This window comes from Mya arenaria, chromosome 3 (assembly GCF_026914265.1).
Source record: "Mya arenaria isolate MELC-2E11 chromosome 3, ASM2691426v1".
Classification (NCBI taxonomy): Eukaryota; Metazoa; Mollusca; class Bivalvia; order Myida; family Myidae; genus Mya; species Mya arenaria.
The window spans coordinates 47238686-47382864 of NC_069124.1; the positions used below are offsets into that span (position 1 = coordinate 47238686).

The window sequence follows — 144179 nt, forward strand, 5'->3', positions numbered from 1 at the left end:
AGATTTGTTGAATAATAACAAAGATGAATCCCGGACAGGGCTTATTTTGCCTACTTTAACACATCAAGGGGAGATAACTCTGGTCAGGGTCATGTGACCCGTACCAATTTCACAGAGGCGCAAGTTTACATCATGGCCATTAATATCTGAAAGTTTGAAAAAGATTTGTTCAATAACGACAAAGATGAATCCCGGACAAAAAAAACCGGACGGACAGACGGACAGACAGACAGACAGACGGACAACCCGATTCCAGTATACCCCCCCCAAACTTTGTTTTGGGGGGTATAAACATGGGCAAGTAACTTTCAACATGTCCATCTCTTTGCATTCATGATTGACATTTAACTTCAAAATAGTGGAGAGGAAAACAAAGCCATGATAGATTACTGGATAATGGATAATTTATAGAAAAACATGTACGTGTGTAATATGGCACTGTAAGGAATCAGAGCATTTTAAGGAATGTATTGCACTGTAAACATACTCATTGACAACAAGATGCTGAGTAAACATCTGTAGACTTTATGAGCATCATACGATATATATAAATCAAATCAGCCATTCCCAACCACTGTACAGAAGGTCTAAAAGAAGCCATATCATCCGAGCTAAAAAGGTGTCTGCCTGTTTCTCAGATGAATCTTCAGCACCGTCCACAGTCCCATTTATCAATGGTTTGTCCATGAACTCCACGTAGCAGGTGGAAATGTTAAGGCAGGGAGCTTGTTCTAGTTCGATCATGAGTATGAAGTTTTCTCCACGCGAGAGGTAGTATTTCGGCACATAGAGGCGCACCTGGGGGCCCTTCTTTGGCCAGTAACGACCCAGGTTATGGGAGTTGATATACAGCTGGCCCTTAAATCACAGCAATTTAAAAGCATGATGATCTAATATAAACATTATGCCATCAAAATGCCAACTCTCAGCCAATGAATGACAAAGAATTTTTTGTCACAGTAATAGCCACACTTTTAACAAAAAGATGTCTTTGTGTGCTTGTCTGGTTCTTTACAGATATTTTTCCAAAAGAAACACATGAATAATGACAATCATCATCGGTCCTTTAAATGTATGTAAATTTAAGTACTGTGAAATACATGTTACAATGCATGTGAAAGTTCAAAACATAATCTCACCTTTGTCCATTGGCTCATGTCAAAGTACGTATCCTGAGGTTCATCCACCACAAGTATACCAGCGTAGAATGAAGGCATGCTGTACCCCTTGGAAACTGAGGTTTTGGTGGGAAACAAGACCTGCTGTGAGGCATTGTAGGAGAAACCAGTCTGCTCCCAGACCTCCAGAGGCTTGTTGTTCAAGGTCACATTGGTGGTAAGACCCTGGAAATTAGGTTTAAAGGTGAAACCAGTCTGCAACATACATGTTGGTTTAGCATTCAGTCACATTGGTGGCCAATTCCCTTGCGATGGGGATGATGGGGATAAAAGATGTTAAAGACGTATAAAGTCTGCCCAGTCCTTCAGCAGCAATGTATAAAACTTTCCTGCAGGTTATGTTTTTACACAATCAAGTGACGTGATTGTTTAATAGTAATTATTAGATAAGTACTGAACAAAAAACATTTTAGATACTTTTGAGTAAACCAAATTAACCAGTTTTGTTCAGTTCGCTGCTGGAGCTTATTATTCAATCAGACCTTTGGAATAGCGATTAGAACCATTTTGACAACTTTTTTTTTGCCTTAAAATCAGCCAATATGCGTAAATGTCTGAGAACCAGTAATCAAAGTCTGCTGACAAAATATCAGACAGCAGTGTATAATATTAACGTATGAAAATTGAAGTTTTGTGGCCAAAAGTGTTACTAATGCTTTAAAAAAATGAGTTTTTCGGCATACAACATCAATTTTCGAACATAATTATGGAACAGTGCAATATGATCCTTAGTCAGCAGTCTAATACTACAGGTGCTGGTTCCAGTTTATCAGAACATCTTAAGGTTAACAGGCTTAAGTAGCTTATTTCAATTAGTGGAAATAATACTTAAATCGAATTTGGATGAATGAAAAATGATTTATTGTGATTATCATAAAGGTAATTCCTATCAAAGGTATGAAAACTCTTAAAAAAGTTAATGTTACGCCATTTATTGAAAAACAAAACTAGTGAGCTAAGCTTAATCCTGTTATAAGGGACTTAAGAAGTTTCGAGAAATTGGGGCCTAGTTTTTAGTCATTTATGCAATACTTGGCTCATTTTATGAAAAAAATAATGCTGTTGTCAAAACGGTCCATCTGTGAGTGCAGCTTTAAAGGAGAAACCAGTGTGTTCCCAACTAAGAGCTTATTGTTCAAGATTACTTGCCGCCAGATCCTTGCAATGGAGAAAGAGATGCTGAACCAATTAACACCCTGACCATTAAGAGCTTATTGTTCAAGGTTGTTTGTTGCCAGACCCTTGCAATGGGGATAAGAGATGTTAATGAAAATCCAGTCTGCCCAGTCCTAACAGGGTTTTGTTTAAGAACAGATATTTAACTTACATCTACAAAGTTATTTTATTCTATCCTGGATAAACAAAAGACTTTAATAAAGCTCTTATACCTTGAACAATATAAGGGAAACAACTTCCCAATACTTAAAGAATAAACGCATCATACATGAATAACATATTTCAGTTGGCTAAGACGTGAGCATTGTTTTGTATAATTTAGAAAGTCAAGCAGAAGCTGTAGATGTAACCATTAATGTAAAACCTTGGAGTATTCATTATTGGTCCCAGGTAAATTAGCTAAAGTTATTTCTTTTCAATTTCCAAAAATTTAAATTGGAAAACACAATGCTACTAAAGCACTACTACTAAAAAGTACTATTCTGAATTACCCAAAGTGAGCACTGCATTGAGATTGATAACAACAAGCGTTAACTACAAAGAGCAAATTTTACCTTGACGTTGTCATTCATATGGTTGCCATAGTTGATCCTGCCCTGGTTTTCCACGATAATCAGCACGTAATCCCCCGTGCTGACACTGACAGGGACGGTCATGTTCCCATTATCTCGCTCTATGACTGCATTCACGCTCTGGATTTCAACAACAATCTTTCATTTGGTATTTTAATACTTTGAACATGTCAAAGGCATAAATTATTTGAAACAAAATGTTTTGAATGTATTTGAATAATTTTCTTTAAAGTCCTAGTTTAAGGAATGTTTGGCATGATGATCCCCTGCTGTGCATCCCCTGTTAAATGCACTGATGTCACAGTAGGGGCCAATTTCCTGTTTATTTGTTTATTGGCTCAGGGCCATAAAGAGTTGACTATTTCTATAATTAAACTTGAACTGCACAGCAGGATACTCAGATCAGAGGTCTGATAGACAGCACAAGGCAATAAAGATTAAGATCAATACACAGAAGTTGTGTACTGTACACAGTTTTTTTTTTTTTTGGGGGGGGGGGGTCACTTATAGAAGGCTTGAACTAGGCTTTGAAGTCGAATATTGCTATATTTTAGCAAAGTATTTATATTAACCTTCATTGAAAATGTTTACATTACAAATGGTTACCATGTCAACCAACATTTTCATATTTTAACCATTTTCAGTTACTGTTAATTTACCACATGTAATAACATTGTGTTAATATTCCAAAAAAGGATGAATACATGTCATAAACAATAGTTCTTATGAAGGATATCAAGTTTAATTTGAAAGAAATGAGCATAAAACACGGTATTTCTACCTAATGAGACTATAGTAGATCACAGCAAATCTTATAGCATTCACCAATCATTTTTTTTTTTTGCGCTTTCTGCTATTAAATACACAGTCACAATTTTCTTATCAGTAATTCATATTTTCCATAAATGCATAATTAAGTAAGAAGTAAAAGGTTTATCAGTCAAAATTTATGTTTGTTATACATGTGTATATATTGATTTTGAATAAGAGAGTCACTTTTAATATGAATGTGACATATATCAAACTATTCAATATATCATAAGAATATGAGTGTGGTTGCTTTCGCTTGTTTTTAAATGTAAAAAGAAACAACAGAACAGACAAACAAGTTTAAATAAATGTCATTATTTTTGAATTTTGTTTTCAAATTCAGTGGATGCTGACTGGAGAAAACTTTTAAAAGTACATGCCTTCCCCATTTTTATGTTTGGAGGACAAGACTGCAGTCGAACAACCTGTTTGCAATACTTGAACACCGAAGGTTTGAAAAAAGTACTGTGAAAAGTATATAAGAATTGGTCTCATTTTTTCTTGCGTTTATGTTGTATTAACGCAGTAGGGCATGTGAGCAAATTCCATGAAAAAAATCTAACATTGTCGTCATAACACTGTGTGTGTTATACAATCTAAACGTCAAGTTTTATCTACACAAAGGACTAGGGAAATGTAAAAATATCTGTTTTAACACCTTTTATTGTTTTTTTTGCCATCATGGGTCCCCTACTGTTAGGCCATGCTAAAATATAGATAATGGACTGATGAGTAAGACTTGCACTTACACATTTTTTTGTTATTGTGTAAACGAAAACGTAACAATGACATTATCAACGCCATAGCCTGTCCTTAAGAGATATGAGTCATTGTCAATATATACAAACACACAGACGCACGCAAACACTGCTGTGAATTAAAAAAGGTATGGCTGATGGTGTGTTTTTTTTACTGAATACCAAGATCAAATCATATAGTCACACCTATACCATTGTCATTTTGATAAAGGCATGACCTAAGATGTAATTATTCATAGTCTCAATAATAGAAAGCTACTTTATCTAATGAGCCTATGAATATTCATGTCATATTACAACAACACATGGAAACCTTTGTCTTATGAATATCAGGACATTTGTGCTTTCAATGGTCTTATCAATTTCCTTTTAGTTTTTTTTTTATAAAAGTTTAAAGAAAGAAGTCATGTACAATTGACATCATGGAATAGCACAAATTTCATGCAAATAAAAGTACTTAAAACTAGAGCTGTCACAGGAGTGACGAATACCCCCAAATGCCGCCTGGACACAGGAATGGCAAACCATTCCTTTGAAAAGAGGCCATAACTCCAAGGTTACTGCACACTGCATCTTCTTTTATCATGCATGTATTGTTTTATTTAAATCTGTTGAGTAATTTAGAAGTTACACTGCTGACAAGAAAAACTAGCCTTTCATGAGTTATCGTCCGGAAACCGTTTTTCTATTTTTAGTAACAGTGACCTTGACCTTGGCCCCACCAGCCCCAATATCGAACTTGACCTGTATCTTCTGATGTTACACCTGTGTACCAAAAATTGTTCAAATCTGTCTAGCCTTTCATGAGTTATCGTCCGGAAACCGTTTTTCTATTTTTAATAACAGTGACCTTGACCTTGGCCCCACCAGCCCCAATATCAAGCTTGACCTGTATCTTCTGATGTTACACCTGTGTACCAAAATTTTTTCAAATCTGTCTAGCCTTTCATGAGTTATCGTCCGGAAACCATGAAAACCGACAGACCGACCGACCGACCAACCGACCGACAGGCAGACCAACCGACTGACCGACCGACCGACCGACAAGCTCACTCCTATATACCCCCTCAAACTTCGTTTGTGGGGGTATAAATACAGTCTCAGTTTTATACTATCCATTGACAGGGCTGTGCCTAAATAATTATAGTCTCAGTTTTAAAATATCCATTGGTGGGGCTTTGTGTGATGCTCCCTTGAAACAGCCTAAGTAGTCTTCAAGGGTTATAACCTTTTTCATAAAGAGCCCATATTTATATAAATTTTCTGATTGAAATTTAAGCAAAACTTATTCAATGAAGAAATAAATGTATATTTGGTCACTGTTTTTACAGACACACATACACTTAAATGTCCTTTTGATAAAGGTAAGGGTCAGTGTTGTTTTCATTGACGTAATGTAAGCAGTTAATATTTACATTCACCTTGTCCTTTGTGAAGATAAAACTTGACATTCATATTGAAGAACACGCAAGGAGTTTTTAATTTCAACACTGCGCTCTGACTGAATTAGCCCAACGTCATTAAACCAATGATACACAACTTTGCTATTCATTTATACAAAAGTATTTTGTTGGATACATTTCTTTAGGATTCAATACTCAATTGCGGAAGATTCTATTTAAAATGTAAATAAAAGTATTGACTGCATTTTTGTTGCATTAATTTTGTTGTATGAACACAGTAGGGCAAGAGAGCAAATGACCAAGAAGCACTAGTGGGCTTCATGGAATTTGATGGCATGCCCTTCTGGGTTTATACAGCATAAACCCTACAAAAAATGCGATCAACCCTTAATTATCAACAAGTCCATAGTTGTTTATGTTACTTTATAACAAGGTCTTAAAAACGATGTCTTATTAATTTGCATATCATGGATGCATAAATGAACAAGAGGCCCAAAAGGGCCTATGCTCTACTGGCATGGCTTTTGTGGACATATCAATCCAGAGCATGTATGTATGGGTAAAAGGCAACAGACATATAGTTTGTGTTTTGTGTTTGGGTTACCTAAAAACGTAGCACGTTCAACATCTGAGCCCAGAAAGTATTGTAAGCAGATTAGTTGCATGAACTATTTTGATATGTGCCAAGTAAAAGTCATCTGACAAAAAAAAAAAAATGCTTTCAAAACTGTACTCATAGTAAAAATTTCTGTAGTTTTAAAAGTTAAAAAAAGTTGGTCAAAAGGTCAAAGTCAAGGGCATCCTAGGACAACATTGATCAATTTGAACAAACATTCACAATCAATTGTGCTGAGATGGATGCACGAACACACAAAAAGATTTTCAAACCTTTCCAGATTTATGTTCACCAAACTTGTGAACCCTGGGTGTGGCCAGTAATGGCCAGTAATGACAGTAATGAAGTTATGCACTGTGGCCAGTGCATAACTTAAACATTCACAACCAATTTTGTTAAGATGAATGCGCAAACTAGAGAACTTAAAGCTAAAAAATGGCCTTTGGGCTTTCAACACGAACAAGGCAGAGTAATTCACAAAATCAGCTGCAGAAGCAAAAAGCAAATTGTCTCTCAAAATCCTAGACTTGCAAATTGTCTCCCTTAACTCTAGACTTGAATTTACATGTATATGTAAACTTGGCTAAAAATAGAATTCGCTCATGCAGACCTGGCTAAAAATAGAGAGCATTTCTTTAATACTTTCATGGCCCATAATCTAGGCATTTATTGGCGGATCTGGCTGGTTTTCGAAAGGAACCAAGCTCTATCTAGATACTGTACAAGTTTCATCGAGATACAATAAAAACTGAAGACTGTATCGTGTTCACAACCAATTGTTTACACAATAGCATTTTTTTATACTATCAAGGGCCATAATATAGGCATGCATGGGCGGATCTGGCTGGTTTTCGAAAGGAACCCAGCTCTAATGGATATCTAGATACTGTACAAGTTTCATCGAGATACAATCAAAACTGAAGACTGTATTGTGTTCACAAGCAATTGTTTACAGACGCACGAACACACGACCGCACGGATGCACATACTACGTACACATTACCATCGTATAAGCTCTTCTGGCCTTTGGCCAGTAGAGCTAAAAACTGGTTATTTGTGCTTCCAGGAAAGAAATTGTATGACCTACTACCATCGTACTTCATTTTGGCAAACAAGTCTAAGTCTATACGGCACTGTCAAAGGACTGCACTGTCAAAGGACAATACATTTTTCAAATAGTACCAAAAACATTTTTTAAGAAATGACACGTATTAAAATACTCTGCCATCTCTGTTTAAAAAATAATATTCAATGACAGTGCTTAGAGAGATGCCTCTTTGAACCCGATGAAGTTATCGTCTACCTCAAATTTCTTACTTAACTGTTTAAATTAAACAAGATGTTCTTTTACAGTTTACCATAATATAGGCTATATACAGAGGTATGTTTACCGCGGTCCTCCTGAAAAAGGCGTAATTGAGTGGTCATAAATGTCTCTAGATTCATACTTGTATCCCATTAACATGTCCATAGACGTTTATACTATTATAACACCATATAGAAACATTGTTGAAAAACCAGTTTATGTAACTGATAAACCTGCTATTTACATAAGCATAGTTTTTGTTGTTTTTTGCTTTTATGACTTTCAGGAGAATGACTTTCAAAACTCACATCAAAACAAAGTGCTTAAACTTATCCATAAGATATGAACAATACAGGACAAGTCTTTTTGAAGAAGTAGCATTTTTAAAATAGATTTTGCAGATCTTGAGTCTCAGAGAAAGTGAATAAGGCCAAGATCAAAAAGGCAGTGCATTCAGCGTGTGTATACTACATGATAAATTACGTCATATATGCTACGTCACAGGGCAACATGTTGCTTGGAATGATGACTTAAAATAAATATAACTTTTCTTTTTCTACCCGGTTTTAAATGAAACAAAAGGCAGTCTATTTCCGACTTCTTTTTATTACCGGAGTTTGATAAGGTGATTGGTTTATTCAAACACTTTGACAAACATGTTTCCAAAATAATGTTTTGACAGTGCGCCATCAGGCAGTGGTTTTTGAGAAAAGGTTTGTCAAAGTGTTTTAAGAAACTAAAATCTCAATCAAACTCTGGTAAAAGACCGAAGGCAGAGCTCTGTAAGCAAGGAAGACTGCACTGTTTCATTTAAAATAGTTAAGTACTAGTAAAAGTATCTTTGTTTAAAGCCTTCATTCAAAGCAAAATATTGCCTTCTAAAGTAGCATTTATGACGCAATTTTTCATGTGGCATACACACAGGATGGGCATTGATTTTCTCTATTTTCTGGTATATTAATAACCTTCAAGTAAAATGCACACATAAGGATTAAAGAATCCCAGATTCCTTACCACTTCAGCGTTATGTATAAGTGTGAGGTATGCTCTATCCCTGACCCCTGAAAGGTCAAGGTTCCCTGTAGCAGCCATCCTGAACACATGTTTGTACACCACAAAACCATAGTACTGAAAAAAGAACAATAGATGCTGTCACAGAAATGTGAAAAATGCCCCTGATAAGACCTGTTGGACAGATAGCCATTTATATGTAACATGTATAGTAGGTTGCATAAAACGGCTGATAAAATTCCCATTTATTTTATCAAATGCTTGAATTTCCATCAATATTTTAAGTGACGGCTCGACACAAAATAATACTATGAAATCCATATTGTGTAAACTTGACCTCAAAGTGTGACCTTCACCCCTGAGATAAGAGCAACACTCATGACCATTCTGTGAAGATTCAACAAAATCTTATCAATAATAACAAATTATTGCAGAGTCAAGGTTGTAATGGATGGACACAAAGAAAGACAGTGCACTTATTATATGCCACCCTTTGGAGGCACAAAATATGAAAGTGAACATTTTTAATTTTATAAAAAACATGTTTTGACATTTTGAAACGTCATTAATATATATTGTTCAAATTTTTTGTATGTGTTTTTTTTGCTTTTAAAGAAAGGGTAAGGAGACCTTTGTAATTATAGCCAATTAATTAAAGTTATTGGGCGACACCATTTTTAAATTTTTAGTAACAGTGACCTTGACCTTAGCCCCACACCCCTCAAAAGCAATCCCAAGCTAGCTCTTTACATAAGCTACCCACACACCAAGTTTAATCAATATCTATCAATGCTATCAAAAGTTATTTGGCAAAAAAGATTTTTCTTTTTCAAGTAACAGTGACATTGACCGTAGCCCCTCCCCACTAAAAAGCAATCCCAAGCTAGCTCTTCACATAAGCAACTTACACACCAAGTTTCGTTTATCAATGCTAACTAAAGTTATTGGGCAAAACCATTTTTCTATTCTTAGTAACAGTGACCTTGAGCTTAGCCCCACCCCCCTCAAAAGCAATCCCAAGATAGCTCTTCACATAAGCTACCTACACACCAAGTTTCATCAATATCTATCAATGCTAACTAAAGTTATTGAACCGAAACCAATGTTTGACAAAAGCCCGCCCCCCCGTCCGCCCGCCCAACGACAACCTCATTCTAATAACCTGGTTTTCGTTGAAAACCTGGTTAAAAATTGAAACCTAGGTAGGGGAAAAATAATTACTAATAATGTACTTTTCCAGGAGGGGAAGGGGTCCGAAAAGAAACACTAGATATATAAATAAATATTAACAATGGCATTTTGTTGTTCGTACAAGCGATAACTTAAACACTAACATGACCAAGCTGTTCAAAGGTGAGAGGGTACACAGATGACAAAGGGATGACAGCAGAGTTGTCCATGTGGTCAACCAGTGTAGACGCCTGGAACAAGACAATTTTTCTCATTAGTAGTTAGTATTACTAGACAGACCGATATATATATAAGACTTTGTACCAATCAAATGTAATGGCTATTACTTCATTTCAATGATTTGTTCAATATCGGCCCTACAATACAACATGCTACAATTTCGCCTTTAGATAAAGAAAGCCAGCATACATTGCTAAATGATGCAAAATCGAGTGGTCCATAGGAAGGCTGATATATTAAATTAGTTTAAACCCCAATTTCTTGAACATATACCATTAAAGCATTTTCGATACTTAAGATCAAATTATCAAAATTAGATTGATTTTCATAGTGGTCAAGCCCTAAAGGATGACAATTTTTAAGTTCGATTTTCCTCTCATATTTTTTTGATTAAAAAATAGCAAACAATATGGTCATGTTCTAAAAGAAAATCATCAAGAAAATTGAAAAATCTATCGCCTTCACAACTCACAAATCTCATAGGAACTTTTCCATAGGCTTTTTTCAGTGTAGACGGAGGCACATCCATTGTAACAGGGTTGTACTGAAATAGAGCAGATTTACTGACATGAGAAACGTAAGAATAATATGTGCAGAATTGTCGTACATGTATGTACAGGTTTCCATTATTTTAATCAAAGAGATATAACTCCAGGTTAATATGGTTATGGCTATTTTTAGAAAACATGTATGACTATGACTTATTCACAGTTTTCTTACCCCACCTAAGAAGATATACTTTAGTATTTCGCACATACTGGGATACAAATACAAGCCTTCAGAGTCATTGTCACAAACCTACAGAATAAATCTCACCTCCTGCCATACAAAGGGAGGATATGTGCAGAAAGCCATGCGCTACCTTGCGTATTACACTCCTTAGGGTCATAAACTTTTGAGTAACATCGCCAGCCTCTGTCATTGGTGCGTCATAGTCATAACTGGTCGGAACCGGCTGGAAAGGGTAGTTGGCTCCTGAAGGCATCATGCATGGGTTAGTATGGCTGCATATCAAAACAAAGGATGCAATTCCTAAACCGTTTCTCACAGTCCATCAAAGGTCATAAATTGGCTAAATTTGAGTGTTATGTGACTTAGTTCAAAATTTTTATTGCATACTGTCTTAGACACATGCACACCAAGTTTCATGTTGAATAATAATTATATTTACCTTCAATTCTTATACAGGTTTGTAAATGGTTTGATTGTCTTCTCAATTACCGAGACTTTTTATTATTAACATCTAAAAAAGGACTACCGTAGTCTCTCCGATTGACAAGGCTGAAATTCAGTTAAACAATAAAGGTAAGCCATCCATTATAAGGATTCAATTATGTGTTAGTGCACTTACGATATTAACATCAAGAGTATCTCTATGTTTAGTTTATATTGATTAACCAATGTATTCTTTTTTAAATGAACTACATTTTTTAATAACACCATAATGGCACTACGATATAATATAGTGAAGAGAAGTAATAAAATCAAATTTTACTATGATGATAAAGCAATTTCATTCAATTGTTTCTTAAATGACATAATGCCTATATAAAAAAGCTCTCGGTGAAAACTTTAAAATGATTTTAACCAGTAACTTTGAAATGAAAATTTACCAGCGGCATTTTTTGTATGGATTACTTTGAGTTTAAATCCAACGAACCTCAATGATTGAGCATTAATATTTGAAAAAAATAAATTGTTTCTGTCAACTGTCCTTTGTCAAATAATTCACCCATTTAAATGAAATGACACTTAAATCCTTTTATGACAGCCTGCCATTATTTCCAACTTTGTTTCAAAAAAAAGAATATACTGAAGGAAAGTCCATGTGCGTATGTTTGTCCAGTCTTATCATGTGACCAGTAAATCTAATACATGTATTTCATCAAAAAATAATAGCACATATTAAATGGTATAATAAAATAGATTACGTTGACCATCTCGAACAAACTAACTGACAAGTGATCAGGCGGAAAGAGGCTCCCATTCTAGTGAATAGCACATAGTTTTGATCATGTATGCTCTGTAACACTTTTTAAAATTATATACAAGCACATCTGTCCAAATATTTGGCATAAAGTTTATAATGCACCAGTAAATTGTAACCATGCCCCCCCCCCCCCTCCGGTTCGGGGGTATACTGGGGAAAACCGTGGGAAATGGGCCGTGTTTTTACCAGGCTTGGCTGGACCAAAAGTCAAAGTCCCCGCTATTCCCCAGACCTGGGGGGGGGGGGGGGGGGGCGTGGTTACAATTGACTGGTGCACAAGTTAAAGGCATGTGAAGTAAAAAATAATTTTAAGGTTTCTAGTCATAAAAGCTTCACGATCACATATTGACAGTTTGGACATATTATTGTCTCAGAATAAGCTGATTGTGGCAGTTGGAGTTAAACATTTATATTTCTTTTTACATGTACTGGTAGGCTCATCCGACATTCAAATCAAACACTTTCCTTGTTGCTTTCTAGTTGTCACTATTATTCACCTTTCATGAGCTACCCATACCTGTATGACATAGATCACAAATTCTATTTGCGTCCTGGACATTGACTACATGTTTTAAACTTGTACAAAGTGGACATACCTGGATGAAAAAGCGCACAATTTTTTCACTCGTACACATACATCAGCCATGAAGTAGCGTTTAGAGATTTAATAATACAAATAACCATGGATTAATCTTAACAGTTAAACTGTTTGTGTAAAAAAATACAAACTTTGAAAATTCAATCATACTTTTGAAAAAACAGTTGTTGATAGGATGGACCAATGAAACTAAGATACATGCCGCACAAGTGGTTTCAGTCAAAAATGAAAACAAAATTGTTTTAATATTCAATACATTGACAAAAAAAATCCAAAATAAGAAAAACAAAACCGCCCTGAAAGTGTTTTTTTTGACGATATAAGAATAACTGACAAAAACAGATACTGCTAACAAAGAACGTAAATTTCACACACTCCTCAAACTGTCAGGCGAACGTGCAGTACTAACTGTCTGTTCTCATGGCTCTCTTTGCTTTGCTTGATTCAAGATATAAATGTATGTAATTATAATGATCCAAATTCATTTATAAGAGTACAGGGGCCATATTCAATAAGCAATATAGATTGAACTTAAATTTAAAATTAGAAACTAAGTGTTTTGATTGGCCTGTATATTTAGCTGACCAATAGGCCAGTGTGAAATCTGATGTTGTTCCTCAAGTCTGATTTTCTGCAATTAAAACTCAATTAACATCAAGCCAAATTCAATGTGAGCATTGTCACTTGTCAGAGCAATCGGATCACACTCCATCAATTCAACAAAATAGACCTAGGAAGTAATTAATAAGGTGCCTATACTGAAAGTGGATTACATACCATACCATACCATATCAGAATTTAGCATTTATGTTAATGTCATTTCAAATTATTTGTTTAATAAAAAATATTGTTAGTCAGGTAGTGTATCTCAATTAATATGACTTGAAATAGAGCTAAATAGCCCCGTACATGCCATCTTTCTGAGAGTCTTCCCACAGGATTTTAGTCAGTTTTCAAGGGGATTTTGATGTTAGATCAGGGGATTTTTACGTAGTGAAATTAATTAATTTAAAATGTAGGCCTAGATACAGAAATCTGAATTAATGCTACAAAAAAGCTATAGATTGTGTGTCCATTGAATTTTACACTCCTAACATTATGGATGATTCTAAGGTCTGTTTGAATATTACTTTTTTTAAATTCCAGGGGACGCTAGGGGACGGGTCAGAATTATTGGGGAGTTTTCCCCCTGCCGGGGGATATGGCGAGTATGGTAGCTCTGTCTGGTCATTTGTCAGAGGGTTTTTGTCGAATGAGGTCAAAGTAATCCATTTGATTATATAACCATGTACTATATAGTCCCTTGAATGGCATGCAACCAGCGAAATGTTAACTTTTCAATGAAGGCATTATGAGTAGATAAGGTAAAATGGGAAATCCCACGGATCTCATTATTAAATTTGAGGTAAATCTTTGAACAAATACAGATGGTTCCAAGTAATTCATTGGATTATACAACCATGTGCTATCATTTATTGATGAAATATAGTTTTATTGGACAATAATAATTGAATGCTTGAATGACAAATACCAGCATCACATCATTAAAGCTATCCTTGAATATTTTTTAACAAAAGCCTCTTTTTGTGATTTATTAATAAAACCAATGGGTGCCATACATGAAAGTTGCAGTTTAAGTCTCAAATCAGTCACCCAATTTGGTAACAAATGGTTAACATAAATGTAATGTAAATGTAACATATTCCTGAAAAATAAGTTTGTATGGTAATTATCCCACTATACACTTGAGTGCCGCAACACACATAATAAATTTTTGGAGACAACATTATTGGTTGGGCCAGGCCTATTTATCAGACTGAGTGAATCAAGAGACAAGACTTACATAATTATGTGGACAAGAAACAACAACACAACAGAACACAAAAACAGGCAATTGTTGATGTCATTGCAGGAAACTGATCTTTACAAAGGCTTTTAGACATAACATCTAGTGACTTAGCATCTGGGTAAATATTAAATAAGAACTGCTGAACTTTAAAGCAAACATCTGTGTGGATGCTATTTCAAAGTAATGTGTGCTCCCATGAAGATGATACGGCCTGCAAGACCTTCAAGCCATGTGTGCTCCAATGACGAGGATACGGCCTTCAAGCAATAGGTGCTCCTAAAGCGACGATATGACCTTCATGCCATGGGTGCTCCAATGAGGATCATACGACCATCAAGCCATGTGCTCCCATGACGATCATACAACCTTCAAGCCATGTGTGCTCCCATGACGATCATACGACCATCAAGCCATGTGCTCCCATGACGATCATACAACCTTCAAGCCATGTGTGCTCCCATGATGATCATACGACCTTCAAGCCATGTGCTCCCATGACGATCATAAGACCTTCAAGCCATGTGTGCTCCCATGACGATCATACGACCTTCAAGACATGTGCTCCCATGATGATCATACCACCTTCAAGCCATGTGTGCTCCCATGAAGATCATACGACCATCAAGCTAAGTGCTCCCATGACGATCAAATGACCATCAAGCCAATTGCGATGCTATGACATTCAATCCAAGGTTGCTCCTATTAAGATGATACACCCTTCAAGCAATGTGTGCTCCCATGATGATTATAAAACCTTAAAGACATGTGTGCACGTCATGATGACACGACCTTCAAGCCTTTGGGTGCTCCCATGGTGATGTGCATACAAAATAAGTTTGATAAACTCTGTCATATAAACATGCAGAAACGGAAATCCCTATATTAACATGTAAACCCCTCCACAAACAACAACAAAGGCCAAATATGCACATGCCATGAGTAAATGGGCCACATGCACATAACACTGATGTTACCTTCGCTATGACCTGCCAGACTTTCATGTATTTGTCAGTTATGTCCCCTGCCTCAGACAACGGAGCATCATAGTCATAACTGGTGGGTATAGCCTTATAGGAGGGGAATTCAGCTCCTAAGAGTGCACATGTAGTTGGGTGAAAATGAAATTAAGGCATTGTATGGGATTAAGGTAGCTTTGTAACAGGAAATTGTTTAAAATCAGCTAAACTCTTGTACATATTAGGATAATGTAGAAGCTGGCCTTAATTTGGAAATTTTAGATGTTTGATGAGGTGGTGGAAAGTCTAAAGTAGAACTAAAGACAATTCACCATGAGAAAACTAATATCACGCTCAGGTTAATGAAACAGTGTTAACACTAGTCTAAATAAGCATGTTTATGTATAGCATGAAGTTATAAAAACATATCAAACTCTGTTAAAAAGCTATACATGTATGTTACAGCCAGTTCACCAACCAAATTAATATTGATCAACAGGATACAAGTAATAGCTCTTAGTGAAGTTCATGATTGTTATGGTTTTCTGTCATTAGCTCCACTAAAACAGACTATATTTACTTACCATTCCAGAATCCAAAATTTGTTCCACCTTCAAACATGTACCTAGAAAAGTATAACTAAATAACTTCAAGAGCATTGTTTTAAAACATAGTTTAAATTTAAAATGATTTCATACATTTGACATTTTTTTTCAAATAGGTATTAATTATAATCTACTCGAAAACTCAAAATTCACTAAATTAACAATCTTCCCAAAAATAACCTTGACATAACATTTTTTTAAAGAATAAGCTTACTTCATGAACAGATTAAGGCTTACATGTTAACATTTGCTCCAAGGGCAAGCATGAGGTCAAGACTTTTGGCAACAGCTGCTGTTGCTGTTGTAGAGTGTTTCTCACCCCAGTGGTCAAGCCAGCCAGTGTAGAACTCAGAGTTCACCTGAATTGGTACATGCTTATTCACTTATTACCCAAATTATTCTTAAACTAGCCCCAATATAAGGGGCTATTATGTTAAGTCTTCACCTGAACATTTATAATCACATAATGGAGTATATGCTAACATTGGTTATAAGCGGTGTACGTCATGATGTTAAAACTCATGACAACAACTGCTGTTAACTCTTGTCAATGGCTTCTGTCAACTTTTGGCCATGGCTGCTTTCAACTCTTGGCAATAGCTGCTGTCCACTCTTGGTATTGGCTAGTGTCAATTATTGGCAATGGCTGCTTTCAATTTTTGACAAAGGCTGATGTCAACTCTTGGCAATGGATGTTTTCAATTCCTGGCAACAGCTGCTGTCAACACTTGGCAGGGTTTGTGTTAATATGATACTTTTCCAATCAGGATTTATTTCATTGTTTACTATGATTAAAGATTCATCATGTCATTAAATGCTGCTCAGTAGATGGAGATTAACTTGGAGTTCAAAATAATTAAGAATAGTGAAATACTTATTACGGAATATCTTATTTCTTTGTGGCCATTTTTTGGACAATATTTTTACATCTTTTAAGAAATGTGAAAATTCTTTGTAAAGCTAAAGATTAAAAGTAAATTTATACCAATGGTCCCTTAGGTTCTTTGTGTCGTTGTATTGCAAAGTTCTTCGCTGGGGTATCTGTAATGAAGGTTATAAACTGGTAATGTAACACTACTTGTTATGGTTAAAATAATGATCACATATTGTTGAAAATAAGATCTTTAATATAGAGATTGCTTTCAATTGATTGCAATATCTCGGATTTGATTATTGCTGTGTTGTGGTTTTATCTAAAACATAGTAAGATAGTGTAGATCATTATTATAAATCATTTGGTATTCTGACTAGTAATCAAACTAATAATTTAAATGAAATCTGCTTCATAAACATATCACAGCATAATACTTTGTATTTTCATTGTTAAATACAGGGTGAATAAGATGAGGATCTTAAAGTATCTGTTCTTAAACATCCTGGCAGTACATGTTATTCCAAAGTCGACAGTAGCGTACACATCAGGCAGGGTGCCGCATTTGAGGTATCCATCGCCGTCCCCATCGGTCGTGAAGAGCACAACATCTGATCCGAGCATGGTGCGAGCCTTGTCACGCAGAAATCGCAGGTAGTTGTAGTCACACGCTGGGTAACTACCATACTCGTTCTCTATCTGAAATTACAAGAAATCTTAAAAATATTTTAAAGCTAAAAAATAAGGGGCATTTAAAGGGTAGCGCAGGAAGAAAAGACACTGCTTAATGCTTGAATTCTACACTTATCAGTTTGCATTTTATTTAAGATTATATCACAAGCCTTTCTAGTCATTGAGATCATTTTGTTTCATAACCATCGTCACTTGAATAAATAGATGAGTAACTGTGAATTCTAACTCGCACTACAAAATGTCTATAAGAAAATCACAGTTTTATAATGGAAGGGAGACAATCCATTACATCAACGTCCATACTACAGCTACTCTGTGATACAGAAACTGCAGTAGTTTAAAGTTAAGAAAACGGTGAAGTTGCAACAATGGTTTTGGAGTATTTTAATCATGAATGACCTTAAAACAAAAGTGAATAGTCAATACCCAATACATATATTAAGAAAATTAAATGTAAAATAATTGTAATAAAAACCTAATTTACATGAAAAACCAAAAAATCTTTACGATATTATGCATTAAATGCATAATAATTGTTTGAAAAAACTTATTCTAATTGTTTTTTCACTATGAAGCTTTATAAATATGGCCCAAGGCGTCCAGGTAGAGATAAAACAAATAAAGGGTGGAAGATAAACAATCTGCACACTTAAGTACCTACACCACTTATCAAGGCCTGAGTTTCATCCACATTATGACTACAATGAGTATAACTCCTACCTGTACGGTTATAATAGGGCCCCCATTCTTATACAGCAGTGGTTTGAGGGTAGTATAGAGCTTCGTCATCCATGTGTCCACCGGCTTGATGAACTCTGGAATTTACCAGGCACAAGTTTCAGTGATTTATTCACCTATAAAAGTTTTACCCCACAAGGGGGGTTGGGGGTGAAGGGGCTTTCATAGCCAGGAGATTTAGACAAATTGCAAATTGTGTCCAAATCCAACCCCTCAAGCAGGAAATTTGTTAATGCCTGATGTCTGAGGTGTTTTAGGTATCAAGCCAAAAAATTGTCAAAATCCCTGAGGTCTTAGGTGTTTCATGTATCAAAATCCTTACTCTTAGACATGCCTCAGTTAACCAATTCAGCCTATTGGTCAGCTAATTAAACAGGCCAATCACAATGCTTAGTTTCTAATAATCTTAAATTTCATTTCAATCTACATCGAAGTTGCTTATTGAATACGACCCCTGTACTCTTATTTATGAATTTGGACCATATTACATACATTTATATCTTGAATCAAGCAAAGCAAAGAGAGGCATGAGAACAGACAGTTAGTACTGCACGTTCGCCTGACAGTTTGAGGAGTGTGCGGAATTTACGTTCTTTGTTAGAAGTATCTATTTATATCAGTTTTTCTCTGGTCGTCGAAATGAAAAACTTGCAGGGCGGTTTTGTTTTTCTTATTTTGGATTGTTTTTGTCAGTGTATAGAAATATTAAAACAATTTTGTTTTCATTTTCGACTGAAACCACTTGTGCGGCGTGTATCTTTGTTTCATTGAGCCATCTTATAAACGACTGTTATTCTTCATTTCTAATCTTAAATTTAAGTTCAATCTAAATTGCTTATTGAATACGACTCCTGGGCTTTGTTTCAATAAGTTGTTTAAGTCATTAACCTTATGCTGCAAAATGCTCGAGAAAACCTGTAAAATCATGGTCAGAATCTATACGCTTATTTTCTTAAAGCTGCACTCTCCCAGATTGAACGTTTTGTCAATTTTTAAAAAAAAATATTCTTAGAACGAGCCAATTTTTGTGAAAATGCATGGAAACTAGTGAAATAAGACTGCCGACAAAAAATTAGGTGGCAGTTGTTCATATCCAAGTGCAAAAATGAATGTTTTATGCATTTTTCCTAATCCGTTAGTAACGCTCTTAGCCATAAAACATTAATTTCAATGGAAATATGAAAATCTGAGATCTGATCTTTTGTCAGCAGTCTTATATCACTGGTTTGAAGAAATTTACACAAAGCTCATTGCAAGACAAAAAATAAAAAATCTGTCAGAGTGCAGCTTCAATTGAAACACAGTTTACACTAAAAACAGGGTTCCACTTGGAAATTTACTATCATAAGCCTCACAAAATTTATGGAAATGAGGTCCTGGTCTTTTGCGAAAGACTGTTTAAAAAAATAGGCAATCTGGTGTACTTAAGATTTTATAAATCTAAGTAGATAACATTAAATGCGGACTTCATACGGAGTAACTGAATAAAGAATAGTATAATTATTATAAATTTCGCCTTACTTGGGTCCATGGTCCTGACCTTGAGCCCTGGCTGGCGGAGAAGCCATGCCGGGAGCCCTCCCTGCAACAAAAGGCAATATTTCTGTATATTTTTTCCTTGTCTCTAATACTTGCGTTTGCATGATATACCTTTCAACATACAAAGACACAATTTATCAACATGTGTCTTTGTATATCAATTTCTTACAGTCGAAAATGGTAACGCTATTTAATAGCCTCCCGGTAAAATATCTGATTTTTTTCAAAATGAATGTCTGTGAAAGTAACATACGGCATCTAAAATTGTGTCATAGAAAAAAGCCATCACCATCAAAATGTCCCTCAAGGTATATTAACACAATAACAGAGCTGTGAGAAATCTATGTAGTTATCATGCAAAATATTTTCATGGCACTATCGCAGATGTGTTTATATAACAGGTAGAGTAAACAAGTAGGAAAGCACTCCTAGGAATCTTAATGAAATGGACTCATGGGTAGTGCGTAGGTTTATTATTTAGTATCTTTTTTTATGTATACTGTACCAATGAAATAACAAGAATTTTATTTTGTACAAACTCCCACCCTCAATGGATGTAGAGTATGACTGATAAGTTGTAGTAACATCTTACAGTCAAAGGTGGTTTGAACGTTGTCTAATCATGATCCCCTCCAGTTGAATAATTTTGTTCAGTTGTTTTTGAACAGTAAGTCTGAGTTTTAAATAAATTTATTATTGTAAATTACTTAAAAAGTCAAATTGTACTGACATAAACTCTAAAACTGGATTATATAAATATATAAGCTAGTGCTATTGAGCATTTAAAACTGTTTCATAGAAAGAACCGATCACCGTCAAAATATCCCTAGCAGAGCTGTAAGAAACAGTACTAATGCAAAAGAAAATCATGAATTGTTTATGTAATTCACCAGTGTGTGGAACTTGGTTTGCCATTCAGAACTGCACTGTTAAAAATATCTCCCAGGTAGGAAAGCACTGCTAGGTTTCACCAATGAGATTACCCCATGGGAAGTGTGAAGGTTTGTTATTCAGATTTCTGTTTATGAATAAGAATGAAAAGTCATGAAACTGATTACGTATGAAACTGTTTACGTACAAACTCCCACTCCCCGCAGATGTAAGGGCCCGACCTGAGAATGACTGATAGGTTGTATTTCTGAGCTATTTGAAGGAAGGTAACAACGTCGCGTTGATCACTGAAGTCGTACTGTCCTTCTTCAGCCTCATGAAAGTTCCATGGTATATACCTGAAGTAGAAACACTCTAATGTCTATTAATTTATACAAAGAGCAACATAAAAATCTTATTTCAAACAAGTCTAAACAAATGTAGAAACACAACAATGTTACTGCTTAGTTTTTCAAAAAGAAGAAAAAATAAATGCAGCTTTTGAAAGGCTTTTTATAAAAGCAAAGAAAATGCGCAGGTTTCGCAGAGCGATATGAAAAACAGGCTTTTCTAAAATTAGAGTATTTTTTAAAACACTGCTTTAGCGAAGAAAAAGCTTCGTTCAAGATGCACCTTTCATGAAGCTGCTTTATTATTTGGCACGGGCATTCCCTCAATATTAAGAATTAAACATCAAGTAAAAATGAATACACGAAAAAGAAACTTTAATTAAATAGATAGTGTTAACCAAAATTGGTTTTAATTATAAATGACGAAGGAACAAATGCAAATAAAAAATCAGCACTGATTATTTAATTATGTCTTAAAAACTCAGAGTTCTGGACATACGTTTGTATTGCATTTAGACCTGCTGCAGCTATCTTGTGCAGTCTGTCGTCCCAGTACTGTGCAGGAACCCGTGAATAGTGAATGCTTCCTGAGATGTAGCGGAACGGTTTCCCATCCTTGACAAATGTGTCGTTGTCATAGTCGATAGCAAACGTTCCTGCCTAAAAACAATAATTTCATGCTATATCATTACTGGCTTACCTACTTAGCCTGGCTATATTTAAAACTTTTTTAATTTGTTCTTTAATTTTGTTAATAAGCATTACTTTTTGAGTTTAAAGTATGTACATGTATCATTCGGATAACCCCTAGTATCTACTATGTAGTACTACCCGATTCTTCATATAAATTTATAATTTTATTTGTTATGCAGAATTCAATATAAAGGTGTATTCAGTATGCAAGGGGGCGGGGGGATTACATCTTTCTCATTAACCAGCTCATGTCATAGCAAATTAACTTATTGTTACTGTTACTGTTACTGACTGCTGTTTGGCACTATACTATAAGTAAGAATCTAGGCGAAAGACATGACGTGACATGACAGTAAAAGCAAAAGGTATGTGTAAATATATCATGCCTTTAAGATGCAGTTTAAACGATCAAACTTACCGATACATCTTTAATAAATATTGAAATTATTAAAATTACAGTGCATATAAACACTACTGTGCGGGCCGCCATTTTTAAGTCATATGACTTTCAATTGTTCCAAATTCTAATTTTATATGGCATATAAAATAAGATTTAAAAAGAAATTTCAAATAGTAAAAAATATCGTTACATTTAGATGACTTTATGATATACATTTACAAAGTTTGCGAAATTTGGAATTGTATAAGGTCGAAGTGTAATGAGTACGAAATGAAACGAGTTTCGCGGAATAAAGTTGATAACAGTATTTTATCAGATGTAAACACAGATAGATGTATGTACAATAAACATACGGTGGTATGTTAAGTTGTCCCATAGTACCATTCATTATTAAAATTTTAACTGAATTATATTTCGGATTAAAACCCAAGTATCTATATGACTATAACATGAATATTGTCACCTGTTTTCGCGACAATACATTACGCCAAATACAATAATGTTGTGTTACTGTTACATGCTGACAAATTTTTTTAGACAAGATAGGGTGCGAAAATATATAATATTGGAAAATTATTTCGTTATGTATGTCATATTGTTAACATACATTTAAATACTGATTATGTTATATGCTGACTTGTCACAATTTATAGTCATAACATCCTCACTCTAAAAAAAACTACTCAAGTGAAAGAAAGATTGTTTGGCCAAACACGGGGTTGAACCTCGTACCTTTCGACACGAAGTCAACACCACAACCATGTTGCCGTAAAAACTAGCTTAACAGCAAGGCTGTTGGAAGTGTCCTATACGGCGGACACTAGACTACACACCATAAGCACAACATTAATATTGCTTACATAGCGCAATGGGTTGAAACTGTCTTTTAAACAAGAAAACTGTGCAAATAATAGGGATGCAAACAAATATTCTATTGAACATTTGATATTTGAATGGCAAAATCAGTAATCGAATATTCGATGTTTATTATTTGATAAAAAACAACAACAACCTTTTGCTTACAACTGTGTTGATGTTTATAGCCCAAATTGCTGTAATGATATAAATGACATGTGCTAGTTATGTACTCTAAACTGTTTACCATGTTTCAATATAACGTTCATGCTTTGAAAAGTAACTGTACAGAATACGTTTTAGGACATTGTTGTACAATAGGTGAGTCAAAATTGAGGGTTATTTTCATTTTATTATTAAACCAATTCCCAAGTAGGTTTGGTTTTTCTATAATAGTTATATTTAGTAGAGATTAATCACAAAACGAGGCTGCCCGTCCTACAGAACAACCGTTGGTGCATCACATCAATTAATTTGGAATTTACGATTATGGCCTTGTTTACAAATATAAATGCTGTAGAATTGAAATAAATTTGGGTTTTTGTTTGTTCAAAATATTTTGCTTTTTGTTGGATTTATTTTCTGTAAATGGGGAATTTTATCTAGGCTAATTTTGGGAAAAATCGGCTTCTGTCACGTGTACCGGCTATGACGTTTTCTGAATATTACAATACATATTTTATTGTGAATTTCAAATTAAAATTATTGGTAATCAGGATTGTACATTGTATATATATGTGAACTGGTATCTACGTCTTTCAGTCATTAGTATTTTAAACCCTTTTTAGATCGGACATATTAAGGAGCAATCAATGTAAAAAACACATTTGGAGCAGTTTCTTTCAACACGTAAAAGATGTCGAAGATAGAGAAAATGAGCATCCAGGGGATTCGGAGCTTCGACCCGGATGAAGATAACAAACAGATCATCCAGTTTCAGACTCCCCTCACCTTAATTCTGGGACCAAATGGCACTGGAAAAACGGTAATTCACAAGTGTTTACCTACTTGTATTTAAACTTCATGTTTCTAACTTTGACGAAGTAGAATTTGGTTTTAATTAGAAAATTTAGTGAAATGAATAACATTTCAGATTCACTACTATCTGTAATTAAGAGTAATGTCACATGAACTTTTCAAAGAAATGTGCATAAAGTGAGAGAAAACTGATGAACAGAATGTAGAGTTTAGGAGTGAAATTTCTTATTGTCTAATGTGTATTTCAGACCATAATAGAATGCTTGAAGTACATAACCACAGGGTTGATGCCTCCTGGCAGCAGCAAGGGAGGAGCTTTCATACATGATCCAAAGGCATGTAATTGGGCCATTCAAATTAATGTCAAACTAAGATCTTCATAAGAACTATCTACATGTACTGATGTAATAAAAGTATTTAAAAGTATTTAAAAAAGAAGATCAAACTCATGATATTAGATAAAACAACTCTTGATAATAGTGTAAATGTTATTTGAAACAAAATCGAAATATGACTGTTCTAAATTTTGTTTTAAGCTCTGTGTCATTTACAAAAATTAAAAACATTTTTTTTATTTTTTGTTAATTATCATCCTTCAATTTTCTTACCTTATAAATTTGATGTAAAAGTGGACAAGTATAAAATAATGGAAGTTCTAAAGTTAAACAATATATTATGTATGCCAGGTTGCCGGTGAACGTGAAGTAAGGGGTCAGATCAGACTACAGTTACGCGACGTCACCCACTGCCCATTGATTGTCACCCGTTCGCTCACCGCCACACAGAAGGTATTAAACTCCTCCTATTGGACCATAGCAGCTGTAAAAACTTTTTGCATGATGTCATATAAAAAAAATGAAAACCATGTTATAATGCACCCCTACTGTTTCCTTCCTTTTTAAAACGCATCCTTCTTTTTCATTTTTTTCAGCCTCCTTTTATCGCTTTACGTAAAAGGCCTGCTACTTTTCCTACCTTTTTAAGAGGCCTCTTTTTTTCAAAGCCTCCTCTTTTTAAAAGGCTTCATTTTTTTTAAAGGCATTCTACTTTTTTACAAGGCCTCCTTTTATTTTTTTTAAGGCCTCCTACTTGTTGCTATCATTTATTAAAGCGACTCACTCACAGATTTTATGTTAGCAATATTTTTTTCAACACTTGAAATTGAGTTATTTCACTTACTTCGATGAATAAACACCACTGCAACACTGGTTTGAACAGAATTTTGTAATTCCAAGCCTAAAATACAATTTTTTTCAAAAGTATTACCTTTATTTTTGGCAAAATAGTTAATTTATTTAAAATACTAAGACAATAGAGCTCTAATGTGAACAATCCTAATAATGTTTATCATTGAATATGGAATTTTCTTCACATTTCACAAGATTTTTTTATTCCGATATCTGACCTTATAAAGTGTGAGCAAGTCTGTGTAAATCCTAATGATTGTATTTGATTATCGGCAACATTTAAGGCAAAGAATAGATTTAAAAAAAAAAATATTCCATTGTTTAATCCCTAATGTTGAAGCTCTATACCAAGCTATTGATGTATCTCCTGTAGGGTAAGAAAGTTGAGATGAAGACGCTCGAAGCGCAGGTTACGCGGATTAACGCCAACGGGGAAAAACAACAGACCAGCTCCAAGTGTATCGACCTAGACAGGGAGGTATAGTGTCTTGTTATCATGTGTCAGTCAAGATCATGAATTTACATAGTTGCCTAATAATGATTAATTCCTGTTTTCAGTAGCTACACACAATGAATCTGTATGATAATATATAAAGACTGTATCTTCAAGTTTAAAAAAATAATGAGCTTATCCGTTCTTTGATTTTTTTGTAAAAATACCAAATCTGCCTCCTAGGAAAACAGTGTAGTTTAAGTAAATATGTAACATTTGGATATTTGAGTTCTTATGGCTATGTCCTGCATTTTGCAGTGAACTTGATATCTCATGTTATGGTACTTTCAATTTCTGAAAGCTATTAACTGCATATCCCAGGTATTATAATGTACTTTTGATAGCATGGGACGGTGTTTGACATGCTGTTAACGTACATCATTTGATTCAGATGATCTCTTCATTGGGTGTGTCCAAGCCGGTCCTTGAAAATGTGATATTTTGCCACCAGGAAGAAGCTAACTGGTAAAGAACATGAGAGTATTTTCTACTCTTTTTGGGACCAAAATTCCTTTTAATATTAATATTATTTTTTTACACAATATCATTGACCTCTAAATATAGAACATAGAAAAATGTAGCAATATAGTGCCATTCATGAATATGTCAGGTTTGTTTGATAAAAGGATTTAAAACAAGTTGAACATTATTTTAATCGTTGTAGTATTTTTCCATGTTTTATTAAAACGACGCTAGTTTTCCCGTATCAAACAGCCCCGCCACCATTCCCTTAAAAGTGCAAAAAAAAAACACTTCAGGGTGTTGGCTTGCCAGAAATAGGGCAAATTGTTTATCTCAGCAGGGATGATTGCTATTCCCATATTTCTACATATATGGCAAACATGTACATTGTTTAAAAACATGACATAAAAGCTGTCAGCTTGTCCTTCTCATATCGAATACTATCGAATACACTGTGTTATATTTGATATCAGCGAATTATGTAAATAAAGAACTGTCGAAACTAAACATAAATGTTTACGCAACATTTCTATCCTTATCCAATAGATCGAAAAAGAACTCAACAACAATAGATCTTGATGTAAATAAATAAATCATGGATGTTTTTTTAAATATATTTACAATGGTCTGCTAGGTACAATCTTCGAAACTCTTCGGATATTCCACTTATACATTGCAGATCCACACTATACTATAACTCTCTTGTTCCGTCTGCCATTCGTGCTTGGAATACTCTCGATTCAAGTTTCAAATCCGCTGACTCAATACAAAGTTTTAAAAGGCTGATTAGTAATACTCCTAAGGTTCCTCATTATTTTAACACAGGACCTAGGCGTTTACAAGTCCATCACACTAGGCTTAGGCTAGGCTGTAGTCTACTTAATTATGATCTTTACCGGAAGAATATTGTTTCCTCACAAGCTTGTCTCTGTGGTGACTCTGAATCTGTCCGCCATTTTATGTTATTTTGTCCCCTTTATACCTCCTACAGAGAGGATATGTTCGAGTCAATAAATTTGCTCGTCCCTGGTACAGCTATCACGCTCGACTTATTGCTAAAGGGTAACGTTCGATTTACTGATCCCGTCAACTCGCAGCTTTTTTCTATTGTTTACTCATACATTGATTCTACCAAGAGGTTTCTTTGATTACTAACTCTCTAAACAGCTTATGTGTGCGTTGAAATTCATCTAATCTGTTTACTTTGAGACACATCATTCCCATAATCTACTGTTTCTAATGATTTTGTATTATGAGCGCTTAACTCATTTTATCTATATGTTTGACTTACTAAAATATTTACATTTTACTATAGCAATATTCATTTGTAGTACCGCTCAACTTAAAACTTGCTCTATGTTTGATTTATTACAATACTTAAATTTCATAATAGCATTATTCTTCTACATTTATTTTAGACATATTCATCTTCTTGGTAAATATAATAAATGATATTTTGTGCGACAACCTTTTTCTGATTCGTAAAGTATACATGCATACGAAAATGATCTATATAAGCTATGCTTTCGATCAAATTCTTTGTTTTTCATTGATGTATATATGTTGTCTTGTGTTATTTTCCTCAATAAATATGTTTAAACTAATGGTCTGCTTATGAGGCGCATTTCTGAGAATGTCACTTTTTTCTCATCAGTTTCTATAATTTTTGCTGATGATGTCACATGTTTTAATGTATGCTTCTTTTTCAAAGTAACACATAACATTTGAGCTACTCTTACATTAGCATTTTATGTGTGATTTTCTACTGTGACTGTTTAATTCTCTGTACATTTTTTCCCCTGCTGATTTGTAGTGGTGGCTTGCATGAGTTATTGCCCTTTGAAAACACACATGATACCAATACAGGTACAGTAACTTGGGCTGTAAAAGCCCAAATTCTTGTACATGTGCTTGCCATCGATTTCAACAAGCCCAGCTATATAACATCAAGATTTAAATACCGTAAGCTTGGTGACCATTAGACCAGTGCAGTGCTAATTTCATCTGCTGCCGGTATGAAAACAATATGGCGGATTTTGATTCCAAGTTGAATCTTTTAAACATTTGTGTTGAGATAACTTTCGACAGTTATGAAAACCCTTCATTTTAGAAATTAATAAGGAATTGGTCCATAACAAAATGTGATTTTGAAAGTAAGACTTCCCATTAACTTGTCTGTTATTTTTCACTTTTGATTCTTCTTCAATTTCCTGGCCATTGTTGTATATTGGAGTTGTGCAAGTCATCTAATTTGTTAACGGCTTTTAATAATTATTCAGTTAAAAATTGTATCAATGTTACATCGTTCATGTACATCCAGGCCCCTTGGTGAGGGGAAGCAAGTGAAGGAGAAGTTTGACGCCATCTTTGCGTCCACCCGCTATGTGAAGGCCCTCGAATCTATCAAGAAAACTAAGAAGGAACAGGTATATATATAACAATGGCACCGAATAAAAAACCAATAAATGCCAAAATAGTACTTTTCAGCAGAGACAAAAAGCTTAGAAGTGACAATCCCGAACCTGCACTTTTTTGGCGCAATGTTGAGGGTAAGTGCAAAACTGGTGGATCTCCATCAACTTTATTCTGAATTTAAACTGTCTTGCATTTAGCCTGAAAATACCAGGCTTTTATTCATCCAATGCATTTACGGCCTTTTATGGCATGGTGGTTTCTTTTGCTTTTTGATTGGCTATCAAAATGGGTGTATCTCAAAAGTTATCTTAAAAGAAGCGCAAAAATAAGCATATTCAAGAAAGTTCAAGTTTTTATGCCAAAATGTTTTTAGTTCGGTGCCATCGATACATTTGCTCCCCTGGGGGTGTGGTATTTGTAATGATACCTCATCTTTGTTTATTTAAATTAATCAATTGTTTGGAATTATTGTTTTGGCATAAGTTTTTTTCATAACGATGCTTTAAGTATTTATTTTAAACTTAAGAGTTTCATTTAGCAGTTTCTGTGCAGAACTAGCTGGAATACCACCTTGGTAGATTAAAGACCGTAAAAATTAAATGAACAACAATATTAAATATCTTTTACACCCAGTTCAACATGTTATTATTTTATCTCAAAAGTACATATGTTATGATTGACCAGTGCAATATTAGCAGGTCGGGTAAATATACTCTTTTTGTTATGTATGACCTCCTGCTTGGAAACATCAGATAACTGATATAATGGTAATAGCACCTCTCCTATGTGCCTAATTTCCCTGTTAATTGGGGATGCTACAAGCCTGAAGGTTTTTATGTACAAATTGAACATTCACTCCACACATGTTCCAAGTTATTGACTTGTTATCACATTGAAGTTGTAAATAACAGGAATTATTTACAAATGAGACGGGTCTTTAAGGACGCAAAAGCAGGCATATTAATATGATTGCTTTAAGCTCCAAAAGAAAAATTAAATAAAAAAAAAGAAAACTGGTTGTCCTGTTAGAAAAGCTGTTTAATGTTGTAATAACTTGTTTTTCAATTATCGTTGTAAAGAGATAAGTTGAAATAATTCAAAAAGTTTAATTTGAGACACAAATTTAAGGTTGAAACTCTAAAAAAGCACCCCTTAACATTTTGTTTTGTCATTATTTACAGGATGAGAAATTAAAGCTGTATAAGAATGATATACAGTACCTCAAACAGAACAAGGAAAAGGCCCATCAGGTATGCTGGGGTAGCTATTTGTCTTATTTTTATGGTATAGAGTTTAAGTCAGGTTTTAAAAAAGGACAGGGTGCTTTTGGGTGAAAAAGGCACATTGTTTCGGGCCCTCGAGAAAAAAAATATTATGACAAAAAAAATGTTATGACAAAAAAAATGTTATGAATGCGTTAAACTGAAGTATTAAATAAGTAGGATTAGCCTTTAAACGCCAAATGTATTAATTCATAAAGTGTGTATATTTTATATTCATTAAAAAAGCTTTTAAACAAAAACATAATAAAAAAAATGTCATTCTCAACAGCATTCAGTTCTAAGCAGGCAGAACGTTGGTCATGCTCATTACTGTCAGTGCAAAAGGCTGCCACCAAAAGAGGACAGAAAGAAGCACACTTTTAAAACTTGTTGGCTAAAATCCTATACAGCTAAAATCCTAAACCAAGATAAACAAGCAATATTTGCCCTATTGAAGGTGCACAATTTAGATTGATGCAAAAATATATTTTTCAATTTTAATGATTTTTTATGTTTGACTCATTTGACCTTATTGATATAAGGTCAATTGTGATGGAATCTGGTACTGTAGGGTCTTAGCCAGGATTTAAAAAGGTCAGGGTGCTGCAGAAAAGGGGCAGGATGCTTAGGGTAAAGAGGGAACATTGAATTGGGCTATGAAGAACTTGAAAATCATCAATTTGGCAAAAAAAATTGAAATTGTGTTTATTTGAAGTACCGGTAATATTAGGTTTTAACTGCCAGATATGTTAAGTTTATATGTATTCATAATCTAATTGTAAGTTTTAAACAAAACAAGAGAAATATTTGACAGTCTTGAGCATTTAATTCTATGAAGGCAGAAGGGTGCCCATGCTGGTCTCCTTGAGGGCAGGAGGGTATTACAGAAAAAGGACAGTTTGCAGCGCCCTTCCATAACTCTGAAACCCTTAAACCACTGGTAGCTTGTAGAATCATGCTAAAGCCTGTACCCTGGGCAGACCTTTGGCGATGACAGAGAGGTAGATTTAGGTCTCCAAAGCAGTAGTTTGGGTTCGAAAGCTGTAGAATTTCTAATTCCTTTAATTTTCAGTCAAAAACAATGTTGGAAACAATGTAAACAAAAACTTGATATTTGTTACTATTTTTAGATTTTCAGAAAATGCGCACATAATACGTTGATCATGGTTAAGAGACTTGTCAAATGTTAGTGTTTTTGATTGAGAAACAAAAGGAATATTACCTCTGACTTGTAAAAACAAGTTTATATTCAGAAGAGCTGCAAAAAAATCAGATAAGACTGCCAAAACAGGTCGGAGTGTAAGTGCAGACAACTGCAGAATTGTGTATGTCAATTGTTCCGCCAAAATGTCGTAAAATTTAAGACACTGTAGATAATTAATAACACATTAGAAATTTTGTTTTCTTTAATGTTTTGACAGTTTTATAATGTCTTTTATATTTACAAAAATGCTGATTAGTATGATGCCAATTAACAAAGAATGTTGATTAGTGGTCTTTTGTACCATACTGGTAACTAAATATAGCAACTATCTCAGCCGAAGTGTGAATTGAAGTTGTTTATTGCACCATGTCCTTTAAAGCAACAGATTAATTGGGTATTTTAGCATAGTTGATCGAATTTTTAGGTTTTAAAAGGAAATTTAAGGCCAATTTGATATGATTTTGAGTTTTTTTAAAAGAGCTTTCAATAGCGGTACATTTCGAAGGGAAAGCAGTATGGCGGTAGAGGGGTCTCAAAAGCGGTATATTTTACCTACCGCCGGTAGAGTTCACATGTATGCTTGGGTAGAAACCACTACCTATGTCCTTTTAGAGAGGCCATCAGAAAGTGCCTTTGGTGGGGAACGAACCAATCACCTCTTTGATGTGAAGTAGACAGTAAGAATGGAAATTTTGACTATCATTAGAGAAAAAAAGAAGTTTTGATTGATAACAAAAGTTCTAAGTCAGCATTCAGTTACTTCCTTCTTATTTCTATATGTAGAAGTTGATTTTATTTAATTTAAAAATTGGTTTTGATGCTGTTGTAGTTGGAGGCGGACCTGTCAGAGCAGGAGGGTAAGTTGGCAGCCTCGCATGAGTCAGTGGATCGCGTCAAGAACCAGCTTGCGCCTATTGAAGAGAAGATGAAGAAGATTGACAACCAGTCTGCTGAGATCTTCAACATACAGAACAACGTCAGTAAGTCAATTGATTAGGGTTGTCCGTTAAGCGCAGTGGTTGAGGCACTTACTGGGTTGTCTGGTTAGGGCAGTGGTTAGAGCACCGGCTTTCTCACCAATGCGACCGTGGTTTCATTCCTGTCCTGGGGGATCGTGAGATTGGTTAGTGGTCACCAAGGGGGACCAGTGGGTTTTCTCCAGGTACTCCAGTTACCTCCACAAAACAAGATCACACTCTTGTGTTCCATTGGCCAATGAGCGTGACTTAGTATAAAATATTATTACTTTCTTCACAATCATTGTAAAAAATATAATGTTTAAACTTTTAAGTCCAATAATGTTGGGTCATTAAAATGAAATGGCATGGCACCAACTCACAATGAAATAATCTGGCATTTTAATAATTGCAACATCTGACATTTGAAAATAAAATATCAGTGTGCAACGCTAGCCCGATCGCCCAGAGCGACCAAAAATTGACCCGGGCTACGAAAAAAGCCTTTAAGATAGCCCGACTGCCCCACCTCCTTTTTACCACCACAAGCCCCCCTGGCAACACAGGACCACACTGGCTCGGGCTTCCAAATCTCAGTCTGTAGCCCCATTGGCTACCAGGTATAAAAGGTTAATTTCGCACACTGAAATAATGATATATAAAAAGTTTCGGCCAGTGTACAAAGCAAGGCTTACATTTTATTTCATTAAAGTGGAAAGTGAGCCAAGAAGCCCAGTAATGATAAAGAACAGGAGATAATGAGATGTAAATATCTCACTTATGGCATAGATGATGAGAAGTAGATATCTCACTTTTGGGGAGAGATGATTAGAAGTAGATATCTCACTTTTGGGGAGAGATGATGAGGAGTAAATATCTCACTTTTAGTTACAAATATATAAAGATGTTAATACCGAGAAATATATAAAGATGTTAATACCAGTATCTCACTTGTGGCAAGACATAAAGAGAAGTCAATATCTCACTGGTGCCTAGAGATGATGAGAAGTCAGTATCTCAATAGTGGCTTGAAATAACAAGGAAGTGAATATCTCAATTTCGGCTAGAAATAACAAGAAGTGAATATCTCAATTTCGGCTAGAAATAACAAGAAGTGAATATCTCAATTTCGGCTAGAAATAACAAGAAGTGAATATCTCAATTTCGGCTAGAAATAACAAGGAAGTGAATATCTCAATTTCGGCTAGAAATAACAAGAAGTGAATATCTCAATTTCGGCTAGAAATAACAAGGAAGTGAATATCTCAATTTCGGCTAGAAATAACAAGAAGTGAATATCTCACTTGTAGCTAGAAACTATGAGAAGTCAATATCTCACTTGTAGCTAGAAACTATGAGAAGTCAATATCTCACTTGTAGCTAGAAACTATGATAAGTCAATATCTCACTTGTAGCTAGAAACTATGATAAGTCAATATCTCACTTGTAGCTAGAAACTATGAGAAGACAATACCTCACTTGTAGCTAGAAACTATGATAAGTCAATATCTCACTTGTAGCTAGAAACTATGAGAAGACAATATCTCACTTGTAGCTAGAAACTATGATAAGTCAATATCTCACTTGTAGCTAGAAACTATGATAAGTCAATATCTCACTTGTAGCTAGAAACTATGAGAAGTCAATATCTCACTTGTAGCTAGAAACTATGATAAGTCAATATCTCACTTGTAGCTAGAAACTATGAGAAGACAATATCTCACTTGTAGCTAGAAACTATGATAAGTCAATATCTCACTTGTAGCTAGAAACTATGAGAAGTCAATATCTCACTTGTAGCTAGAAACTATGAGAAGTCAATATCTCACTTGTAGCTAGAAACTATGAGAAGTCAATATCTCACTTGTAGCTAGAAACTATGAGAAGTCAATATCTCACTTGTAGCTAGAAACTATGATAAGTCAATATCTCACTTGTAGCTAGAAACTATGAGAAGTCAATATCTCACTTGTAGCTAGAAACTATGATAAGTCAATATCTCACTTGTAGCTAGAAACTATGATAAGTCAATATCTCACTTGTAGCTAGAAACTATGAGAAGTCAATATCTCACTTGTAGCTAGAAACTATGAGAAGACAATACCTCACTTGTAGCTAGAAACTATGATAAGTCAATATCTCACTTGTAGCTAGAAACTATGAGAAGTCAATATCTCACTTGTAGCTAGAAACTATGATAAGTCAATATCTCACTTGTAGCTAGAAACTATGATAAGTCAATATCTCACTTGTAGCTAGAAACTATGATAAGTCAATATCTCACTTGTAGCTAGAAACTATGAGAAGTCAATATCTCACTTGTAGCTAGAAACTATGAGAAGTCAATATCTCACTTGTAGCTAGAAACTATGAGAAGTCAATATCTCACTTGTAGCTAGAAACTATGAGAAGTCAATATCTCACTTGTAGCTAGAAACTATGAGAAGTCAATATCTCACTTGTAGCTAGAAACTATGAGAAGTCAATATCTCACTTGTAGCTAGAAACTATGAGAAGTCAATATCTCACTTGTAGCTAGAAACTATGAGAAGTCAATATCTCACTTGTAGCTAGAAACTATGAGAAGTCAATATCACACCTATTGCTGAGCCTTTCAGCAATCCTCTACCCCTGCAGGGAAACTTAAAATAATCCATCTGTTCGGCCTTCTTTATAACTTAATAATTCTGACTATTCCTCGTTTCCAGCCAAGTGGACGAGTGAGAGGAAGCAGATTGAGAAGTATGCTGCAGAACTGCAGGACCAGATAGAAAATGAGTTCCAGGGTGAGATTAAAGGCTTTGATAGTTTCATAGAAAATGTAGAATTTTGTGAGATTAAACAGTTTGCATGAATATGTATGTTCTTACGTGTAATATACGGGTATGTCATATGCAGCTAAAATGTTTTGAGAAAAATATACAGAACACCATGTGAAAACTGGCATAAAGGTTACCTTGTTTCAATTAACTATGGGTACTTAACAATAGCATTTTGATGATGCATTATGATAATGAACATCTCTTTTTTATGTGCAGGGTCAGACAGTGAGCTGAAACGTGTGCTGACAGAGTTCGAGGACAAACTAGAGGACCGGCAGAGAACCCTGCAGGAGGTGGGTGTAGTTTGGAGGTTGGCGGGTAGCTGGGAGGGGCTGAGGGTTGGGAGGGTTTAGGGGTCAGGTCTGACTGAGTTGAAATGAGTGTTAACAGAGTTCCAGGTCAAACAAGAGGACAGGCAGAGAACCTTGCAGGAGGGTAGCTGGGATGGGCAAAGGGAGGGGGATTGGTTCAGGTTAGACTGAGGTGAACTAAGTGTTGACAGAGTTCCTGGACAAACTACACATCTGGCAGAGAACCCTGCAAGTGGTGATTGTAGTCTGGAGGCTTGGAGGTTATCTTGGGAGGGGGATGGAGTCAGGTTGGACTGAACTGAGTGTTGACAAGAGTTCACTGACAAATTAGAGGACCGGCAGAGAACCCTGCATGAGATGGGTGTAGTTTTGGGGCTAGGTGGTCGAAGGGTAGCTGGTAGGGAATGGGGGAGGGTTTAGGGTCAGGTCTGACTGAGATGAATTGAGTGCTGACTGAGTTCAAAAAGAAACTACAGAAAGTACAGAAAAGTTACAATTAATTAACAAATAGTACCGTAATTCACCTAAGAGTTCGGACACCTTAAATTAATTATTTTTTTCGCTGTCCGAAAACATAGAAAATTACCATTTTTACATTTTATTTACATGTTTGTTTAACCTGCCTTTTTTCTTCATGTTTGCATTTTACCACTTATTAATTTATCCGTAGTAATCAATGGTCATAAACCTATTTATTACGCCTATAAGTGTAAATCCTTCATCAAGTCAATTAAAACACCATTTTATACATGCATTGAACTGAATAAACACATTCTATCGGCTTCAGATCAAAGAGTCACACTGTGTGACGTCACATAACTAACAGTTATACCCACGAGGATCTCGTGGATAGCATGGACATTGCTATGCAGGATTAATGTATAACTGTACAATTATTGATTCTTACAGTCTATAAGTGTGGTACAAGTTTAAAAGTTTATTGGCAGATCGTTTTACAAACATGTCATGTCTATGTTTTCTTAATTGCCCTTGTTGTTTCTTTAATCCTCTAATAAATATACCACACAGGCAATAAATCGTTTAGGATGGGTAGTAACTAATTAATTTGTCACAGTGGTGTATACGGTTAGGTAATCTAGCCTGCATTGTAAAGATAAAAATCAATAATCTTCGTCTGTGAAACTTGGTAACTGTGAAAGTTATGATTGATGTCCTTTGGGTGTCCGAAAATTAGGTACGCAAAATAAATTATTTTGGAAAATAATTATGGGTGTCCGAATATTTAGAGTGTCCGAACTCTTAGGTGAATTACGGTATATTGAATAAGATAAGATCATTGCAATTTTAAGACATCAGTTACAACATCTACGCCTACATTTAATAAATTGAGGCATTATTGATCAATTTATGTTCATGTAATTTCAGTATGAGGGTCGTCAAGGAGAATTGAGTCGGAAAGTTGAGAAACTGGACCGGGAAAAGTCGGCCATCTTGGTAGAGCTAGGTAGATTGGAGCAGGAAGCAGAGGTAAATGTGGAGGAATATAGGTTAACATTACTTTGAATTTAAACTAGTTTGTTTTGCAAAGTTCTATATACCCGCAGTAGTTCTGAAAATGTTTTGTAGGTAAAATCAATGTAAACTACAGTAAATTAATTTGTAGGCTTTGTAAAACATTTTATTAATGTTTAATTGATTAAAATTCAGAACATTGTTGATTAACAAAACATGAATAACCAAATATGGTCCTATTATATTGACATCTTCGTTTCCAGAGGCAAGACAAAAATGTTGAAAAGAGAGATGACCTGATAAAAGAGTATGCCCAAGAGTATGGATTTCAAGGTAAATACAGTTGGTCTATAAGCATTCCTGTTTGTTAGAGGAAAGCATGGAGGCAACATTTAACACTTCTGTTGTGTTCGGGGAGGAGCTTTTTTCTTTCCAGCACCAACTTCAATATAATAGAAATTACATGTAGAAATCTGCTGTTTTTTTCTCTCAACAATTTTGGAATGGAGCTGAAACATTTCTGATTGGGAAAAATGCATAATTTTAACTAACATTGGAAATGCTTTAAAAATTAAACTGAAGAGATTAAAGTATGCGATTAATTTTCTTTTTTAAGAATACACTCAGCTCTGCTATACAAAAACAGTTTGGAGGTCTATTTTCATCTAAAATAATATAATTGTATAATCCTCCCATTGCCAGGCCTACATGGCGGTATCACGGATGAGAAGTACAAGCAGTTCTTGAAGAATATGAAGGAAAAGCTGGACACCATGATAAGCACAACCAGGGAAACTAAGGTGGCTAGCCTGGAATGAAAATTTCATACACGAAACTATCTAAACAGATACTGGTTGACGGTACATTTCCGAACAGGTCACAAATCCCGAACACTGGCTTAAACACGTGTTTGTTTACCGTGATCGATTATTTGATGATCTAGAACAATACAAAGGCTTGCCTTCGTAACATTTGCGAAGTTTCATCTTGTTTTGTTAAGTATTTTTCTAAAAAATGCCATTCAATGTTTATAGGCTTAAAGATAAAAATGTAGTACATGGGGGAATGACGTCAGAGGGCGCACGCACATCTTTAGGTTTTTTTATGTTGACCTACATTCAAGATATTTATAAATAGAAATCACGCTTTACATTTGAATTGCATGTTTTGAAAATCATCGGAAACATTAAATAACTTTACAGCTAAGTGTTTATTTAATATAGCATACTTATAAATTATAATTGTATGACCATGTATTTCGCTTTGCAAGTGTTCAGTATTTGTGCCCTCCATAGCATATATTTTAGGGTGATTTACTGTGCATAAAATGAACGATTTTTCACATAAAATTGATGAGATGGTGAACCTGTACTTTAACAGATGTTGTCACATTAACCAAAGATTTTTCATACACAATTTTAACTAACTGCAAGAAAAACTCTCCAAGATAATTGTGAAAAACCTCAGAAAGTGTTCGGATTTGTGACCTTAGCCAGTATGTCTTTTCCTATGATGCACGATGATAATACAGTCCAACTGTATTTGGTCATTGCCCATCGAGTTCTTGTAATGAAATGTCCATGTTAAATATTTGAAGACAACCAGACCACACTTTCACATAACATTGTGTCACTGAAAGAAATGTTTTATAACTTAATTGTTTCAGGTTCTTTGTAAATAAGTAAGTTTTGAAACCTAATATCCTCAGGCCTAAAAACAAAAATTGGTTTAGGTTACCTGACCCTAATTACGAAATAGGCGCCGACCCTACCGTTTTAGTAGTCAGTTGTTAAAAAAATCACTAAAAAATGAAAAAAAGAAGATTTTTTTTTAAGAGTGTGTTTTAAAATGTTGTTAACCTACCGCTTTATACAGAAAATTGCTTTAACACCATTCTCCAATGATGACACGAACGTTCTTATATAAAGTATAATAAAAAAAAAGCCTACCTGTTTTTGAAAAGAATGTTGCCCTAACCAAGATAACAAAAAATGGCCTTATAATCCATAGCATAAATGTAATCATTTAATTGGTAAGTGGAATATATCCACGCTCTACTGTTCATAAATCGGTACCTTAGTGCAATAACTCAATAACTTCATATAGAAATAGAAGCAGATATTGAGTTCTTAGACTAATGTGATTAAATGTTCTTCTCTCACTCTAGGAAGACTATGATGGGCGGGAGCAGGATCTTCAGTTGAAGATAGATGAGCTGAGGTCGGAGAAATCAAAACTAGAGCAGAACATCCATATCAAGAAGGACATGCTGGTAGGCTGTGGTTTACATGGTAATGTTTCATGGCTGGTTACATAGATTATGCTTCGGGGATTCAAGAATTCTAGGAGCTATTTTGTGCTGCACAGTTGTAAGTCTCTTTTGGTGAGGTTGCTATAAATTAATTGCTAGATTTTAATCCCTGCCTGCCCCCTCTTTTTCCGCTGCCCCTTAAATTTTATTGACTCAAGTAAAAATGTTGAACTAGGGTCTGTATTGTGTATCTGTCCAGTACTGTCCGGGAATGCCGTTTATTCATACCAGTCAGAGTTGATGTAAACATTCACATGTAAAAAAAGAGAATTGTTATGGTTGTGTTCTAAGTGTGCCTTGAAACACATGTATATGGACCCTTATAAATGCAAAAAGAAAAAGCATGAACACATATTCAACAGTAAAACAGTCATCTTAAAAAGAAAAATTGGCTCAGAGAGTTGCTCTTAGGATGCTTGATGAAACAACCCCCATTTACTTTTCTTCATGTGTCTGTTATGAGAAAAAAAATCGCACAAAGGACTGTAAAGAGAATGAAATTTCCTGAGATTAAAGAAAGATGCAGAGAATTATTTGATTTCAAAGAAATAATAGAAAAAAAGGTTTCAACAAGGACTAACAAGGCCAAATATGGGGCATTTGTCACAGGACTATACCATCTCTTGTGTATTTAGGCTTGATTCTGACGAAAGCTGATAGCTTATAAAAACACTCTTGAGTCTGTTTCATTGGCAGAAACCAGTACTGTGTCCTTTTAGACAATCCATGAGAAAGTGCCCCCTGATGGGGATGGAACCCATATCCTTTTGGGTGAGAGGTGGACACCTTTAGCACAAGGCCACTCTCATCCTGATGGGGATATAACACATAACCTTTTAGTTGAGAGGCAGACACCTATATGACTTGCGACTCTCACCCTGGTGGGGATGGAACCCATAACCACGTGGGTGAGAGGTGGACACCTATACCACTAGACCACCCCTTATTTAGACTTGTTAAACAAGGTCCATTTAGAGGATATGTTTAGAAGACATCAAAAATTGGAAGTAACAAAAAAAGTTTTTTGTTTTTTTTCATGGACCCTGTATAATGTGCAAAAAGGTATGTGATGCCAAAAACAATGCAGTTTGGCATGGCATGTGACAGTATAAAACATACTTATACCGTAGTGTTTGAAGTGAAAATGATCTAAAAACGTGTGTGTAAAAATGATCTCAAACTCATGTGTAATCAAATGCTATGTTTCTTAAAATGAACAGTAATTTTGTCTCGCCATGTGGGACTATTCAAGCTACTCCTACATAAGTGTTTGATTACCAGTAGTAGTAGTAGTAAAAATATCTCACCTTTGTCAATGCAATTAGCTACGTTTGAACCAATGCGCTATTTTAGTCTCGTGCTGATGATGATTACGCCACGTGCATTTACAAGTACAGTATATATTTTTCTTAAAATCAGAAGTTTCTCAAGACATGTGGGAGTATATAAGCTACACCTACGTCAGCATTTGTTTGCTTGTGGTGGGAGGCTTGTCAATGAATTCAGTTAGGATTGAGCAATATACTCGTGCAGAAAATTATCACGACACATGCCTAGACAATTATAGTTTATATTTGTCTTGAAATCAGCAGTTTGGCTCACCCTGTGGGACTATACTCCTAATTTTGTCAGTGTTTGTTTGCTTATGGTGGAAGGCTTTTCAATAAATTTAGCTAATTTTGAACCAAATATATTCTATTTAATTCTCGTGCAGAAAATTATTGGGACCGTGCGTAAACAAGTACACTTTATATTTGTCTTAAAATCAGCAGTTTGACAAGCCATGTTGGACAATACAAAGTACAGTTACATCAGTGTTTGTTGCTTGTGGGGGTTTGTTAATGGATTTGGTAAGGATTAAACCAATACACAATTTTAGTCTCATAAGAAAATAATCAAAAGCGTGTACAAAAACAGCAATGAAATGTAACATTATTGGGCTTCACTGTTTTTCTTTGTATGTTAATAGCCATTTAAGATAAACATGACCACCAGATAGGGTCCTTAGTGGTCAAGTGGTATAAGTGTCCACCTCTCACCCAAGAGGTTGTAGATTCAAGCCCCACCTGGGATATTGTCTCCTGGCCTCTCAAAAAAGGACACAGTACTGGTTACTGCTTAGGAAATGAACCCAAGAAAGATTCATATCAGCTTTCAGCTGTCTTAACAATCAAGCAAAAATGATTTTCAATTTACCAACACTCGGTCTTAGCATTTTGATGTTCACCAATTGCTGTTAACACTAACCATGCTGGGTCAGAATATAATTTCAATTGTTTTTCGAGAAATACACATTCCCATTCCAAGGCTAATATTCTGAATGGGGCTGACACCATTGATCGTTGTAATACAAACAGACACACCTACAGTGATCTCAATAAGGACTGGCTGTATGCCAAAATTGATGGTTCACATGGCAATTGGGCCGGTTCATATTTGGAAAAATAAGTGAATTTTAAGTAGAAGAAGTAGTAGCTTGTCGGTTACTTTTCTATTTGAGACAGTTCAACTGAAACTAATTGGGAATCCTCACCTAACATGACATTGCTAAGATTTTACTATACATACTAACTTAATTTCAGATCAGACATTAATGTTGGATTCCTGTTTTTTAGGATGAGAATCGGCGGAAGGAACGTGAGATAAACAGGAAGTTGAGTGCCATAGAGGCTTCAGGTGGACGCCTCGATCAAATCAAAAGGAATCTTCGCAGAAAGGTGCGTTAATGACAGAAAAGTGTTATAAAGTGCATTTACTTGAAAATGGATATGTTTTAAACAGGCTAATGTAAAATCAAAGTTTAAACATAGTGCAAAATGAAATACATACAAACATTTTCTTAAGTCTGTCCCCCCTTGTCAAACAGTTTGGGTTATTACCCCAAAATTTATACCCCCCCCCCCCAAAAAAAAAAAAATAATAATAATAATAATAATAATAATTGTAGATTCAATGAAAAAATATAAAAGCAAAAACAAAATGATACATAAACAAAACTTGACAAGACCAGCTCATCTCAAGCAAAATGTATAAATGAAAAAGTAATGACAGACCTGAAAATTTAGCTATTTTAGCATGATTTTGTATTTTTTCCAAAGTAGATTTTTTCCCAATTTGGAAGGCACAGGCAGCGAAAATAATTCCAAAATCACTGAAAATGACTGTTAGAATTGTGCATGGCTCTTACATTGGAAATGTATTTCTGCAACACTGCCAAGTCAATTCTCATACATAAAGAAAGCATAGACTGAAAATTAATGAGTATTTCTTTTTCATGGGATTTTTTGCCATAAGTTTGAAGCCTTGAGAAAAAAATAACTTTTGCACATAGCATAAATTGAAGTCAAATACTTCTGTGATAGGATATATTTCATGCTTCATTTTGACATGAATTTGTACAGGAGAATGACCTTGAGACCGTTGAAGGCTCCCTGAACCCTGAGGATCTGCGCCAGGAGATGGCCACCATGTCTGACCAGAAGGCCGCACTTGAGGGGAACATCAGCAAACTGGAGTATGGATTTGTACAATAACAAACCTACTAGATATAAAATGTATTAAAATGAATTACAGTGTGAAAACTTGCAATGACCGATGACGCCATACAATAGTCAAGCAGTGCCAGATTAAAGATGCATCCTTCTCCCAGATAAGATTTACCACAATTAATACTTTTGTTTTAATATTCCAAATAGGATGAATAAATGTCGAAAACAATGGTTCTTATGAAGGATACAGAGTTAAATTTGAAAGAAATGTGCATAAAACACGGTATTTCTACCTTATTGGACTATAGTTTATTTAAGTCAAAATTGATGTTTGTTTTTCATGTGTATGTATTGATTTTGAATAAGAGTGTCACTTTAATCATAAACGAAAAATGATTTGAAAGATATCTAAAGAAAGTGTACTCAGAAGTTCTTCACTTAACATACTTAGGATATTTTAGTTATGCTACAATCGACTAGTCTAAGGGATTTAACTCTTGTTTATTATTTGCCCATACACATGTATAAAGTTATCTCCCATGATATGTCACTGAGTTGCTTTAAAACCTAATACATGTTTATGGTCTAAGAGGAATAACTCTGTGATATTGCCTACCAAGTATGAAAAGTACACAATAGTCCATAAGCTTTAACTATGGTTTTGTCTTTGTTATTTCCACCAAACCAATTGCAATACTTTGTCCATTATAAAAATAAATTGTAAGGGTGTTCACCTCTCATCCATAAAACTTGAGGTTTAAACCCACTATGTTTACTATATCATGGCAGCACATATAAAGGACACCATGACTAGTTCCATACCTGAGACAAGACTAGAGCATAATCTTATAATTCAATACGCTATTAGCTTATAAGTCATAACTAAATCAGCTGAAAGGAGTTGGTATAAACTGAAACTTATTCTTATACTTGTAGTTCTGAAATGAGCCGGCTTCACCTTGAGACGAGCGCCCAGGCTGAGCTGGATATGCTGAGGAAGGACCAGGCGAGCAAACAAGAGGCCATCCGCAGGCTGTGAGTCCCAACACATACCTGATTATTTAGTACCTTACATAAATGTGACCCTTCTTTGTGTATATGAAGTTGATCGGTCAGTATATTGCTGTATTGTAATAAAAACAATCCAGCTTAATGACGTCAGCATTCTATAATTTTTTTTTATTAAAGTCAGCCCCCATAGGGGAATAGACCTTGGCTAATGCCTCCATATACACCTTCAACGGTTGACAGGCCAGCCCTTATAATGTCATATGACCCTCCGTGGTGAGTAATATTTCTTAAATGTACTTTGACTTGATGTAAGACTAAATTTTCCAGTGAATGATTGAAAGACATGGGTTTTATGCAAAATTTCACTCAATATTAAGATCAGTTTTTGAGATCTTAGGTTTTTGCCAGATTGTCAAATTGGAAAAAATGCCTGGTGTTCTGTCAGATCTGAAATAATCGAGTAAATAATCATACAAACCTCTACAGTTCAGGATCTCTATTTCAGGCGCGCCAAGAGGGAGAGTGTGATAAAAGAGTTGCTGGGCCGCATGCCGGAAGACAGCCTCCGGGAGGATCTCGAGGACTATATCAGGCATGATAGCAGTACTTCCGTGTTTCGTGTCACAGATACATGTACACTGAATTAATGGCATTTGAATGTCCTGTTATGAAGTCAAAAAAGGAATAATTCAATTTACATATTGAGGTCACCTTTGGTTGGCTCTGTATTGTGACAAATAGCTACCAAAAGGAGGTTTAAGCGCATTGAAAATTCAATATAAAACTCAATCGTTATGATGCAAAACCAGCCTTATATAAATATTCTTAATGGTTAAATCATTGGAGATATTTACTAGTCTCATGATAATGCTAGACAAACAAACACATGTGGACTTGGATTTAATATATTCTTGATTGAACTCAGTCGTTATTTTTAAGGGCTGTAGTTATCCGATTTAAGTGTCACATCATTCAAATTATATATAAATATATTTATGTTCTATTGTTTCCGGAGTAATGGACAACCTGGTTTCACTATGTATGGAAATAACAACAACACATGTTTGAATTGAAATAAGGGCATTTATTCTAGAATGCCGGAAGTTTTAAAGTTATTTTTCCATATCTGGACAGCTAAAAAAACGCCACAAGGAACGACCGCCAGATGATATATATATATATACATGAAAAATACAGAAATAAGTCTAGTAGTTAATAGCTTAAATATAAACTCAGTTCAGTGGTACAAGGCCCAAGCCAGAAACATAGAATAACACACACATCTACTCATTCAAAAACAACACACAATATAAAGAATGCGTAAAACTACATGTAGAGGTGTCAAGAATTTTGGGGTACTGCTTTAAAATCATAGTGCTGTAATAGTTAATGCCCAAATCCTTATACTGGTGCCATGCCATGAAAAGGTCAACTAGCCCTGCTTTATTAAATCTAGAATTTGAGCAAGGCCAGACACCTAAGGAATTTTACCAGTGCAAATTTCAAGCAAAGTCTGTATTCTCTATACCAATTGTGTTTTTCCTAATTTTTAAAATTTTCTTTCACAACTAAACTCTAATACATCGTTACCTTGCAGTACCCGGAATGATGCCGTTAGGCGGACCACAGACAAGCAAAACTCGGTGAAGAACTCCCTGTCTACAATGGAGGCCAAGAAGAATCTATACACGTATGTGATATGATCCCATATGATTTATGATAATACTATATATTTATAGGCAAAACTGGTTTAGGAAGGAGCTGTATGGAAACAAGTAGATTATTTGAGCAGTTTTAAAAAACAGTTTGAGGAGTTTTTTGCCAACCATTTTGTCCTGAATAATACTGTTATATACTTTAAAATGCAGATGGGATTGCAATGTGAAACATCAGAGAAATATGCAGTACAGATATTGTTTCAGTTTGAATTTTAAGATGCAATTTAACTCCCAAATAAGTTTTACCACAATTAATAATTTTGTTTTAGTATTCCAAAAGGGATGAATAAATGTCGAAACAATGGTTCTTATGAAGGAAATCGAGTTTAATTTGAAAGAAATTAGCATAAAGCATGGTATTTCTACATTATGAGACTATAGTAGACCACAGTAAATCTTTGAGCATTCACCAATCATTTACTATTTTTGCATTTTCTACTTTTATTTACACAGTTACAATCTTGTTATCATTAATTAATATTTTCCATTTAGTAAGTAGTTATAGGTTTATCAGTCAAAATTGATGTTTGTTATACATGTGTATGTATTAGTTTTGAATAAGAGTGTCACTTACATGATATTTATTTCTTTGTTTTGTAGGGAACAAGTGAAGAAGAAGGAAGGTGAATTGAGAGGTAAATTAAGCACGCTTGTCATAACAGGGCTGTCTTTCTAGTGATTTTGGGGCCAAAATTGGTCCCATTCTCAACCCCTCGAAAGTCTATCATTTTCCCCATTTTTATGCCAAAATTACCCACAAGGTTGTTATGCAGAAGAAAAAAATATCAAAATGAGTTGTCTTTTCTTTCTGAACATACTGTCACTAAAATACAGGTAGGTAATACAAATGAAGGCGATTCATTGTCTTTTTATGACACAAAACATTTATACTTAATGAAATCTTAGAATATGTATTATTTGTGTAAATTTGAAATCCCCTTTTTTCTGAGGAGTAAACTTGCCAATTTTGACTGATTTAGTTTGATTCCATTCTTATCGGCGATGTGTATTTGCAGGCTTGGAGGAGCGTGTGTATAATGTGTGTGGCAGTCAGAACTTTGATGAGGGCCTCAGCATTATCACAGAGAAGGTGGACAGGGCACGAGAGTGAGTTAAAACAAATACCAATGTTCACTGTTCATTTTAAATTTTAAGAATGAAAAGTTGAAAACTCTGGTTGGTCAAAGTTATCCAAAATGTTTATTGATTGGTCAATAATCATCCAATAATAACTACTAACCAATCAAATTGTTTTCAAAGAGTCAACTAGCCAAAAAATAGACTGGCGACAACTGATCAAATTTTTTTTTTACAAATGTCTGCTGAATGGTATGTGTAAATTTCATGTATTTCTCTACCACATCAAGGCCAGTTAATAAGATGAACATTTCTGCATCTTGGAACTTTCGTTTTAACCTCATGTTGTTATATCTCAACCTTGCAGCCAGCGTGGTTCCCTGTTGGGTGCTGAACATTTCTTCAAAAAATACACAGCAGACCTACAGAAGGAAAGCCCCTGTTGTCCCCTGTGTCACAGGGGATTTGATTCCACCCAGGAGGTCCGAGACCTAGTTGCTGAGGTGAGTGTGGCAGCGGCAAATAGTAGCAGGGTAAAGGTTAATGCGTCCTCAGTACCCAGTTTATCATTAACATATAACTTCATGGAATACTTCAGGTAAATTAATGCAGAAATCTCATGAATAATAAATGAGGTGAAATCTGGACATTTGATTGGAGACCTGAGACACAACTCAAGGGATATGGAAATATGAATATGAATATTCATGAAATCTGAAATTTTGCTAGCCTATTTTCTATTGTGTATTCTGTAGAATAATCAGAATAATATAGCATGGGTTCTGATTGGTTGAGGTTTATGTTGAAAAGGCCAAGTATTGATGTTTGAAATTGACAAAGTGGTATGGTCTATAACGAGATTCAGATTGCTGACTGTGTGGGTTTAGTCACTTAGGTCATTATGAAGGTCAGTGTGAGCAGAAATTTGGTTAGATTTAGATTCATTACCTTCAACCAGAATTATCCTTTCTGTCATATGACTGATTTGTCACTCTACTCTGTGCTTACATGATCACCTATAGCAGTACAACTTATCTTGTGTTATTGCAGATCAAGGAGAACCTGAGGAAGGTTCCTGGGAAACTGGAGAAAGCCACACAAGAAATGGAAGAGTTTCAAGAAAAATATGACCAGATCAATCAGCTTAAACCAGTCAAGGAAAATGTATGTATGGCTTAACCAGTCAGGGAAAATGTATGTATGTCTTAAATCAGTCGAGCTAAATGTTTGTATGGCTTAAACTATGTATGTCTTAAATCAGTCGAGCTAAATGTTTGTATGGCTTAAACCAGTGAAGCAAAATGTATTTATGTCTTAAACCAGTCAAGCTAAATGTTTGTATGGCTTAAACCAGTCAAGTCAAAATGTATGTATGGCTAAAACCAGTCAAGCAAAATGTATGTATGGCTTAAACCAGTCAAGCTAAATGTTTGTATGGCTTAAACCTGTCAAGCAAAATGTATGTATGGCTAAAACCAGTCGAGCAAAATGTATGTATGGCTAAAACCAGTCAAGCAAAATGTATGTATGGCTTAAACCAGTCAAGCAAAATGTATGTATGGCTTAAACCAGTCAAGCTAAAAGTATGTATGGCTTAAACCAGTCAAGCAAAATGTATGTATGGCTTAAACCAGTCAAGCTAAAAGTATGTATGGCTTAAACCAGTCAAGCAAAATGTATGTATGGCTTAAACCAGTCAAGCAAAATGTATTTATGGCTAACACCAGTCAAGGAAAATGCATTTATGGCTTAAACCTATAAATATATTCAAAAAATCTCATTTTTTATGCCCCCAAAGGTGGGCATATTAAAATCGCACCGTCCGTCCGTCCGTCCGTCCGGCTCTGTAACTTTCCCTTGTATGGACAGATTTTAAAATAACTTGCCACATGTGTTCCACATACCAAGACAACGTGTCGCGTGCAAGACCCGTGTCCCTACCTCAAAGGTCAAGGTCACACTTAGTGTTTATTTACAATAGAGTGCTGCATATTAGGACATAGAGTATAGGTTGTCGTGTCCGGGCTGTAACTTTCCCTTGTATGGACAGATTTTAAAATAACTTGCCAAATGTGTTCCACATACCAAGACGACATGTCACGTGCAAAACCCGTGTCCCTACCTCAAAGGTCAAGGTCACACTTAGAGTTTATTTACAATGGAGTGCTGCATATAAGGACATAGAGTATAGGTTGTCGTGTCCGGGCTGTAACTTTCCCTTGTATGGACAGATTTTAAAAAAACTTGCCACATGTGTTCCACATACCAAGACGACGTGTCGCGTGCAAGACCCGTGTCCCTACCTCAAAGGTCAAGGTCACACTTAGTATTTATTCACAATGGAGTGCTGCATATAAGGACATAGAGTGTAGGTTGTCGTGTCCGGGCTGTAACTTTCTCTTGTATGGACAGATTTTAAAATAACCTGCCACATGTGTTCCACATAACAAGACGACGTGTCGCGTGCAAGACCCGTGTCCCTACCTCAAAGGTCAAGGTCACACTTAGTGTTTATTTACAATGGAGTGCTGCATATAAGGACATAGAGTATAGGTTGTCGTGTCCGGGCTGTAATTTTCCCTTGTATGGACAGATTTTAAAATAACTTGCCAAATGTGTTCCACATACCAAGACGACGTGTCGCGTGCAAAACCTGTGTTTCTACCTCAAAGGTCAAGGTCACACTTAGAGTTTATTTACAATAGAGTGCTGCATATTAGGACATAGAGTATAGGTTGTCGTGTCCGGGCTGTAACTTTCCCTTGTATGGACAGATTTTAAAATAACTTGCCAAATGTGTTCCACATACCAAGACGACGTGTCGCGTGCAAAACCCGTGTCCCTACCTCAAAGGTCAAGGTCACACTAGTATAGGTTGTCGTGTCCGGGCTGTAACTTTCTCTTGTATGGACAGATTTTAAAATAGCTTGCCACATGTGTACCACATACCAAGACGACGTGTCGCGTGCAAGACCCGTGTCCCTGCCTCAAAGGTCAAGGTCACACATAGTGTTTATTCACAATGGAGTGCTGCATATAAGGACATAGAGTATAGGTTGTCGTATCCGGGCTGTAACTTTCCCTTGTATGGACAGATTTTAAAAAAAACTTGACACATGTGTTCCACATACCTAGACAACGTGTCGCGTGCAAGACCCGTGTCCCTACCTCAAAGGTCAAGGTCACACTTAGTGTTTATTTACAATAGAGTGCTGCATATTAGGACATAGAGTATAGGTTGTCGTGTCCGGGCTGTAACTTTCCCTTGTATGGACAGATTTTAAAATAACTTGCCAAATGTGTTCCACATACCAAGACGACATGTCACGTGCAAAACCCGTGTCCCTACCTCAAAGGTCAAGGTCACACTTAGAGTTTATTTACAATGGAGTGCTGCATATAAGGACATAGAGTATAGGTTGTCGTGTCCGGGCTGTAACTTTCCCTTGTATGGACAGATTTTAAAAAAACTTGCCACATGTGTTCCACATACCAAGACGACGTGTCGCGTGCAAGACCCGTGTCCCTACCTCAAAGGTCAAGGTCACACTTAGTATTTATTCACAATGGAGTGCTGCATATAAGGACATAGAGTGTAGGTTGTCGTGTCCGGGCTGTAACTTTCTCTTGTATGGACAGATTTTAAAATAACCTGCCACATGTGTTCCACATAACAAGACGACGTGTCGCGTGCAAGACCCGTGTCCCTACCTCAAAGGTCAAGGTCACACTTAGTGTTTATTTACAATGGAGTGCTGCATATAAGGACATAGAGTATAGGTTGTCGTGTCCGGGCTGTAATTTTCCCTTGTATGGACAGATTTTAAAATAACTTGCCAAATGTGTTCCACATACCAAGACGACGTGTCGCGTGCAAAACCTGTGTTTCTACCTCAAAGGTCAAGGTCACACTTAGAGTTTATTTACAATAGAGTGCTGCATATTAGGACATAGAGTATAGGTTGTCGTGTCCGGGCTGTAACTTTCCCTTGTATGGACAGATTTTAAAATAACTTGCCAAATGTGTTCCACATACCAAGACGACGTGTCGCGTGCAAAACCCGTGTCCCTACCTCAAAGGTCAAGGTCACACTAGTATAGGTTGTCGTGTCCGGGCTGTAACTTTCTCTTGTATGGACAGATTTTAAAATAGCTTGCCACATGTGTACCACATACCAAGACGACGTGTCGCGTGCAAGACCCGTGTCCCTGCCTCAAAGGTCAAGGTCACACATAGTGTTTATTCACAATGGAGTGCTGCATATAAGGACATAGAGTATAGGTTGTCGTATCCGGGCTGTAACTTTCCCTTGTATGGACAGATTTTAAAAAAAACTTGACACATGTGTTCCACATACCTAGACGACGTGTCGCGTGCAAGACCCGTGTCCCTACCTCAAAGGTCAAGGTCACACTTAGTGTTTATTCACAATGGAGTGCTGCATATAAGGACATAGAGTATAGGTTGTCGTGTCAGGGCTGTTACTTTCCCTTGTATGGACAGATTTTAAAATCACTTGCTACATGTGTTCCACATACGAAGACAACGTGTCGTGTGCAAGACCCATGTCCCTACCTCTAAGGTGAAAGATACACTAAGTGTTTATTCACAAGGGAATTCTGAATATAAGGACATAACAGTGTAGGTTGTCAAGTATGGGTGGTATTTTTTTATGTTCAGAGGCAATTTAAAATAACTTGCCATATGTATTTGACACTTAAAGGCAAGATCAACTTTTCATGTACTGACCTTGTTCGTAGGTCAATGTCACATTCGGGTGCATTCGTCACATACTGTGACAGCTCTTGTTAAGGTTTGTTTTAATATGTATATAAAAAACTTTTAAGATTTAAACTAAAAATAATTTTAACCCTATTCTCCAGTGATGAAAATAAGGTTCTGACATCAAGAGTAATAAATGAAAAACACTTCTTCTTAACAAGATGTAACCCTAACCACATAACTTTTTAAATGTCTTTTATGAATAACCTAATGTACATGAATGTTGCAGATTGAGAAAGTGGAGAAAGAGGAGCTTCCACAGCTGAAGAAATCCCTCAAGTCGTGCCAGGACGAGTCACAAAAATTAAGGGACCAACTCGTAGAGGTCTGGGTGCTACCATACATTTAAATTTCATTGCAACTTTGAGTTGTTATGGCAATTGCATCTTTTTCCTAAAGCAAATGTGTTTAAGGAGCCATTATACTGTATAACATAATATTTTCTGTATTTAGTAGTTTTCCAGGCATATAGAAATAATTTGTTTAGCTCGATTTTGATGGAAGCTGAATGCTTATAGATGCACTGAAGAGCCTGTTTCCTGTGTAGAAACCAGTTCTGATGTCCTTTTTTTTAGAGGCCACGAGTTCCCTTGGTGGTGATCAATACCCTAACCTCTTGAGTGACAGACAGACACGCATACCACGAGACTACTCTCACCATTTTATTAAACATGTTTCTAGACTATAATTTGTATTAATAGATTGGAAATTTTGTAGGAACATTTGAGCTGGATTCGCTTGTTTGGTGATATGCTTATCAATTGTTAAAATGGGTTCATTAGTCTGGTGCTAACCAATGGGATATGTAAACCTGCAGTTATTTCCCCTTAAGATTGAAGAGGCACTTGACATAGAAGCAGGTGATGTCCAGATGGCGAAGGAGGCCCAACCTGATGTTGTGATGATTGACAGGTACCAGGGCGAACTGGTAGACTTGGAGAAGAAAATCACCATTCAGGCCTCTAAACTTTCCTCCTCAGGTAAGCATTCTGTCTTGTTCCCTGTATTTGGTGATGATTAACAGGTACCAGGGCGAACTGGTTGGCTTAGAGGAGAAAATTGCCATCTAGGCCTCTAAACTCTCAGGTAAGCGAGAAATTCACAATACAGGTCACTAAACTGTCCTCCTTGGGTAAACATTCCGTCTGATTCACTGTATTTTGTGTTGATTGACAGGTACCAGGGCTTTTTCTGCCCATTTTGGGAAAAAGACCCTAGACATTTTGGGAAATTTTGCGTCGTGAAAATGCCGAAATTGGGAAATTTTACAGTTTAAAGAAAAAGCTGTCTAGTCTCCTGCAAAATAGGAAATGATTTAATACTAGTTTATTTTCCCTTTAAAAGACCCAAAATGGCTGAAATATCGATCCTTGGGGTGTAAATATCTATTGCAATAAATCATGACAGATAATATTTCATACTGATCTCTGAATGTGATGAAATTCAATGAATTCCAAGTTAAATTAATTAAAAACTTCACATCACATAATTTATTAGAATGTTGAAAACCCGTGGGTACTATAGAAAAAGCCCTGTAGGTACCAGGGCAAACTGGTAGACTTTGGAGAAGAAAATCACTGAATATGTCGCTAATCGCAACTTGGTTTTCTGGCTTACTCCTGCTGTTTAGTCTATGGTCAGTGATCTTTGTATTCGATATTTTTTTAATGATTATCTCGTTAGGTCATAAAGCAAAGTTTCTGTGGATTCAAACAATACTGAGCTGACAGTTGGCATATTTGCTATAAAAGTTTCAACCACTCTTAATTGTCATACAAAGCTTATTTTTATTAAAGATTTACTATATCATTGAATATTGTAACAAAACAGATCCTTCTTTTTTTCTACTTGTGTCATGAAAAACTCCTATTTTTCCCTTCTTTTCAAGGGGACAGGGCTTGAAGGCATATTTATATTTCTTTGGTACATATTACAGTGTTTATTGTGGCAAAAATGGTCAATTCACACTGGAACTTATCACATTCATGTTTTTTCCCGACATGTATTTCAAGCTTGATTGACCCAAACGTCCTGTAAGACATTGATTATAATGAAATCTTAACTCTGTAATATTTGAAGTAATGAAACTTGTGTACAGCATATTGACCATTTACTTCCCTCTTTTCTATACTTGACCCATTGGCTCATTTGCATATATTTTCAGGGTCAGGCAGGACTCTACAGATGGTGATAGATGAAAAGGAGGAACTGCAGATAAAAGTGTATGTACATCCATTACTTTATAGGGAAGTAGTAATGTTATTTTTGTGCTAACTTAAAGGTGCTTTAGCCTTGTTTAAGGGCAGTTAATATTGTGTTACATGTTTTACAATTTTAATAAGAGTTACCTCTCTTAGCTCACAAAACTAAACCAGAAATACAGCAAGAGAAGTCTGAAAAAACACTGCCAATTACATCACAAATCCCCCTCCCATCCCCTCACACTCAAAAGGACGACCTACTGAATTAGCATCACCTTAAAGCTGCACTCTCACAGATATACTATTTTTACAACTTTTTTTTGTTTGTTTTGGAAAGAGCCAATTTTTGCGTAAATATCTGGAAACCAATGATAAAAGATTGCTGAGAAAAAATCATATTCTCTTATATAGATTTTCATATTTCTGTTTGAAAATTAATGTTTAATTGCTTAAACCATTACTTACAGTTTAAGAAAAAATGCCATAAAACATCAATTTTTGAACTTAAATACAACAATCTGCAATCTAATTTTTGTCAGCAGTCTTATATAACTGGTTTCCATGGATTTTGGCAAATATTGGCTCTTTCAAATACAAAAAATAAAAAAGTTGTCAAAAAGTTAAATCTGTGAAATTGCAGCTTTAAGCCTGGAAAGGTGATGAATCACCAGGACATGTACACATCCCGAATAAAAAATGAGTCTTCTGTGAATGTTCCTTTGGGTGTTAATGATTCTCATTCTGCCCATTCTCTAGGGACGGCTTATTGAAGCAGATTGACTTCAAGCGAGGTAAGTTGACGGATCACCAGGACAGTGTACAGAGCTTGCGGGGTGGGATCACGGGCCTGCGTGAGGAGAAGCTGACCATTGAACGTGACCTGCAGGAGCAACATAAGCTTGAGGAGGACAAGGCGAACATCGCTCTCGAGGATGGGAACCTTCAACAGGAGATTAAGGTGAGGATATTGATGTTTGTGCAGTGTGTAAATGGAAGATTTGAAAACTATAGTACTCTTATCAATAAAAACCTTCGCAAGCTATTATAATACTGGATTGATTGATACGGTAATGAATTGATGATTGAATAACTAATTGACTCTTTATGGTTTTAGGATTCCAATGAAAAGCTGAGACCATTACAGGTAAGCATAGAATTGCTTAATTGTGTGGAGCTATTTCTATATATTGTATGTAATGTTTGTTCTATAAAAGAAATGGGTTCCCATGAACTAACAATTCCGAAAAGAAACAAGAAAAGAAATTGTGAAGATTTTGTTAGGAGTACACACATTCACTTGATTGCCTACCATAAGCTAGAATCTTGGTTCCTTTACTCCACTCATATGAGAAGTTGTGTTATTAAAGCTCACGTGACTTTGCCTTATTAAGTTAATTTATGTCAACCAGAAACATTTTATCATATGACCTCAAAATAAAGATGGACAAATTTATGCACTTTATAGTTGATATGATAATTTGACTCCCTGTCCAGTCAAACTCTACAATTTTAAAAATAATATCAGATGCCATGAAGAATGATAGCATATATTGTTAATTCGGTTGACAATTGTTTTCAGGTTATCATTGTATGGAATCCATGGCATCTGATATTTATATAATATCAATCATTATTTCCAGAGCAAGATCAACAACATGACGAAGGACAAGGAAGAGGTTGTGAGAGAGAAGGAAGAAAAGATTGAAGCGTCGAAGGCTGAGGTACGTGGACTGTTTGGTTGTAGAATAAGTTCACGATAACATAAATCACATGCATCAATTATGAGTAACTTTGCAAGTGGGGAAATATCAAGTTGGAAGATTTCCAGTAAGTGCAGTGGTTAGTGCACATGCTTCTTATACCAAAGAGTGCTGGATTCAATTTGAACCTGGGCTTATGTGAAAAGTCTACTCTGATCAATCTAGTAATGTTAAGTTATGTATTAAGAATAGCTGCCTTTTGGTTTATACTAATTCATTTTAGCTCGATTGTGAAGAAAGCCGTTAGCTTAAAGGATCAGTCTCGAGTCCATTTTCTGAGCAGAAACCAGTACTGTGTTCTTTTTGAGAGGCCATGAGAAAGTACCCCTGGAGGGGATCAAACTCAGAACCTCTTGACCACTCCCACCCTTAATAGATGCCTTAATAGCTGCCTTTTGGTAAATAGAGGTAATTGACAGAAACCTCAAAGTGATTTGCACATGTTTTTATAATTAGGAAAAGTATGAAATTAAAGTATTGACAATGTTGATATTTCAGGTTGAAGTTGTGAAAGGACATGCTACAGAAGTGAGGAATATCAATCATGAAATCAAAAGGTATATATATTGCTTCAAAATAATTGTCAATATGAACTGTTTAGCCAGGGTTTAGCCGTAAATGTCAATTTTCTGGAAGAAAAACATAGTTGGAAATCAGGGGAAAAAAGACGGTAAAATACGCAGGTCTTTTTTTGGCTTTATACTTTTTAATTTATTTAGTTTCTGTTTCATTTTCTAATCATTATGAAAATGCCATTGAAATTCCTAAAATTGCTCTTTAATGATCCCTTTGAAGAAGAGGTGCATGTAGGCTTGCAAATGTGGATCTGTCTAATGGATGGTATATTAGTAAGCCATGTCATTTTAGCACAATAGTTTAAGACTGGTTTGACAATGATACAGTACCAGAAGGTTGCCCTTTACAAGTGGATTATCCCTGTATTTGAGGTCAGCAGGTCAGCTATCAAAGTCCCAGGCTAGCAAGTGTTTTAATAAGTGCCAACAATAAATAGACAACGGTTTGACCTAGGACCATGGAACTTTACTGATAGCTTGCACATATCCAGTGGAAGATAATCATTTCAAGGTCATGGGTATGGCGAAAAATGTTTTGAAGATTTATATCTATAATATTATGAAAAGGTTTGACTTAGGATCATGGATTTTCATAGAGTATCTTGTGTTTGCCTAGTAGATAAATAGATCTTTTATTTTGGTTCAGTAGGTCTATGATCAATGTACTGGTTGTTTTAGGGTCTGTTGGTCAAAGTCTCACTCTTTGTCCAAACAATCAACAGACAACAGGTTGACCTAGGTCAATCAAACTTCAGTGGTATATTGTACTTGACAAGTAGATGACCCTTTTCTTTTTGAAGTCAGTAGGTCAAGGTCACAGTTGGTGTTATTTGAAAATATTTGGTTGTGCAATTACTTTAAAAGGATTTGACTGAGGACCATGACACTTCATAGATATGTTGTCCTAAACTAGTGTATGATATTTTGGTTAGCTGTTTTGGTCTCTCTTCACAGTTACAACCAGTCTGGACGAGCAGGAAAACTTGAGGAGAGTCGAGGGAAGAAGAATAAGTTGGAGCAAAGTCAACAGCAGATGGAGGAGGAACAGCGAGATATAGCTGGAAACATTGATAAGTTACGCAAGGACCTTGCCACACAAAAGGTTGGAACTGCTTAATTTTTTAGAGTGAATATTAAACATGTGATGTCTGTTAGAAGGTTTAATTTTGTTCAGAGGTTTCTTAAAGCTAACAGCAGTGTTTAAGTCATTGTTGTTAGCTTTACTGCTCTGGAAGTTGAATGCATACACCTTTTATCTGCAGTATTTCACACAATATTTGAGAAAACAATTTCAGCTGTACTTGTTTAATGCAGTCATATAAGCACATCATAAAATATTTCACTTTTCAAAGTTAAGAACGATGCTGTTATCATTGTTGTTAACTTTAACAAAGTTTTGAACAATCAGCCCAATGACTGTATATATTAAATAACTCTTATTTTGACTGAATCTTGAAGATCACTGTTAGAATGTAACTTGTATTAATGGGCTTTCATTTCATCTGATCAGCTGATTTGAATAAAAAGTGAACTTCTTTACATATGTTCAAACTTCTGTTTTGCACAATATCTATAGATGTTTTATTATGGATTAAACTGTCTTGTAGCTGCGCGAGCAGGACTTAAAGAACAACCTGATATTGCGGGCGAAGCAGCGAGAGTCTCGGGAGATAAGGGTCAAGATTGCTGAGCTAGAGGAAAAACTAGGGGACATCGATGTTGCATATCTCGATCAGGAACGGAGAAAACTCGAGAGCAAACTTCAAGACCTCACCAAGCAGGTGGGGGCCTGATTAATGAACATATTGATTTATAGTTGGTTAAAAGTTACAAAAGAGAGACTAGGAAAAGGCATTTTTGCTTCATTCTCAATTTTATTTACCCTGAATCTTTTTTATGCAAGTAATTAAATGGCTTGTTTAATTTCATTTTTTTCCTCGTCATATTTATATCATATTGTACTTAATTGCATGAATATCTTTCATGAATTACTGTAAAATGAAATAAATATTGGGCATTAACAAAGGTTGTGCTCAAATTTTGATATAAAAAGACAGCTTGATAGTTACTTTGCTATTGAAGTGTTTAAAGGAGTTTTTATAGAATTAAACAGCAGTGGAAATATATGCTGCTGATATGAAACCCTCTTGAAGTAATTGATCATGGAATTCTGGTTTATAGATGGGAAATCTTGTGTTACCATACCTACATATATATACTTTTATACTGCGGTCAAGTATAAACCGTGAAAGTGCAACCACTTATTTCTAACAGGGTCCTTACCTGGGTTAAGCCAGTACTGAATACAACACTTTTTCAACCTTTCCCTTTAAATGCTGAGCCACAGGCAAGGGAGCTTCTTGTACCATCTTTCAAAGTCTTTTGGTTTGAACTGGCTAGGGATCAAACCCACAACCTCCTGCTCCGTAGGCCAGGGAGACATTAATATAAGAAAGAGGGTTGACCATAACATATTTAAAATATTGTCAAAGATATATTCATGTAGAGGCACACTGCGGAGGGACGTCAGACCGAGCTGGAGAACCAGATCCGAGCCTCCAAGAGGGAGCTGCAGTCTGACATGTACCGTGGGGCTGTGGAGAAGTACAGGAACAAGATGATTGACCTTCGGGTACGTGGCGCTGGTGTACATGTCTTGTAGCCATTGGCATAGGATGATTTTAATTAGTGACTTTCAACATATTAAAAATGATATTTGGTAGTTAAATCTGATCTATTTTAGCCAAATAGTTCAGACAGGTGGACTGATATAAAACCTTGGTAAAAACCAGTGCTTATGGAAAGAGGCTGTGATAAAGTGCCTCTTTCTAGGGTTTAAACACCCCACTGCTTAGATGAAAGTTAAAATCGAAACCTTTACACCATGTTACCCTCAAGGAGTATTGATTATTATTCACTCAAGAAATTGAGGTAGATAGAAATGTCCTGTGTTCTTTTGTCTCTCATTCTATAACATTTTGGTGTCAGCTCCATGTCTCCTATATCCATGTAAGTATCTTCATAAAACTTTGGTCACATGTTCTACTAATCAATGCAATGTGCAGAACTCATAATGGAACTGTGCAAGGTCAGGGTCAATGTACAAGGTTAAGGATTTGACCCCTGCATCTCACGTCTGCCCAATAAATTGTCAAATGATAGAAGGATTTCAAAATAACTTAGCTGAAATATTCACTCCATCAAGCTGACATGCAGAGTACATGTCCTAGCCACCTACCTTAAATGTCAAGGTCACATTAGGGGTTGAAAGTCAGATATGTCTACAACCAATGGAAGGTTTTCAACTATACTTAATCGAATAATGTCTCAGCAACCTATCATCAAGTTCAAGGTCACACTTAAGGATCACAGATAAGATATTCATGACCACTCGACAACTCTTTCAATTAAGAAAGGTTTTAAAAACAATTTTGAACAAATGTTTAACACATTGATTTCACTGTACAAGGTTAAGTAATTTAGCCTCCAACTGCCTTCTGAAGTATATCAACTATTGTTAGACATTTTATTTTTCAGACTACAGAGCTGGCAAATACTGACCTGGAGAAATACTACAAGGCTTTAGATAAGTAAGTGGGATGATTTGTTTTCCTCTGGGTAGTGTCCAGGGGCTGTGTAGGGTCCAGGGCCTGGGTAGGATCCAGGGCCTGGGTAGGTTCCAGGGGATTTGTAGGCTCCAGGGACTGGGTAGGGTCCAGGGGTTGTGTAGGATCCAAAGGCTGGGTAAGATCCAGGGGCTGTGAAGGATCCAGGGGCTGTGTAGGTTCCAGGGACTTGGTAGGGTCCAAGGGTTGTGGAGAATCCAGAGGCTGGGTAGGGTCCAGGAGCTGTGTAGAGTCCAGAGGCTGGGTAGGGTCCAGGAGCTGGGTAGGGTCCAGGGGCTGAGTAGGGTCCAGGGGTTGTGTATGGTCCAGGGGCTGTATAGGGTCCAGTGACTGTTCAACAAGAATCCTGGGAACAATTGTGTACCTAGGAATCTAAAACTGCAATACTGCTGTTAAAAATCTCCCTGGTATGAAATTGCCCATAGGATTCGTTATGAAATGGCCACCGGAATCTGTTCATTGTGTTTATTGAAGGTAAATAAATTGTATCTGAATAATTGTTGAATGAAATTATTTGTAAAAAAATCTTATGATGCTGATATGCACATGTTATAAAGTTGAGTGTGCTGAGTAGTCATAGTGAATTGACTAGCTATGAGTTAGCTCATGGTATTGGCAAGCTATTAGTCAGCTCATGGTATCAGCAAGCTATGTGTTAGCTCATGATATCTGCATGCTATTAGTTAGCTCATGCTATCAACAAGCTATGAGTTAGCTCATGGTATCAGCAAGCTATGAACTAGCTCATGGTATTGGTAAGCTATGAGTTAGCTCATGGTATCAGCAAGCTATCAGTTACCTCAAGGGATTGGCAAGCTTTGAGTTAGCTCATGGTATCAGCAAGCTATGTGTTAGCTCATGATATCTGCATGCTATTAGTTAGCTCATGCTATCAACAAGCTATGAGTTAGCTCATGGTATCGGCAAGCTATGAACTAGCTCATGGTATTGGCAAGTTACGAGTTAGCTCATGGTATCAACAAGCTATGAGTTAGCTCATTATATCGGCAAATTATGAGTTGGCTCATGGTATTGGCAAGCTATGAGTTAGCTCATGGTATCAGCAAGCTATGAGTTAGCTCATGATATTGGCAAGTTATGAGTTAGCTTATGGGATTGGCAAGCTTTGAGTTAGCTCATTGTATCAGCAAGCTTAGAGTTAGCTCATGGGATTGGCAAGCTTTGAGTTAGCACATGGTATGTGCAATCTATGAGTTAGCTCATGGCATCAGCAAGCTATGAGTTAGCTCATGATATTGGCAAGTTATGAGTTGGCTCATGGTATTGGCAAGTTATGAGTTAGCTCAAGGTATTGGCAAGCTATGAGTTAGCTCATGATATCTGCAAGCTTTGAGTTATGGTATTCGCATGCTATGAATTAGCTCATGGTATCATCAAGCTATGAGTTAGCTCATGATAACATCAAGCTATGATATCTTTCTCATCACATATTTCAGGGCGATCATGAACTACCACAATGTAAAGATGGAGGAAATCAACAAAATCATCCGTGAACTCTGGAGAAATACGTACAAGGGAAATGGTAATTTAATATGCATTTAGAGGAAAAGGATGAAGTCGTTTTGATAGCCTTAATGTTGTAGACAGCATTCTAATGTTGCATTGCAGAAACTTAAACCTGAGTGGCTGACCATATGTGTACCTGAGTTGAGTTGCTTCTGACTGTATATGTTCCTGTGTAAAGTGGCTCTTAATTGTATATAACATAGTAGCTGCTGAATGTACATAACATAGTTCCTGCTGAATGTACATAACATAGTAGCTGCTGAATGTACATAACATAGTAGCTGCTGAATGTACATAACATTGTAGCTGCTGAATGTACATAACATAGTAGCTGCTGAATGTACATAACATAGTAGCTGCTGAATGTACATAACATAGTTGCTGAATGTACATAACATAGTTCCTGCTGAATGAACATTATATAGTAGCTGCTGAATGTACATAACATAGTTCCTGCTGAATGTACATAACATAGTTACTGCTGAATGTACATAACATAGTACCGGCTGAATGTACATAACATAGTAGCTGCTGAATGTACATAACATAGTAGCTGCTGAATGTACATAACATTGTAGCTGCTGAATGTACATAACATTGTAGCTGCTGAATGTACATAACATAGTAGCTGCTGAATGTACATAACATAGCAGCTGCTGAATGTACATAACATAGTACCTGCTGAATGTACATGTACCTGAACATAGTTGTTGCTGAACATTTGTGTACCAGAGCTCAGTTGCTTCTGACTGTACATGTATCGGAACATAGTAGCTGCTGAACGTACATAACATAGTACCTGCTGAATGTACATAACATAGTAGCTGCTTAATGTACATAACATAGTAGCTGTTGTACGTACATAACATAGTAGCTGCTGAATGTACATAACATAGTACCTGCTGAATGTACATAACATAGTGCCTGCTGAATGTACATAACATAGAAGCTGGTGAATGTACATAACATAGTTCCTGCTGAATGTACATAACAAAGTAGCTGCCGAATGTACATAACATAGTAGCTGCTGAATGTACATAACATAGTAGCTGTTGAATGTACATAACATAGTAGCTGCTGAATGTACATAACATAGTAGCTGCTGAATGTACATAACATAGTACCTGCTGAATGTACATAACATAGTACCTGCTAAATGTACATGACATAGTAGCTGCTTAATGTACATAACATAGTAGCTGCTGAATGTACATAACATAGTTCCTGCTGAATGTACATAACATAGTAGCTGCTTAATGTACATAACATAGTAGCTGTTGTACGTACATAACATAGTAGCTGCTGAATGTACATAACATAGTACCTGCTGAATGTACATAACATAGTGCCTGCTGAATGTACATAACATAGAAGCTGGTGAATGTACATAACATAGTTCCTGCTGAATGTACATAACAAAGTAGCTGCCGAATGTACATAACATAGTAGCTGCTGAATGTACATGTACCTGAACATAGTTGTTGCTGAACATTTGTGTACCAGAGCTCAGTTGCTTCTGACTGTACATGTATCGGAACATAGTAGCTGCTGAATATACATAACATAGTACCTGCTGAATGTACATAACATAGTAGCTGCTTAATGTACATAACATGGTAGCTGTTGTACGTACATAACATAGTAGCTGCTAAATGTACATAACATAGTACCTGCTGAATGTACATAACATAGTGCCTGCTGAATGTACATAACATAGAAGCTGGTGAATGTACATAACATAGTTCCTGCTGAATGTACATAACAAAGTAGCTGCCGAATGTACATAACATAGTAGCTGCTGAATGTACATAACATAGTAGCTGTTGAATGTACATAACATAGTAGCTGCTGAATATACATAACATAGTACCTGCTGAATGTACATAACATAGTACCTGCTGAATATACATAACATAGTACCTGCTGAATGTACATGACATAGTAGCTGCTGAATGTACATAACATAGTAGCTGCTGAATGTACATGTACCTGAACATAGTTGTTGCTGAACATTTGTGTATCAGAGCTCAGTTGCTTCTGACTGTACATGTATCGGAACATAGTAGCTGCTGAACGTACATAACATAGTACCTGCTTAATGTACATAACATAGTAGCTGCTGGATGTACATAACATAGTTCCTGCTGAATGTACATAACATAGTAGCTGCTGAATGTACATAACATAGTAGCTGCTGAATGTACATAACATAGAAGCTGGTGAATGTGCATAACATAGTTCCTGCTGAATGTACATAACAAAGTAGCTGCCGAATGTACATAACATAGTAGCTGCTGAATGTACATAACATAGTAGCTGCTGAATGTACATAACATAGTAGCTGCTGAATGTACATAACATAGTAGCTGCTGAATGTACATAACATAGTAGCTGCTGAATGTACATAACATAGTACCTGTTGAATGTACATAACATAGTAGCTGGTGAATGTACATAACATAGTACCTGCTGAATGTACATAACATAGTTCCTGCTGAATGTACATAACATACGTACCAGAGCTCAGTTGCTTCTGACTGTACATGTATCGGAACATAGTAGCTGCTGAATATACATAACATAGTACCTGCTTAATGTACATAACATAGTAGCTGCTGAACGTACATAACATAGTACCTGCTTAATGTACATAACATAGTAGCTGCTGGATGTACATAACATAGTTCCTGTTGAATGTACATAACATAGTAGCTGCTGAATGTACATAACATAGTAGCTGCTGAATGTACATAACATAGTTCCTGCTGAATGTACATAACATAGGAGCTGCTGAATGTACATAACATAGTAGCTGCTGAATGTACATAACATAGTTCCTGCTGAATGTACATAACATAGTACCTGCTGAATGTACATAACATAGTACTGGCTGAATGTACATAACATAGTAGCTGCTGTACGTACATAACATAGTAGCTGCTGAATGTACATAACATAGTTCCTGCTGAATGTACATAACATAGTACCTGCTGAATGTACATAACATAGTACCTGCTAAATGTACATAACATAGTTCCTGCTGAATGTACATAACATAGTACCTGCTGAATGTACATAACATAGTTCCTGCTGAATGTACATAACATAGTACCTGCTGAATGTACATAACATAGTACCTGCTAAATGTACATAACATAGTTCCTGCTGGATGTACATAACATAGTTCCTGCTGAATGTACATAACATAGTAGCTGCTGAATGTACATAACATAGTAGCTGCTGAATGTACATACCATAGTAGCTGCTGAATGTACATAACATAGTAGCTGCTGAATGTACATACCATAGTACCTGCTGAATGTACATAACATAGTACCTGCTGAATGTACATAACATAGTACCTGTTGAATGTACATAACATAGTAGCTGCTAAATGTACATAACATAGTACCTGCTGAATGTACATAACATAGTACCTGTTGAATGTACATAACATAGTAGCTGCTGAATGTACATAACATAGTTCCTGCTGAATGTACATAACATAGTTCTTGCTGAATGTACATAACATAGTAGCTGCTGAATGTACATAACATAGTAGCTGCTGAATGTACATAATATAGTTCCTGCTGAATGTACATAACATAGTACCTGCTGAATGTACATAACATAGTAGCTGCTGAATGTACATAACATAGTAGCTGCTGAATGTACATAACATAGTAGCTGCTGAATATACATAACATAGTACCTGCTGAATGTACATAACATAGTACCTGCTGAATGTACATAACATAGTACCTGCTGAATGTACATAACATAGTACCTGCTGAATGTACATAACATAGTACCTGCTGAATGTACATAACATAGTAGCTGCTGAATGTACATAACATAGTTCCTGCTGAATGTACATAACATAGTACCTGTTGAATATACATAACATAGTACCTGCTGAATGTACATAACATAGTACCTGCTGAATGTACATAACATAGTACTGGCTGAATATACATAACATAGTACCTGTTGAATGTACATAACATAGTAGCTGGTGAATGTACATAACATAGTACCTGCTGAATGTACATAACATAGTACCTGTTGAATGTACATAACATAGTAGCTGCTGAATATACATAACATAGTACCTGCTGAATGTACATAACATAGTACTGGCTGAATGTACATAACATAGTAGCTGCTGTACGTACATAACATAGTAGCTGCTGAATGTACATAACATAGTTCCTGCTGAATGTACATAACATAGTACTGGCTGAATATACATAACATAGTACCTGTTGAATGTACATAACATAGTAGCTGGTGAATGTACATAACATAGTACCTGCTGAATGTACATAACATAGTACCTGTTGAATGTACATAACATAGTAGCTGCTGAATATACATAACATAGTACCTGCTGAATGTACATAACATAGTACTGGCTGAATGTACATAACATAGTAGCTGCTGTACGTACATAACATAGTAGCTGCTGAATGTACATAACATAGTTCCTGCTGAATGTACATAACATAGTACCTGTTGAATATACATAACATAGTACCTGCTGAATGTACATAACATAGTACCTGCTGAATGTACATAACATAGTACCTGCTGAATGTACATAACATAGTACCTGTTGAATATACATAACATAGTACCTGCTGAATGTACATAACATAGTACCTGCTGAATGTACATAACATAGTACCTGCTGAATGTACATAACATAGTACCTGTTGAATATACATAACATAGTACCTGCTGAATGTACATAACATAGTACCTGCTGAATGTACATAACATAGTACCTGTTGAATATACATAACATAGTAGCTGCTGAATGTACATAACATAGTACCTGCTGAATGTACATAACATAGTACCTGTTGAATGTACATAACATAGTAGCTGCTGAATAAACATAACATAGTACCTGCTGAATGTACATAACATAGTACTGGCTGAATGTACATAACATAGTAGCTGCTGTACGTACATAACATAGTAGCTGCTGAATGTACATACCATAGTACCTGCTGAATGTACATAACATAGTACCTGTTGAATGTACATAACATAGTAGCTGCTGAATGTACATAACATAGTTCCTGCTGAATGTACATAACATAGTTCTTGCTGAATGTACATAACATAGTAGCTGCTGAATGTACATAACATAGTAGCTGCTGAATGTACATAATAAAGTTCCTGCTGAATGTACATAACATAGTACCTGCTGAATGTACATAACATAGTAGCTGCTGAATGTACATAACATAGTAGCTGCTGAATGTACATAACATAGTAGCTGCTGAATGTACATAACATAGTACCTGCTGAATGTACATAACATAGTACCTGCTGAATGTACATAACATAGTACCTGCTGAATGTACATAACATAGTACCTGCTGAATGTACATAACATAGTACTTGCTGAATGTACATAACATAGTAGCTGCTGAATGTACATAACATAGTTCCTGCTGAATGTACATAACATAGTACCTGTTGAATATACATAACATAGTACCTGCTGAATGTACATAACATAGTACCTGCTGAATGTACATAACATAGTACTGGCTGAATATACATAACATAGTACCTGTTGAATGTACATAACATAGTAGCTGGTGAATGTACATAACATAGTACCTGCTGAATGTACATAACATAGTACCTGTTGAATGTACATAACATAGTAGCTGCTGAATATACATAACATAGTACCTGCTGAATGTACATAACATAGTACTGGCTGAATGTACATAACATAGTAGCTGCTGTACGTACATAACATAGTAGCTGCTGAATGTACATAACATAGTTCCTGCTGAATGTACATAACATAGTACCTGTTGAATATACATAACATAGTACCTGCTGAATGTACATAACATAGTACCTGCTGAATGTACATAACATAGTACCTGCTGAATGTACATAACATAGTACCTGTTGAATATACATAACATAGTACCTGCTGAATGTACATAACATAGTACCTGCTGAATGTACATAACATAGTACCTGCTGAATGTACATAACATAGTACCTGTTGAATATACATAACATAGTACCTGCTGAATGTACATAACATAGTACCTGCTGAATGTACATAACATAGTACCTGTTGAATATACATAACATAGTAGCTGCTGAATGTACATAACATAGTACCTGCTGAATGTACATAACATAGTACCTGTTGAATGTACATAACATAGTAGCTGCTGAATAAACATAACATAGTACCTGCTGAATGTACATAACATAGTACTGGCTGAATGTACATAACATAGTAGCTGCTGTACGTACATAACATTGTAGCTGCTGAATGTACATAACATAGTGCCTGCTGAATGTACATAACATAGTACCTGCTGAATGTACATAACATAGTAGCTGCTGAATGTACATAACATAGTTCCTGCTGAATGTACATAACATAGTACCTGCTGAATGTACATAACATAGTTCCTGCTGAATGTACATAACATAGTACCTGCTGGATGTACATAACATAGTACCTGCTAAATGTACATAACATAGTTCCTGCTGGATGTACATAACATAGTTCCTGCTGAATGTACATAACATAGTAGCTGCTGAATGTTGATAACATAGTAGCTGCTGAGTGTACATACCATAGTAGCTGCTGAATGTACATAACATAGTACCTGCTAAATGTACATAACATAGTAGCTGCTGAATGTACATAACATAGTACCTGCTGAATGTACATAACATAGTTCCTGCTGAATGTACATAACATAGTTCTTGCTGAATGTACATAACATAGTAGCTGCTGAATGTACATAACATAGTAGCTGCTGAATGTACATAACATAGTACCTGCTGAATGTACATAACATAGTAGCTGCTGAATGTACATAACATAGTAGCTGCTGAATGTACATAACATAGTACCTGCTGAATGTACATAACATAGTACCTGCTGAATGTACATAACATAGTACCTGCTGAATGTACATAACATAGTACCTGTTGAATGTACATAACATAGTACCTGCTGAATGTACATAACATAGTACCTGCTGAATATACATAACATAGTACCTGCTGAATGTACACAACATAGTAGCTGCTGAATATACATAACATAGTACCTGCTGAATGTACATAACATAGTACCTGTTGAATGTACATAACATAGTAGCTGCTGAATGTACATAACATAGTACCTGCTGAATGTACATAACATAGTAGCTGCTGAATGTACATAACATAGTAGCTGCTGAATGTACATAACATAGTTCCTGCTGAATGTACATAACATAGTTCCTGCTGAATGTACATAACATAGTAGCTGCTGAATGTACATAACATAGTAGCTGCTGAATGTACATAATATAGAAGCTGGTGAATGTACATAACATAGTAGCTGCTGAATGTACATAGCATAGTAGCTGCTGAATGTACATAACATAGTACCTGCTGAATGTACATAACATAGTTCCTGCTGAATGTACATAACATAGTACCTGCTGAATGTACATAACATAGTTCCTGCTGAATGTACATAACATAGTAGCTGCTGAATGTACATAACATAGTACCTGCTGAATGTACATGACATAGTTCCTGCTGAATGTACATAACATAGTAGCTGCTGAATGTACATAACATAGAAGCTGGTGAATGTACAGAACGTAGTTCCTGCTGAATGTACATAACATAGTAGCTGCTGAATGTACATGACATAGTAGCTGCTGAATGTACATAACATAGTAGCTGCTGAATGTACATAACATAGTAGCTGCTGAATGTACATAACATAGTTCCTGCTGAATGTACATGACATAGTACCTGCTGACCAAATCTGTACTTGCGCTGAGTTGCTTCTGACCTTACATGTACCTGAACAAAGTAGCTGCTGAGATAATTGAATAACAAATTGAAGGAACTCAACAATTTGTGAGGGCACCAACATTGAAAGCTTTTACCAACAATTAACCCAACATATTTATCATAAAACAAACTAACTTTTCAGACATAGAGACTATAGAGATCCGTTCAGACGAGGATGATTCTACTACATCCATAAGGACTCGTAAGACATACAACTACCGCGTGGTGCTGATCAAACCAGGAGGCGTCGTCATAGACATGAGGGGGCGCTGCAGTGCTGGACAAAAGGTAAGGACTGTATGTGGTACTATAATGCTAGGATATTAGTATTCCATTTAATTGACCAATAAAATGGGTTATAGGTCTTCAATAAATTACAGCACATTAATATGTATGACAATGGAATGCTTAACAATCTCATACCAAAGAGCTCTGACAAGTGACCAGCTGGAGCTACGCCCCCCTTCGTGTCATGTTCATTCTGTGATTGGACAGTGCTATTGAATTCCTTGAATAACTGATATGCTGTCTATTGAGAATGTTATCAATGAAATTTCATCCTGTAGGTGTTGGCTTCATTGCTGATCCGTCTTGCTTTGGCGGAGACATTCTGTCTGAACTGTGGCATTCTGGCGCTGGATGAGCCGACCACCAACCTAGACCGGGAAAACATTGAGAGTCTGGCTGGGGCTCTTGTAGAGTAGGTCTTACCTGTTTAAGCTTCAACTATTCTGTGATTTACTAAAATACTGGTTTGGAACTGTACCCTCTTTGCATTTCATGTATACAAGAATTGTCCAGTATACAGCAGCTAGTTTCATTGGTAAATTATATTCATGGTAACAGGTAACAAGTCTGACACTGAAAAAAACAACATCTTTTAGGATAAGGAATAAGATGTTTGTGACTCTATGTTTTTAACCTGTAGTACTGTTGCCTTCTCATGTTTAAATAATTCTTATCAGGGCTGATAAAATCTGACAATTTACCAGTTTTGACTGATTTTGACCAGACCGGACCGATTTCAGTAACTGAAAATGGCTAAAAAAAATGTTTTTTACAATTTCAGTCCAATAAGCCAAGTTAGTAAAAGATACCCATATATATCAAACCTTGTTTGGCCATCACACGACCCAAATCGACAGACCCGGACCAATTGAAATTTCACAATTTTATCAGCCCTGATTCTTAGGAAATAATAAATGGTTTGAAGCATACCCCCAGCACTTGCTAGTAAAGATCTTGTTTCTGATGGAATGTTATCATGGAAGTTTTAAATCAGTTCTTCAGTTGTTTATTGATTGCATATTTATATTTAAGCATCATCAAGGGACGTCGTCACCAGAAGAACTTCCAGCTCGTCGTGATCACCCATGACGAGGATTTTGTGGAACTACTTGGCAGATCAGACTATGTGGACTACTTTTTCAAAGTTGCCAAGAACCAGTAGTAAGTATCTACAGAAGATATGTCTGAGAGAGTTAACTTTATGACTTGCTAGAGGTATTTTGTTCCAGTCAATGGTGAATCTAGATACTTTTCGAATGAAACATGAATATTTATTTGAATGTCTGTTTTCAAAAGAAAAAGTTATTGTCATACCCATTCAATTTTTAAAACTTAAAGCTGCACTTTCACAGATTGATTGATTTGACTTTTATTTTTATTTTTCGTCTTTGAATGAGTAAATTTTTGTGTAAATATCTGGAAACAAGTGATATGAGACTGTTGACAAAAGAGCAGATCCCAATTTTCATGTTAAAGATCACAAATAGATGTTTTATGGCTAAAAGAGTAATGAACGCTTTAAGAAAAATGGGGGGGGGGGTTCGGTAGTTTTCTAAACATTTCAGGTTTGTTCTATCGTGAGTTATGTTATATGACTGAATTGAAGGCATTGATGCCAAAATCGGCTGATTCTGAGACAAAAATAAATAAAAAAAGGTCAAAACTGTAAATCTGTGAGAGTGCAGCTTTTAGCTTTAGACATAACAATAAAAAGCTGTTTAAGATATCAAAAAACAAAACTTGGTTCCCATGTTGCTAGATACAATATGCACATGTATGGCATAACTCTGGCTGTCACAATTGAGTTATGTCCGTTGTTTTAATGAAAAGCCACAGACAAGACTTAGTGCTGTAGTTTGTTCTGCAGTGCTCTTGTTTATCAAATAAATATTCATTAAAGTCTTGAGTCATATTAAAAAGGTTTTTAACTGATTCCTAAAAATTTCAAGTCACAAAACTGTCGGGTAAAGACATTTAAGGAAAAAAATCTCTCATTTTACAGTGGGTTTTCCCAGCTGACCAAGAAGGAGGTTACGGAACTTAGAAGTTAGAATCCTGACGAGACATATACCGTACTGACATTTGTGAATATTCCTCTGTTGTGTTGGAAATCAGACCAACTGGATCAGCCAGCAGTGTTCAGAAGTGCTATATTTATGCCCCCTTTTGAAAAAAGTGGGGTATATTGTTTTGCACATGTCGGTCGGTCGGTCGGTCTGTCTGTCTGTCTGTCGGTCGGTCGGTCGGAATACCAAATGGTTTCCGATCAATAACTTGAGAACGCTTTGACCGAGGGACCTCATACTTGGTATGTGTATTGGTCATCACCAGCAGATGAACCCTATTGATTTTGAGGTCAGTGGGTCAAAGGTCAAGGTCAGTGTGACCTTTACATGAAAAACGGTTTCCGATCAATAACTTGAGAACGCTTTGACCCAGGAACCTCATACTTGGTAGGTGTATTGGTCATGACCAGCAGATGAACCCTATTGATTTTGAGGTCAGTGGGTCAAAGGTCAAGGTCAGTGTGACCTTAACATGAAAAACGGTTTCCGATCAATAACTTGAGAACGCTTTGACCCAGGGACCTCATACTAGGTAGGCTTATTGGTCATGACCAGCAGATGAACCCTATTGATTTTGAGGTCAGTGGGTCAAAGGTCAAGGTCAGTGTGACCTTTACATGAAAAACGGTTTCCGATCAATAACTTGAGAACGCTTTGACCCAGGAACCTCATACTTGGTAGGTGTATTGGTCATGACCAGCAGATGAACCCTATTGATTTTGAGGTCAAAGGTCAAGGTCAGTGTGACCTTAACATGAAAAACGGTTTCCGATCAATAACTTGAGAACGCTTTGACCCAGGGACCTCATACTAGGTAGGCTTATTGGTCATGACCAGCAGATGAACCCTATTGATTTTGAGGTCAGTGGGTCAAAGGTCAAGGTCAGTGTGACTGTAAGCTGAAAAAAGGTTTTCTGATTGTCCATATTTTATTTTCTTATATAGTAGACAGTAGAAATTTATATGTCACTAAATGCATGAGTTGAAGTATCAGTTTTCAGTGAACATCTAGTTTAATTATGCCCCCCTTCGAAGCAGAGGGGTTATATAATTGCTTTGCACATGTCGGTCGGTCTGTTGGAAGACCAAAGCTTGTCCGAGTGATAACTCAACAATTCCCGGACCTATGGTCATCAAACTTGACATGAAGATTAGGTATGACCAGTAGATGACCTGCCTCATATGCATCCAATGACAAATCAGCTGTCATTTCAGTCCATGCATATTTCATTCAATTGTCCAAATATTTCTGGCAACTTGGCACTCAGGGGGCATAATGTTTGACAAACATCTCTTGTTGTATTTTGTTTTGCAAAGGATTAAGTCTGTTTGACACTAATTCTTTCATCATTGTATATACATCATTATACATGTATATGGACAAGGTATCTTGTGGAAATTTTCTTTCAACAAATAGCAAATGTTACAATTTTAATCAAATTGATAACTCTTTTTTTTCATTGATAAATTAATTGAACTGAATGTGAATTGAATGCATGAACCAAAAACGTTTTGTTTAAAACGCCATGTACATGTTTTTGAAGCAATTAAATTTTTTGTGGTTAACAATTCTACATATTGAATTTAATGTTGATTTGGATTATTGATGTTTTGTTACTAGAGAATAAATTTGTTCAGCTACTCTTAAGTTTGTCTTTTATTTTATTTTACTTACTAAAACAGAAAAACATAATTGTGATTCATATGATGATGGAAGGCTATGTTAAGAAATATGTATACAAACTGGTAATTTGTAAATACATGGAAATAATGAATAATCAGAATTAATTTATTACATGTTCATGTAATAACACATTCTCTTACGCAGAGTGGTCAGAAATTGGTTCAGGAAGAGCAAATTATTTGATAAGCATATAGAGAACTGATTTTTTTACCTTCTGTACCCTGTGCATAGGGTGTCTTACATTAAAACAGCACAAAATAGCCTCTGGAATACATACAATGAAAACTTCTACCAGTTTTGGTTTTCTAGTGAATTGCTTCAATAGCTTCTGAAAAAAAAATCCTACAAAGAGGACAAGTATTGTTTCATAAATGGTACTTCATTATAATGAGAATGTTAAATGCATGGGTTAAAAAGTGAGTGAATGTCTTGTTTTAACATACAGATCTTAAGCTCATCTGTTTTTTTAATAAAAAAGGTAAAATGTGTGTCATAGCATTCCGGAAATTTAACCTTGTCCATTACTCAAAAACTGTTTCAAGATTTTCAAATGAAAGTTGGTACACATGTTCCCAGAGACAATATGCACATCTACAGCAATACCCATAACTCTTGACTTCTATTAGTTCAGTAATGCCCCTTGTTTGACTGGAAGCTAACAGACAAGCATTGACATTTAGTCCATAGTACACTTGTTTCACTGAAATATAGTCTCAACCTTATAATGATGGTACAGAAAAGTCTAGACCCAGGATGAGATATTGGTACGCTGAATATACATACAAATCTTTAGTTAAGTAGTTAAAATGTCATTTGATAGTATTTTGTTATTCTCAAAAAAGATTAGGAAAGTTGCCAATATGAAATATATAGGTTCATATCTTTTTAATGTGTTCAAAGTATTACTTAATTTGCCAATACAAAAATAGGTGACTATGTAATTCAAATACTAAAATCTTAGTTTTAAGTATGACAAATGTTGAAAAAAAAAGAGTTTCTGTATTGTGTCACCGCCTGGATTTCCTTGTAGGCGACAGTGTCAGTTTGTGTATACCACATGATAAATTGCGTCATAAATGCTATGTCTGAAGGCAATATTTGGATTTGAAAAAAAAAGACTTTAAACAAAGATAACTTCACTATTTCTTCACCATTTAAATAAAAGATAGCGCAGTCTATGCCGCTTACAGAGCCCCACCTTCGGTCTTTTACCAGAATTTGATTGAGAGTTTAGTTTCTTTAAACACTTTTGACAAATCTTTTCATAATACGGCCATCTGATGGAGCACTGTCAAAACATAATTTTGGAAACAGGTTTGCCGAAGTGTTTGATGAAACTAATGACTTTATCAAACTTAGGTGATAAAACAAATGCGGGGCTCTTTAAGAGGCATATAGAGAACTGAATTTTTTACCTTCTGTAAGTAGACTGCCCTTTATTTCATTTAAAAAGCTGTTGAACAAGAAAAGTTATCTTTGATTTAAGTCTTCACTTTAAGCAAAATGTTGCCATCTGGCGTTGCATATATGACATCATTTATCACGTGGTATACACACACTGAGTGTGGGCATGTGAAAAATAATCTTGGCTATATCTAAAAAAAACATATATTCAAATGATATTCAAATGAAACTTGGTACACAATGTCATGTTTCCATCGTCAATATGCACATATATAAATAGCAAGGCTTATAACTTTGACATTTAAAATAATTATTGTCAAGTTATGTGCCTTTTTAGCCACATTTTTATGCCCCCGAAGGTGGGCATATTAAAATCGCACCGTCCGTCTGTCCGTCCGTCCTTCCATCCGTCCGTGTGTCCGGCTCAATAACTCGTGTCCGGGCTGTAACTTTCCCTTGTATGGACAGATTTTAAAATAACTTGCCACATGTGTTCCACATACCAAGACGACGTGTCGCGTGCAAGACCCATGCCCCTACCTTAAAGGTCAAGGTCACACTTAGTCTTTATTCACAATGGAGTGCTGCATATAGGACATAGAGTATAGGTTGTCGTGTCCGGGCTGTAACTTTCCCTTGTATAGACAGATTTTAAAATAACTTGCCACATGTGTTCCACATACCAAGACAACGTGTCCCGTGCAAGACCCGTGTCCCTACCTCAAAGGTCAAGGTCACACTTAGTCTTTATTCACAATGGAGTGCTGCATATAGGACATAGAGTATAGGTTGTCGTGTCCGGGCTGTAACTTTCCCTTGTATGGACAGATTTTAAAATAACTTGCCACATGTGTTCCACATACTAAGACGACGTGCCGTGTGCAAGACCCGTGCCCCTACCTCAAAGGTCAAGGTCACACTTAGTCTTTATTCACGATGGAGTGCTGCATATAAGGACATAGAGTATAGGTTGTCGTGTCCGGGCTGTAACTTTCCCGTGTATGGACAGATTTTAAAATAACTTGCCACATGTGATCCACATACCAAGACATCTTGTCGCGTGAATGACCCGTGTCCCTACCTCTAAGGTCAAGGTCACACTTAGGTGTTTATTCACAATGGAGTGCTGCATATAAGGACATAGAGTATAGGTTGTCGTGTCCAGGCTGTAACTTTCCCTTGTATGGACAGATTTTAAAATAACTTGCCACATGTGTTCCACAAACCAAGATGACGTGTCGCGTGCAAGACCCATGTCCCTACCTCTAAGGTCAAGGTCACACTTAGGTGTTTATTCACAACAGAGTGCTGCATATAAGGACATAGAGTATAAGTTGTCGTGTCCGGGCTGTAACTTTCCCTTGTATGGACAGATTGTAAAATAACTTGCCACATGTGTTCCACATACCAAGACGATGTGTCGCATGACAGACCCGTGTCCCTATCTCAAAGGTCAAGGTCACACTTGGGTGTTTATTCACAATGGAATGCTGCATATATAAGGACATAACAGTGTCGGTTGTCAACTATGGGTGATTTTTTTATGTTTAGAGGCAATTTAAAATAACTTGCCATATGTATTTGACATGTAAAGGCAAGATCAACTTTTCATGTACTGACCTTGTTCATAGGTCAATGTCACAATCGGGGGCATTCGTCACATACTGTGACAGCTCTTGTTCAATGAAAAATTACAGTTTATAGAATTGCAAAAAAAACGGGTTGCGGGTGGGCAGATGTTGTTAGCAATTCTGCATTAAAGTTCTTATTATATGTCATAAGTTCAATAGTTTTTATCCAATTGTTATGAAACTTGGTCAGAATACTTGACTGAAACACAGACTTGAGGAGCATTAGCGTTTGCTCCATGGTGCTCTGGTTTTTGGCGTCTGTTCTATTCCACATAGCTTCAATACTCCGTCAAGCTTTGAGTATAAGATCCAGTTCTGTAATTACTCATTTGGAACAAAATATTTAATTGTATTCAAAATGGTATGCTGGTATTAAATGCATAAAATGTTTATTTAAGGAAATATGATTCTTATTAAAGCTGGCTGTCATTGTTAATCAACAATTAATGTCCAATTTTGATAAATATGAATACCAGCATTACATGTATTGTGATTAAAATATCTCCGATTCCACTTGTTTGTTAAAAGTAGGAGCCGAGTGAAGTACATCATAACATTTCATATTCAAACCTCGGTAGCATTTAAATTATTGGATGTAAATTGAAAAAAATAATTGTAAACATGCACTTCAAATAGTTTAATTGATCCTTGATTGATATTCTGCACGAGTGGATAGTTTTATAAGAAAGTTATTTTCAGTCTGATATTTTGAAGGCATTGAAATTGTCCGCATTTCTTTGCATGTCAAAATGTTCAAGTGTTTCAAGAGGGGCTTCATAGGGTGTCAGAAAATTGAAATAAAAAATCCCTCTCTGAGGTAAATTATTAAACCCAAGAGTGGTACTTGATTGCTTTTGATTAAGCGTAATTATGTTTTCAAGGACAACCAATGATTTAGGATGATGTTTCCTAAAGAATTTTGATGTTAGTAGAAATGAAATGACTTTTGAAATGATTTCTAAAAAAGCCTGTTGAAGTTTCTAAATCATCATTATAGGAGTATTGATATTTTAGCAAAAAGCTAAGATTTAATACCATTTGGGCAAATCAGATGATTGTAATTTCTACCTTTCATTTCTGCTTCAGATGGCAAAAGCCTACTTTTTTCTCGGGTAATATTATGTTACACGGTGCAAAATGATAATTTATACTTGACTATAATATAGGTTAACTTAAGGTTTTAGCTGAAGAGTTATGGAGGTTGCTGCACTCTGTCCTTTTGCGGTAGCACCCTTCTGCCCTCTTGGAGTCCAACATGCATACCCACCTACCTTCCAATGAATTAAATGCTGAGGATAATGATATATTTCTTTTGTTTTGATTAAAACATAAAATTATAAAATCATACAAACTTAATGAATTCTACATATTTGGTAGTTCAAACGTAAGATTTACGGTAAACTTCATTTAAGCAGAATTCCAAACATTTTCTGTGAACTTATTATGTTCAAATTCTTCATTATAAGCCTGACACGATGTGCTCTTTTGTCCCTTTTCTGTAGCACCCTGCCCTTTTTAAAACCGGACTATATTCTTGGTACATTTCCACCCTTTTCATTAGTTAAGATGCTATCACATGGTCAATCATGGAGAGTGATATACACCAGCAAAAAGTGATATTTATTCAAAACCACTAATATTGTATCAGGACATGACTTTATTCCTGTTGTACACTATTTTTTAAAGCTGCACTCTCACAGATTTACCGCTTTTACAATTTTTTTTACTTTTTGTCTTGGAATAAGCAAATTTTTGCATAAATATCTGGAAACTAGTGATAAAAGACTGCTGACAAAATATTAGATTGCAGAATTTCATATATTTCAGTTCAAAAACTAATGTTTTATGGCTTAAAGCGTTACTATCGGTTTAAGAAAAAAAGAACTTAAATAGAAAAAATATGTGACTAATTTTTGTCAGCAGTCTTACATGAATGGTTTACATGCATTTTCGCATAAACTGGCTTGTTCCAAAACAAAAAAGTAAAAAAAAGTTGTCAAAACATGCAATCTGTAAGAGCAAATCTGATTGGTCAACAGTAATTATTGGATAAATGTTGACCAATCACTCAACATCTTGGCTAACTTTGACTAAACGCAGGAGATAACCAGTTTCATGCAAATGGCTGCAAAAATATAATTGATGACAGTGAAGTTATCTCATGAAAACAACATTTTGGACATAAAGATTTACATTACCAAAAAAAAATTGTTTTAAGGAGATTTTTACAAAGAGCATGATAATAAAACACTGGTACTAATGGTAATAATACGGTCAGGTAATTATATTATCAGTAACTGTTACTTTCTAAAGTCCTTTAAATTTGATATACGCCTTTAATCATTCAAAATCTGTTTACCGGTACATTAAAAAAAACTACTACCTTACTACATTTTTAAAGACCATTGTATATCTTTCTAAATATGTAACATGGTTTTACATCAGCATCCTTACCATTGGTTGAAGGAAACCTATCTTTTATATTAAGTTAATCATAATATTGATCTTAAACTTCACTGAATAACCCAGAATCACCCACAAACATCCTGAAACCCAAACCTTTCTACCCACACGTTTAATAAGGCTTGATATATATGTCTCCGCGGGATTACAGCTTAATTGTCAGGTTAAATACAGGTTGTGCTCCGAGACCTGCCAATTTGATACCAGGGACGTGAAGCAAGTTCTGGTACCTCCACTCTGACTCATTTAAATGCAGGTAACTAAATACTCCAGGTTGCTTTAATGTGCGTCCCTTATTTGAAATTAATTAGTGCATCGGTAAAACATATTATGCGCTCACGTGCCTAATTATATTTCATGTTCAGCTAGTATTGTTACAAACTTTTTACAAATTAAATTACATGCAGAACGCCAAAATATACTTAAAATCATTGTGGTATTTTTGCGTGCGCTGATTAATAACCGATTGTTTTTTGTAAATTCACACAAATCAATGTAGAACTTAATAAACCACGTCAATTTTTCTTATTATATACTTCAGATCTTACGTCATGTAATTAATTTCAATCAAAGTTGAGGATCTCATTTCTCCCCATCCATGGACCATGTTACTGCATGTTTTGTACTTTACAGCTTTTTTTCCTGCACACAGCGTCAATCAGCCTGGATTATCATTTGGTTTCAAGTTTGTTGTAAAAAGTAATTGGTGCTCCTTTTGAAGTAGTAGAATCTTCATATGATTTTAATGAGATTGGTTATTGCCAGAATAAAAAGCAAATGTCTTAGAACTTATACCCTGGTTGATAATTTGAGATCCATTGTATACAGTATGATACGGTATATGCAATCATTATTAAGGACTTTCAAAGAAAAGTCTGTATTAAAGTCAGAAGTTATATTGTATTTTAATATAAAGGTAATAGTGTTAAATAGTAATGTGGTTTATGTACATGAGGATTGTAACTTGGAGATGGAAACCATTTAAGATATTCACATAATATATTAGTCAAAAATTTCAAATCAATTTCATGTATTAATAAGAATGATAGAGCAAATGTTCAGCTGAGGTAAACAGACGGGCATTAGGATACCTTTGAGTCCTCTTGTAAGCATTTCTGATGTTTCGTTACCAAGTGACAAATAAATAAAAGGTATAATAGTATTAACTGTTTGATCTACATTAGTCATATGTGCACTGTAGCATTTGTTCTGCATTTACCCCATCACCATTATTATAGATTTTTTTACTTGTAAATCGATGATTTTGTTCTAATTTATGAAAGTATTAATTCATCATAATACAGTCCATGCAGAATAATTAAGAATTCAAACATTATATTTGCGCTCTCACTTCCGACGTTGATTTATGGGACAGAAAATACTAACACCCAACTGGATTGAAAAGAGCTGATGCATGTTGCAGCAGCCGGAATTTATTTTGAAAAGGACTGGTGCATTTGCAACCCAGTTCGCATAACTTGTATGATTACATAATAATGTAAGTAATGTGTAAAAGTCCCATAAAGTTGGGCACATAAGAAAGTCCAAACTATTGACATATAAAGTAAATTGGACAGGCAGAGATGCGGCAGGTGGGAAGGTGGAAAAATCAACAGCAAATTTGCAGTGTGCAATCTGCATGAGCTTGGAAAATAGAAAGGCCCTTATGCTCACATGTGGTCTGCAGCTTTGAATGCACTGAGCTTATAAACTTTAATATCAGGCATGAATATGATACGACTGTTTAATAACAACTATTTTACCTTGATTATGGGAAGAAAGTTTCACAGTTTTTCTTTTTTCTCGGATAATATATGAAGGAGAAAAAAGTAATGAACAATGAATTAGTTATAGAATATCTTTATTTTGTACAAAATATAGCAATATAACATAACAAGAATGACATGCAGTTTAAATTTATCAATTAAAGATTTGTGTCATAAAATTTGTATTGTATTTAACAAATAAATAAAAGCAATTGATATATCAACGATGTCAAATTTTTAGAATAGGATTCAAGTTTATTGAAATCCTATTATGAAATATTAATTTGTGATTTATTAATTTCACTTTCATCTGATAAAATTTGTGCAACATAATGGCATGACAATCACAAGCATTAGGAGTATTGTCAAACATTTTCGAAATAAATCGAGCGTGAAAGTTCTGACATCTATGATTATGGACCAGAAATGAGCATTTTGTTTGTATCACAAAAAACGTATAAAAAGTGCATGTCATGATAGAAACTGAACACAAAATAATAGATTTGAACAAGACCCGTCTATTGCAGTTCTACAGAACAATCAATTATTTATCATGTACAAAAAATACAATCGTGAATGTTTGTGTCAAATGAAGTGTGAGCACCTTTTACATATTTAAAAGGGGCTTAAGTCGGCTTTGGTGTGTTCATTTGTTTATATGTCAGCATACAAAAAAAAAAAAGTGGAATAAGGCCTTTCGAAATCTTCTCTGTACCCAACAACCTATTAGCAAAAAAGGCCCAATTTTTTTTTATAACTTTGTTATGATCTTTCAACAACGCACAACCGTTTTCAAAACAATGACAATAAACATTAAAATGCTAAAACTTCCATTTCAATGTCAACATTATTTAAATTGTGTTTAATTGTTGCATAAAACTCATTTAAAAGATCCGTCTATTACATTGTAGTGGACATGGTACCCTACGGCAAACCTAGAGAACACAGGTTCAAGACGTCCTGCTCACAATTAAAAAAAATCGCTATTTCTCATTATCTTCTTTATTTATTTTATATTCCAAAAATCAATTTAATATTTCTATATCTTTTTATCTTGGTATGTTTCACATATTTCTTAGATTTTTTTTTAATTGATTACATAAAAAAGCCAACAATGCCCCTTGAAAAATTCCACATGATAAACTTAATGCCATTTATGATTTACTGTCTTGGATTAGATATTTCATAGCAGATCAATAGCTCCGAAAAGGTAATTTATTATAACAAAGATAACTTGACTATAATTATGAAACATAATGCTGAAATCTTTGGTATTAATGTGAAATATGGTTTGTGTCGGGACTAAATTATGCATCTGTATGATATTCAACCCTTTCAAAAGCAGCTATCAAAACAATTCATAACCCATACTTGAAGCATTTCAAAACATATGCTTATTCATGTCAATTTGTTGACCAAGCTATAAAACAGCATGTCAGCCATTATTACTTCCAGAAACCTTTTCTAGCAGTAAAGTAAGTTCATGGCCATGTAAAATCTTTGGTACCACTTGAACAGCACTATTGGTTTTCAGCAAAAAATGGTATTTTGTAGATTTTCACCTTCCAAGTCATATGAGATCATCACAACAGGTTTAAGTTGTCTCTGAAGAATGACATTATCACATTTTGTGCCTAATGCTCCCTCGCAACTCACAGTAAGTCCTCGATTGAATGTAAAGTGTAGCTACCCGACGTTGTCGTTGAGCAGTCGTCATCGTCTCGTGGATGTAAGCGATACTGAGATGGCGAGAAGGAGAAGTCACTTTGAATATTAACACTGTTCAATTTTGTAGAATATGAACGAGGCTGTGCATGTTGCCATGACAATGCACTGGGGTCAATTATGTCACTATGGCGATATGGTTTATTTGAGTCATTTAAATACTGATAGTTGGAACCATAGTCTGAACTGTAATCCTGGTTCCCTGTGTAAGTCTGGTTTCTGTTAAATGATGAATAAGGTCTATATGTGCGGTGTGGAATGGGTGGGGGTGCCACGCTACGACTGTCGGCCTTTGACGGGGAGGGGCGGTGAGACTGGGATGACGTTGAAAAACTGGAGGATGGCACAATGTAGTCAAATACCTTCTGATCATCTGAAATGGAATATACATGCATAGTTTACATAATTTTAATTAAAAGTATACTATAAGAGCCAATTGCATCAATTTAATAATTACCACATGTAAACCACTTAATTATTTTCAATCAGAATGACTCAAGTATTAAACCGCAAGTACGTACATATAAGTATTATTTCATAATAATGCATTATCATACATCATAAAACATATATTTTCCCATCCATTTCAACTTTTTATCTATATCAGTAATAATCTCTTGAACTAGATTTTCAACATATTAACAACAAAAAGAAATTTTAAAACTCTATTTGACCATGTTTCTATTATAGTGCTTCAGCCAGAATTTGAAAAGGGCAGGGTGTTAGGTCAGAAAGGGCACTTTTGGTGCGCATTTAATGAGCCATATTGGGGAACTTATAATATATTTATATATATATATATTGGCAAGGGCCAATGTTTAATTCAGATGTGTTGTAATTACTTTCAATACTAATAGTTTGTTATGATACCTAATAGCTGCTATCTTTAATGTCAAAATATATAGGTTTAATTATTTGTAATCTTATTTAAAAAAAAATGACTCTGTCAAACAAAAGGGCACAGCAGAGTATTGTAAAAAGGCAGCAGGGTGCTGAAAAAGGGCAGCGGGATGCCCCATCCTGCTATTTAGGCCTAGCTGGAGCACAGTATAAACAACAACCTCTAGTGTACACACCTGTGGAAGGTGAGGCACTTGTCACCTCCTCCTCACTGGCACCACGTCCACTGTCCCCGCTACTTGTCTCCCCAGATGACTCCGAGCGACTGTCGTCAGGGTGAGGGGCAGGATGGTGTTGACGGGCACGAGTCCCCATCAACATCTGCTGCAAACGGAGGGTCTCAAGACGTGTGGTCACCTTGTCGTATAGGTCCTTTGTGCTGTCAGGACTCTCTTGGCGGGGAGGCTGAAAAGGCACAGGGGTTACATTACATTTTAAAACAAAAAAATAGTTAGGCTATAATTTGTTAAATGATTTTCTATTTTTTTCAATTTCAATATCACACTACTCTCATAGCTAAACATCGTTTGTTTAAAGCTGCACATTTTAACATATTTACTTTACTTGTGGTGTCTTTCTTTTTGTAAAAAAACAGTATACAAATTAATGTTATTTATAATATCCACATTGTTTTTTTTTGTTTTCACCTTTTCTGGAGCATATTTGCTGGGCTCGGGGCTCAAATTTACATGTAGCTGCATGTTCTGGAAGCCAGAGTCCATCTCATCTAGGGAGAAGCTGACTTCCTTCTTTTTCCTGGTCACCTCAGCGTACGGGCTCGGGTAGTCAGTGGAGGATTCACCCGCGTTGTTCAGGATAAACAGGGAGGGCTTGTCCACGCTCGAGTAACCCTGTTCAGTTGTCTCTGGCTTATCAGTTGAGTCTGGAAGTGACTTCTTCCTGTCCCAGTTCCGTAGAAGGACTATGACACCGATGATAATAGCAGAGAACACTGCCGTGACAACCACCACTACAACAACAATTACAACCAGTTGGTCTTTTTCACCACTCAAGTCCTGGTATGTGGCATTGGAGTAGATAACACTCACTACCAAGTCTGCATGTGATTTTAGAACTGGATCTCCTTTGTCATTCACTTCAACCTGTAATGTCACATCCATATCAGAATCTATTTTAATGTCATGCTTTGCTATGGATATTGTTCCAGTATTCTGATCAATCTTGAACATTCCTAAATCATTGCCCTTCAATATGTTGTAGTTCAACAACTTATTTTCACCATCATCAATATCATAGGCCTCAACTTGTGCGACAACATCAAGGTCATTGTTTGGATAATAAATTGACACAGTCTTATTATTTTCAATTGGGAAAGTAATATTAGGCTTATTATCATTAACATCTTTCACAATGACAGTAACTTTCACTGAGTTGTCCAGTGGAGGGGATCCCTGGTCTTGAACTACTACGTCAAACATGTAGCTACTCCTGGTCTCACGATCCAATGCCTTGTTGGTCTGAATCTCACCATTTTCAAACACTATGAATGGAAGCCTACTTTCCAGATATTCTGAAGAAAGCGAAAAAGTAAACATCCCATTCACACCAATGTCAAGGTCTGTCGCCGAAATTTGATCTACGTACGTTCCCGAGGGCAGATTTTCTAGAACTTCTAGAGAGTAAGATGGTTGTCGGAACTTGGGGGCATTGTCATTTACATCTTCAATTGTGAGGGTAACGGTGGCTGTCCCAGTCAGAGGTTTGGCGCCCGAGTCTATAGCAAGAACTTCAAACACTATCACTGGCGTACTTTCACGATCAAAGAAAGGTTTGGCAGATATGACGCCAGTCACTGAATGCACAGTAATTTTATCATTGTCAACAATTTTATAGTGAATTTTACTGTTGTCCCCAATATCATTATCTGTAGCCGAAACTTTCAAAATCATTTGTTCCTCCTGTCTATTTTCATCAATTTTGGCAGAGTAACTTTTACTTTCAAATATAGGCATGTTGTCATTTTCATCAGTGACTCGGACCAGAAACGTTTTGGAGGAACTCAGAGGAGGATCACCGTTATCTGTACATGTGACATTCACTGTATGCATATCAATGATTTCTCGGTTCAGTTGGCTGTTCACTACCACTATAAACTGGCTATTGTCGACTTTCTGCACAGAGAAGTAGCTTTCCTGTGTGGAGCATGTAACCTCGCCATTGAGACCAGTGTCAGGGTCTTCCACTGTTACCGCGGCAACCATTTGCTTCAGGCCCTTATTCTCAGAAATATTTACGAAACCACTGTTACCGACATTCAGAGTGATCTGTGGATGATTATTCCCAGTGTCCAAGATGTTAATGTACACATACACTTGTTTTTGCTTAAAATTTTCTCCATGGTCATAAGCATCAACAACAAATTCATAGCTCACACCAGGATAATAAACCAAGTCATCAGTGTCCACATAGATTTCTCCACTTGTAGAATTCAAGACAAAATCTGTTAGTGTAAATCCATCAGCAATTTTGTACGACACTTTACCATTGTCGCCAATGTCCTTGTCAGTGGCTTGTATGGTTAAGATGACAGTTCCTCGTGCAGTGCCTTCCTCCACAGTTGTGGTGTAGTTTGACCTATCAAAGACAGGTTCGTTGTCGTTGATGTCAGTAACTATAACATTTACAGTCATCCCTCCACGCCTACCCCCACCATCTATAGCAAACACTTCCAACTGGTAAGTGTCTTCTGTTTCCCTGTCAATGGTATCTAATACTACAATGAACACATCAAACTTTCCAGCAAGATTTTTGGTAGCACGAATTCCGAAACTTGGATGAGAGGGACTGATTTCATACTTGGTTATTCCATTACTTCCGTAGTCAGTATCCACAGCTCGGGGTATACTAAATTCTGTCAATCTTGGAGTTCCTTCTACAATTCTTAACTCATGTGTGTAACTAGGAAATAGAGGCGCATTGTCGTTAACATCATTGATAACCACTTTCACAGTTACTGTTGCGTAAAAAGTCCCTGACTCTGCACCTACTAACAATTCAATGACACATTCACCATTAGTGCTGGACTGAGCATCTTTACATTTGGAATCACGGTCGATTTTAGTCATTGTATACAAGTTGCCAGTCTGATCCTGTAGACTAAAGTCAGTTTGAGTGCCGATAATTGTGTACCGAAATGACGTCCCTTCAAGATTGGCATCTGCTACGCTACCCACGAAAGTTCCCGCTGGTTCTTCCTCATTGATTCTGAAGGTCAGCATGGTCCCCTGTCCCCTCGTCATGGCAACGAGAGTTGAGGCCAGTAGGATGGTTACAGCAACAATAGTTGCCATGTTTACTGAGTTGATGATGTTACCAAAGTATTTGTATCTATCTCATCATTTTTTTCCTGAAACAAGAGAAAACATCACATTAGATCAAATTCATATGCACTTAATAGATCATAATTTTATCAAATGTTCTGTGATAAATCAACAGCATCCATACACATGCAAAATTAAGTGCAGATATCTATCAAATATTCAGATCACTGGATGAATATACAAATAATTAAACAGAAGAAATTTATGGTAGGACATAAAATGTTTACAGCTGATGGAAGTCAAGAAAGCTGCCAAGCGGGAATCATACTTTCACTTTTGATATTTGTATTAAAATTCAGATAGCCCTCATTTAGGATTATTGTTTGATTTAGAATTTATGGAAGGCAACTTATTACTACCATCAATTTATTTAAACAGTAACCACTTGAAGTAAGGGAAATCCTTCCCTATGGTAGTGTACAAATAATAACTATTAAAAGAAAGTTGCGAAGTTCAGCGTACATAGATTGGTCAAATTTGAATCAGCACTTGCGGACTTTACATTGTTTGCTGAGGATCTAGAAGTTAGCGTCTACCACTTTGATACTCGTAGTTTATTAGTATCGAGAGTTTCGCAAACATCTCTTATATTGAACTTGGGCTTATAGTGCCACCCCGTTTACAAGGGACAATTGTCGACAACTCAAATATGTCTAATTACAGGCCAAATTTAACACCTTCGAGAGATCTTCAAGTAAGACAGCAATAATACCGAGTTTAATCCTATTGCGGCCATCTTTCAAATAAATTGTGGGGCATCAAAAGACCCCCTGGCTATTTATCTTCTAGAAATCAATATACAGTAATACTCAATCAGAAATGTTTTATGGAGTTATATATGAAATTGATTCCATATCTTCAGGCATGAACGACATTCTATGCAGTAGACACATTTTCATCTACGCAATAACACCAAGAGAAGGTAGCACATTTGCGACAATTTTATTAATTTTTCTTTTCTTTTGAGAATACACCACTTCTATTTAAAGCTGCACTCTCACAGATATACTGTTATTACAACTTTTTTATTTTTTGTCTTGGAAAGAGTGTAAATATCTGTAAACCAATGACAAAAGATCAGATCGCAGATTTTCTTATTTCCATTCGAAAATTAATGTTTCATGGCTCAAACCGTTACTAACAGTTTAAGAAAAATGCATAAAACATCAATTTATGAACTTAAATATATAAATCTGCGATCTTATATATAACTGGTTTCCATGCATTTTCGTTCCAAGACAAAAATTAAAGTTGTCATTCGTGAGAATGCAGCTTGAAAGTTAAATGCAAAACATAACAAAAATTATAAGTGAGAACATGGTGGTTTTTCCTTGAAAATTTACTGAAGGAAAAAACCACAATGCAATGTGACTGTTCACTATAAATTAATATCTTTTTTTTGCATTTCGCATCTCACCTAGGAGTGGTACATAAGATATCATTACTCTTTTTCTTGCCAATTATTATTATTACACTCAGTACGCAAACTTAAAAATTCAGACTTTAGATACTTAAGTTTCAATATCATGATAGACAGAAGTTTAATTTTTACGCATTTCACTTGACTCAGGTATATAAGATACCCTCACTTTTTATCTTCTTGCAAATTATAATTTTTACACTGACTTAAAAAATCAGAGTTTAAATTTCTATCAAAGATACTTTACTGTTAAGTTTTACTTTGATACATAGAAATAAACTGTAATAAAACATTACAAACAAACTACAAAGGTAGAAAGAAACATAAAAACTTTATACCAAATACTCCAGAGAGGGAAATGATCACTGTTTACACTTGCTTCAAAGAAACACCTTATGGCTCTTTGACAAAGTCCACAGGTTTATTACCAGAACCCGAAATATCTTGAGTGGTTTATGGACGCCCCCTTATTGCTAAAACAACACTGGTCAGCCATAAGACCCTATAACCATATATGTGCCATTTTCTCACTAGGTGGGACCAGGGCTGGTGACCCCTGGTCATTCAGGGTCATCAGGGGTCACTAGGGGTCCAGGTGACACCTCACAGAAGACTGATTGACATTTCATGACACCTTGTGTAAAACTTGTAATCCAGGGGAAAAGGATTTAAATCTAATTTGGTGACAATATGTCAATAAAAGTATCATTTTAAATATGAAGTATGTGCGTTTAATTTATTATTTGTTCTCATTAGTTTCAAACCAGAATACAAATTAATCATTTTAAAACATTTTTTTTAATTATGTAGGTTACTATTTAAAATGTAGATGACTAAAAATAAATTAGAAATGCTTTTTAATACTAGTTTCCTTCCTTCTTCAATGTTGTTTTTTTGAACTTCCTTATGTTTTGAATAATTATAATAATGTATATTTTTTAAATAATTATTGTATTAAATTATGTATATAAATTGTGAATTCAATAAATTCTTTGGTATATCAAAAAGAACAACGAACCCTAGAACATTTTGTTGTTGTAACCAAACTTTTCCTATCTCTTCATTAACATTATTATCTTACTTGTTTGTAAATATCCCATCACAAATGTGGCTGCAGTATCTTTCAATTTTCTGGAGATTATAATGACTGACAAATAAATATGCCATAATACAAAACTCTGATGCCACTGTGGCACACAACCAGGTGACAATTTAGTAAATACTGTAAAATATGGGAATGGCAGATATATTGGGGTATCATGTACAAGCATTTCCAAGCAATCAACAGATTAATTAATTAAATAATTTTAAGTAAGTCTATAAAGGGGCATAATATAATCAAACGCAATAATTATTATGTTTACTTCATTTGAATTTAATGAATGAAACTAAAACAAAAACAGATATAAAAATATTAGCCTTTATTAATGTTTTTTTTTAATTAATAGCTATATATGTATACATATATAACAACAAGTAAATTCCCCAGTTAAAATATATAGCTAATATTTCCTTATCTAGACACAAATTATACGCTTATTTTGTTTTGATTAAATAAGTTTAACATTAATGCGTTAAAATTAAAAAATCGCTTTTTCCATCAATCTAGATTGCGCCCTTACAATAAAGATAATAGTGATTTAAGTAATTAATTATTTACTCTCGACTGATTAAACTTTTTTTTATAACTTAAAGCATTCCTAAGATTGCATGCTACAATATTTCAAGCACAAAAATGTCACTTCTTATCAAATATGCCTTTTGTGTTTGAATGTTAAAAGAAAACCAAAACCTATAAACCATCATAAGACTTCAATTTAAAACAACAAAACTGTTACCATGGTTTCGCAAACCTTTTATATCCATCAGAGAAAATCCAAGCAAGTAAATATACCGTTTAATTAAAACAGCAACTAGTAAATGCATAAAATGATATTCCAGAGTTATAGAGACAATCGATGATTTCCGAGATGAAGTCAACGAGCACTGATGACGATGGTGTAATGCGAGGCAGCAAACATTTACCGACTGTGATCAATATTATTATTTATAAGATGAGCACCTGTAATATCTTTCATATTCTGCACATTCAGGTAATTTCTCAGAATCTAAGAAATGATCCCCTTTCAAAGAAAAAGGTAATTATATATTAATTATGAAAAAAATTGCAAATGATATGATGTTCATATCGACGTTTTCACGAAACATGATATTTGCTTATAAAGACGCGAATATAATTTTTTATTTAATATATTTTTATAATTTTCTCACCATCCTTTTTTTACACAATAATACTCACAGTAGATTTGGTAAATATCCAAATTTTCTACAACTAAACCCGAAAAGTCATATCACAAAACTGCGGGTAAACACATAGTATTCCAAAACATTTTAATCCAAAAATTAATACTTTGGGCAAGCCACATTAGAAGCTGGATGGATATCTGTTTCCAAATCGTCAATTGTTTCCAGTAACTGATACAATTATTACTAATCTTAAGACACAAACCAAATTGTGTTTTTAAAAAGATTAGTTACCTTAATCTAATCTAAGATCATTCTGATAGTCCATCCGGTGTTTATACATACGAATAACCACGAAAGGGCTTCATATGATACTATCGGATGTGTTGAAAATATCTTTGCCATAAATTTAACTACAAGACAAGTTGTTATTGTTTTCTTGATGATAATTTGAATTAATTAGTCATGATTTTGACAGGTGTTAATGGCGCATGTACGCCATCCTGTCTTTTAAACAGTGACCCGCGTGTAGTAATTGAATTTTGATGAAGTTAAAACGTCAGAACATAATTTTGTCCATTCACGGCAATGATTTTCGCAAAATATTCTTATAATATTTCATGTATATGTAGGAAAATCTGATCCTCAGGCCCGTTGCTTATAAAAATAATTTCAGTTCATCAAAAATGAACACTTAATCTCCTTGTTTTTGATGAACTAAAAACAGCCCTGAATAATCGTTAACACTTTGTTACAGAGAATGATAATATTTAAATTTATACAAAACATTTGAATTATCTAAAATATACACGTACGATTATTATTAATGTTTCTTAAATATTTTACAGTCAGAAAACTCACCGAATTAATCCATGATCATCGACCAAATCTTACGTTGTTGTGAACATAAACCCTCAGATCTGTTACACAAGTTTGAATTCTGTCATAAAATATTGTCATTTCGCAGGTTAAGAGTGATAAATTTTCAAAATCCATCATCATAAAATGCGCTGTTAGAGTAATCTTCGTTTTGCATCGTTAAAGAGTTGCAACTTAGCTCTCTGTCACAATATTGTTATATTTTACAGCCATAATTTGTTTTTAAAACCCATCCAACCATGCTTTAAACAGTCCCCATAAAGTCGCAGTTCTGAAAACAAATCTACTAAATAAGTAGTTCTTTTTCCAACTGTGACAAATTCATCATTACTTTCAAATTTATCATAATTTATATCACTAAATGCACACCAATACGAAGAAGTCAGTTTCACTCACTAAACTTGAATGCCCATTAAACAATAAACGTTTTAAAAAGCATGACAAATCTAAATGTGCTTTATATTTGTAAGTTTTTTCGGTATATACATACATATTACTTTGAAGAATATGATTGTACATCTTCTAATTTCTATTTATTTTCTTATTTAAGAAGTATTAAAGGTTGTTGTTTTTTTATTCGACCTTTGACGTTAAAATTCCCTTTCGAGGTTAATGTATTCTGTTGCCTGTTTACCTAAGACACTTTGAGTTTGAGAGGATTATGCAAAATGTTCGCGAAAAAGGAAGCAATATTTTACATCAACAAAGCCATCATGTGGCGCGATGTCCGTTACTTGAGTGAGCGAATTGCGAAGACGCACAACAGGACACCATGAACCTGAATTTAAATGACATTCGAATAAATGTCGAAAAGGTTAATGAAGTTTGGAGATTGGAGAAGATGTGCAAACAATGTTACAACTATTATTGAAAATAAAACATTACTTTTCATTACTGTTAGGTTTCTTTAATCATAAAAGTAGGATAATATTTTTGTTAGATGCACATTTTATGAAAATTTTATTATTTTATTGCAAAAGGATTTTAAAGCAAAGAATTATAATATTAATCTACAAATACATATTTTCAAAACATGCCAAAACTAAAGGCATAAATAAATTTGTATAAATAATTTCCCTATTTTTATAAAATTACGGACATACATGTATGCTTCTTAATTCTTCTTTCCAAAATAATCAAATTTAAATATGGCGTGAATAATGATTTAACAAAAAAAGCATTAACAATTGAGACCCACCTTAAAATAATGTTTCATTTTTAATAAATGACAATTATATACATTTTGAGCGGCATACAATTAATATTTTCAGCATAAATTACTATAAAACTTAGACAAGCAGAAACAATTAAAACTTGCCTGTCCATGGAACTGACATCCCGTCCATTTACGGAGATTGAAATTAACAAAAGAGAAAATGTTTATAGCCAAAACTGGAGAATTATGGCTCGCTACGTAAAGATAAATTTTGAAAACATGAGGGAAATGTGAATCGCAATTCTAAGATTTTGAAAAAACCAACACAATAAGAGCTTAACTGATAAAAACACAATACGAGTGAACATAAAGACGGGAAATGTCATCTTTCAAACCTTAATGCCTTTTAGGACAAAAATAGACCCGATCATAGAAAAACTGAGGACAAAAAATAAGCGTGATTTTATGAAACATTTAAACCCACCTGCTTGGATTAGAATAAAATCAGGTGCAATACAATCATCATAGCGTTAATCTGGTGCACCCCTTTGGGCGGTTAAATTAAAAAAGCTACTAAAGTCTACTCACTTTTGTACTCAGCATATATTGTTCAAGAACTTAAGAATGCAATAAATTTATAATCTGATTTTTTATGAAACTTAGACAGTTCAACGTACTTAAGTAACTTTAACCAAATCAGTACATATAACACAATGTCAAAAAGTACATTCTATTTAACTTTTGTTGCTTTAATTTCCAGATATATATATTCTTCATCAATTTATGAAGCCATTATTTTAATACAAGATTTTTTATAAAAACATTTTTAAGCAAATTTATATCTGTTTGATCAGTTTGACTCTTGGAGGTAAGAGGACTCAGGGTCAGTTTTTATAAAACATTTCCAAATTTAAGTTGATTTTCGAAAAGGGCCATTGTCAAATTAAAAGAAAAGTATAAGTGTTTTTAAAACAAATTTATGTATTATCTATAAAGTCAATGAATTAATCAATATAAACTATTTCAGAAATTATTAAATAATTATATCCAAGATCATTAAGATGCTCAAATTAGGAAAATACTTAAGAAGTTTTATAAATACTGGCCTATAAACACAACAATTAAATTGTCATTCATAATAATTAAGAACAGGAATACAAACAAACCAATTTTTGCAATATTTTTTTTTATAACAATCTGTTTACAAAACACAAGTGAATCACAAGCATTATTTACCTTAAAAAGTCCAAAAGTTGAATTTTTCACCCGCAAAGTGACACAGGAATTATCTTAAGAGGAGAATCCGAACAACAGCCACATCATAATTCCATTCAAATCCATTACTAGAATATCAGCGACACTGCTCCCATAATCCAATTTACATCAATTATCGCTTGTATACGGTTTGGAAAGGTAAACTTTAACCACAATTCTGTAAACAAGGTTAAAAACTTTCAACCCCCACTTGTTAGTATAGAGATATCCTGACTATGTACTGAGCTGTGATTGGGCCGAACTCGCTACTGAAGTAGCCGTTTTCCAATCGCGCTCTCAGTTGTCATATCTGATAAACTCTTACTATCCTCGATGTTTCCATTAATTTAGCACTTTGATACCTTGATGTTTAAAAGACGATCAACATCTTTTGAAATCGATCAAATGATTAATCCCCAATTTAAACTAATTTTATAATGAACTTAAGCTTAAAATGAGCTCCCCAAATAAAAGATTAAGTCTCCTGGGACATCATCAATAAAGTTTAAAGAAGTTGCGCCAAATTTGGTTTAATTTCAATAGTATTCAGATTATCATTATGCGAGATTCATCCAAATTGAATATTTTTTATTCATTGTTATATATCACAGAAAGCTACATTTTTAGAGCAAATATAATATTCTTTCTCTAAAAAAACGTTTTCAAGCCAAAGAAATTAGCTAAATAATACTATATTTTTATAAAAAAATAGAGGATGAAATGGAAATAAATATATAAATCTTCGTTCAAAAAAAAATATTAGATATAAATAAAAATTGGGCCAAATAAAGTTATAGAGATAAGTGTGACAGGACTGTTTTGCATATGTTTAGAAATAATTAATTGAATCATTTCAAATGATTGACTCGCTATGCATAAACACTGATGATAAGATGACATATAATTCCAAATAGATCAATGATATTAGAGCGATTTACTGCTGATTTTGTAAAAATTTTGATAAAATATTTTCAATGTCAACCAGAAAATATGAAAAAACAAGATTTCAGATATTTCTACATTTTTCAACTGTTGAAAATAATGAAAAAATCTCGCATTATTTTCTATCCTGACTAGTTCGTTTCTGTCTTGTTGCATCAGACCTCCTAGCAAAAGAAAATTAATGTTATTTTCCCATCAAAATTGATACATATCTTTCACAAATTGCTTTTACGCGTTGTATACAGAAACCATCATAAAAATTTGTATGGAATAGTCAATTTTGTAAATTTATTCATTAAACTATTGTACTGCTTAGAATAACATCTTCAAAAATACATAATAGTACATAAATACTACACGATATTTCTTATATTGCTTCCTGTCTTGTCAGCAACGGCAGGTGGATGAGGAGTTTGACTTTAATCAGAACACTTGTACATCAAAGTATGGCAAAGCCGCATCATACATCAGTACTTAGCATCTTAATAACTAATCTTTAGTATCAAATTATAATATATAATCATATAAATTCAGAACTCTTTGCCTGTATCCTGGCCGTAAATATTTAGATTGAAGCTTGATCTAAAACATTATCTGTGATCTCCATGGCAAAACCCTTTGAAACTGATGCTACTTTAAAAAAGATACTATCAGATGAAGTTGATACGATTTGTGCAGGAACTTAAGAAGGTAAAAACATATCCCCAGTCACCCATTGTCACGATATTGCTGTCTACGAGCATGGAGACAGGTGGGACAAAAATATGCACAAAGTCATTGACTCTTGCCCTGCAAAAACTGCATTATAATTCTAAACCTTTGTCCCACATCATTGAAAATTGTTTTCTGTTGACATCTAAGTGTTTACAAAAACGTCACATATAAAACTACCAAAATAGAAACCCAATTACTTTGTAAAACACATCATCAAAAATTGTTTTCAGTCACATTAGTGCTTACAAAAAAGTTGCATACATATATATAACTACCAAAATAGAAAGCCAATTAATTACCTTGTAAAAGAGCTTGTCAAAGAGTTATTCCATAATAGAAACAAAAACTAGTTTCAGAGGTCATGGACCTTGTGGTAAAGATCTATCTAACTTTGAAATATTGTGGCCCATCAAAATCCCATTTATCACACAGCCAGCAGCCTCCCATTATGACACAATCTAGGAAGTCATTGAAAGCTCCCTTTATCTCCCCTTATCAGGAAAAGCCAACACCTTTTAGTCCATATTATCAGGAAAGCCATTAAAGACAAATAGACTTTAATGCGGACAAATCCTGTAATGGTGTATCATTCTTCAGATCCATGTTAGGATAAGTAGTTAAACAATTAAAGCTTGTAAACAGGGAGATTACTGTCAATCCTCTGCAGTGATAAAGGGAGATAAACCAGGATTGTGTCCCCTGTCATCATACTATCAGTAACTGATTGCATGGAATGAAAGTCCATTTGGATGTAAATATACAAGGCATTGTAATCACATTTTGATGAAAAATGTTTAAACAATGCATCAAGAAATACTATACACAGATGTCACAATTAATTAAGGCATTGATAAATTTCGACCTGGTTTAGAAATATCATTATAGAGAGAAACCATTAAGAAACAAAGTATATGGATTCAAACTTACATGTAACTGCCAAAATTTTGACCTGGTTTGGAAATATTACTACAGGGAGAAGTAATAAAGAAACAAAGTAATATGGAAGTACTTGCATGTAACAGCCAGAATTTAGACCTGGTTTGGAAATATCACTGCAGATTCTCATAAGCAATTAAGAAACGAAGAATGATAATACTTACATGTAACTGCTACAAAATACACCATATCCACAAAAGCAAATAATAACAAGAATATTCTCACAGTCCAAGCACTATTTCTTTTTCCAATATCACTGATATATCAAATGAATGCTAATTTCATGCACATTCCAAAATACAGATTTAACAACAGCAAAGCACCATTATGATTAACACAATCAGAAACTGTCAATCGTCTTTTTGAAGATCATCACCAACCAAATATTAAAATGAAGAACCAATGTCAATTATTCTCACACACAATCAAGTGGTGCCATAAACAGCATGCAGTGGTCAGCAGATTGGTCAGACCAAAGGAATGCTTGACCATTCACACTTCTGGCACCTTGTTATCAACTTGGTCAGCTACAGACCAAAAGACTAGCTCTCTCCCTTTTTCTACCAAACACTATCTGCATTTCAGATCTCCGTTCCACCAAACTACTAGCTTCTAGTTCAGGTGTCCTACGAAGTGTTTGAACTACTGTATGTAAAATATTGACAATTTGCAAGGATTACCGCCAAAGAGATGCGGCCCCAACCGAGCTATTGTCCGCTTCCCCAGCTCCTACTGGGCAAATCGTGGAAGGTGAAAATTGTCAAGCTTACCCATACAATAGCAGCACCCCTTGACTTTTTCCTGATCAGATTATACAACAATGGACCTTCAGAATGTTGAGTGTCTTGTCATGTTTGTAAAAAATAATAATCCAACTTGTTTTTAACAAGATACATTGCTACAAATGTATACAAGTTTTACTGTTCTTTTTTCACTTTGTCATTCATTTGTTAACTAACATTCACAGTTAATAAGAGAATTATGGCTGACTTTTTATACAAAATATGCATTTATTTTTAATCTATAGTTGTTTTTTATAATCAGAATTCTAAAGTTAAAGACCTGACACTACATCAAATAAGTTCCCTGTAATAAATGAATAAATGAAAATCAGTAATTGAAATCAGTGAAAAATCTACATTTTTTCAGCAAATTGCTCTTCTTTATTTTACAATTTTAAACAAAATTGCATAACTGGACGTAAAATGGTCAATCTTCTAACAGTCTCTAATTAAGGCATATACATTTGTACAAAAGAGGGGCGTTACAGGAGATCAGTATCTCTTCGACAATTTACACCTCAGCACAAAGACCTATCACACAGTCCTCGCTGGTATTGTCATGTGACAAATTCCCACATTATTATTGGATTTTCACATTGGAACAGTATCAAAGTAAACAAACTGTTGTTGTTGTTGTTGTTATCAGTAAAATCTTGCTACAGAGCATTGTCTGAAAATTGAATGGGAAGTTGGGAACCATACACATAATACAATGAAGTGTTCAGAATAAGATCAAATTTTTACTAATGATTATCTGAGACTGAAACCGATTGATAATCAATTATAAATTATCTTGCAAATCACACTTCTAATTTGCATATTTGCTTCATTATTTTATATTCACTATGTAATTATTTCTTATGTGATTGACTTGCATGCTATGTTATTTGTATATCTATCCTTTTTAAATCACAAATTAAATCCTGTGAAAGGGAAAATTTATTTTGGTGAGAAGTTGAGAAGAGTTTATCTGTTATGATAAACAAGAAATTAAACCAAAATGGTTTTAAAAAAAATTGTACCAACTGATCTTTAGACTATATATTATAGTTTTAATGACTGATTATGAAAAAATCATTTAATTGCTATAACAGTTGCTTAATTGTTGACCTTATCGATCAATATTAGATTATAATCAATCACTCAAACAACGAATCACAAAAACACAGTAGAGCAACCAAATCGACCCATTTTACTGTTCAGAACTTTTTGGTATTTAGCTCCCTAATTTTATTTACATGAACTTAATGACCAACACTAATTTAACAATCAACCCTACTTATTATTATCTGTCTATATTTTCCTCTCAATCAGATAAGCTAAACAAATGTTATTTTTTCCTGACAAACAAAATAAACAGCAAATTACAGATTTTCGTCATTGTTTAAAGAAACCACAAATAAACTATCTAAATATTTGTACAGATTGAATGTACTACATAAATACATTAGTAACAGTTTGGGCGCAAAAAGTCAATGGACAATGCAAGATGTCCATCTCTTAACCATAGGCTATAGGGACTGACCATTACAGCTGGTATTGGACAAAAGTTGACAAAAAGATGTACATCAAAGGGTAGAAACACCTACATATAACAAATACCTATTGATCTTTGTTTGTTTCTCATTAATTTGTGGTAAAGTCAATGCAAAAGGCAAGTATCTATTATAGAATTGTGTTAAATAAGTATTACAATGTTGTTCAGTTAATTGCAGTTAGCTCTGCTGCCCCTGGGTCATTTTTAATGAAGATAATAACACCTAATGGCTGATGGCTGGAGCTGATAGTGTTCATGTATGGAGTTGTTTAGCAGAAATACTGTGCTTTATGATAGAATAATTCCTCCTATGCATGTATTTAAGGCAATAACTTGATTTACAGCATCAACCTTGAAATTTTATAGCTATTTCATACCAATCAATGATATAAGCTAAAGAAACTACAACCACAGAATAGTATTTTTTTTAACTATTGTACATCCAAATATTCACATACAGATATATTTATTGAAAGTTTAAGTAAGGAGCTATAAAAATGAAAAGACTGATAAAATATCATCATGTCTAAAGAAAACCTTTTACGCAATTTCTCCTTCACTTGAACAACAATTGCAGCATCAATTTCTAATTTATAGGATGACCACTCAAATTGTTAACCAGCTGTAACTTTTGGCTCCTTCACTTGTCCTCCACAAATTAAACATCACAGAGCCCACAAAAGGACCCCCACCTCACCAACGATCTTCCAGTAATGAAACTGACCCCTTGTCCACCTAATCCTTTCCTTACCAAAAGACTCTGCAGTCCCGACAGCCCCGCTAACAATGTTGAAGCTGGTCAAACGCTGATGCATGTATTGTTTGCATGCAGCCTCCTGCGCCCAATATTTACAAAGACCCGCTGCTAATATTAATTTAGACATAAAGCCTTTATTAGCATTTCCCTGAAGTTAACGCAGAAAGAATGCAAAAAGTAGCCAAGGAGGTGGACAAAATTTTACAACAGTCAAAGGGTCAAGCAATGCAAAACAGCCCTTTCTAAAGATTGTGTGATAGCAAACAGTATCATGGTGAGGATTTATGGAAATTAATTGGGATTTATTAGAAACAGGGCCAAATGTTACCAGACTGGACCACTGCCTTCCCTATAATAGCTTGTATGACCACAAATCGTTGATCAAAATAACTGGAAATATAATAGCCCCTTCTGATACAATATATTCACAATATAAACTGAGATGCAGGTCTTAATGATACACCATAAGGGTTATTTTATATTCAAATTGCAACCAATTCTGCTGATGTATTTGACAACTATGGCCACTGATTTGAATATTAAGTGTATAAATGGTGGTAATTCTAGCAGATAACCATCTTGAGGCTAAGAAAGCAAGCTTTTTAACAGAAATTGTAAAGAGAAGGTGTTGTTAGTTATTAAACCGAAGAAGCATCAATGTCCAGATTAACATACAAATGGTAAACTTCATTCTTCTGAAATCTACTATGCCCTTATAAAAAGATGATGTACGACCTCATCACATGCAGATATCTTTTACTACAGACCATTTACGGGGTCTGTCTTTCACTAAATGTAGCTGCCATCTATTAATGTTCCTATTATTGTATTATATTTTGAGACATTTTCCCTAATATTTAAACATTTAGTCAAAGTAAATGGTCACTTATTTATTTCTATTATTTATTTGCTTCAAACTGATTCAAGATGGCCACATGGCAAAAAAACACCTCACATTAATTCTGTGGGCAATGTATAATAGCAAAAAGATCCTAAAAAACAGGACTTACCCGCTAATTATCTTTCTTTTCAATAAATGCTCTTGGTTTTCCAAATGTCATGCAGCTGCTTTGCTAATTCTGAACCTGAAAGATGAAATACATATTTTAGTTTCTTCATGTCTCTGCATATGGGATCATGACAATAGGATTCACATTTAACCATTTGAAAAGTCTCTGACAAAAACAATCACCAAATTTCCAGTTAGTCATTAAATGATTATATAATCAATTATTACATTGGCTATTAAAAAGGAGCTTGCACACCTGAACTGGCATGTATAGAGGCGTTTTGCGCTCAACACTAAGAAAGATACCTTTTTTTTTTTGGGGGGGGGGGGGGGGGTCTTCTAAATCAAATAATTATTTAAATAATTAATAAATTGTTTGGATGACCAAAATTTAACACTTTATATTACTAAGAGAAGTCAACTGGTAGTTTGAAATAAATCTTCCCAGGTAAATGGAAGATGCAAATACTTCGGATACTGGCGACCCCATTGCAGCTGAATTACAGAAGAACATCAACAAATCAGCAAAAGCAAACTGATAATGCAGAAGAATGTGTACAAAAACATCATGCAATAAAATAAATAAAAAACAAACCGTTAGTTGAGCAGTTCAACTGCAGTAATATCTATTTTGCGGATTATAGAATTGTTACTTAAGTGAAGATGTCCATTTTACCATCCATTAAAAGCTACTTCCTGCCTTGTTATATAATAAGATATAGAGATTTAATGAACCCTCACTCCCTTCTCATTACAGTATAAAGCCCCAACCCCCATGTCAAGAGGGGACATGCCGATGATTTAAGGCCTACTGTTTGCGAGACCGCATTTCAGTCTCCTGTCAATATTTGGACAGAACTTGTTGGTGAATGGGAAAACAAAATCTTGAAAAGTTACATCAGTGCGGTTTCACTGGTCATATAATCCTTGACCAAATACTGGACACTCTTAATGGTCAGCCAGGAAGGACCATGACCAGCTTTGGCAAATATTAGAGTAACAAGTTATTGTTTTTCAAGATCTCCTTACTAAACAGAAAACCTTCAAAATATCATTCCAGCAAACATGTATTTCATGTCAAGAAGTTGTAACCAGACAAAGTCAACAGAATATTATGAAATTTAATAGAAACAATATTTACCATGGCTATATCACTGTAAAGATACATTATTAGGGTAAAGAAATGATGGAAATGTCAAGATTTCCTTTAATAATTATTAAAAAGAATACAGATCAAACAAGACGCTGATTTTGATACTTTTAAGGAAGATTTGCTCAGCTGGAAGCATACAAAAGCCCAAAATGACATGTGACATCATAGAAAATTTAATATCTTCCGAAATAATTCAATTTGAAAGCATCAGGAAAAAAACACACCTCGTCCAAAATGAATGTTTATGTCATTTGTCTATCACTACTGCAAGCTAAATCAATTAATGTCTTTCAAAGGGCACAATACAAAAACCTTTTTTTTTATTTCAATGCATTATTATGTTTTCCTCATTTGACTTTAAAGCTGCACACTCACAGATTGACAGTTTTGACATGTTTTTAAAAAATCTGTCAGAATCAGCTTATTTTGGCATCAATGCCTTAAACTCAGTCATGTAAAATAACTCACAATGAAACAGATCTCACTATTTGCAGAAACTGCCAATAAAATCTTTTTTTTCTGAAAGTCAGTTAGAAATGCTTTCAGCCGTAAAACGTCAATTTTCAGACATAAAATATGAACACTGCGATTCCCCCTAGTAAATAAAAGAGCGCCAAAATATCCCTAATAATTTTTATCTGTACACAATTATATCATAAGCTTTTTTGTTTTGATCATTACAATCAAATGAGTTGAACATAATAAAGCTTTAAAATTAAAACAAAAATTTGGCATCAACCTTCATTGTGCCCCTTTAATACCTACATTTTACTTATTGAATCTTGTAAACTAAACAAATACCTACACGTGTCTGTTAAGTGAAAACCAGGGTCAAAGTTCCTTACACTCCGCAGAATCAAGTAGTTCATCCACACAATTCCATCCGTCTATCAATAATTCAACAATGTCCCTCTTGAAATAATTCAATTAAAATAACGGCCAATATTAAAGTCTATCAGAGAAACTCACAATACGGCTTTTAGAAAATCTATGAAAAATTCACATCACATCCTATTGTGCGCTAGCTTATCCTACAATCTTCAATATGGCCTTATTATATTAATGTTACAAAACATTCAATGTTCAAATATTCCCTTCAGATTTACTATTCAGATATGTTAAGGCAATGTCCGATGTCCGAGTGCAATGTCCATTTCAGGAATTAAAATTTAGAACTCAAAGTCGTATGCCAGGATGTGACCTGATGCACATATTCCAGGAATTTATAAAAATTTTAATGTTTAATCCCTGATGTAACACTTGCACAATAAAATTAGTGGAATCCTTGATGAAACACTGAACAGTTTGGTGTCACACTCAACAGAAACTCTGTCATCTTAAATTTACACGTCACTGTCATCTGAGAACAGAAAATTGACTGGTATTCACTTTATAATCATATTATAGACATAAAACACTATATTGCTTTAAATTAACCTACAGTTTATACAGTATATTACAACATTTTCCCAGTCATTGTTGATTTGATAATACAAATGTCAATAAGAGACAATTTTATTACTGAGTTATTGCGTCCCATGTCTGGGGTGGTCAGTTGTGATATCCTGTAGGTGTCCGGGCGGACAGCCATAGCCAATACACAGTCCAGCTAATATAACAATGACACATCAAGTCTTATATCCTTCTTGCGTAAATCACTGTAATACTAGGTAATTACTCATGTAACGAAACAATAAAATCAGAAACGTTTCCATGACAATACCAGCTAATGAAGTGACAGTCCTTTTAAAGCACATGTACGATGTATATGACAACCTTTTTGTACACATTTAACCCTATTTTTTAAGCAAGTATTAAGTTTGTATGCACTTTAAAGATTGCCCATATTTTTTGCTTTCGTTCGTTTTGCATTTTAATAAAGTATGCTACTAAATTGCAGTGTTCATATTTGAATTCATTTGTTCATGTTTGAATTCACTCGAAGGTATGATTTTCATTCACATTAAATACAATGTTCATCAGGTAAAGTATTGTTTCAGAAATACCTTAAATTCAACACTTGAAACAAAAGAATGGGGGAGTCCATTAAATTGAAATCAGAACCCATAATAGTAACAACAAATATCAATCATGCATCAAAAAGATTCAATAAAAATAGTTGCTACATTAGTTTTATGGTCTTTCCAATTTTTCGGACAAATCAACACATTATTGTGTCAAAAAACCATGAAATTCAAATCAAATTTTCTAATTCAAACTGCAGACAATTTTAATGGTTGGTCAGCACTACTGAGACATTATACAAGGCCCTGGTCAGACATTTTCCAATATTAAAATATCACAGTGAAATTTCCCGCCGGTAAAATATGATGATTTTCATCACGATGATAAAATCTTTACAGCCATTTTATGTCTTCAAACACTGTCACTTGTTAAACAAGGGATTGTTTTAACGCAGTAAATGAGTAAGCGCGGGCTCTGCCTATTATCTTAAAAGTCATCAAAAGTCAAATATGTTTCGTCGACGTACATCATAATTGGTATTGTATTTCAGGCGTTGTGATATTTTTTTTTACATTTATATGTCGTTTGCTTTAAACGAAAAAGAGTGATTCAATTTAATTGTATTAAAATGATAACATATTTTCATGTTCTAAATTAATAACATATTTTCAAGATCTAAATTATCCAATATGTCTAAAATTTCCGAGGAAGAAAAAGCAGTGTAGCAATCAAAACTAATCCATTCTAATTAACTGCATTACTATGATTTTATTACAGCAACTTGGGATTTCGAAATTATAAATCTTCCTAATTATGCTCGTTGGTTCAATGTTACGCTAGAGTGTGATCTTATGTTAAAGTTGTTGCACACAGACATTGCAACCACCGCCGACAACGACACCAAGCCTATGACACTACCTACACTTTCATTTTATCAATGCAAAACAGAGGGTCTTTAAATAGTAAATAATAACTCAAGGCCCATATAACTGAAATTCTCAAGACATATATCGGTATACTCAAAATTGGAGATTTAAAAACAAAATCGCCAATGAAGGTGATTAATGCTGTTATTTGTTGTTTTTTTTTTTATAAAATGATAAGATTCTATGCAACAAGGATGCCCAGTTCCTGTGACCATGCAGCAAAAATTCTGCATCAGATCTTGGTTCACAAGTCTTTGAGGCTGTTGCAAATCAAACAATGCACAACGAGCAGTAACTGTTGTTCTTGACTTGTTCTTGACTTCTGTTTTGAAAAAAAAATGGGTTTAAAAAGTTTAACAATGTAAATGCAATTTTTAGAGATATGGGCCTTTAAAAACATATAATTTAAAAAAACAACAACATACAATCAATTAATATATCTTTTAAAACCATTAAGAATTGTATAAATTGTATAATTTAAATTGTTTACCTTTGATTTTGTATCCAATTATTCTGACAATGTTTCACAAATTTTGGTTTACAGTTCTTTCATTCACTAATTTTTTCCACAATAATAAGCACAAATATCTCTAAATAATAGTCCTTGAAACTGCACTTAAGCGATAGAACACAAGTAAACTAAAATGATTATGTTCACAAATTTACAGCTTCTTATATCATAATAACCAAAACAACTGTCAATTTTTTCATCTTATCTTGTTCTGTCATTTGCAGAATCGGTATCAGTTCAATCTTTGTTGTAATCCTTCAAAAAACTGTTTTCCCCGTGTACTGTAACTGTCCAGTGTCTTACTATCTAATTACGCCAAATATGGTAGACTACAACCCACAATCACCCTCACATCAAGCCACTATCTGATCATAATCAGCCAGAAGCTGTCAACATGTTCTTTTTGCGTGAAAATAATTGTCCACTATGTTTGCTTCGAGCGGTCTTAACCAAGATAATAAATCTATGGTCGTCACATGTGCTCGGGTTAACGTGGACTGTACTAACTGACTTTTGCCTGTATGCATGACTGTTCACTTAAAATTAATAAAATTAACCAATACATTGTATTTAATTTACTTTGTGAAACAATACAATTCAATTTTTAGAACAAGTAATAAAATTTCTCTAACAAAAAACCCCACTTTTTTATAATGGCCATGCTGAAAATATTCCCTTTAATTAGACTTTTTTCAAAAGAACTTTCTGCAATTGAATGTGTATGCATTTAATGAGGGATACAGTGAAACATTGTATAATTTAAGTATATATTTTTTATTTATTTTTTATTTTAAATTTATCAACATTCTATGACAAATACTGTGAGATGCTTATAAAACGACGGTATTTTAATATATTTTTTTACAATTTTTAATTTTATTAACATTAATTGAGTAATACTGTCTAAATGCTTATATTTCCATGGTATAATTTTAGTATTTTTTTTTTCTTATAGTTTCGAAGAAACTAAACAATTAATGTCATTTTTGGACATAGAAACATAGACAGAAAACTTACAATGACCCCAATGTACATGTAGATTAAAAAAAGATAATGCTGGACCAAAAAATAAAACAATACATTGGTGACAGCGACTGGGGACATTAATGACCACCAGTTTTGCTTACAGCATGATTAATTAAGTTTGAACGTCAACTGTCAAAATATTGTTTTATCACAATGCTGTGGATTTAAATATAATGTCCGAGGTGTTGACAATCATTGCGGGTCATTAATAAAAAGTAATCTTCTGTCTTGACAAATATTTTGACTACGGAGTCGACTACGCGTTATCAGTCGGCTCTTGATGCCAATCAAGGTATCGACTTTGCATTTACAGCTCATATCCACTGTCTGAAGGCTTCGAAAAAAATGATTGATAATCGTAATGTGACATCTTTGTTTATAAATTTTTATCTTTATTAGTTTCCGTCTGTGTTTTAAATTAGCTTTTGAAAAGAAGAAGAAGTGTCCAGTCATCATTTTTTTTAGTTTAAAAATGTAACAATCATTTGAATTATGTATATAAAGTACATTCATATTAAGACTAAACAAGAGGTCCGTGATGGCCCTTTATGGACCCTGGCATGAGAAAGTGTTTCTGGTCCTAATTTAATTGCTCTATTATAATTTTAACAATTTTGTAGAGGACCAGTAGACAGTATTACAGACCAAATATCTAAGATTTGGGCCTTATGTTTTTGGTCAAAAAGATTTTTAAAGTTTTAACTTTCGGTTGCCATTGCAATAATGTGACTTTGGGATGGGGTTAATTTTGACCCTAGTGGCCTTATTTGAACCATCTTGGTAAAGGACCACTAGACAATGTAACTTAGACAACTATCTAAGCTTAAGGCCTCATAGTTTTTTTTTTAAGTTTTACATTTTGGTTGTCATGGAAGCCAGAGTTCTGCATATAATTCATTTATTTTCAATTTTGATACGGCACCTGTGATCCAAGGAACATCCTAGTGAAGTTACATCTAAATTGGCCGGGCGGTTAATGAGGAGATGTCGTTTGATGCAATTGTTAACTAAGCCGGACAGGTGCCGGACGGAAGCTGGATAGATACTGAATGGACACTGGATGGTGGGCGATGGGAAAAGCTCACCCTGAGTTCTACATGCTCATGTGATCTAAAATTTCAGCATTTATTCATAAAACATAATTACTAGTATATAAATATGTAAATAATTAACATCCTTAAAAAATATTCCCAAAAAAGAATGAGAAGGGTCATCCTCTCAAATAAAAGCCAATGCAATGCAGGCCATTCTTTTAGTTGATGTCTCTAACTAGTTTTGCTACACTTTTTTAATCAACAGCTTAACAAGTTTCATGTGAATGTCTTCAAAAGTTTTTGAGTCATTGGCTCATATTTTTGCAAGACTTTGGTTTTGTATTCTCATTTATTTTAACTCGTTTTTGAAAATAGAGTACAGCTGATATGAATCACTCTTTAGTGAATTTCCTGGACAGAAAACCCATATTATTTCCTTTTTAAGCGGCCATAACAACAATCCGCTGGCAGGCATCAAACTCAAAACCTCTGGTTTGGAGGGGAATACCTTTACAACACTAGCGCTGAGATTTGTTCTTGCATGATGCCATAACCATGGCTATTACATTACCTTGACATTTATTTCATTGAAAAATCCTGACAGCCTTCAAAAACTGTAAGATGTACATGTTTAATCGCACCCAGTAATGTACAATACATGCCCCTGTCATGAAAAACACACCAATATACATATATAACGGTGACAGGTCACGTCATGTCATGTGACAACAGATATTTTAATACTACCTTTCTTAACCAGGGGATGGCCGTATAATGGGATTCTTATTCACCAGGCTCCCGAAACCAACAAAGTTAATGAAATAACACTTTTGCATGAAATACCTACATATTTGATGCCAAGCCTCTAATTGAACACGTTCATTTGCTCTAGTACCCAGATATCTTCAATGAAGTCACCTAAAGACAATACATAATTTCCAATCACTGGTTTATATATTTCTCATATCATGGCAAGGAATAACATCTCAAAAAAAAATTGTCTGAGATTTAATTTATTTGTCGATCGAGCAATTTAAGGATTTCTATCATAGCAAGTACAAAGATTTTATTAGGAAGACTGACAGGCTCTTGATCAAGCTGTGTTACCTTGACCTTGGGGTGGCACTGTTCTAACATCGCTTAATATGCTCATTGCCTTGATTAGTACACAATGAGACCTATGTTTCATTGATATGAGGTAAAGAAAATATAGAGTTCTTCAAGAAAAAAGAACACACAGAAGAACCGATGGATGGATCATGGATGTACAGACAATATTAAGAATTAGCATCCTTCTAATTAATGAAATTTCATCTTTATAGGGTAACAGAAACTTTTCCTGCCCATTCTGACAAGAGACTGATTTGCCCAATCTTAGATCTTTAGCACCTCTATTAAGTTCCTAAGAAACTCTATCCAGGTCTTTAAGATGACTATCAGATCATCAATCTGCCCGAAATGGACATAATTCCAAGGAATGGACCTGATTGGGCTACCATTGATGAAGAATACTGGTGAATTGATTTGCTGTGCAACAAGAGGTGTTAATTAGGTCTCCTTTAGTTCATTAGTTTTATCTTGATTTCAACGACCATCCTGATGTTCTCCTTACTGTGCTCTGAATCTTTATGAAACAAGAAGTAAACTGCTTCTCCAGTTCCCCGGCCCTAGCTGCATAATCACAGACCTAAATACTTAAAGATCATCGGCACTCTTACTGCCAAATAAGATATTCCACAATTAATACAATTGTCTTAAACTCTTAATATTCCAAAAAGGATGAATTAATTTGAAAAAAATGGCTCTTATTAAGAGTTGAAGTTGAAAGAAAGATGCAGAAAACATGGTATTTCTACCTTATTAGACGATAATAGAAAGCCGCTGAGTAAATCTTTTAGCACTCGCCAATTACTTAATATGTTTGTGTTTACAGCTATTAAATACAGGTGGTTACAATCTTTTTATCAGTAATTAATATTTTCCATAAATGCATTATTTAGTAAGTAGTGAAAGGTTTATCACTCAAAATTTATGTTTGTTATACATGTTTATGTATTGAATTTGAATAGGAGTGTCACTAAGGTAAACCATCCATCATTTATACTGGATTAAGGTTTCATTTTAATGTTACAAATAGTTAAGTTTGAATATTATCCAATAGTTTTTTTAGCAATAATTTTTTTTGTATAGGCATTTTGTTATTTTAGAAACAAATTAATAGAACTGCCATATAATCATAGTAAAAATTTGATTTATTACTTGACTGCTATTCATATATCTTATCATAAGAGTAGCGTCATTATGGTGTCATTCAAAAATGTAATACATGCAAAAATAATATAATGGCTAATCAATATAAAGTAAACATAGCAGTAATCTTGATGATAATATCTGAAATGCACTGTCACATCTTTTCATTCTAATGATGGATGGCTTACCTTAAGCCAAATCTCAATCTCATTTTACTATAAGAATAATATCATGATACAAACTCATATGATATAAGTTTAACTGTTTTCGAAAATGCATTCTTTCATTAAATATGATTATAAAAATATTTCATCAATTTTCTTAAAAAATATAATTCTGTTTTTATGCAGAATTAATAACGTTTTTTTTTAACTCACACATCATGTATTTTCATATTCTATGAAAGAAACGGAGAATCTCACATGTGAGGTCTGACATTTAATATGTAATTTAATAAAGAAGTTTTCTCAGATTAATAAAAACCAAGCCAAGAGTTTTTTTGCAAATTTGGTAAATACGTTGAATTAATTTCATATTGAGTGACCATGAATGTGAAAATCTATTTATATTATAATTTCTTATTTTATATGCCAATTTACACCGATAAATACATAAAATGTCGCTATATAACTCAGCCATTTTCAACGCTATTTATCAATGACGTAACATCACACTTTTTGGTAAGTTATAACCCTTAAGTAAATAAGTTTTATATAAAAAACATATAATGACGTTATATCATTATTGCAACGCCATTTATGATAAAGTGCACTTCAGAAGGAGGAAATCATAGAAGCATAAAATTTTGAATCCTGTTTGGCTGTTATGTGGTAAACTTGAGTTGAGCTTAAGAAATGACTTATTTGAGTATTTTCATAATACATTGAGAGGCCTGGCCATCAAAGTAAAGGTAATTGTGATTTTTTTCACCATTTTTCTGTATATTTTTTGGACATTTAGGACATAAATTAAAGAGCAGCTGAAGATATCAGTATATACAAAAGTCATAAAGCCAGTGGATGGAAGGTAAATTAGGGAAAGTAAATAAAACTGTCAGGGACCAAATTACATCTAAACCCCAACACTGCCAATCAAACTGAAATAATCTTAACACACTGTAAGACTTATCAAATCAAATGTAACATTCTAAATATTAGCTCAAATTTTATGTCTTTGATACCCATCTACCCCTTGAGCGAATCTCATTACTGTGGCGATATATCACCCGCTAAGTAAACACCGAGGAGTCACGGCCTGTCACCGGATAGTCCTGCACTTAACTCCCGCTAATGTGCTCCGCATCACACAGAGGCTTTTAAACCCGGATGAGAGAAGATGACCAAAACATGAAGAAGTATAGATCTATACTTTTATACAATCAAACATTTTGGTTGATGAAAACCTAGTTCAAAACTCTCACTAAATGTTAACTACAAAATCAAACTAAAGAAAGAGTAATGCAGGGGCAGACAAATCTTCCATTTGGTTTGAATTAATTCTCTCTATTATATATGCTATAGACACCAGATGATACCATTGCAAGAAAATATTGTCAAAAACTTACATAAAATTGATATTGTTGTTTTCAACGCATTTAATCTTACTTACTGATGAACCAAAACACTTATTACACATGTATTTTTCGTAGTTTTAGCGTATTTTTTTCCGATTTGAACTTTACTGCCAGGGTTTGTCTACAACGTAATTTCCTGTAAATTTAAATAAACCTTCGGTATATGTATCTTTACTTATCATGTGACTTTTGTGATATACACACTATAAACTGGGAAACCACTATGCACTATTTTTAATTGGGTAAACTCAGCTGAGACAGCGACAAAACATTATTTTAATCATGTAAAAACAAGTATCATCGGCCTCATACTAACAAGCCTTGATCATTCTTGGCTCCTTTTGAGGTACCATCATGTGTTTAGACCCTCTAATTTAACATAGACATTGTGATCCTTAACATTGCCATATAAACATGTATGAAGTCTTTAAAAACAAAACAGTTAACTTGCTTGAAATAAAATCAATCTTATTAAAACTGAGAGAGCAGCAGATTAAACACCAATACTCATCTGTGTTTTTAGCCAAATAAGAGCCGTGACTCAACAATAATTAAAGCCAGAGTTATGCGCCTTGCTACAGTCTGTGTATTTTGCAACAAGTGTTTTTAGTTTCATATGAATATCTCCAAAAAGTTTTTGAGTCACATTGAATGGCCTGGGTTAAAGGTTTGCTATATGAAGACGATGCTGACAATATAAAGGCTATGACAATATATGATAATATTTTTTCCCTGAAAAGCAGAATGAGCTAAAAATGGAGCCTGTTAAACCAGTAAAGAATAATTTTACATTTTACCAAATTTTAAATCTGCCACCATATATTATACTATTTACAATTTTTCTTATCTACTGCCAAGTAAATTATTTGCTAGTTTGTAAATCAACGTAAAAGCTTTTTGACACATTAGCCCTACCAAAGCAAGCATCATATCAAAACCATTAACTCACCAAATATCCATGATGAATGATGCTTTTTAACTGTTGACAAACACAGAAGTATGCCAAAATTAGTTTGCTAGCTAAAAAGTAACTGGGGAATATATTGCAATAGATAAAGTTATAGTCATTTTACGTTTCCATATTGGTAATTGAGTATAATAGTTTGTTTCTTAGTAAGATAATTAATGATATATTTCACTAAGAGAGCACCAAAAGCTATATTTTATGAGTGGCGTAGCTGAGAATACTGAAATTGTGTTCCAGCCCGTTGCGCGCTGACGTTTGATTTGAAAGTGAGAGTAAAAGCATTTAATAAAGGATTTTCTTCTTTTTCATTATTCTATAATTCTCATAAAAGAACGGTAAACAATCGACAGAGCTTTTACCGTGCAATAAGTTGCATGATGATAATTTTCAACCATATTCATTTAAACACATGCTATTTATTGAACGCTGTCCTTAACATCATGGTACAAAACAGTTACTTGACCAAATATCATATCCTCGTGATTGAAATTCATGTTTTAGATCTTGTATATAATTACTTATACTCGGGGAGAGGCTGAACTGTACTTTTATTTTATACATGTATGTAAAAAGCATAAAATTAGTCAAACAGTAGATTTGTGATGGTAACAGCTTGTGGAAATGATGTAACCTGTTGGGAAATTCAAAGTTTAAACATATTCTATATTATAGGGATACAATTCCATTACATTTACTTTCAACATGGCAACAAAATGCATGCCGGTATTTAAATAATATGATGCAGGGGGCACCAAAATGGGTAATTGAGTTGTTTGTTACAATCTTTGCAATCGAAATAACAAACTTCTACCAGACAACGCCATAGACATACTGATGACTCAGAAAGGGTGCCCGGACAGATGACCCCAATTAAACCACAACCTGACGAAACAGTTTTCAGAACTTGAAATGACAAAGCTTTTTCTTCCTAATTCTTCAACAGGGACCTATTGGGATGGAATAAATCCCTGCGCCCGGGCTCTGCACCTCTGTAATAAGAGCGAAGTCCAACTGAGAGTAATTGTAGACTATCATAGTAAATTGCTGTGTAACAGCTGGTAATATTGGCAATGTATCTGTGTCACTGACGATGACAATGATGATATCTAGCTCCAAGCTGTATATACATTTTGTAACATAATGTTGTTTTTCCATCCATAATGATCATTATGATAATACGAAGGACATATTACAATTATAACGTACCAACAAAAAAATATAATTATCATAAAATCATTGGTCTTAATTGATTTCCAAATCATTGCTGATTAAAAGTCTTTATGTAATAAGTTTGTTGGGAAGATTTTCAAGAGTTTCCCAGTGTGTTACAGCGACTCGCTCATGTTTTGGCACCAATTTTTTTCCCCGGAAATGCATCTTAAAACACTTATATTAAAACTAATATAAAAAAACGGCAGTAAACACTCTAAACTATTCAGGTTTTAGCGGCATGCGAACACACACCAGTACAGTCATGGAAATTTGACACGAAACCTTACCCCACAAAGACTAATACACACACATAAGGATTATTACTTAACTTTTAAGTAATTTGTCCAATCGTTTTACTAATGCTTTTCAAAAGCGTGGACTTCAAAGACAAAATTTGAGCATATATCAACATTTGTTGAAGGGTTCCAGCTGTCAGTATCTTAGTTTTAACACTCCTAATGATTTGCATCACTTTATTTTATAATAAAAAAGGTGTATGTTAAAAACCATGAAGGTGTCCCTTTAAAGGAAATTACTGAAGAACAGCACAAGAAGTCACACAGATTTCAGGAAATATTAAAGCTCAAATCTTATTAATTACAGCAAACAATTTCATATCTAAGGTCACTAAAGAGACAATCATGCCACTGTTAAACCCATACATACAGGGTCAATAAATGTCTAAACAAATATCAGTGTTTGTCAAAGAAAGCTGAGAGCTGACAACAGAACATCATTACTATCACCTACATACAAATGTTAACCCTACTGTTCAACCCTCCTCCCGGCAGTTAATGTGGAGATCTATTTTTCATTTTGGTTTTTGTACCTTCACCAGTTTTTTTTCCATTTTTACCTAAAAATTTACGTTTTAGTTTTTTGCCAGGGCATGAAGAAAATAAACGAGCAACTCGTCAAAGTTTGACGGGGACAATATATTGTTACCTAACGTGATATAACATTGCACTGTGACGTGTTGACAACTTGAATAAAACTGACACAATTCACCAGCATCAACATCCAAGATTAATGTCAAAAAGCTAATTTTATGACAGAATTATTTTTTGGCAACTGTAGCTCTCTGAAGCCAATTAAAAAGAACAATGCAGAAATAAGAATGTAATTCAGTTACCATTAATTATACCAATTTAGTAATGCCAACTTATATTTAACAGAATTATTGTTAAGGTTTGCAACTATTGCCCCTCTTTTTTATTATTCATCAGAATATATCATATCCCTCTTTTAATTAAACTTTGAAGATTTATGTACATGTCATTTTATTATAAATAAACCAGTGATGACAGCAAAAAATAGAGAAAGAAATGATTTTGTTGTTTCATAAATATCAGACATGAACATAATTTTGAATTTAATTTCTTAATAAGAGAATCTTAAGTTTAATATCTGATTTTTTTTGTGGGGGTAGCAGCTAACATTTGAAGGTTAAAACTTTCTAATGTATTGCTTAAAAGGGGCACACAATAGGTTATTGCAATACATCTTTATTTGAATATAAGTGCATTTAATATTATGTTTAACTCATTTCATGATTCAACTTTGATGGTCAAAAGAAAAAAACCCATATGATTTGTGCTCAGTATAAAAAATATATTAAAGCCTTACAAATAGGGTTAAATACATAATAGCTGTATATGCCAGTTAAAAAACTGCCAAAATATTGCTAATACCGTTTATCTGTATGCAAATCATATGCTTTTTTTATTTTGATAATTTGATACACCGTAATAAATGCTAGTGCATTAAAGCTGCACTCTCACAGATATACCATCTTTAAACTTTTTTATTTTTTGTCTTGGAATGAGCAAATTTTTGTGGAAATATCTGCAAACCACTGATATAAGACTGCTGACAAAAGATCAGATCCCAGATTTTCATATTTCTGTTTGAAAATTAATGTTTTATGACTTAAACCGTTACCAACAGTTTAATAAAAATGCATAAAACATCAATTTTTGAACATAAATATAAAAATCTGCGATCTAATTTTGTCAACAGTCTTATATCACTGGTTTCCATGGATTTTCGAAAAAAATGGCTTGTTTCAAGACAAAAAATAAAAAGTTTTCAAAAAGTTCAATCTGTGAGAGTGCAGCTTTAAGATCTAACAATTTATTTTATTGAATCAACCTAAATTGAGCCCCATTAAAAAGTAACAAGTCATAGTTTAATTTCAGGCACCTATGTCAGGAAGCAAGAGTTCCAAAGACTAAGAGGAAAGCTAAACACATTCAAGAGCTAATGTAATTATATGTTCCAGTTTTCAAAGCAAATACTGCAAATAATCATAATTCAAACACACCTGATATTTAGTGGTACAACAAACAAAACCTTGAAATATAATCGCACAGTGCTCAGATTCAAGTCAAAGAATTCCAATTTAAACAGATTTGAGCGGGACGTATTTACAGAATAGGAACTGATAAAAACTACATTGAATAATGTGAATTGTATTCAAATAACTCTTCCCTCCTATAATTGTACAAAGGAATAAAGTGTTAATGTTCGGTTTTCAAACGTACTTCATTTTCAGATTCGAGGTTGTTGAAAATGAAGCAGCGTTTATCAAGAGGTCCTTCAAATCTCATTTGTTGAAGATCTTTGAATAAGCCAACCTCCCTCGTGATTGATCGAGTGTACTTATGTTGCTAATAAAACAGATTTAACAAGATGATACTTAATGTATAATAATATTTATATATAACTATACACACTTGACTTGTTTTAAAACCTACAAATCACTTAAAAACTAGGATCAAATATTTAAGAAACAAAAAAATAACTTTACTAGTACAAAGTCAATCACCTCCTTGGTCCCTTAACTTCTGTCTTCTGAAGAAGGATAACTGTGAGCAGGAAACTTATACATATTACAAGTATTTGCAGACTTGAAGTATGGGGATGCATTCTAAATACCTGTTATTTCTTTGTTTCCTCCTGCAGATAGCTTTTCAGTGCGATCAAAAAGGGTAACTGCACTGTGAGATGTAGTTGGTGGCTGGCGGTTCCCTTCAATTCCTCTTCAGCTCTTTGTTTGCCCAATCAAGTTTTGCCTTCCTATATGCTTGAAGTATGTATAAGTGACGTCAGCAACGAAAACTCGTCCTGTGAAGTGAATTAAATTATTATGTAACATTTTTGTGAGGTTAAAATGCATCATAAAGCAGGCAAATTATAGCTATCTATTCATATTATCGAAAATATTATATATTTACTTGAATTTAACACATTATTATAAGTTTGTTTTGTTATCCTTTCTGTTGGTTAAAATATTTATTTGTTGTAACAGTGTAAAATCCTCAACGGCACTCATTTTCTTGGACGACATAATTTATCATATAAATATGTTATACATCACGTCCAAATTAAAGGATTTAAAACAGATTAAAATAACCCTTATCAAAACATCAGAAATGCTCTTCCAGTAATTGACATTGATGAAATTAAAAGATGTAAGGTTGTGAAAACCACTGACTAAAATCAAAACCATTTAACTGCACATTGTCAATTACGAGTAAATTTAGGGAAAGATTGATGTATTAAAACACTTGGGTACTTGACACTGTGTTCCGAACATTGTCTTTTGAACCCTGGTGTCACGCTGGAGTGTTTTAACTAATTTGGTTCATCTATCTTCACTGACATTACCAGCCCCTATGGTACAAGTCAGGGCGAAGAGGGCTTGAAATCAAATACATTTTTTCTGTTCATATGGGATTTCTGGGCTTTCAATATGTTAAAATGGTGGTACTGCACTTCGGACACAAAGAGATGTTACAAATCCACAGAGATGCTATGAAAACAGTTAAACTAAATACAAACCATTTGCTTATTACACTTTAAAAACCCTTTTTGTACTTATAAATACATTAAATTTACATTTCTAACCTATCACAGCCAACATAGGACAGCAGAAACAATAGGAATATGACTTTTGTTTTTTGCCCTTTTTGAGTTTTGTTTTGCCTAATACAGAGTATTACCACAAATGGATTGTCCTAATTCACCGAGAAACAAGGAGTATGCACATAGATGGTTTGACCATTTTGATAAATTGTTTTGGATATTTTACAGGGAAACAAAGAGTATGCACATAAATGCTTTGCCCTTTTAATGTTTGTTTTGCTTAATTTGCAGGGAACAAGGAGTATGCACATAAATGGTGTGCCATTTTTTATATTTTTTTGCTTAAGTCACAGAGAAAAAAAGGAGTATGACAAGGTGTGTTGACCTTTTTAGTATTTGTTTTAATTCACAGGAAAACAAGGAGTATGCATATAAATGGTTTGCCCTCTTTACTATGTGTTCAGCTTAATTCACAGGAAAACAAAGAGTATGCACATAAATGGTTTGCCCTTTTTACTATGTGTTCTGCTTAATTCACAGGAAAACAAAGAGTATGCACATAAATGGTTTGCCCTTTTTACTATGTGTTCTGCTTAATTCACAGGGAAACAAAGAGTATGCACATAAATGGTTTGCCCTTTTTACTATGTGTTCTGCTTAATTCACAGGAAAACAAAGAGTATGCACATAAATGGTTTGCCCTCTTTATCATATGTTTTGGTTAATACACAGGAAAACAAAGAGTATGCACATAGATGGTTTGCCATTTTGTAATATTTGTTTTGCTTAATTAATAGGGAAACAAAGAGAATGAACATGAATGGCACAAACCTGTTATTACTGGCCCTCTCTTATACAGCCTCCGAATCCCCGAATGCTTGATGGTAACTCTCAGGTTCTGCATTTAAAAAAGTTCAAATAAGCAACAGTTTAAAATCTGGTTCTATACAGGTGTTTCTTGTGTCAACGCCCAAGTTCCCTTACTTAAAAGGTGTATCAAAACTTCAGGTATAGGAAATAAAACAACAGCTGAGGTTAAGAAATATTCGATTTCGTTTTGCTAAACAGAAGTTTTGCTCTCTTTTTTGGCCAATCCATATATATTACAGGCGACATTTTGATCTATAATAGATCAAACAATTTAAATGAAGAGAAATTTCTATAAAAGGAACTCTAATAAAAATCATCACAGTTTAATTGTTGTGTCGTTATTATCCGCAACAGATAAAGAACACAATAGGAATCAATCAATACAATAAGACAGGTTAGTGTCCTTATGGGGTAAAGCATTTATCAGTGTCAGCGTTGAACAGGAGGCTTGGTCATGCAGCCTTTGTTTTAATCGTTACTTTTTTAATCATGGTACCCGCGATGTATTGACTTAAGAGGACAGCTATGATAAATCTGTGTCATTCAAACAAGATTCTGATTCATGTTGATGTCTTATTTTAGCTCACATTGCTAGAATTTTGAAACTAGATCGAGTCATTGCAAAATTATTTAAAATACCTCCGTATATGAAATAAAAGAAAGACAACATTATTATTTTTATACATGTACCTGGATAGGTTCAGGAATTGGCGTTAGATGATGGACACTTTGGGAGCACATATTCTTAAAGAAAGTATTCAAACTTCCCAAATAATACGAACAATGTTCAAGTGCATACATATTGTTTCTTGGATAAATGTAAAAAAAAGTAAACTTGAACATTAAAGAGCCCAGTGCGCACCCCTGTCTAATTCCACTGGTGTAATAAATACTACATGTACATTATAATTGCTTTAAGCAAAAACTTAATCAACAGCGGTTTCTGCTCACCTCAATCAATGTATCTTTTACATTCTGATTCAAACAAGGTTGGATGTATTTCTTTTTATATGCAGATCTTGTTTCTTAAGTATAGGTTTTGTATAAAATCCTTAAAATTTCTCTCAATTTGTTCCAGTCGCCAAAAATGTGGACCTCTGAACCAGTCATTGATCCACTACCGATCCCGCACAAAACCACCGCAGAAAACGGACACCGTTAGTGCAAACCTACACGACCATGGCAGAACAAAACATCACGATAAAATGAAACAGTGGCCGAAAATGTGTAACTGATCAGATCGACTTAATAGGTAAGCAGGACTGTCACAAAAGCATTGATGTTAGGGTTTTGATATCAAACCGAATAGAGATAAGGACCATCTTCGGTTTCGACAATTATCCAACTGCTGTCACAAATCCTTGACATCTTTTGCCAACTACCATTAGGATTAATGCAAAAACGACCTAACTCTTCTATGACTCACGTTAAGTTAATGTCATTTAATGCTAAATCTTTAAAAAAAGAACAATTTGGAGTCTGACTTATATTCTGGTGTTTTGCACGGAGAGCTTTGTGAACATTCACATCTTGACTAAACGCATTAACCATAAAATCAGCTTTGCGGAAACTGACTAATATTTCGATTACCTGACTTTGATACATAAAATCAAGGAGTCTACGCATGTGAAACAGCTATTAAAGTATAGAAGGCAGTATTTGTAATGATACTTGCTAGGTAGTTAATTTGCGGGTATTTCGGACAAATCAGAATTTTTATATTAAGATATTGTGTTCGAAGTGTCAATATAAAATCTAATACCATTTATCAAAGCAATAATTGATGAAAGGTTCGCGTCTCTTGCCTACTTAACGTTTTGACATTTTAATCTAAAGACATAACATTGCGCAATCTTTCTTGGGGTTTGATTTTTCCAAATGAACATTGAAATAACAAGTTAAAACTCTAAAACATCTTCGTGTATAGGAAACAATGTTTGTGAAGCACTGAACGCATTTAAATGGACAATTTCATGTTATAGGGTTAAGTTTGTGATACGACTTTAGTCATTTCAGAAGAGCATATTATTTGTCTTTCATTTCCTTCCAATCTTTTGATGAATAATTGGTTTTTGTGGCACAAGGGGTCATCAAACAAGAATCTTAATCAAAATCCCTTAATCCTTTATTAAAAACACTTGTACTTTCTGTGCATCAGCCTTTTCCATAAGTAGGAAGTCAACAACTTCTTTTTCAATATCCATGGCAACACTCATGGTAATTAAACAACAGTCTGGCTAATCCTAGAAAAAAACATATGGGCGGTGCAGGTTGTCTTTTGCAGAATTTAATTAGATTGTCTGTTGTCAACAAAGTGTAGCATGACCCCTTGACCATTGTCCACTCCATGTCCGATCTGCCCCAGAAATCAAACATTGGCTATACCATACAAGGGATGAAAGGGAAAGTCATTAATTTCTACATCTGAATGTCAATGTGTTTCCATTTATGAGCAAAGGAGTCATTAAATTATTCATTTCTTGCTGAAAAGCGACCAGCATCGAATGGCGTCAATCCTCAGCAGTGGTTCATGGCAGTCACTAGAGAAATGGCTCGCATCGGAAATTTAAACTGCAAATGACCACTGGGTCCACACCGTACATGGAAAGGCCAATTAACTGCCATTAGGTGAAAGTGGTGATTTCATATTACTAATGGCATAACACCAATCATTACCTGACAACCCTCACAGAACAATGTTACCCACATATCATTAAGGTGAAGGAGCGTGTCTCAAGGTAAATTTGGTGTCATCTGGCACGTGAGCCGAGGAATACTTGCGTCCACTTGTAGCAATGGTGATGATACTTGACCAGTTGGTCGACAGCTGACTATACAACCTTTACAGCAGCCCCGCCAAACGGCTGCTTGTTATATTCTCAAATTTACAGCCTTTAAAGTAATTTAACAATTGCTATCAATAAAATATGGAGCACTATTTATTTGGCCAGCAAAGCATGTAATAGCCCAATTGTATATATTCTGAATAGATTATATAAATATCAGTTACTGGTATGTTTGCCTTTACAAGTGCCTCTTACCCTAAATTGCAAAGACAAGAGGACTACAATGAGTAAATATTGCTTAACTGAGCAATAAACTAAGTACCATACAATAAATCAAAGCTTATGCAAAGGCTTCCTTAAACATTTGCTAAAATTATACAATGACTCAGGAGTCCGGACATTTGCTTTAATAGAACTCTATTAAACACACAAACATATGGAATCTATTCAAGTGTTTACTCTATGTTTGCCACATTATTTCATAAACTAGTACGTGACCATCCAAGTACTAACACACTCAATTAACTAGTTTGACCATTTACCAAATACAACATCTCCCCAAAGGTCCGTCATTAAATCCAGGCCACATTTTGGTACCGGGTCCTGTTGGCCCCTACAGTCCCCTTAACCACATCTAGTAGGTCACCCTAAGGTTATCTCCCCAAATGATCGAGCCAGACTCACTCCCGCAAGATGGTTATCAACAATTATAGCAAATAAATTTTCAGATATTTGACTTAAAAGGAGTTAGTGATATTAAATTAGTGTGATTATTTGACCAAAAAGTAAACACAGAATAATTTAAATGGTTTAATGTGAATTAAATTTGTTAACCTTTCTTATGAACAGAAAATGTTTCAATTACGATGTTTTTATGGTTCAGAATCACTGTGGAATTTAAAATCCTAACCATCCCCCCGAAATAACATGTGACTGACAATGCAACACTGAAAAAAGAGAGAATTAACCTCCAAAATATGATCGTATATGTTATAATAAATGTTGTTATGAAAATTACTTTATAACAAAACAGAAACAAAAATATATATTTATATATAAAACATCAACCCCTATCATTGAAATTTCATTTAAGAATTCATTACGTAATGCATCTACTACCAAATAAAAGTTACGACTTCCTGAAAGTAAATAAAGTACTTCAAATAATGTTCATATACCACTTGCAAAGATTCACATAAATGATCAACATCCATTATGCATGAAATATTGTGAGAAATTTCTCATTATTTGGTAAGAAAGCAGACAAGGAACAAGGATCTTAATGTAATGTTGATGCATAAACATGATACTAAAGGTGCCATCAGTACTATGCTATTTCCACTACCTATCATAGGAATGGCCATTTTACATTTCAAGTCCCTCTTCGTTAGGTAATTGTGAAATCATTAAACCACAACTAAACCACAACTGGACACCAGGAATGGTCAGTAGAAGGCTTTAGAGTGACTTCTCGTCTTTCACACAAGACTTCTTGTCCTTGTACTTTGGGTTGACAAGTTTAAACAATTATCTCGGTGAAGCAAGATAATTTGTTCCATTTTTATTTTGAAACCATCATTAAGCTCTATTCTTTTTATATCTTCCAAACTTTGGCACGAGGCAAACTCCAGATGATTTGTTTGTGTTTTCAGGGAAACCAAAGTAGTTTGAGGAAATGGATAGCTTTGTTAGGTTTGATGACCCCCGATAGGTCAACCAAACTCACAAATCCAAGTTTGAAGCCCAAGAGGTTTATGTGATTGTGTGCTAATCACTAACCTGGGTCTTGAACATTTTGGATGCGAGGTTGACAGCAAAAGAATAAACCAATACAAAGCTATATCTTTTACAACCAGGAGCCGTGTTACACAGGCATCTTCAACAAAACAATCTCAATATTTTAACTATTTCAGGCGTAAAGTTTAGAGTTATGGTATGTCTTGAAAAAAATACAATTGGTTCAAAATGATTTGTTCACTTCATTTTTTAAACAAAGTCATACCAGTAAAATAAAACAAGAAATTGGTGAATTTGAAGGAAAATATACAGTTTAACTTAAGATATTTAGCTATCCCTTATATGTCCCCCTGCCGATATTTACTGAGGTATGATTATAGATTTAGAAGTACTTTTCTCAACAGATGGTACCCAATGTTGGTCTCACAGATAACAAACCTACCTCATCAAACTTTCATCTTGCCTCAACACAATCAACATTAAAACTCACTATGTCTTATCATCGTTAAAACAACAACAAAAGACATTCAAATAAGCACACTGTAAGACACCTCGATACATGATCATTATGGACGATTTAGATACATTTTCAGGATTTATCATAAAGAGAAATCTAGAGAAACTGAAAGGCTGCTGCGTTTAATGAGTTGAAAATTGAATTAAATTTGCACAAATAACCCTTAGTCTCTGCATGCGTTCTGATCATAAAGACGGTATCAGATTAACACTAAGACCTGCGTTCGCTTACAGGCGATGTCTTTATTAGGGATGTCACACAAGGTAGTGGCCGCCTGATCGTGCTTGAAATTACCATTTACACAATTGAAAGAGTTATTTGTATATAAATACCTAACAACTTAGCTATGCTGATGCGAACAATAGCATACTGGAATAACTTGTTTTTTTATATAGCCTTTACAGCAGTTTTTTTATGCCCCCGAAGGTGGGCATATTAAAATCGCACCGTCCGTCCGTCCGTCCTTCCGTCCGTCCGTGCGTCCGGCTCAATAACTCGTGTCCGGGCTGCAACTTTCCCTTGTATGGACAGATTTTAAAATAACTTGCCACATGTGTTCGGCATACCAAGACGACGTGTCGCGTGCAAGAACCGTGTCCCTACCTCTTAGGTCAAGGTCACACTTAGGTGTTTATTCACAATGGAATGCTGCATATAAGGACATAGAGTATAGGTTGTCGTGTCCGGGCTGTAACTTTCCTTTGTATGGACAGATTTTAAAATAACTTGCCACATGTGTTCGGCATACAAGACGACGTGTCGCGTGCAAGAACCGTGTCCCTACCTCTAAGGTCAAGGTCACACTTAGGTGTTTATTCACAATTAAATGCTGCATATAAGGACATAAAGTATGGTTGTCATGTCCAGACTGTAACTTCCCCTTGTATGGACAGATTTGAAAATAACTTGCCACATGTGTTCGGCATTCCAAGACGACGTGTCGCGTGCAAGACCCGTGTCCCTACCCCTTAGGTCAAGGTCACACTTAGTGTTTATTCACAATGGATTGCTGCATATAAGGACATAGAGTATTGGTTGTCGTGCCCGGGCTGTAACTTTCCCTTGTATGGACAGATTTGAAAATAACTTGCCACATGTGTTCGGCATTCCAAGACCACCTGTCGCGTGCAAGCACCGTGTCCCTACCTCTAAGGTCAAGGTTACACTTAGGTGTTTATTAACAATGGAGTGCTGCATATAAAGACATAGAGTATAGGTTGTCGTGTCCGGGCTGTAGCTTTCCCTTGTATTGACAGATTTTAAAATAACTTGCCACATGTGTTCGGCATACCAAGACGACGTGTCGCGTGCAAGAACCGTGTCCCTACCTCTAAGGTCAAGGTCACACTTAGGTGTTTATTCACAATTAAATGCTGCATATGAGGACATATAGTATGGTTGTCATGTCCAGACTGTAACTTCCCCTTGTATGGACAGATTTGAAAATAACTTGCCACATGTGTTCGGCATTCCAAGACGACGTGTCGCGTGCAAGACCCGTGTCCCTACCCCTTAGGTCAAGGTCACACTTAGTGTTTATTCACAATGGAATGCTGCATATAAGGACATAGAGTATAGGTTGTCGTGTCCGGGCTGTAACTTTCCCTTGTATGGCCAGATTTTAAAATAACTTGCCACATGTGTTCGGCATACCAAGACGACGTGTCGCGTGCAAGACCCGTGTCCCTACCTCTTAGGTCAAAGTCACACTTAGTGTTTATTCACAATGGAATGCTGCATATAAGGACATAAGAATGTAGGTTGTCAAGTACGGGTGGTATTTTTTATGTTCAGAGACAATTTAAAAAAAACTTGCCATATGTATTTATTTGATCTTTAACTTTTCATGTACTGACCTTGTTCATAGGTCAATGTCACATTCGGGGGCATTCGTCACATACTGTGACAGCTCTTGTTTAAATATTAGATGCAGAAAACAAAACCACATATATCAGCTGTCAATTCTGGTCTGTTTTTTCCAGTCAATCATGGGTATCACGTTACCAAAATTGATTCTGGACTGCTCCACATTTGCCCATAGTCAATATAAACATATGTGCCAAGTTTTATGTTTATATTTTTAGTGCTATTTATGTTAGAATCACATGTTTAAATGTTTTTGCATGCAGCAGGCAATGACAACTACAGCGACGACTCCAATGCTATCACAATACCATGATGTGTTACTTTGACAAGCTAAAAAATTTTATTGCCATAAATACATATTGAACTGATTTTAATATTATCTATTTGGATTCAACCTAATTTAAAACTAAATGAATTATTCATGGCTAATTCTCCACAAACAAACACAGGTTATTGTCACCAGAGAGCAGCTGATGTTCAAATCTGCGCATAAAACTCGCTCCATGTAATACCCCTGTCTCCTCTAGAACACATCAATACCCCATCAGTCCTAAATGACCGGCTGCGGAGAAAGTTTAACATTAATATTTGATAAAGAGTCGAGTTCACCATCCCTTGATACTATTGTCATTATTTAAAAGATGAGATGATTTGATGAGCAAACGTATTAACTAAAGAAAGTGAACACTTTGCTTAAAAGATTGGTGAGTTTACAAAATTAATGACACTTTTTTCAATACTAGGGTTTTGAAGATGTCCCATAATGAATGTTTTATTGCATTTAGCAAGTTTGAAATATATTTTTTCTGATGGTATCAATGTTGAAAGAGAAGCATAAAGTTGACACGATGTGCTCATATTCTGATGAAGCCAGAAGATTATGGAAAATAAATGTGTTTCTCTAGGATTAGTACTTTTATCTCTTCTCTAACATCGAGGACTTTAATGTTAATGAGATCTATTTAAGATTTAAGTATTCTTCAATTTCATTACCCTGTCACCGGAAGGTGTTGGAGTAACATGTGTGAGAGAGCATGGTTAAAAAAAGAGAAAGAGGTAATTTGCAAAAAAGTATATTTCAGTATTTTTTTTAGATCTAAGTCTATACATTACTTCGATCAATGAACAACCATTTTATTGTTATTACACAGGCCTTGCCAGCATTTGCTTTATAAGGAGTCGAAGACACCATCCATTGACACTTTTGTCGTTATTTAAAAGGTGAGTTGATTTGATGATTAAAAAAACAAACAATGAAAGTGAACAATGTACATAAAAGGTTGCAAAGGTGAGTTAACAAAATTAAGCACAATTAAACATAATAAAAGTGTTGTTGCAGAAAAAATGTAAAAGGACAAGAAACGCGACTGAAACGAAAACAGAGTAAGAAACTGAATATATGGCTCATTATTGACTTTTCTCCATATATTAAGAAAAATAAAAAAAGCTTCTAACACATTAGTCTCCTTACTGCAGTAGAGTCTGAACGTTTAATCAAAATCTTAATTTCTTTCCGTCATATGCTTTGTGTAATTCTAAGAACGGCTAAACGTAAACGCATTAACCATAAAAGTAATATTTGTTTAAACTTAGGACGTTCCATCTCAACTTAAAAATGCACTTTTACTCCCAAATAAGATTTCCCACAATTAATACAAATGTTTAATTATACCAAAGGATGAATAAATGTCGAAAACAATGGTTCTTATGAAGGATACCGAGTTTAATTTGAAATAAAGGTGCAGAAACCATGGTATTTCTACCTTATGAGAAGATAGTAGGTCAGAGTAAATCTGTAGCGAACATAATATTTTTAGGTGTTTAGTTAATAATACACTGTTGCAATCGTGTCATCAGTAATTAATATTTTTCATATTAAATGCATTATATAGTTAGTAGTTTAAAGTTTATCTCTCAAAATTTATGATTTTTATACATGTGTATGTATTAATTTTGAATAAAAGTATCACTTTAAAAATGGTATATGTTTTTATAACTGATACATACAAGTTTTATTAATCCTTTAAAAATCATTTTATTTGAACTTCAATCCAGAATATATTATTTTTTGCTAAAGCTAAAAAATAATAATACTATTTATTAATGCCTACCTTATCAGATTTTGTGATAAATCAGATTTAAATAGTTCAGCAAAAGAAATCACAAACATATGTAAACATATGAGAACAGTGTTTCATCTTACTCGAACTATCTTTTAACACAACAGAAGAGAACTGTCAATGATATATTACAGTTGTTTGAATGACAGCGACATCACACATATGAAACCATTTTCATATAAAAAAGTTATATATCTATAAGGTTCTTTTCGTTACAACGATTTTTCTAATAAAGCAAGCATTTGAAATAATGGTAATATCTACCTACTGGCTACATACTAATTGACTTTTCCGATGAAAGCAATTATTAAAACAATTAGCGTCGATATAATTTCAGTTCAAATAAACCTCGTGGCAAAAAGTATTCCTTTTAATCTATGGAGCATAAACGAAAACATACGTTGACAAACTAGATATTTGTTATGTGTTCTCTATCGTTCATTTCATAAGGAAAAAAAATAGTGATGATTATAACTCATAAATTGTTCAGCGCGAACTTGTGCATGTCATTTTATGTCATCCTGGCGCATTTATGTTTTATTCAAATGTAGTTAGTTGCATGTAACCATACACATGAACCGAATATATGCGCTTTTGGTAGCATTGAAGTTTTGTGCGATTCTTACAAATACTTTTTATTGTCAACATTTTAACATTAAACTATTATTTTTAACATTGGAGACTACCACAACGTGTATATGGTTCACAAATTAGTATTGAGTGTGTTACTTCTTTTGAAAACTCGGGGGGGGGGGGCGGTTGCGTATTTAATTTACGAGAAAGAAGTAAAGGGAGATAACCACCGATGTCGAAATGCTATAATATATCGAGAGTGGTTATATGGAGTATATGATAATGTTTATTCAATTTGGTTTGCTTAAAAATCTATGCACTCTTTACTCCCAACTAAAATTGACCACAATTATTACAATTGTTTCGATATACCATAAAGGACGAATACATGTCGAAAACAACAGCAGACCACAAATAGCTATAACATTTCGAGAGTACAGAACTACAAAAAGACTGCAGCCATCCTAGTGGACTTTTCTAAGGCATTTGGTTGTCTGCTTCACGACCTCTTTATATTGAATCTTGGTAGATATGGTTTGACGGAAAGTTAACTGGCACTCATTGCTGATTACTTAAGGAATCATAAACAATGTGTGAAACTTGGTACAATTGTAAGTCCGTTATATTAAAAGGAGTACCACAGGGATTTATCATGGGCCCCGTCCTATTTAACATATTTATAAATGACATCTTTCATTTTTAACATAAAAGTAATTTGTATAATTATTCAGACAACAATACCCTGGCACCATGGAAGCGATACATTTATATAGTGGTTCATACTTGAGTCCAATAATAACACATTAATACAATGGTTTTCAAATAACCAAATGAAGTTGAACCCTAAAAAGTTCCAAGACACTGCTATTGGAAAGAAACCGAAGGACCTAATATAACATTTTTAACCTAAATGATTTAAATATAAAATGTATTTTAAACTGTTATCTGATGTACACATATAAAAAATCCCCAAGACAGGTAAATGTTTCAAAGCGAATTGGGCATAACTTGTGTATACTAGGCAACATAAACATATCCTAACAGTTGTTCTTTCGAACTTTTTGAATTTTGCCCGTTAACTTGGCATTTTTGTGGAGAGGTGAAGACCGAGACACTTTTTTGTTTAACAAGAATATTCCCCTTAAATATATGTATGGTGACTTCAAGTCTAATTACCCAACACTACTCTCTAGATCAATGATGCCAACTCTGAAATTAAAAAGGTTAAAGTCTATTACTATTGAAACCATTTACGTGTCCACAAGCAAGGACCTGACTTTGTAGTTAATTAATACGATCACTACTACAATTTTAGATATAAAATGACGGCAGCTTTTTCCAATGTAAGAACTACCAACTATGGATTTAATTCCTTCCATTCCTACAGATGGAGAGACAGAGTTAATTGTTTTAGCAGGCCTAGATAACTTGTATCTACAGACCGACATAGTTAACACTTTGAACAGGTCTAGTGTACTTGTTCCTATGTATGAAGAGACAGAATAAACACCTTAAATAGGCTGAGCGCACATGTTTATACAGAATAGAGACAGAGTTAACCATTTAAGCAAGCCTAGTGTACTTGTTCCTACATACAGACAGACAGGATAAACATTTTAAACAGGCCTAGCGTACTCGTTCCTACAGGTGGAGAAACAGAGGAAACTGTTTAAGCAGACCTCTAGTATTTACTAGGGACCTATTCAATTGTTTAAGCAGGCCTAGTGTACTTAATTGTGTCTACAAATGGAGAGACAGAGTCTACTGTTAAAGCAGGCCTTGTGTATTTGTTCCTACAGATAGAGAGACAGAGTAAACATATTAAATAGGCCGAGTGAACATGCTCCCACGGATGAATAAACAGAGGAAACTGTTAACGCAGACTTCTAGTACCTACTCTTACAGATGGAGATACATATTTAACTGCTTAAGCAGGCCTAGTGTAATGTTTCTACATATGGAGAGACAGAGTAAACACCTTAAACAGGCCGATTGTACACGTTCCTACAGATGGATAAACAGAAGAACCACAACAGTTGGAGTTGATTTGTTTAATTTAAGTATCATTTTATAGAATTTGAGTTGAAATTGAGTAATATTAGAATTATTTTCAAAGCCCTATACCTCACTACCATATAACAAAATAGGAGTTAGCAATGTATCAAATAGCTGTATTTGAATATCTATAGGAAGCAAAAGATTTCTAATTTTAATCATTACTGATGACATTGCTTTTCTTGCTAGATTAAAAGATGTTTTTGGTTACATTGAACTTACCATTATAACTAAATTTGACACCAAGATAACTTAAATCATCCACAACTTCAAGTTTAACATTATCATAAAAACAGTAGGTTTAATTCTTATTTTTCCTCTTGGAAACACTACAACTTTGGTTTTAGCAGAATTATTGGATGTCTTAAAAGTCGCGAAAGTTTTCAATGTCGTAACTATTGCGTTTTTGTGAATTTCGTGGATGTCTTAAATGTTGCAAATTTTGTGAAAATCATGACGAATGTTGTGAATGATGTGAATGTTGCGATAATTTGGAATGTTTTGAATGTAGCAATCGGTGTGCATGTCGACAATGTCGTGAATGTCGTGGATTTTGTGAATGTCATGAATATTGTGAATGCCATGAATGTTGTAAATATTGCGAATGTCGTTAATTTTGAGTACATGTATGTCCTGAATGTTGTTTTCATTCAACCTACTTATTTTAACATTTAAAATAGCGGAAATAAAGACCGGATACATTTAAAAAGTTATATATTTATTTGTCACTGTTTACATTTTCGGGTAAACCCAATTTTCATTTCACATGAAAATTAACCGACTATGGGAGCCAGGGTGGACGGTATCAACACGTGACTAATCACGTGTACGATGCCATTTTCAGCCTCGATGTCGGCCAACGTCACGTGACCAACGGAATTCAGCAAGGCTTCACCAGTGTCTGAAACAACATCGTCAATCGTCACCATTAGCATTTCCAAGTATTGTCCCTAATAGTGTTTGAAAATCGGACTCCGTTTGCTATCGATAATCAATCGAATCGGATCAAGTCATTCGATTTACTATCGGACAATAATCGAAAGTTCATAATATCATTTAGGAATACATTTCATATACATAGTATAATCAAGATCATTTTAATGGTTTAATCTGGAATCAGTACGTGTGATGATATAGCTTTTTGCAACAGTAAGTAAATATCCATAACCTTTTTCTGTCTTAAATAACTGAACGAAAATACATCACAACACAACACATACTTAATAAGTGTACATCAATTGCAAAATGTGTACATGTGTATATGAATTGGCGATTTACAACACCCTTCACCAACGCGTATAGTTAAATAGTTGTATATACGACCAAGAGCTTCAGAAAGGTTACCTTGATCATGAGTAAGGGCGATAAGATGGCCCCGGTACTTTGTCACAATATGGCCGTCCTTTGCCAGGCTAGAGGCGTGCATCGTCCCTACGTGCGTGTGGTAATCCGTAAGATCTGGTTTTGTAGAAAACATAAACATTTACGTGATCGTTGTTAACCTTCAAGTCATTAATAATCGGAAATTTTCATTGGCACATTTATGATCTGCAGTACTTCTTCCACGTATTCAGACAATTGCATCATTTATAGGATTGATCGCATTTTGGTTTGCGTTTTTGCTGTATGAACGCAGTAGGACACGCGAGCAAATTCTATGAAACAAGCGAGCGCTTCTTAGTCATTTGCCCGCTTGAACTAAGTACTAGTTCTTTGTTCATACAGCATAACGCAAGAAAAATGCGATCAATACATATTTCAAAATATGATCACATCATATTTTTTACCTTTAAGAGTTAACAAAAATCCTGATAACAACTTTTTTTTAACTTTAAAGAAGTTCTGAACGAATAACGATTTGTTTTACTCTTAGTGTTACTTCATAGGTTCCCCGTTTACTTAAGGATTATATGCATGTCTTCTTGCGTTTAAGCTGTATGAAAAGCAAACTCCATGAAGCGCGCTAGCGCTTCTTTGTGTGTTTTTGACAGCCCTACTGCGTACATACAGCACAAAAAAAGAAGAATAAAAATGCGATCAACACTTATATTTACATTTAAAATAATTTTTCATTACGATTAAAACTTAACAGTATCTTCTACATTTGGGTTTTTGTTTTTAAAGAAATGTAACCGACAACATACGTTTGTATAAAACAATATCTGATATTTGAAACGTCGCATATCATTGGTAAAATGACGTCACGCTTTTCCAATTAGAGCGCAATATTGAAATCAACAATGACGTCATAACTCCTTGCGTGTTGTACAATATGAGCGTCAAGTTTTATCTATACAAAATATATCATATTATGTTGCAAAGTAATAAATGTACCTTGATAACATATTTCCTAATATAATGATCGCTTAAATTGAAATTCTGTAAAATGCAATTAAAACTGTAAGTGCCAGTCCCAGGAAATGTGCATTTCATCTACCTACATCTGGCATACGTGATAGAACTGGTTAATCTGGAAACGAAGCTGGCGGGCAAGGCGGCGAACGCTGCGTCCGACGGAACAAATAAGGTGTATCTCCCGCTTGAAGCTGTAAATATACATGGTGTATGAACGCTTAAATATGGGGAGTGGAATGCGTACATGGAAAGGAACCATTTTTAATAATTTGATATTGTTTGTGGTTTTGACATGAATCTATATATACATTTGACCGAGACAAGACCACGAAAGGTTTATGTTTGAATTAAACAAAAAGTTAGTTAATTCATGCATCACAAAACAGAAACAATGGTTAGGGACAAATCTGGGAACGTATTCAATAAGCGCATTCGGATCTCCTCGGTCATTTTTAGAGAAAACAACCTCGGATGAATATGGACAGTTTACAATGTCAGAAATCGATACACTTCAACTACGCTGCAAGTAGATCGCGTAGTAGTTTCAATTTAGCAGTTAAACTTAATGACTTAACTCTTGGGAATCTTTATCATGTTTGCAATAATACACTTCACTGGCTATCAATTTAAACAATCTACAAATACAAGCTAAAAATCTACATTTAATTAATAATATTATTAAAATGTTTACGAAGTAATTCTTCTGATGTACCGGCATACATCCGAGCTTGTTTTCGATAAAAATTGCCAGCTTATACACTGGAAGCTACTAAGGCATGTCCAAGGATAACGATAATAACTACAGTCGAAACCGGTTGACTCGATATCCCAGGGATCTGATAAATAACTTCGAGCCTTGCGAATATCGAGCAAAGCGGGAATGCTTACAAGAAGTAAATAAAACAAAATCGGCCCTTTACATCCAGTTCAAGCCAACGCGGACATCGAGCCAAGCGATATCGATCCAACGGATTTCGACTGTATATAATATACGGCCCGTGAACTATGATATCCCCCCACGTACCGACAGAGTCGAAGAGCCTGTCATAGCCCACTCTATGGACAAGATTGGCAAACTGTGTGAGGTTGTAGTCTGGGTTCTTCAGGATATCGAGGATTGTCCCTTCCGGGACGTTGAGCACCTCGTCGATGAGGAAGATAACGCCGTTACTGGCCTGGATCTCCGTACCCACAACCTCCGCTTGGTTAAAGAAGTATTTGCCCTAGAATGATTGGAGGGATGCGTTGTTATGAGCATAAACGATTCAAGCTTAATTCCTTATACCGTCTTTATTGACGTGTCGGCCTTAAAAGTCTAGTTTAAGGAATGTTTGGCATGATCTCCTGCTGTGCACCTCCTGCTACTTGCACTGGTGTCACAAGAGGAGCCAATTTTCTGTGTATTTGTTTACTGGCGCATGGCCATTTAGGGTCCATTTCTATAATAAACCTCCAAACCTGCACAGCAGGATACTCAGATCGGAGATCTGACAAGATGGCACAAGGCAACACAGTTGTTGTGTACTGTACACAGATTTGGAGGGGGGGGGGGGGTCACTGATAGAAGGCTTAAACTATGGACTTACTCATGTTTTGTAAAATGCACTTTCATGACGCTTTTTCAAAATACTTACAAAGTAACAATTGTACATCCTTGGACATTACATGACAAGTGCATTGCAAAAATCGACATATGACGTTACGTCGCAAATTAACAGATTGAAGCAGATTATGTATGTTCAGAGAGTATTACCGCCAATTTCGAGAATGGTTGATACATATTCATATGTGCGAGGATTTTTAGCTTAAACAATTCTTGTAAATAATAGAAAATCTGAATGTCAACAAACTATGTCCGCGACACACCAGCGTATTCTTAACAGCATAGTTTATATGTTTTGAATACGCTAGGGTGCCGAGGATGATAAAAAGCATAAAAGCCAAAAAGTAAACAACTATACTAACATTACTTCCCAGATAACTATTTTGTTTGTCATTCACATTGTCTTGTTATCATATTACACAAAAATGTACATCAACAAAATATTGTTGTAATTCAATGCACATGGATCTGTATAAACTAAATACATATATACCTGACTGGAAGTATAAACGCGAACTTGATGGCCGTTTATGGAGGCGATGTGTTCACCCGTCCTGAGGTCGAAGTCATAAATCATGCCGTTAAGAACGTGGTATTTCAGCGCGTTCTGCAGCATGTTGGAGTCGCCGGTCAGCGCTTGGAGGTCCGCTGAGGGTATTTTTGCAAACGCCGCATCCGTTGGAGCCAAAATTGTGAATGGACCTGATGGTCGACAACATAAAAACTTTGTATTACGATATGAGGTTCTCTTGACTATAAAAAAAGCTGAAAACACTTACTGCTGATTTTCCTGTCTGAAATGCGCCAATTGAAACTATCGTAGTTCTCTGAGAGTTCTTGGTAAAACGTAGATGCCATGAAATAAAATCTTAATGATTAAGAATTGGCGGAATGACAGTAGCAAACGAGCCCTTCTTAATCATAAAAATTGTACTTCAGGTCATCTAGGTGACTTAGAATACAGCCTCATTGTCTGGCACATTGTCAACGCCCAATCTGACACAGGGCGTGTGTATCGGATAGGTGGCAGTAGGCGGACATTTAAAGGGACTTGCTCATTTTTTTGTAAAATGCACTTTTTATGACGAAATGAAAGTGTGGCAAATCATTAGGAGTGCTAAAACTATGATACTGACGGCTGGAACCCTTCAACATATGTTGATTAATGCTCACTGGTGTCTTTGAAGTCCGCGATTTTGAAAACTTGTAGTAACGCGATACAAAAAAAATCTTAAAGGTTTAATTATCCATCAGTCTGTGTATGAGTCCTTGTGGGCGAGCGGTTTGGGTGTCAGTTTTCTAACCAATTCTTGGTTGTAACGGCTTAGGTTCGCTCCACACTTCAAGTACAAAGTTTATTATACTTTAATTCTATTTTTTTCTGCAATTGCGGTACCAAAGATTCAAATAATTATATGATAAGTGTCAGTGTGGATGCATTATCGATATTTTTTTTAAAATGTTGGTCCAAAAACATGAGCGAGTCCATTTAAACATCCGCGAAAGTTGAAATTCTTAACGATTAAACGTATTAATTAATGATTGCCTATCTTCAATTTCTTTCGCTGGAAATAGAAATTGTATTCTTAACAGCGTTGTTAAATATTCGGTACCTCTTACCCTTACAGGTATACAATAATATACTTTCTACACTCTTAAGAATATTAACTGTGTTCATAAAACGTTGAACAACTAGTGGCTTTACCACTTGTCCTACCCCCCCCCCCCCCCACACACACACATCCCACCCCGACTTACCGCCTGATTTTAGAGTGTTGATCAGTCCGGCCTGGTCAAGGAGGCTGAGCAGGCTGGTGACGTTATGGAGGTCCCTCAGGGTGTCCACCACGTCCAACTGTGCGGCCCGGCAGGCGGCCACCAGCGCGAGAAGGGATACCACACGCAGCATGCTTGTCCTGAATTGTGCAAACCAATAATCAACTACTAGAAGGTGACTTTTTCAACTGCTTACAATGTAGTTCAAAATATTGGGGAAAGGTTCTTCGTGAGAGCGTTTGATAAGGAGTTGACTTTCTTAAAGACGATTTTGACAAAAATAGACTTTCGTGACTTTGAGGGATACAAAGGGGTTCTTATAGAAGTCAGTAATACCGTTATTTTTTCAATTTATCTCATAAAAGCGGCCATTATGACTTTAACATAAGTGAATCTATGCATTGGCCTCTGCAAACTTGTACTCCAACAAAAAGCTTTGTAAATAAACCGAATAATAAACAAACAACTTTTAAACAAGTTCCCTTAAATTTGGCCCCTTTGAAGTAAGCTATAAATGGGTGATATGTGTTCCATATCATGAGACCGCTTACAACTGGTCGTAATAGGTCTCTAAATTCAAATTAGTGCACAGATAAGGAACCAGTTCCCTCTGTCAAGTGGATCAGTCAGATGATTGTCACCATGGAGTGTTTATTTCTTCTCCTCGGATTTGTCGTCAGCGCGTACGGACAGACGACGGTGCTGGACGTTTTGAGGCGTTACCATGACACCACTCTATACAGCCTCATCCAAACAGCCGGACTGGACACCGCTCTCTCAGGCACTGGTCAGTTATGGTTTAATGTTTGGCAACTTTTAAGCTCATGTTAAAGATGCACTCTTACTCCTAGATAAGACTTACTTCAATTAATACTATTGTTTTAATATTCCAAAAAGGATAAATAAATGTCGAAAACAATGTTCCTAATGAAGGATACCGAGTTAAATTTGAAAGAAATGTGCATAAAACACAGTTTTTCTACCTTATGAGACTATAGTAAACCACAGTAAATCTTTTAGCATTCACCAATCATTTAATATTTTTGCGCTTTCTGCTAATAAATACACGGTTATAATCTTGTTATCAGTAATTAATATTTTCCATAAATGCATTATTTATTAATATAAGTAGTTAAAGGTTAATCACTTAAAATGTATGTTTATTATATATATGTATGTATCGATTTTGAATGAGAGTGTTACTTTAAATAAGTGTTTTCATTTGCACCAGTTATAAAACATATATCACCATCATCATCATCATCATCATCATCATCATCATCATTATCATTATTATTATTATTATTATTAGTATTATTAGTATTATTTATTATTATTATCATTATTATTATTGTTGATATAATTATTGTTATTATTATTATTATTATTATTGTTATTGTTATTATTATTATTATTATTATTATTATTATTATTATTATTATTATTATTGTTATTGTTATTATATATTGATGTAAAGGGATAAACAATAATGAACAACATGTAAATAACTTTGGAAAATGAATTATTTGTTTATGCATGAATGTTTATTTTTGTTCTTCACCTATAATTTCTACATACCTGAGTGACCCTCTTTAAAAATGGTAATTTGTTTCAACGTTAGGACCATTCACGGTGTTTGCTCCCTCGAACACCGCGTTCTTGCGTTCTCACGTCAGTCTGACGTCACTCAAGAGTGACCCCGCGGCCTTGGCCCAGCTGCTCAAGCTCCACGTGGTGTCCGGAAAACTCATGCTTAATGACCTCAAGGTCAACGAAAAGACGCTGACCGCGCTGTCCGGAGAAACCATTCGCGTCAACTACTACATGTATTATAACGTAAGATCATAACAAATCGATGCACGAGAGCATAATGTGCTGTCGCGGTTTAGTAAAAAAGAAATATATCTTCAGAGAATGCACATGTTTATCTTAGTTTACTACAACTATCTTTAAACAACGGAATTTCTGCATATTGTTCCCTTTGTGTTGGTCTCCTTATTTTGTTATTTGAAACTGGCGCTTGGTTACTTATCTAACAATACTAGTTATATCATCTTTCTGTTCGGTATCGGTTGACAAATTTTACAGACACATCAGCAGTCTTGAAGTTGTGAATGTTACGGGGTTTAACTATCCCATTATTGTACGTTCCATAGTATTACATATAAGAATGATTCTGACTACCTATGTTCCTTGTATGAAGCCGTTTTAATTAAGGATTTTAGTCTTAACTTGAATTAACTTAAATGCGTATATTCGTCACAAATGGCAACAGACTGATATTTTACTCGTCAGTGTGTTTTATAGCTGCAACTTTTTTATTGTTTGTCTTTGAACGAGCAATTTTTTTTGCGAAAATCCATGGAAACGAGTTATATAAGACTGCTGACAAAAATAAGTTCGCAGATTTTTATATTTATTTTCAAAAATTGATGTTTTATGCATTTTTCTAAAACCGTTCGTAACGGTTTAAGCCATTAAACATTAATTTTCAACCATAAATATGAAAATCTGCGATCTGATCTTTTATCAGCAGTCTTATATTAGTTATTTGCAGATATTTACGCAAACATTTGCTCATTCCAAGACAAAAAAATAAAAAGTTGTCAAAACGGTATATCTGTGAGAGTGCAGCTTAAATACAGGCTAAGTTCAATTTTTACACACATATGCATCAAAAGAACGAAACTATGGCACTAAAATAATTCCAGTAATGACTTAAATCAACTGAGATCTTTGTTGAAACGGCACCCCGGCCTGGACCAGTATTCAATATTGATCTTTACCTTATCCTTAGACATGCCTCAGTGTTTCCATTCAGCCAATTGGTCAGCTAAATATACAGGCCAATCAAAACATTTAGTCTGCAGAGCAATATACGCTAAGCCAAAGGTTTACAAAAAAGTAGACGAACACATAAGGGATTTACCAAACGCTATTTACAACAACTAATGTTTCCAGCGTGTGACAGTCGATGGAGCCTATATCAACAGCCCAAATCACGTGGCCAGTAACGGGGTTGTACACATGATAGACCACTTGATGTTGCCGCCTAACGGAAGTATTCCCGACATTCTCGCCTCCACACCCGAACTCTCGACCCTCAATGCCGCCATCCAGGCCGCCGGGCTGGGACCAGCTCTTGCAGGTTCGTATCACAACCGGTTCCAGAGAGGGCGCACCCACCGTAAAATCGTCCAAGTTGATCTTTTATTTCAATTTAGGAGACACAAATAACAAAATACGCCCGAAATGCACCATTTCGGACAAGAAATGTAAAATTTTATTGAGGGAATACCCGTAACCCCCTCTACACTTTTAGCCAATTAATCTCAATTTTGGGGAAGGGCTTACACTCCTAAGTTACGCCCCCTCTAACGTCAAATCCTGGATCCACCCATGCGTATTTATTTTGATGGATAACACATTTTATGCAGGCTATGCTGATTGCCTTTTATAATTATAATTCAGAACCTACATCTAGCAATTTGAGTGAAAGAGAACCAGAATTTCTGCTTTATGGATGACGTTAAATTCGTGTTTGTTTTGACGTATTCTTCAACGAGTCTTTGTAATTGATACTGGCTACGATTCCCGAAATACGTTTGTTTTTGTCCTTTCGCTATTTTGATATTTATCCGTAAGATAACTCTGTGTGTTAATGTACTTACATTCTAACAATAACTTACTTCAGAGGGACCTTTTACGTTGTTCGCGCCGACGAATGCAGCCTTTAACAGCCTCGGTAACGCCACTGTGCAGGCACTTCTGGCTGATACAGAACTCCTCAAATGTAAGTTCTGCAACGAAACATTTGGATACGGCGTTAAAGCTTCACTCTCACAGATCGACAGTTTTGTCATTTGTTTAAAAAAATGTCGAAGAAATGGCTTTTATTGCCTTCAGTTCTGTCATGTAAGAATATATCTCAATTGTTTAACTGCCGAAAATTTCAGTTTTAAGAGTAAGTAACGCGTTTAGCCTTTTAAGTTAAAACATTTATTTTTCGAACGTAAACAAGAAAAAAAATGCGATTTGAAAACTGCGATTTGAAATTTTGTCAGCAGTCTTATATCAGTGGTTTTACAGACATGGACGCAAACAAATGGCTTGTCGCAAGACAATGATTAAAAAAGTCGTCAAAACGATCAATCTGTGAGAGTGCAGCTTTAAAGGGCATGATTCTTGGAATTGTGTTTTTTTTAATCTGTATCATAATTGTGGCCCTGATAAACAAGACTAAAAGCATGTCAACAATATAGTATCTATTTTTACTTTTTTTATCACCCGGTAGCGATTCTGCTGTATCACGTTATCCACGGCACCCTGTACACGCGCGGGATGCACTCCGGCTCCCTCAACACCCTCGAGGCCGTCGATAGGGAACACCTGCTCGCTTCAAGTTCGTCTGTTTCAACCGGTAAGAAGTTTCAAAAATATGAATACTTATGTGTTTAGAAAGTGTAGAACGTATCACAATGGAACATACACCTATTTATGAAATGAAGCGGATGGCCAACAATTACAAAAGCTAAAATCCATGATCATCTACAAATTATCTAAGAACAAAAAACACTTGCTCAGTTCTTTTTCAGGAACAATAATTCATATTGACGCCCATGACGCTTAAAAGTTAAAGATGCACTCCTACTCCCAAATTAGATTTACCACAATTAATACAACTGTTTTAATATACTAAAAAGATGAATACATGTCGGAAACAATGGTTCTTATTAAAGAAACCGAGTTTAATTTAAAAAAGGTTCCGGAAAACACGGTATTTCAATCTTAATAGACGATAGTAGATCACAGTAAATCTTCTAACACTCACCAATCATTTAATATTTTTAGGTGTTCAGCTATTAAATACACGGTTACAATCGTGTTATCGGTAATTAATATTTTCCATAAATACATTAATTAGCAAGAAGTTAAAGGTTTATCACTAAAAAATTACGTTTGTTAGACATGTGTATGTTTTGGTTTTGAATACGAGTGTTACTATAAGAGTTAACGATTTTCAGGGACGCCTAGTGTTGACAGACAGCGTATAACGAAGCGTGACGTCAGTGCAAGCAATGGCGTCATTCACGAGATCAGTCACGTGCTCATTCCAGCCTCGTTCCGGGACGCAGTTTCCAGTCTCATCACCCCGTGATGAAATTGATAGAATGAGCTTGATATATTAGGGAACTTTATAATAAAGATGAAAATATAAAAATGGCTTGTTTATAAAAGTATACATCACCTTTGACGAAGGGAGACACTGTTTTATCATTATTTTATTTGTCTCCTTCTTAAACCAAGTTTTATCCGGAGCAGAAATCGGATACTTCTGGAAGGATTTTAATGCAACTATGAACGTCCAAGGTTGTGCACTTCGCATGAATTTAAGTCACTTTTGCATTTACTCACTTATGCCCGAACTTTTCCCCCTTGTACTATGATTTTGTTTGAACAAAGATTGCATGAAGCCCTACTCAGAAACGAATGGATGGAATTGATTTAAAGGATAAATGCAACGCTTTGCATATGGCATTTATATCTCTTTTATTGAAATGTCCATTTTCTTAACGCATTGCTATAAATGTGAATCCCGTGTTATTTCCATTTTATTCAAATATCTATTGTCCTAACTCATTTTTATAAATGTATATCCCATGTTATTTCCGTTTTTTTCCTTCAAATATCTTTTATCCTAACACATTGTTATAAATATTTATCCCATGTCTTTCCATTTAATTCAAATATCTATTGTCCTAACCCATTGTTATAAATGTTTATCCCATGTCTTTCCATTTAATTGAAATATCTATTGTCCTAACCCATTGTTATAAATGTATATCCCATGTTTTTCCATTTAATTCAAATATCTATTGTCCTAACCCATTGTTATAAATATTTATCCCATGTTTTTTCCATTTAATTCAAATATCTATTGTCCTAACCCACTGTTATAAATGTATATCCCATGTTTTTCCATTTAATTCAAATATCTATTGTCCTAACCCATTGTTATAAATGTATATCCCATGTCTTTCCATTTAATTCAAATATCTATTGTCCTAACCCATTGTTATAAATGTATATCCCATGTCTTTCCATTTAATTCAAATATCTATTGTCCTAACCCATTGTTATAAATGTTTATCCCATGTCTTTCCATTTAATTCAAATATCTATTGTCCTAACCCATTGTTATAAATGTATATCCCATGTTTTTCCATTTAATTCAAATATCTATTGTCCTAACCCATTGTTATAAATGTATATCCCATGTCTTTCCATTTAATTCAAATATCTATTGTCCTAACCCATTGTTATAAATGTATATCCCATGTCTTTCCATTTAATTCAAATATCTATTGTCCTAACCCATTGTTATAAATGTTTATCCCATGTCTTTCCATTTAATTCAAATATCTATTGTCCTAACCCATTGTTATAAATGTATATCCCATGTTTTTCCATTTAATTCAAATATCTATTGTCCTAACCCATTGTTATAAATGTATATCCCATGTCTTTCCATTTAATTCAAATATCTATTGTCCTAACCCATTGTTATAAATGTTTATCCCATGTCTTTCCATTTAATTCAAATATCTATTGTCCTAACCCATTGTTATAAATGTTTATCCCATGTCTTTCCATTTAATTCAAATATCTATTGTCCTAACCCATTGTTATAAATGTATATCCCATGTTTTTCCATTTAATTCAAATATCTATTGTCCTAACCCATTGTTATAAATGTATATCCCATGTCTTTCCATTTAATTCAAATATCTATTGTCCTAACCCATTGTTATAAATGTATATCCCATGTTTTTCCATTTAATTCAAATATCTATTGTCCTAACCCATTGTTATAAATGTATATCCCATGTCTTTCCATTTAATTCAAATATCTATTGTCCTAACCCATTGTTATAAATGTTTATCCCATGTCTTTCCATTTAATTCAAATATCTATTGTCCTAACCCATTGTTATAAATGTATATCCCATGTCTTTCCATTTAATTCAAATATCTATTGTCCTAACCCATTGTTATAAATGTTTATCCCATGTCTTTCCATTTAATTCAAATATCTATTGTCCTAACCCATTGTTATAAATGTATATCCCATGTCTTTCCATTTAATTCAAATATCTATTGTCCTAACCCATTGTTATAAATGTATATCCCATGTCTTTCCATTTAATTCAAATATCTATTGTCCTAACCCATTGTTATTAATGTTTATCCCATGTCTTTCCATTTAATTCAAATATCTATTGTCCTAACCCATTGTTATAAATATTTATCCCATGTCTTTCCATTTAATTCAAATATCTTTTGTCCTAAACCATTGTTATTATATTCCTTTTTGATTTATTTCATTCAATATCTAAATATTGATCTGGGATCAATTAAACAAAAAGGCAATATTTTACTGCTTTGTTATCTCCCATTGTTTTCTCATTTAACATACTTAATGCGTTCATTCTTATATACCATTTAATAACATGCGTTCTGTCAAGTGGAGATATGTTGGCATCATGTTAATGCAAAAATAAGTATGTTCAGCAGGTGAAAATAAATGCGTCATTTTCACATGATTTGATATGTTAGTGTGGCGACATTAACGCATTACTTGTTAATGTCCACGAAGGTTTTAACTGTCACCTATGAACCTTCACGTTGTCACTTGACCGGGAGGCTGTTGGACACCTACCGTATTACTTCTAATAAATATTCATTATAAAGAATTCGTCGGACGACCCACTTTTGATTGACGTGCCAACAATCACGACCCTAACCATTTTGGGCTTGAAATTGATACAATTTGAACCTCTGCAGCTGAAGTTCAGCGCCGTGGATACCGGTTTCCAGCTCTACCGGGCCGTCCACTCCCGTTGTCAATGAGATCGACGGTACGTATAACAAGTCAACATGCAGTTCATTTCATGTTTCATATTTAATATATTTTATCCGGTATGGCAAAAAGTTTTCCAAAGCGTTGCCATCATTTTAAACCATATAAATTTCGGTTCTGTGGGAGGGGCGCATGTCGAAAGGTTATGTACATACGTTACGACCCCTTTGACGTCAATGCCTGGATCCAACCTTGCTCGAATTAACACAGAATTATAAAGCACGATAAAATGCGCTTCAGACAACATTATCTAGCAGTGTTACGTTGACAACATTACCTTGTTGCGCTGCAGACAACATTAACTAGTATTGCACTGCAAACAACACTATATAGTGTTGCGCTGCATACCACATTATCTGGTGTTGCGCTGCAGACAACATTATCTATATGTAGTGTTGCACCTCAGACAACATAAACTAGTGTTGCACGTCAGACCACATTAACTGGTGTTGCACCTCAGACCACAATATCTAGTGTTGCACGTCAGACCACATTAACTGATGTTGCGCTGCAGACAACATCATCTATATGTAGTGTTGCACCTCAAACCACATTAACTAGTGTTGCACGTTGGGCCACATTAACTGGTGTTGCACCTCAGACCACATTCTCTAGTGTTGCACGTCAGACCACATTAACTGATGTTGCGCCTCAGACCACATTATCTAGTGTTGCACCTCAAACCACATTAACTGGTGTTGCACATCAGACCACATTATCTAGTGTTGCGCCGTATACCATATTATCTAGTGTTGCACCTCAGACCACATTAACTGGTGTTGCACCTCAGACCACATTAACTGGTGTTGCGCCTCAGACCACATTATCTAGTTTTGCACCTCAGACCACCTTATCTAGAGTTGCACCTCAGACCACATTAACTGGTGTTGCGCCTCAGATAACATTAACTGGTGTGGCGCCTCAGACAACATTTTCTAGTATTGCACCTCAGACCAGATTATCTAGTTTTGCACCTCAGACCACATTAACTAGTGTTGCACCTCAGACCACATTAACTGGTGTTGCGTTGCAGACAACATTGTTTAGTGTTGCGCTTCAGACCACATTAACTGGTGTTGCGTTGCAGACAACATTGTTTAGTGTTGCGCTTCAGACCACATTAACTGGTGTTGCGTTGCAGACAACATTGTTTAGTGTTGCGCTTCAGACCACATGATCTAGTGTTGCGCTTCAGACCACATTAACTGGTGTTGCGCTGCAGACCACATTGTTTAGTGTTGCGCTTCAGACCACATTAACTAGTGTTGCGCTGTAGACAACATTGGTTAGTGTTGTGCTTCAGACCACATTAACTGATGTTGCGTTGCAGATAACATTTTTTAGTGTTGCGCTGCAGACAACATTGTTTAGTGTTGCGCTTCAGACCACATGATCTAGTGTTGCGCTTCAGACCACATTAACTGGTGTTGCGCTACAGACAGCATTGGTTAGTGTTGCGCTGCAGACACGTTGTTTAGTGTTGCGCTGCAGACCATATTAACTAGTGTTGATAGCTCAATGGTCAATGTTATACTTGTAGGTCAATAAAACCAAAAAAAAAAGGATTTCAAAGGGCAGCACCGAATAATTGCAATCATACACGAGCGCCTATACATACATGTAGACACACTCGCTCGAAACGTCGTAGTAAAGTGTGGGTGAAGTAACACATACATAAACAAGACTGTATAGGTTATATGGCGCCATTCAGGCAGGAAAAAACTTGTTGGATCCACATTGGACACATACTTTTCAAGAATTAGATTGGAAACATATATTTTTGAAGTATTTTTGGCAAAAAAGGGCCGTAACTCCTAAATGACTAAAGCGATTTCCATGACTATCGAACTTGATCAAGATATTATGGTCACAAACAT

At 34.9% G+C, this 144179-nt stretch overlaps 5 protein-coding genes across 15 annotated transcripts; 2 read left to right on the forward strand and 3 right to left on the reverse strand.

Annotated features, from left to right (window-relative positions):
* Positions 1-381: 381 nt before the first annotated feature.
* Positions 382-22506, reverse strand: LOC128227062 (beta-galactosidase-like). Of its 2 annotated transcripts, none has more exons than XM_052937263.1 (16): positions 22411-22506; positions 21799-21959; positions 21158-21308; positions 20062-20122; positions 18523-18617; positions 17625-17808; positions 17224-17279; positions 16476-16597; positions 16218-16258; positions 11103-11215; positions 10713-10784; positions 10165-10251; positions 8834-8947; positions 2909-3046; positions 1140-1343; positions 382-858 (listed from the first exon to the last, which is right to left on the reverse strand). In XM_052937263.1, exons 1-16 carry the CDS (start codon positions 22480-22482, stop codon positions 553-555), a joined length of 1977 nt encoding a protein of 658 aa, XP_052793223.1. In that variant the 5' UTR covers positions 22483-22506; the 3' UTR covers positions 382-552. The 2 variants fall into 2 exon arrangements, with proteins under 2 accessions (XP_052793223.1, XP_052793222.1); XM_052937262.1 differs by lacking the exon at positions 11103-11215 and adding an exon at positions 15652-15767.
* LOC128227061 (DNA repair protein RAD50-like) lies at positions 22238-72743 on the forward strand. 6 transcript variants are annotated; one of them, XR_008259760.1, is made up of 41 exons: positions 22620-22726; positions 24036-24232; positions 24474-24560; positions 24912-25013; positions 25786-25890; positions 26297-26370; positions 28688-28793; positions 29964-30032; positions 32078-32228; positions 34913-34990; positions 35243-35319; positions 36724-36825; positions 37074-37143; positions 37513-37610; positions 38978-39082; positions 41737-41838; positions 42523-42635; positions 43546-43644; positions 44126-44212; positions 45218-45310; positions 45939-45973; positions 46355-46445; positions 46783-46918; positions 47466-47579; positions 51428-51523; positions 52031-52178; positions 53363-53420; positions 54156-54357; positions 54514-54543; positions 55040-55120; positions 55658-55716; positions 56689-56836; positions 57342-57515; positions 58241-58366; positions 59272-59324; positions 60818-60903; positions 68884-69029; positions 69308-69441; positions 70062-70190; positions 71032-71183; positions 72393-72743. XR_008259760.1 is itself a non-coding variant. In XM_052937258.1 (40 exons), the coding sequence occupies exons 2-40, from the start codon at positions 24104-24106 to the stop codon at positions 71078-71080; spliced, it is 3942 nt and encodes a 1313-aa protein (XP_052793218.1). In that variant the 5' UTR covers positions 22238-22357; positions 24036-24103; the 3' UTR covers positions 71081-72743. The 6 variants fall into 6 exon arrangements, 5 of the variants coding, with proteins under 5 accessions (XP_052793218.1, XP_052793219.1, XP_052793216.1 ...); XM_052937258.1 differs by lacking the exon at positions 22620-22726 and adding an exon at positions 22238-22357 and having other exon boundaries at positions 71032-72743; XM_052937256.1 differs by having other exon boundaries at positions 71032-72743.
* A 7399-nt stretch (positions 72744-80142) lies between these two features.
* LOC128228135 (protocadherin-9-like) lies at positions 80143-99715 on the reverse strand. 5 transcript variants are annotated; one of them, XM_052939263.1, is made up of 4 exons: positions 99641-99715; positions 83316-86035; positions 82845-83073; positions 80143-82141 (listed from the first exon to the last, which is right to left on the reverse strand). In XM_052939263.1, exons 2-4 carry the CDS (start codon positions 85977-85979, stop codon positions 81696-81698), a joined length of 3339 nt encoding a protein of 1112 aa, XP_052795223.1. In that variant the 5' UTR covers positions 85980-86035; positions 99641-99715; the 3' UTR covers positions 80143-81695. The 5 variants fall into 5 exon arrangements, with proteins under 5 accessions (XP_052795223.1, XP_052795218.1, XP_052795219.1 ...); XM_052939258.1 differs by lacking the exon at positions 99641-99715 and adding an exon at positions 92945-93212; XM_052939259.1 differs by lacking the exon at positions 99641-99715 and adding an exon at positions 90535-90784.
* Positions 99716-129348: 29633 nt separating this feature from the next.
* Positions 129349-134599, reverse strand: LOC128226904 (transforming growth factor-beta-induced protein ig-h3-like). The gene is made up of 6 exons (XM_052937015.1): positions 134364-134599; positions 133099-133307; positions 132027-132225; positions 131089-131193; positions 129992-130105; positions 129349-129548 (listed from the first exon to the last, which is right to left on the reverse strand). Exons 1-6 carry the CDS (start codon positions 134512-134514, stop codon positions 129421-129423), a joined length of 906 nt encoding a protein of 301 aa, XP_052792975.1. The 5' UTR covers positions 134515-134599; the 3' UTR covers positions 129349-129420.
* Positions 134600-134959: 360 nt separating this feature from the next.
* Positions 134960-139602, forward strand: LOC128226905 (transforming growth factor-beta-induced protein ig-h3-like). Its single transcript, XM_052937016.1, has 6 exons — positions 134960-135168; positions 136003-136217; positions 137343-137529; positions 138076-138174; positions 138676-138801; positions 139406-139602. Exons 1-6 carry the CDS (start codon positions 135012-135014, stop codon positions 139537-139539), a joined length of 918 nt encoding a protein of 305 aa, XP_052792976.1. The 5' UTR covers positions 134960-135011; the 3' UTR covers positions 139540-139602.
* Positions 139603-144179: the final 4577 nt, after the last annotated feature.

Excerpts from the sequence above, each read along its gene's own strand:
- LOC128227062 (XM_052937262.1), bottom strand. The coding sequence starts at position 22,482 with ATGGCGGCCCGCACAGTAGTGTTTATATGCACTGTAATTTTAATAATT. Across the intron at positions 17,809-18,522 it reads GCCCTATTATAACCGTACAG|ATAGAGAACGAGTATGGTAG; the intron begins GTAGGAGTTATA and ends TTGTAATTTCAG. Across the intron at positions 859-1,139 it reads ACATGAGCCAATGGACAAAG|GGCCAGCTGTATATCAACTC; the intron begins GTGAGATTATGT and ends CTGTGATTTAAG.
- LOC128228135 (XM_052939263.1), bottom strand. The coding sequence starts at position 85,979 with ATGGCAACTATTGTTGCTGTAACCATCCTACTGGCCTCAACTCTCGTT. Across the intron at positions 83,074-83,315 it reads GCAAATATGCTCCAGAAAAG|CCTCCCCGCCAAGAGAGTCC; the intron begins GTGAAAACAAAA and ends GTGCCTTTTCAG. Across the intron at positions 82,142-82,844 it reads AAGTGCCTCACCTTCCACAG|ATGATCAGAAGGTATTTGAC; the intron begins GTGTGTACACTA and ends ATTCCATTTCAG.
- LOC128227061 (XM_052937258.1), top strand. The coding sequence starts at position 24,104 with ATGTCGAAGATAGAGAAAATGAGCATCCAGGGGATTCGGAGCTTCGAC. Across the intron at positions 53,421-54,155 it reads GAGGAACTGCAGATAAAAGT|GGACGGCTTATTGAAGCAGA; the intron begins GTATGTACATCC and ends CCCATTCTCTAG. Across the intron at positions 55,717-56,688 it reads ATCAATCATGAAATCAAAAG|TTACAACCAGTCTGGACGAG; the intron begins GTATATATATTG and ends CTCTCTTCACAG.
- LOC128226904 (XM_052937015.1), bottom strand. The coding sequence starts at position 134,514 with ATGCTGCGTGTGGTATCCCTTCTCGCGCTGGTGGCCGCCTGCCGGGCC. Across the intron at positions 131,194-132,026 it reads CAGGCTCTTCGACTCTGTCG|CTTCAAGCGGGAGATACACC; the intron begins GTACGTGGGGGG and ends GTATATTTACAG. Across the intron at positions 130,106-131,088 it reads TTCTATCACGTATGCCAGAT|ATCTTACGGATTACCACACG; the intron begins GTAGGTAGATGA and ends CTACAAAACCAG.
- LOC128226905 (XM_052937016.1), top strand. The coding sequence starts at position 135,012 with ATGATTGTCACCATGGAGTGTTTATTTCTTCTCCTCGGATTTGTCGTC. Across the intron at positions 135,169-136,002 it reads CACCGCTCTCTCAGGCACTG|GACCATTCACGGTGTTTGCT; the intron begins GTCAGTTATGGT and ends TTTCAACGTTAG. Across the intron at positions 138,802-139,405 it reads AAGTTCGTCTGTTTCAACCG|GGACGCCTAGTGTTGACAGA; the intron begins GTAAGAAGTTTC and ends AACGATTTTCAG.